General features: G+C 42.3%; 8 protein-coding genes and 1 pseudogene across 12 annotated transcripts; 2 read left to right on the top strand and 7 right to left on the bottom strand.

The window, feature by feature from the left end:
• Positions 1 to 3,765: 3,765 nt before the first annotated feature.
• On the bottom strand, positions 3,766 to 10,332 carry LOC139418106 (protein phosphatase 1, regulatory (inhibitor) subunit 14Aa). Its single transcript, XM_071167298.1, has 4 exons — positions 10,075 to 10,332; positions 7,780 to 7,860; positions 7,623 to 7,655; positions 3,766 to 6,812 (listed from the first exon to the last, which is right to left on the bottom strand). The coding sequence occupies exons 1-4, from the start codon at positions 10,270 to 10,272 to the stop codon at positions 6,636 to 6,638; spliced, it is 489 nt and encodes a 162-aa protein (XP_071023399.1). The 5' UTR covers positions 10,273 to 10,332; the 3' UTR covers positions 3,766 to 6,635.
• A 16,265-nt stretch (positions 10,333 to 26,597) lies between these two features.
• On the bottom strand, positions 26,598 to 31,812 carry LOC139419462 (deltaB). Its single transcript, XM_071169409.1, has 7 exons — positions 31,762 to 31,812; positions 31,421 to 31,660; positions 31,253 to 31,310; positions 30,885 to 31,142; positions 29,427 to 29,788; positions 28,888 to 29,104; positions 26,598 to 27,319 (listed from the first exon to the last, which is right to left on the bottom strand). Exons 1-7 carry the CDS (start codon positions 31,810 to 31,812, stop codon positions 26,598 to 26,600), a joined length of 1,908 nt encoding a protein of 635 aa, XP_071025510.1.
• Positions 31,813 to 46,431: 14,619 nt separating this feature from the next.
• Positions 46,432 to 53,711, top strand: LOC139419461 (adenosine deaminase domain containing 2). Its single transcript, XM_071169408.1, has 9 exons — positions 46,432 to 46,462; positions 46,771 to 47,250; positions 47,750 to 47,878; positions 48,058 to 48,208; positions 48,448 to 48,615; positions 52,262 to 52,476; positions 52,577 to 52,814; positions 53,043 to 53,175; positions 53,381 to 53,711. Exons 2-9 carry the CDS (start codon positions 46,791 to 46,793, stop codon positions 53,489 to 53,491), a joined length of 1,605 nt encoding a protein of 534 aa, XP_071025509.1. The 5' UTR covers positions 46,432 to 46,462; positions 46,771 to 46,790; the 3' UTR covers positions 53,492 to 53,711.
• Positions 53,712 to 64,495: 10,784 nt separating this feature from the next.
• On the bottom strand, positions 64,496 to 69,010 carry LOC139418105 (myb-related transcription factor, partner of profilin). The gene is made up of 5 exons (XM_071167297.1): positions 68,903 to 69,010; positions 67,843 to 68,057; positions 67,031 to 67,564; positions 66,858 to 66,911; positions 64,496 to 65,566 (listed from the first exon to the last, which is right to left on the bottom strand). Exons 2-5 carry the CDS (start codon positions 67,967 to 67,969, stop codon positions 65,124 to 65,126), a joined length of 1,158 nt encoding a protein of 385 aa, XP_071023398.1. The 5' UTR covers positions 67,970 to 68,057; positions 68,903 to 69,010; the 3' UTR covers positions 64,496 to 65,123.
• Positions 69,011 to 69,743: 733 nt separating this feature from the next.
• On the bottom strand, positions 69,744 to 73,968 carry LOC139418128 (calpain small subunit 1-like). Of its 2 annotated transcripts, XM_071167342.1 has the most exons (11): positions 73,870 to 73,968; positions 73,121 to 73,196; positions 72,640 to 72,676; positions 72,440 to 72,532; positions 72,121 to 72,178; positions 71,827 to 71,891; positions 71,614 to 71,682; positions 71,345 to 71,423; positions 70,982 to 71,098; positions 70,506 to 70,564; positions 69,744 to 70,326 (listed from the first exon to the last, which is right to left on the bottom strand). In XM_071167342.1, exons 2-11 carry the CDS (start codon positions 73,165 to 73,167, stop codon positions 70,300 to 70,302), a joined length of 651 nt encoding a protein of 216 aa, XP_071023443.1. In that variant the 5' UTR covers positions 73,168 to 73,196; positions 73,870 to 73,968; the 3' UTR covers positions 69,744 to 70,299. The 2 variants fall into 2 exon arrangements, with proteins under 2 accessions (XP_071023443.1, XP_071023442.1); XM_071167341.1 differs by lacking the exon at positions 69,744 to 70,326 and having other exon boundaries at positions 70,449 to 70,564; positions 73,870 to 73,955.
• A 759-nt stretch (positions 73,969 to 74,727) lies between these two features.
• Positions 74,728 to 80,275, bottom strand: LOC139419189 (alpha-ketoglutarate-dependent dioxygenase alkB homolog 6-like; annotated as a pseudogene).
• An 8,323-nt stretch (positions 80,276 to 88,598) lies between these two features.
• Positions 88,599 to 112,312, bottom strand: LOC139418122 (RNA-binding protein Nova-1-like). 2 transcript variants are annotated; one of them, XM_071167329.1, is made up of 4 exons: positions 111,971 to 112,312; positions 105,378 to 105,521; positions 92,744 to 92,910; positions 88,599 to 91,857 (listed from the first exon to the last, which is right to left on the bottom strand). In XM_071167329.1, exons 1-4 carry the CDS (start codon positions 112,125 to 112,127, stop codon positions 90,841 to 90,843), a joined length of 1,485 nt encoding a protein of 494 aa, XP_071023430.1. In that variant the 5' UTR covers positions 112,128 to 112,312; the 3' UTR covers positions 88,599 to 90,840. The 2 variants fall into 2 exon arrangements, with proteins under 2 accessions (XP_071023430.1, XP_071023431.1); XM_071167330.1 differs by lacking the exon at positions 111,971 to 112,312 and adding an exon at positions 108,501 to 108,566.
• Positions 112,313 to 113,614: 1,302 nt separating this feature from the next.
• Positions 113,615 to 124,125, bottom strand: LOC139418123 (kaptin (actin binding protein)). Of its 2 annotated transcripts, none has more exons than XM_071167331.1 (12): positions 123,784 to 124,125; positions 123,543 to 123,625; positions 122,049 to 122,133; positions 121,751 to 121,805; positions 121,103 to 121,181; positions 120,954 to 121,027; positions 120,755 to 120,861; positions 120,389 to 120,508; positions 119,327 to 119,390; positions 118,898 to 119,033; positions 116,686 to 116,859; positions 113,615 to 114,137 (listed from the first exon to the last, which is right to left on the bottom strand). In XM_071167331.1, exons 1-12 carry the CDS (start codon positions 123,992 to 123,994, stop codon positions 113,982 to 113,984), a joined length of 1,344 nt encoding a protein of 447 aa, XP_071023432.1. In that variant the 5' UTR covers positions 123,995 to 124,125; the 3' UTR covers positions 113,615 to 113,981. The 2 variants fall into 2 exon arrangements, with proteins under 2 accessions (XP_071023432.1, XP_071023433.1); XM_071167332.1 differs by having other exon boundaries at positions 113,615 to 114,132; positions 123,784 to 124,115.
• Positions 124,126 to 134,661: 10,536 nt separating this feature from the next.
• LOC139418124 (homeobox protein otx5-like) lies at positions 134,662 to 138,905 on the top strand. Of its 2 annotated transcripts, none has more exons than XM_071167335.1 (3): positions 134,662 to 135,162; positions 136,049 to 136,200; positions 136,833 to 138,905. In XM_071167335.1, exons 1-3 carry the CDS (start codon positions 135,072 to 135,074, stop codon positions 137,487 to 137,489), a joined length of 900 nt encoding a protein of 299 aa, XP_071023436.1. In that variant the 5' UTR covers positions 134,662 to 135,071; the 3' UTR covers positions 137,490 to 138,905. The 2 variants fall into 2 exon arrangements, with proteins under 2 accessions (XP_071023436.1, XP_071023435.1); XM_071167334.1 differs by having other exon boundaries at positions 136,025 to 136,200.
• Positions 138,906 to 143,391: the final 4,486 nt, after the last annotated feature.

Raw genomic sequence — 143,391 nt, 5'->3', positions numbered from 1 at the left:
AGCTCGCTGCCTGGCCAAACTGAGCAATAGGGGGAGAAGGGCCATGGTCAAGGAGTTGACCAAGAACCCGATGGTCACTCTTGACAGAGCTCTAGAGTTACTCTGTGGAAATGGGAGAACCTTCCAGAAGGACAAGCATCTCTGCAGCACTCCACCAATCAGGCCTTTATGGTAGAGTGGCCAGACGGCAGCCACTCCTCAGTAAAAGGCACATGATAGCCAGCTTGGAGTTTGACAAAAGGCACCTAAAGACTCTCAGACCATGAGAAACAAGATTCTCTGGTCTGATGAAACCAAGATTGAACTCTTTGGCCTGAATGCCAAGCGTCATGTCTAGAGAAAACCTGGCACCACCCCTTAGGTGAAGCATGGTGGTGGCAGCATCATGCTGTGGGTGTGTTTTTCAGTGGCAGGGACTGTGATACTAGTCAGGATCAAGGCAAAGACGAACAGAGCAAAGTACATAGAGATCCTTGATGAAAACCTGCTCCAGAGCGAAGGTTGACCTTCCAACAGGACAATGACCCTAAGCACACAGCCAAGGCAACACAGGAGTGGCTTCGGGACAAGTCTCTGAATGTCCTTGAGTGGGCCAACCATAGCCAGGACTTGAATACGATCGAACATCTCTGGAAAAAACTGAAAATAGCTGTGCAGGAACGCTCCCCATCCAACCTCACAGAGCATGAGAGGAATGGGATAAACTCCCCAAATACAGGTGTACCAACTTTGTAGCGTCATACCCAAGAATACTCAAGGCTGTTATTGCTGCCAAAGGTGCTTGAACAAAGTACTGAGTAAAGGGTCTGAATACTTATGTAAATGTAATTTCTATTTTTTATTAATACATTTAAAAAAAATTCTACACCTGTTTTTGCTTTGTTATTATGGGGTATTGTGTGTAGATTGAGGGGAAAAATGATGTAATCAATTTTAGAATAGGGCTGCAACATAACACAATGTATAAAGAGTCAAGGGGCCTGAATACTTTCCAAATGCACTGTACAGTGGGGCAAAAAAAGTATTTAGTCAGCCACCAATTGTGCAAGTTCTCCCACTTAAAAAGATGAGAGGCCTGTAATTTTCAACATAGGTACACTTCAACTATGACAGACAAAATGAGGGGAAAAAAATCTAGAAAATCACATTGTAGGATTTTTAATGAATTTATTTTTACTATTTGTAGAATAATAGTGAAGACATCAAAACAATGAAATAACACATACAGAATAATTTAATAACCAAAAAAGTGTTAGACAAATCAAAATATATTCTTAAAAGTAGCCACCCTTTGCCTTGACAGCTTTGCACACTCTTGGCATTCTCTCAACCAGCTTCATGAGGTAGTCACCTGGAATGCATTTCAATTAAGGTGTGCCTCGTTAAAAGTTAATTTGTGGAATTACTTTCCTTCTTAATGCATTTGAGCCAATCAGTTGTGTTGTAACAAGGTAGGGGCGGTATACAGAAGATAGCCCTATTTGGTAAAAGACCAAGTCCATATTATGTCAAGAACAGCTCAAATAAGCAATGAGAAACGACAGTGCATCATTACTTTAAAACACCTCTACAGGATCGCCCTGTATAGGATTTTTTATTTTTTTTAAAGAGTCCGATCCTTAATAGGTACTTTAAGACATGAAGGTCAGTCAAAAACTTCAAGCGCTATGATGAAACTGGCTCTCATTTAGACCGCCACATGAAAGGAATAACCAGAGTTACCTCTGCTGCAGAGGTTCATTAGAGTTACAAGCCTCAGAAATTGCAGACTGAATAAAAGCTTCAGAGTAACAAACATCTCAACATCAACTGTTCCGAGGAGACACCAATAAGAAGAAGAGACTTGCTTTGGCCAAGAAACACCAGCAATGGACATTAGACTGGTGGAAATCTGTCCTTTGGTCTGACGGGTGCAAATTTGAGTTCTGGTTCCAACCGCCGTGTCTTTGTGAGACGCAGAGTAGGTGGCTACCACAGAATTCTGCAGCGATACGCCATCCCATCTGGCTTGCACTTAGTGGGACTATCAATTGTTTTTCAACAGGACAATGACCCAAAACACACCTCCAGGCTGTGTAAGGGGTATTTGACCAAGGAGAGTGATTGAGTTCTGCATCGAATGACCTGGCCTCCACAAATCACCCAACCTCAAACCAATTGAGATGGTATAGGATGAGTTGGAGTGAAGGAAAAGCAGCCAACAAGTGCTCAGCATATGTGGAAACTCTTTCTCAAGACTGTTGGAAAAGCATTCCAGGTGAAGCTGATTGAGAGAATGCCAAGTGTCCAAAGCTGTCATCATGGAAAAGGGTGGCTACTTTGAAGAAACTAAAATATATTTTGATTTGTTAAACACTTGTTTGACTACTACGCAATTCCATGTGTTATTTCATAGTTTTGATGTCTTCACTATTATTCTACAATGTAGAAAATAGTCCAAATAAATATTAAACCCCTTGAATGAGTAGGTGTATCCAAACTTTTGACTGGTACTGTGTATGTGTATATAAAAACGAATATATTAATATTCGTTTTTAATAGGCTACAGTAGGTCAGTGTTGGAAAAAGTACCCAATTGTAATACTTGAGTAAAAGTAAAGATACCTTAACAGAAAATGACTCAAGTAAAAGTGAAAGTCAGTAATACTACTTGAGTAAAAGTTTTAAAGTATTTGGTTATAAATATATTTAAGTATCAAAAGTAAATGTAATTGCTAAAATATACTTCAGTATCAAAAGTATATAAAGCAAACCAGATGGCATACTTTTCTTGTTTTTATACATTTGTGGATAGCCTGGGGTACACTCAGACATCATTTATAAACAAAGCATGTTTGTTTAGTGAGTCTTCCAGATCAGAGGAAGACCAGGGATAAGTGCGTGAATCGGACCATTTTCCTGTCTAGCTAAGCATTCGAAATGTAACGAGTACTTTTAGGTGTCAGGGGAAATGTATGGAGTAAAAAGTACATAATTTTCTTTGGGAATGTAGTAAAGTAAAAGTAGTAAAAAATATAAATAGTAAAGTACAGATACCTCCAAAAACAACTTAAGTACTTTTCACCACTGCAGTCGGCTACTAAATAAACTTTCCAGTGGTAAAGTGACTCACCCAATGATGAAGATGACTCCACAGGCTACTCACGGGTGATGGCCGATGCACTCATAGGAGGCAATATCTCAAGATGAGCTACTTCGAAAAACAGTGCTGCTGTTCTCTCAAAAAGGGAGTTTAGGGAAAAAAGTATATTGGTTCCAAAGAATGTGTTTTCTTTTCAGCAGTCGTTATTTGCTTTCCAAACTATTGTATTTTGAAAAGGTGCATTGAAGCTGTTCTGGCAGCTCGTGGTGGCCCAACAACCTATTAATAAGACACTTTATGTTGATATTTCCTTTTATTCTGGCAGTTACCTATATGTGCTTGTGATATAACTGTTGTTGTTATTTTCTTTAAGAAACTATTGATCCTTTGTGGCAAAATTATGCTTTCAGGTGTATTTTGAACATTGAGAACAGCCTCCTGTGGTAAAAAAATAAAGCTGATGAATGTTTTTCTCTGCCTCTCTGGCCCCCTATGGGCTTGGTGGGCCATTAAGCCAGGCCTTCTCAGAGATACAGTTGAAGTCTGAAGTTTACGTACACCTTAGCCAAATACATTTAAACTCAGTTTTCCACAATTCCTGACAGTTAATCCTAGTACATATTCCCTGTTTTAGGTCAGTTAGAATCACCACTTTATATTAAGAATGTGAAATGACAGAATAATAGTGGAGAGAATTATTTATTTCAGCTTTCATTTATTTCATCACATTCCCAGTGGGTCAGAAGTTTACATACACTCAATTAGTATTTGGTAGCATTACCTTTAAATTGTTTAACTTGGGTCAAACGTTCGGGTAGCCTTCCACAAGCTTCCCACAATAAGTTGGGTGAATTTTGGCCCATTCCTCCTGACAGAGCTGGTGTAACGGAGTCAGATTTGTAGGCCTCCTTGCTCGCACATGCTTTTTCAGTTCTGCCCACAAATTTCCTATGGGATTGAGGTCAGGGCTTTGTGATGGCCACTCCAATACCTTGACTTTGTTGTCCTTAAGCCATTTGCCACAACTTTGGAAGTATGCTTGGGGGTCATTGTCCATTTGGAAGACCCATTTGCGACAAAGATTTCCTGACTGATGTCTTGAGATTTTGCTTCAATATAGCCACATAATTGATATGACAACATGATATTGCCACCCCCATGCTTCACGGTTGGGATGGTGTCTTCGGCTTGCAAACCTCCCCCTTTTTCCTCCAAACATAACAATGGTCATTATCGTCAAACAGTTCTATTTTTGTTTCATCAGACCATCAGGACATTTCTCCAAAAAGTACAATCTTTGTCTCCATGTGCAGTTGCAAACCGTAGTCTGCCTTTTTTATGGCGGTTTTGGAGCAGTGGCTTCTTCCTTGCTGAGCAGCATTTCAGGTTATGTTAATATAGGACTCGTTTTACTGTGGATATAAATACTTTTGTACCAAGTTTCTTCCAGTATCTTCACAAGGTCCTTTGCTGTTTTTCTGGGATTGATTTGCACTTTTCGCACCAAAGTACGTTCATCTCTAGGAGACAGAACGCATCTCCTTCCTGAGTGGTATGACTGCTGCGTGGTCACAGTGTTTATACTTGCGTACTATTGTTTGCACATCAAAGAGGCACTGAGTTTGAAGGTAGACCTTGAAATACATCCACAGGTACACCTCCAATTGACTCAAATGATGTCAATTAGCCTATCAGAAGCTTCTAAAGCCATGACATCATTTTCTGGAATGTTCTAAGCTGTTTAAAGGCACAGTCAGCTTAGTGTATGTAAACTTTTGACCCACTGGAATTGTGATACAGTGAATTTTAAGTGAAATAACACGTCTGTAAACAGTTGTTGGAAAAATTACTTGTGTCATGCACAATGTAGATGTCCTAACCGACTTGCCAAAACTATAGTTCCTTAACAAGAAATCTGTGGAGTGGTTGAAAAACAAGTTTTAATGACTCCAACCTAAATGTATGTAAACTTCCGACTTCAACTGTACATCTCATCCCATCCTCATTTCTTGTGCTGACAACAATAAATAATTAAGTACTCAAGAATGACTTTACATGGTGGATGCAACTCAGACATACATTACTCAGAAGTGACCTGATCGATATCCCACTGGGCACAAACTGCTTAAATCAACATTGTTTCAATGTAATTTGTCAACGTATTGTGAAGTGGAATCTATGTGGAAAAAACATAGCATTTCTTTCGAGGGTAACATTTCAACCACAGGATTTCAACATAGAGAAACCTTGAATAAAACATGTTGAATTTGTACCTTTGAAACAACAACAGATCTTCAATGTAATACCCACTATAAGAAAAAACCTATTGGCTGGGCAGCACCTCCTACAGTACTAGAGTTGATCAGTCTACAGCTTTTATGTTTTTTATTCTAGATAACATTTTATTTGGAAAAATGGACCGAAAATGTCTTTAGTATTTTACAAATAGAAAGATGAAAAAGTAATTTATCTACTCTGGACAAGTCCAGTCCTGGAATGTCTTAAAGTGATACTTTGGGATTTTATCTACAGTACTTCCCCAGAGTCAGATGAACTCGTGGATATCATGAAGGAAGTTGCTAACTACCTTCAAACTGCCCGCAGAGACATAAAAATGGTATCCACAAGTTCATCTGACTCTGAGGAAGTACTGTAGATAAAAAGGCCTCATTGCCAAAATAAAGTATCTCTTTAACAAAATGAAAAATAAATATTTAGGCCTACTTCATCCGGTGTCCAGAAAAATGGATTTGCGCAACATGCAAATATGTAACCATACTTTATCAATCATATATCATCAATGAGGCTATTTAGGCCTGTATAGCATTTGGGAAGTGATCGAGAGCTATTATTTAAATTCAGCCCAGGATTCAACTAAAAATAGACAATCTCCACAATTACTATAATAATCTGCACAGAATCTCAAACGGCATTGATCACGTGCACCATGTACTTTAATGTAATCAACTGGAATCCAGGTCATTTGGTTGTGCTATTAAATTAAGCACAATGATAACACATTAAGTTGTTTTATAAATAAACTATTTTAGCTTTGTTAAAAAGGAAGGTGACAAATAAACTAAACTAAATAAATTTGGTTGTGCTTTTAGATGTGAATTCAAACTTTTTCAAAATGGTTTGGAAGCTCATTGATCAACATATCTAGCAAATACCCAATTCTCCATGTTGAAATGACAAAGTGGGCCCAGTGGGATGTGATCCCAAGTGCCTGGACAACATGGCAACAGATGTTGTTCATGTGACATGTTAAGATCAGTGTGTGAATCGAGTCCGAGGGTGGTCCGAGGGTGTGTTTTGGGGGAGGGGGAATGGATGAAATGGGGTTGCTGGGAAACAAAATTCCAGAAACGTTCCCCAAATTCCCAGCTTTTTCAGCAATCCCGATTGGAAGATTACCGGGATCAGTTGGAGGATTTCCTCCCTGCTTATTCCCTCCTGATTCCAGAAATATTCCAACAGGAATTTATGGAAAACCAGGTAATTTTGGGAAAGAATTTTACACCCCTAGTCAGAGGTCAGCTGTGTGGTGAGGTCAGAGGGTCTGGTGGGTGTGGGTGTGGGTGCGGGGGCAGTGGGGGTCGTTGAAGTGGTATGGCTCATGGCGGTGCTGGGGGTGGTTGCAAAGGGAGGGGTGTTCGATGCCCTCTGTAGCCAGCTCCTCCTGCTTGTGAAGGCCTTCCAGCTTGACCAACAGCTCGCCGATGAAGGTCTGGCAGGGAGGGACACACAGTAGCATCATATAGCTAATGTTTTGTATTTTTCCCCTTCACATTAGATACTACATAGACAGAAATAAGAGAGGGAGACTGAAAATGAAGGACTCTGAAGCCTCAACCCCAGTCGCTCTAGGTTTGGTCTCTAGAACACCTGGATTTAAGCCCAGTCCTAGACTAAAAAGCATGTTCATTGGAACATTTTGGCTTAATCCATGTCTAGGAAACCAGCACTTAGTGTTCTTCAATCTTTTGTGATATTGATTTGAAACCAACATGTGTCCAACATGTGTGTGTGTGTGTGTCTCAGTGGAGGCTGGTGGCAGGAGTTATAGGAGGATATGCTTATTGTAATGGCATAAAGGCACAGAGTCAATCATGTGGTTTCCATATGTTTGATGTGTTTAATACCATTCCCTCTATTCCATTCCAGGCATTACAATGAGCCCGTCCTCCTATAGCTCCTCCCACCAGCCTCCTCGTGTGTGTGTGTGTGTGTGTGTGTGTGTGTGTGCCTAAGCAAGCCACTGTGGGCCCTGTCCTTTGTCAAAAGAGGTCCTGTAGCAGGGAACAGAGGGAAAGAGAAGAGAAAGGAGAGGGAGGAGAGAAGAGCGAGAGAAGGCCAGGACAGAAGGCCATTGTAGGGCATGTGGCGTGACAATCGAAGGTGTCAGACACCGCTGCCTCCTATTGGAGGCCAATACAGTGTGTGTGTGTGTGTGTGTGTGTGTACAGAGACTAAATAAAAATGTATGACTTAATATGCATCATTCTTCCATATCATTATAAATGATGGTAAAACATACCTCAGTGTTGTTGCTGCATGTCTGAAGGATCTCCTGATGATGAACAGAGTTTAGAGAAGAGAAATCATTGTATCAAAATTCCAGTAGTTAAATTCTGTGGCAAAGTCAGGTTGGTCTGAGTACATGTTCAGAACAACTTTGGGTGGGTGGGGCCTACCTGTAACTTTTTCACTCGCTCCTCATTGCTAGGTAGATCTATCAGGTCATCAATGTTTACCTCGTCTGGCATGTCTTCCTCCTGCAAAACACAAACACATTAAAAACACTCACGTATACTGTATATTATTAGAGTGGAAAAGCTTGTGCAAATCTCAATACATGACTTATGCAAAAGTTTGAGTTATGTCTGTATATATTAAGTTGAGCTTTGAGTCCTACTACATGTCATTTCCAAATGGAACAGTTGACAGGATTCATTCAGAGGGCTTATGGTTGGATAATAACAACACTGGCCATGTATCCAACTGGATCAGTTGCCTGGCAAGTCAGAACCGAGCTACAGACCAATAGAAGATCAGTCTCCTCTCTCTGTCATCTGGAGAATCACACTGCCTGCCTGGCACACATTCAACTTCTGGTGGGTTGGATTTAGAGTTTTGAGTTCCTAAAATTATCGGACTAGTTCCCGTTGTTGGTGACGGTTATTGATCTACTGATCAAATGCTCAGCTGAGATCCGGCACAGGCCACCATGGTGCATTTGTCGCCCTATAGGGGTGAGTCTCCTGCTGTACACTGGTACTGTACTACAGTATATCAATGCAGTATTGTTACAAAGGGTGTATCCAAAATGGCACTCTATTCCCTACATAGTGCACTACTTTTGACCATAGGGCTCTGGTAAAAAGTAGTGCACTACATACAGACTAGGGTGTCATTTCAGATGCAGACAAGAACTGGAAGCAGTATGTGTTCCCAAACTTTCCAGGAGAGCAGAACATCTAGCTAGTGATGTCACATGGCCAGCTGCAGTATGTTTACCCCCCTCAGGGAGTATTAACCCCATCACCCATTAGCCCCACCCTGGGCCCTGGAGTACACTCCCTTCTATGCACACGTCACCCATTAGCCCCACCCTTGGCCCTGGAGTACTCTCCCTTCTCTGCACATCTTCCTTCCTGTTTCTCAGCCTTCATTCTTGTTCCATTCCCTTTTTCCAAGTGGCCATGTAAGGCAGTGAGTTAGCATTCCCCAGCCACCATGTCTCTGCAGTGGCTGAATACTTAGGCTACATCCGGAATGGCACGTTATTCCCTAGTGCACTACCCATAGAGCCCTGGTCAAAAGTAGTGCACTATATAGGGAATAGGGTGCCATTTTCGGATGGAGCCTAAGTCCACAGTGCACCTCCAACCTTCTCCAGTCCTTTAATGGACACTGTGCACTATCATAACATCCATATTGTATACACCTTTTATATAAATCTCATAGCACACGGAAGTCTGTTTAGCCCTGTTAAGGAGGACTACGCAGAAGAGTTGGTTTAGAAATGCCTCTGTAATTTCGACAGAGTGCAAGTTATTGTGTTGATATTGTTTGTGTCTCACAGGAGTGTTCATCTGTAATGTTAAGATCCATGTATCATGTACAGTGTCTTAACAGGCCTTTTCTACATGAATATCCAATTCAATCCTAAGCCTCTTTTTTTTCTTAAAGTTAAGCCTTTTTCCCAATTCTATTGATTCAGGCAAAGGTGAAAGAGCAAAGTTCTCATTCTTAAAGGAATGGAAACTTTCAGATAGTATTGCCTGATTAAAAAGTTAAGAACTTGCCATATACCTAAAATCTCTTTACTATCTGAAACCTACTGCCTGAGCACATGCACAACACTTTAGCCTTGTTTACACTTTGCGCTAACATGCGAGTTTTATGATCGGATCGATATGATCCAATCAGTATCTGAAAGTCTCTCTTACCCATCCACATTGTGACCGGATTAGCTAGTGTCTCCCTGTATGCAATTTATTTAACAGATATTCTTTCACAATAATATGAATGTATTTATTTTAGGACAATTACTGATGCCATAATTGAATGGTGCTACCTGAGGCCGTTATGAGTATGAGTAAATGGTTTGACCATCCAGATCTGTTTGATATGCAGATAATGTGTGCCTGAGTACCTCCGGATGTTTTCAGGAAGATCTAAAAATACTAATAATAATTCATTATTAAAAACGTTTATAGCGGATTTCATTAGACATAATCTCAAAGCACTTGTTAAGCAAAACTAAAAGTAATTGAAATATAAATTGACCCTACAACAATAGATAGATCAGCTAGATCAAGTATGTTTGAGTGCTTCTTGAAGCATAATCCGATCCGTGTATTTTAATTGCCTAGACGTTTAATAAAAGTGTGGGCATAATCGGAATGCGGAAAAGTACAGGACACAGGTATAAACGGGGCTTTTGTGTGGCCCTTGTAATGGTCCAAGAGGGTACCGGCACTTACCTTGCCTAAGTACAGCTCGTTCAAACAGTCGTCTATCCATTTCTCCACGTCTAGTCGCCTCTGTAGCTCTTTTCTGTTGTATTTCACAGTAACTCGAGCTTGTCTCTTCTGAAGGTTGCCTCCGTGTTCCGGAGACGTTCCCAAATCTGACGAGTGGACTTCATCTGCGTGCGTCCTTCCGACCCTGTTGGCTGCCATATCTGGTCTGACTGGTTCCCAAACTAAATGGAGTTCGACTCCTTATGTCAATCCCAGCTCGCTCAGAGCGCCCTCCGTTGTCACGTGTTGCTGACTAAACTCTGAGGGTGACTTCCAGAGATTGGGACTTCCCACCCAACACATGACAATCTGTGATTGTCTGTAAACAATCCAATGACCAAAAGTATTGTAACGACCCTGGCGCGGAAATCGACTCGTGCCAGTCGATAGCGCGCCGGACCTCGGGCTCGAAGGTTCGAGACCTGCTCCCTGCTGTTTCATCACATTGGTTTCAGAAGTGATCGGACCTTGCATCCACGACAGTGCGTGTGCTTGGCCGGTGAGCGCGTTCCTGTAAAACGTAGAGTCTCAAGCTAGCGCGAGGACGCTCTTTGGAGAGAGTAGTGTTTTTTTGTGGCGCAGTTGTTAGCGCGCCGGGGCTCGAAGGTCGAGGGTTCGAGACCTGCTCCCTGCTGTTTCATTACAGTATGTTGGACATCATTGAACATCTCATTCCAAAATCATGGGCATTAATATGGAGTTGGTCCCCCCCTTTGCTGCTATCACAGCCTCCACCCTTCTGGGAAGGCTTTCCACTTATGGAACGCGTTTGGGTCTTTGCGTGTCAAAAAGATACACGTCAAATAACACTATTTGACACGTCAAATAAGCTTCTTTACCAATCAGGACCTGAATATGACTCACGTCACACAATAATTTAACACGTTCATTAATTTTGTACGTAGTTATTACACATTGATTACAGTCTCACTCGTATTTCATATGTCACAACGATTCACAACGTATGCTATGAGTCATCGATTTTGTCACTGATGATCTTTTTGTTTTATATATATATATATATATATATATATATATATATATATATATTATTAATGATCACATTTGCATAAAGGTCGTTTGGACTCCGCCCAAGTCTCAGGTACTGATGAAAGACGTTCACTCAACTTCTGTTCTTCCGAGGTAAAATTAGCTAGCTAGTTAACAATGGCAGCCCAATTTCTCGAAAATTGTAAATCTACCACCTCTGATTGCACCAGACTGCTGCTCACGGACAGAAGAGATGGACTTCAACCATCAATAGCCAGGTAACGTTAACTTAATGTTAGCTAGCTATCTAACATTAGGTGTTGAGGGTGAGGGGTGTAACAGCTGCAAAAAAAGTAAAGACATAATATAACACTAACGGTACCTAACTACCAACGGCGTTAGCTAGCTAACGTTAGATCTGTCTGCCATTGATATTTAACTGAACTCAAGATAGCTAGCTAAAGTTAATTGTTCATAATCTAACGTTAATTATGGAATCTATAAAACGTTAACTAGTTACTGCTGTACAGTAACGTTAGCTAGCGATGTTGAATGAATATACTTTTTTTAAAGCTAGTTTGTAGCTAAAGTACGTTAGTTAAAACTGCATCGGCTGTCTATGCATGGTTGTCTTCATAGGTCGGAGGCTCAGAGTTGGCACAGTTTAGACAAGAGAACACTTTAGGGGTTGTTAACTACATACAGATAAATTGTCACTGGACCCATCGGGTCTGCGGTCTATTTTTCAGGCTAGAGAACATGTTGCGGAGCCTTCGGTGGGCAAGCGGTCATTTGATTGATGAAGAGATGGCCAGCAATCTAATTGCTGTTGCAGAGAAGTTCCTACAACAGGCAAATTACATCCAACAACGGGAACCTAACGAAGATGGCAAGTTGTTACATTTGTATCAATGTTTTTGTACAGCATGTGTGGCAAAGGCTGAGATTGTATCATTTTACTTCTCCTGTGTTAAATCTCCTGTGTCAAGTCAATCAATGAACAAAAAAACATTTGGTTGGCCTATACTGCTGTTCCTAAAGTCTATATGGTAATCTTATAGTCTTTTAACCTAAAGTTTTTAGGAGGGTATTTTGTAATTATCTATTGTAATTTTTATTTCAGTATCCTAACAAGTGCCTTTGGAGGGAAGGCGGTATCACATCACCAAGGAGCAGCTTGAGTTCCTCATAGATATGACCATCAGACAAATGGCAGATGTTCTCAATGTGTCGCACTCTGTGGTCAAGCAGCGCATGAGGTAAGTTATCGTAATTGAATAAAGCAATTGCAACACAAGAGGGAGATCTCTAGATTTGATCACATTCCTGATTGATGTATCTTTTTGTTTTTAGTCATTTTCAGCTTTTCAGGTCCTACTCACTGTTGTCAGACGCTCAGCTGGATCAGAGAGCTGATATCAATGAAAACAGAATGGCGTCACTATAAGAGAAAAAAATGGTTTTGTATAACAAATGTATCTTGTTTTTTAGGTTGAGGATTGTTATCCATGGTGCTGTGGATGGTTACAGCAGACTTGTTGTGTTTCTGAAGGCCTCTGACAACAACAGGATTACCAGTCATGGAGTCATTCGAAGCAGCTATCACCAGCTACAGAGTACCATCCCGGGTGAGATGTGATCGGGTGGTGAAAACAACCTTATCTGTGCCTTTATGGAGCAGTTCAGGGGTGGTGAGAGGGGAAGTGCCCTCAGAGGAAGTAGCACTCACAACCAGAGGATAGAGCGGCTGTGGGGGAGGACGTCTGGCATGGAGTCTCCAACATTTACCATGACCTGTTCACCTTCTTGGAGACGGAGCAGATCATCGACATCAGCAATGAGGTGCGCCTGTGGGCACTGCACTTTGTGTTCCTGCCACGGGTGAACAGAGATCTTGCTGTGTTTGCCAGTCAGTGGAACCACCATGGGCTGAGGACTGAACAACGGCAGTCACCTCTGCAGTTGTTCATCTTGGGTTCCCTGGCAATGCAGATGGCCAATCTGACAGCAGTAAGGGATTTGTTCGCCCCAAATTCAACCACCACCTCAGCTCCCCTAACCACTGGCGCCACAGCTCTTTATTGGTCGGAATGGGTGATTGTGCCACAAATCCAGTTCACCATCAGCAACACACAGATGGAACTGTTGCGGACAATAATTCCATTGGCAGGCCCCAGAGGCAGCCTGGGAGTTGACAATCTACAGAGGGTTATGGCAGTTATATCTTCAGCGCCACTCATTCCTACTCCAACCTGACTTTCTACATACACCCCTGATACTCCCCTACTGGGATGAGGGATTGGACGCTCTATCTTCAGCGCCAGTCGTTCCATTGAATCAGTTCATTTTTATAAAAGTATTATAAAATGTATAATAGTAACATTCCCCCTCTTTCACACACTGTATGATTTGGTCTCTAGAAAGGTACGATAGACATCTTCAACTCTAAACGGATGGGGACCAGAGTTTAGACACAGGTGGCCTTAACAAAAGTGAAGTACTTCCCCATTCCAGTACGATTCTGTTTGGCCATATTTGGAGAGTCAGGTACTGTTAAGATATACGGCTGATGGTTATTGTATTTTGTTCTATGGCGCTTTAGCACAACATTCCATCTGCTGACACAATATTTGTCTTCCACTCAGTACAACACTACCCAGGAGAGGCCTACTGCAAGCACTGGATTGGCGCCTTCAGAGCGTGCCTGCTGTGGGAGGACAACAAAACATTCTGAATGGACATTTAAACAACTTACATTTTTGTAATGCCCAAATGGGACTTTTATAAATTGTTAAAATAAATAATTGTGTGGAGAATGCCCTTTAGTTTAAAAAATAAACGATGAAGATAGTGGTTCGCCCCGTTACATTTTTATATAATTGTGATTAACAGCAACCTATTACAGTTAGTAACATAATCAGAATCATAAAACGAGATGTTAAAAACTGTCCATTGTGCCAATAGATGGAATGCACTCGCATGAGATTTGCCGTGATGTTGACAGTGGCATGGGAGGTTTATTTCTTAGACTGGGTTAAGATGTCAATTTTGGGACACATCCTCAGTAGTGTGCCTTCGAATCAGTGGGTGTTTCGGCCTTTAATCACTAAACACTCATCAAAGGTGGCCAGCTAAAGGGTGATCAAGCCTTAGCTTGTGTCCCATGCCCAATTAAGATGTCCCACGGGACTATGCAAGGCAGGGGCGTCCTCTTCCATGAGCCAGTCCTACAGCTGACCGCATACCTCATATGCCCTCCTCAAGTTGGAGGGATCTGAATTGGGTTCTCGGGTGGGGGGTCATGAAGTTATAGCCCAGCAAGGGTCCTTCCGTTTGATCCAGATCCACTGGCTGCCTCTTTCAGCTGCTTGAGAAACTGCTCTGACGGTCTGCCGCAGAGCCTGTCCATGGATTCCAAGTTCTTTCAGCAACCTGATGGTGGAAGAAGCCACGAATCCTCTGCATCCCACTTCAACTGGCCAGACTTTTGCATTCCAGCCACGCTGAGTTGCGTCTGCTGCCAACTCTGTGTAACGCAGTTTCTTACGCTCGTAGGCCTCTTCAACAGAGTTTTCCCACGGGACTGTAAGCTCTATGATGTACACAGCCTTTCGTGAAGGGGACCAGAGTACCATGTCTGGCCTAAGGTTGGTAGAAGCAATCTCAGGTGGAAAAATTAGTTGCTGGCCAATATCGACAAGCATCTTCCAGTCCCGGGCCATGGCTAGGTGTCCAGTTTCTAGCTTCGTAGGAGGATACTTGGGCCTTTTCTGTCCCTCCCGGATGAATGTTGTTGTTTTGACGGGATTGCTTGTTTTTGGAGGTAATGAATTGGTTGCACTCCTCTTGGTCTCAAGTACTGCAGCCAGGCTCTTGAGGACCTGATTGTGCCTCCAGGTGTAGCGGCCTTGTGAGAGGCTGGTCTTGCAACCTGTCATTATATGCCTGAGAGTCGCTGGAGCTGGGCAGATGGGGCAGGTCGAGTCCTCGCCATACCATTGATGTAGATTTTTTTGGTGATGGAAGCACATCATAAACAGCTCTTATGATGAAGCTGATGTTGCTTGCCTCCATTTGCCAAAGCTCACTCCAGTTGATCTTTCTCCTCTCCAGGCCTTCCCACCTCGTCCATTGCCCTTGTTTAGCAAGAGAGACAGCCTTTGCACTTCTTGCAGTCTCTTCCTGTCTGCGCACCTCCTCGACCACCAGCTTCCTGCGTTCAGATGTTGTTGCCTTATGGAACGTTGGTTTGCTTGCTGCCAGGCCAAAGCCTCCTCTTCCATGCTGGATATTCCCCACAATGTCTTGGTGTCTCAGGGCTAATGTTGCTTGCTGCACAGCCTTGGATGATGTCCATTTCCATCCAGTTTGTAGGGGAGGTGCAGCAGTGCTAATGGTCTGGTCTTTGGAGTCCTTCAATGTCATCTGAAGTCTTTTACTTTAGAGCACTTGTACTCCTCCGTTAGACTTGTAAGAGGTAGTTCAAGGACCCCTTTGCCATAGAGGCCGATGTTACTCAAGTATCGTGGGACACCCAGCCATTTCTTCACGTATGAGGTAATGGTTCGCTCCATCTTCTCCACTGTTGTTATTGGGACCTCATAGACGGTGAGTGGCCACATTACCCGGGGGAGAAGTCCAAACGGTAGGCACCAAAGCTTGAGCCTCCCAGGCAGTAGGGTCTTATTGATGTTCTCAAGACCGTCGGCGATGTCCTGCCTTACTTGCTGCACTTGATCTTTATCCCGGAGGCTTTCGTTGTACCATCTACCCAGGCTCTTGATGGGTTGCTCAGACACCGTTGGTATCGGGTCATCTCCAATGCAGAACCTCACATCTTTAAGCTGTCCCTTGACTATGGAGATGCTTCGAGATTTGCTTGGCTTGATTTTCATCCGGGCCCACTTGATGTTATCCTGCAGTTTTGCAAGTAGCCGCCTGGTGCATGCTGCAGTGGTGGTCAGTGTAGTCATGTCATCCATGTATGCTCGGATAGGTGGAAGACGGAGCCCTTCCTTAGTTCTCTCACCGCCGACCACCCATCTCGATGCCCTGATGATGACTTCCATGGCCATAGTGAAGGCCAGAGGAGAAATTGTACAGCCTGCCATTATGCCTACTTCCAAGCGCTGCCATGTTGTTGTGAAGTCAGGTGTTGTGAAACACAATTGCAGGTTTTGGAAATAGGCCTTTACCAGTGTAGTGATGGGTTCTGGTACGTGGAAAATGTTGAAGGATTCCCAGAGGAGTTCATGGGGAACTGAGCCAAAGGCATTGGCCAGGTCGAGGAAGATGACATAGAGGTCTCTCTTGTCCTTCTTAGCTGTTTGGATCTGGTGCCAAATCATACTAGTATGTTCCAGGCAACCAGAGAAACCAGGTATGCCTGCTTTCTGTACAGATGTATCAATGTACTTGTTCCTTTCCAGATAAGTGGACAGCCTCTGTGCTATTATACTGAAAAAGATCTTCCCTTCGACGTTGAGAAGGGAGATTGGTCGGAATTGACTGATGTCTGTCGCATCCTTCTCTTTCGGGATTAGCACACCACCAGCCCTTCGCCACGCCTTTGGTATTATTTCCTTCTGCCACACTATCCTCATGAGCCTCCAAAGAAAGTGTAGAACATCTGGGGCGTTCTTGTAGAGCTTGTATGGTACTCCATTAGGCCCAGGAGCCGAGGCCGCTCTTGCTCTTCGGACAACGTTCTCTACTTTCCTCCATTTTGGAGGGTCAGTGTTCAGATTGAATTCTGGTGGTTGAATAGGTGGGATGTCATGTGGGATGATTATCTGCTCATGCATTTTCATGTCCTGGTGGACCTTTTCCAGATGTTCTTCCAGTTCAGGCTTTGGAGTTTTTAGGATTCGGCACTTTTCCTTTGCGAAGAGATCTTTGACAAACTTAAAGGGGTTTTTATAGAACCGTGTTCTTGAGTGTTCCTTCTTCCAACGAAGTTTCCTTAAGTTTTCCGCTCTTCGCAAGGTTGCCAGCCGACATTTAATGTCTGCTTGGAGTAGCATGAGACCTTCTCTCTCTGCATCAGAGGCCTTCTTCCACTGCTTCCTCAGCTGCCTTCTCTCTGACAAGTATCTCGATCTCCTGCTGCCTCCTAGATTTGGCTGGCGCGGGTGGTGTCTTGCCACTTCTCCTTTCGTTTACTCCAAAGCGCTCTTCTCCGTAGTGGTAGATAATGTCTCCCATCCTTTCAAGCTTTTTCTCTGCTGTTCCTACCTGTTGTTCCAAGATTTTGTCAGGTCGTTGTTGATTGTTTCCCACTCTCTCTTTTCAACAGCTTTGGGCCACTTCACACTCGGTCTGTGCCCTTTGATCTTTTCCTCTTTTAGAGGTCTCTGTGGTTGGGTGAGTTCATACACCGGCATTTCTGTGCTTGTGTTATCCTCCTCGGTTACAGGGGTGCTGATGCTCTGCGAACTTTGGTTTGCGTCCCGTCGCTGTGCTTCATTCGACTGATTTGACTGGCTGCTTCGTAAGAAGTACTGGTCAATGCGAGGTCCCTGTCTCTGCTCTCCCAAGCACCTTTTCCTCCCTTGATGGATCCTTAACCCCCTTGCCGATGTTACTCTCTCCCAACCACAGCTGCACGCCTGAAGTGTGTGTCCTGCTGCTGTTATGATTGTCTCATGTGCTGTGTTCCTACTCGTAGTCGTTTCCGTTCCTGGGTCCGTAACCATATGATCAGTCGTTGACACATTGTGACAGCTCAAATTATGTGGTTGAAGATGGACTAGTGCAGGGCTCCTAACCTTGTTCCTGGCTACTGTCTTGTAGGTTCACTCCGACCCTAATCTAGTGCACCTGATTTTAATAATTACCTACTTAATAAGTTAATGAGGTTAGTTTGAAAACCTACAGGAGGGTAGCTCTCCAGGAACAGGGTTGGATGGAAAACCTACAGGAGGGTAGCTCTCCAGGAACAGGGTTGGAGAGCCTAGGACTAATGGATCTAGTTCTTGGATCAATGCATTTGAAATTCGATAAGTCACTACGAAGGTGCAGTTCCCAGAAGTGGAGCTGTCGCTTAATGCAGTGGATGGGAAGCCTTATTTCGTGTAGTTCTAATTAAATGATAATGGCTAAAGTTAATTTGTTCTTAATGTAGGACATCAAATGATCAGATTTGATGAGTTGGCTGCAATGTGGCAGCAGTACTTCAGTCAACATCAGCAAAGGATATTGGTTATTAGTGAAGTGTCAGTAAAGTGTTTCTAAAAAAACTAAACCTTTTTGAAGAAGGCTGTAACGTAATAAAATGTGGAAAAAGTCAAGGGGTCTGAATACATTCCGAATGCACTGTACAAACAAAACAGATGTAAGTAGATACAGTGCCTTGCGAAAGTATTCGGCCCCCTTGAACTTTGAGACCTTTTGCCACATTTCAGGCTTCAAAAATAAAGATATAAAACTGTATTTTTTTGTGAAGAATCAACAACAAGTGGGACACAATCATGAAGTGGAATGACATTGGATATTTCAAACTTTTTTAACAAATCAAAAACTGAAAAATTGGGCGTGCAAAATTATTCAGCCCCTTTACTTTCAGTGCAGCAAACTCTCTCCAGAAGTTCAGTGAGGATCTCTGAATGATCCAATGTTGACCTAAATGACTAATGATGATAAATACAATCCACCTGTGTGTAATCAAGTCTCCGTATAAATGCACCTGCACTGTGATAGTCTCAGAGGTCCGTTAAAAGCGCAGAGAGCATCATGAAGAACAAGGAACACACCAGGCAGGTCCGAGATACTGTTGTGAAGAAGTTTAAAGCCGGATTTGGATACAAAAAGATTTCCCAAGCTTTAAACATCCCAAGGAGCACTGTGAAAGCGATAATATTGAAATGGAAGGAGTATCAGACCACTGCAAATCTACCAAGACCTGGCCGTCCCTCTAAACTTTCAGCTCATACAAGGAGAAGACTGATCAGAGATGCAGCCAAGAGGCCCATGATCACTCTGGATGAACTGCAGAGATCTACAGCTGAGGTGGGAGACTGTCCATAGGACAACAATCAGTCGTATATTGCACAAATCTGGCCTTTATGGAAGAGTGGCAAGAAGAAAGCCATTTCTTAAAGATATCCATAAAAAGTGTCGTTTAAAGTTTGCCACAAGCCACCTGGGAGATACACCAAACATGTGGAAGAAGGTGCTCTGGTCAGATGAAACCAAAATTTAACTTTTTGGCAACAATGCAAAACGTTATGTTTGGCGTAAAAGCAACACAGCTGAACACACCATCCCCACTGTCAAACATGGTGGTGGCAGCATCATGGTTTGGGCCTGCTTTTCTTCAGCAGGGACAGGGAATATGGTTAAAATTGATGGGAAGATGGATGGAGCCAAATACAGGACCATTCTGGAAGAAAACCTGATGGAGTCTGCAAAAGACCTGAGACTGGGACGGAGATTTGTCTTCCAACAAGACAATGATCCAAAACATAAAGCAAAATCTACAATGGAATGGTTCAAAAATAAACATATCCAGGTGTTAGAATGGCCAAGTCAAAGTCCAGACCTGAATCCAATCGAGAATCTGTGGAAAGAACTGAAAACTGCTGTTCACAAATGCTCTCTATCCAACCTCACTGAGCTCGAGCTGTTTTGCAAGGAGGAATGGGAAAAAAATTCAGTCTCTCGATGGGCAAAACTGATAGAGACCCCAAGCGACTTACAGCTGTAATCGCAGCAAAAGGTGGCGCTACAAAGTATTAACTTAAAGGGGCTGAATAATTTTGCACACCCAATTTTTCAGTTTTTGATTTGTTAAAAAAGTTTGAAATATCCAATAAATGTCGTTCCACTTCATGATTGTGTCCCACTTGTTGTTGATTCTTCACAAAAAAATACAGTTTTATATCTTTATGTTTGAAGCCTGAAATGTGGCAAAAGGTCGCAAAGTTCAAGGGGGCCGAATACTTTTGCAAGGCACTGTAAATGCTTAAATGTTGATGTGCTGTTACATTTTCCAACACTCAATTGCTACTGTAATTTAGTGCTACTAAATACAATTATGTATCGTAAAAATGTTTTTATTCAAAACCGAAATGTGGGGAATTCACAATACCGGAAGTCATGAATTCCCTAAAGGTATTGAAGGTGCTATGAAGAGGGAGCCTTAGTGTCACAGCACACGTGTTTGCCTCTGGGAACTTTTTCTTCTTCTGCTGCCCAGCGAGATGCCCTCGCGCTGTGTGGAGGAATTCGATGGTCGGGGTGTCCTCAAACCCCAGGGGTGGCACCACCGTTGCCCCAGTAGCAAACTCCAACACCATCGCCACTGTTAGAGGAGGACATTCTCTGTCTGAGGAGTACACAGTAAAACATTTAAAATACATATTTAAATCACAATTTACTATTTTACCTTGCACCTCAGCCAGCCAGTTGAACCAGTGGCAGATGGTGTCGTTCTCCAAATGCCGCCGGATGCCGCCAGGTATGGAATAGGTTACTTTAAACAGGTCCGACAGGTCCCTGGCAGTGAGAGGCTTTATGGAGTCCACAAAAAGTGCTCGGAAGCTGTCCGGGTGGTTCCCCAATGCTTTGAGTAGCCCAAGAGAGTTGAGACGTGTCCGGGTGGTTCCCCAATGCTTCGAGTAGCCCAAGAGAGTTGAGACGTGTCCGGGTGGTTCCCCAATGCTTCGAGTAGCCCAAGAGAGTTGAGACGTGTCCGGGTGGTTCCCCAATACTTCAAATAGCCCAAGAGAGTTGAGACCATATTTGAACGTGTTATGGTTTAGAGACGGTATGTATATTTAAAATAAGTGTTAAGGACAATATAGTGATGTGTATTGATTTAGGGGGGGGGGGGGCTGATTAAAAATACTTATGTTAGAGGAGGTAATGACAAGTACTTCACAGATTTATGACAGAGTTGACTTACTGCTCCAAGGCCACCTGCATGCTCAACATTCCCCCAGATGAATCCAAATGTAGAGGCCTTTAAGACAGACAGGAGGAGGCTAGTTCCCCTACAAAAAAAGGATTGTTACCAAGATAATGGAGGACAGAGATGGTGTGGTTGAATTGGTGGATAGGATACTTTGATCTACCTCACAGGATACTTTACAGATACTGAGATATGGAAACATTATTTAAATCTAATAAAAACGTATCCTAATATACAACAGGGAAATAGTCCATGATCTTTAAATCAGTAAAATAACCTACAAGAAGTCTATGTTTAATCACAAGATAGATTCACACCTAGCTTACTTACAAAGCTCGCACTATCCTCATGTACTACATGGATATAGGGAAAATGTACATATCCTGTTCAGCTGCCGGATGGTAGGGTCAGCGATCAGGCAAACCCTCAGTTATCAACCTGCTTCTCCCGGTTTGCCGCCTTTGGACTCTAGCATTATTCCGTCTCCTGAACGATTGAAATCTGACATGTGAAAACATTATACAAGTTACAATAATGACACTCAGCATAATCGATGCCGCCCATACTCGCGCACCCCACGGTAGCTGTTGCAATCATTAGCACGCTAACGTTACTAGGTAGTTGTGCCGGTTAAATGTTGACTTTTTCCAGGTATTACCTAACCTACCAGAATTAATCCTACCTTTACAACCACCCCAGGAGGATCGGGTGGTTCAAAGGTGGTTGCACTTGGCTGGCAAAATATAAAAAGCAGTCTCTCATGTTTTCAAGGTTCGACATGACTTAGTCGTTTGTTGGTGATGATGAATGTTTTTCATATAGTGATTGGCCAATATTTGCATAACGTTTACATAGTGTTATTTGACATGTCAAATAGTGTTATTTAACGTGTATCTTTTTGACACGCAAAGACCCAAACGGCATTCCATATCCACTAGATGTTGGAACATTGCTCTGGGGACTTGCTTCCATTCAGCCATGAGCATTAGTGAGGCAATGATTTTTGACGATTAGGCCTGGTTTGCGTTCCAGCGTTCCAAAGGTGTTCGATGGGGTTGTTCGATTGTGCAGGCCAGTTATGTTCTTCCACACCGATCTCAACAAACAATTTCTGTATGGACCTCGCTTTGTGCACAGGGGCATTGTCATGCTGAAACAGTAAAGGGCCTTCCCCAAACTGTTGCCGCAAAGTTGGAAACACAGAATTGTCCAGAATGTCATTGTAGGCTGTAGCGTTAAGATTTCCCTCGGGCCTAGCCCGAGCCATGAAAAACAGCCCCACCAAACTTTTTAGTTAACACTATGCATTGGGCCAGGTAGCAATTTCCTGGCATCTACCAAACCCAGATTTGTCCGCCGCACTGCCAGATGGTGAAGCTTGATTTGTATTTATTATGGATCCCCATTAGCTGCTGACAAAGCAGCAGCTACTCTTCTTGGGGTCCAGCGAAATTAAGGCAGTTTATATAATTTTTAAAACATTACCATACATTCACAGATTTCACAACACACTGTGTGCCCACAGGCCCCTACTCCACCACTACCACATATCTACAGTACTAAATCCATGTGTATGTTATAGTGTGTGTGTGCCAATGTTTGTGTTGCTTCACAGTCCCCGCTGTTCTATAAGGTTTTTTTATCTGTTTTTTTAAATCAAATTTTACTGCTTGCGTCAGTTACTTGATGTGGAATAGAGTTCCATGTAGTCATGGCTCTATGTAGTACTGTGTGCCTCCCATAGTCTGTTCTGGACTTGGGGACCGTGAAGGGGCCTCTTGTGGCATGTCTTGTGGGGTATGTATGTGTGTCCGAGCTGTGTGCCAGTAGTTTAGACAGACAGCTTGGTGCATTCAACATGTCAATACCTCTCATAAATAAAAGAAGTGATGAAGTCAATCTCTCCTCCACTTTCAGCCATGCATATTATTAATATTAGCTCTCTGTGTACATCCAAGGACCAGCTGTGCTACCCTGTTCTGAGCCAATTGCAATTTTCCTAAGTCCTTTATTGTGGCACCTGACCACACGACTGAACAGTAGTCAAGGTGCGACAAAACTAGGGCCTGTAGGACCTGCCTTGTTGATAGATAGTGCTGTTAAGAAGGCAGAGCATCGCTTTATTATAGACCATGACAGTTTACAATCTAGGGTTACTCCAAGCAGTTGAGTCATCTCAACTTGCTCAATTTCCACATGATTTATTACAATATTTAGTTGAGGTTTAGGGTTTAGTGAGTGTTTTGTTCCAAATACAATGCTTTTAGTTAAAACAAATATTTAGGGATAACTTATTCCTTGCCACCCACTCTGAAACTAACTGCAGCTCTTTGTTGAGTGTTGCAGTCATTTCAGTCGCTGTAGTAGCTGACGTGTATAGTGTTGAGTCATCCGCATACATAGACACTCTGGCTTTACTCAAAGTCAGTGGCATGTCGTTAGTAAAAATTGAAAAATACAAGGGACCTAAACAGCTACCCTGGGGAATTCCTGATTCCAACTGGATTATATTTGATAGGCTTCAATTAAAGAACACCCCCTTTGTTAAGTTAGACAAGTAACTCTTTATCCACATTATAGCAGGGGGTGTAAAGTCATGACACACAAGTTTTTCCAGCAGCAGACGATGATCCATAATGTCAAAAGCTGCACTGAAGTCTAACAAGACAGCCCCCACAATCATTTTATCATAAATTTCTCTCAGCCAATCATCAGTCATTTGTGTAAGTACTGTGCTTGTTGAGTGTCCATGCTGAAATTCTGTTGTCAATTTGTTTACTGTGGAATAGCATTGTATCTGGTCAAACACCATTTCTTCCAGAAGTTTACTAAGGGTTGGTAACAGGCTGGTTGGTCGGCTATTTTAGCCAGTAAAGGGGGCTTTATTAATCTCCGGTAGCGGAATGACTTTAGCTTCCCTCCAGACCTGAGGTCACACGGCTGAATAATTTTGCATGCCCAATTTCAGTTTTTGATTTGAAAAAAGTTTGAAATATCCAATAAATGTCGTTCCACTTCGTGATTGTGTCCCACTTGTTGTTGATTCTTCACAAAAAAATACAGTTTAATATCTTTATGTTTGAAGCCTGAAATGTGGCAAAAGGTCGCAAAGTTCAAGGGGGCCGAATACTTTCGCAAGGCACTGTAGGTTTGCTACTTGCTTGCTAAGAGTAGCTACTTCGCTCCTGTAGTCCTCTGCAAGCAAGCAGTTGCTACATTGAAAGTCAGCACGGTCCACATTGTCCCAGAACAAAGCAAAGTAAACACAGCTCCTGCAACGCTGGAAACATTCAATAGCGGCCTCCATTTGAGACTGCCGAGCCAGCTAAGCTAGCTGGGCTTTCGCATCTCTTCCCCTGTACGGAATCTGGCAGGATCCCAGGACAGATAGCAGCGCTCACAGCAATTTAGCCCAACAGAGCCGTAGGATTCAAAATTAAATAAAAGTATATAAAAACACTCAGCTTTTAAACCGAGGTCTTTAGTTCAGGTTTCAGCTTTCGACAGGTTTCAGTGTTCAACAGCTTTCAACAACAACAAGCATACGTCACGCTCTGATTCATCACTCCAGAGAGAGCATTTCCATCACTCCAGAGAGAGCCTTTCCACTGCTCCAGAGTCCAATGGCGGCGAGCATTACACCACTGTGTGCGGCTGCTTGGCCATGGAACCCTTTTCATGAAGCTCCCGAACAGTTCTTGTGCTGACGTTGCTTCCAGAGGCAGTTTGGAACACGATTTTTACGCGCTTCTGCACTGGGTGGTCCCGTTCTGTGAGCTTGTGTGGCCTACCCCTTCGCGACTGAGCTGTTGTTGCTCCTAGATGTTTCCACTTCACAATAGCAGCACTTACAGTTGACCAGGGCAGCTCTAGCAGGGCAGAAATTTAACAAACTGACTTGTTGGAAAGGTGGCATCCTATGACAGTGCCACATTGAAAGTCACTGAGCTCTTCAGTAAGGCAATTATACTGCCAATGTTTGTCTGTGGAGATTGCATGGCCATGTGTTCGATTTTATACACTTGTCAGCAACGGGTGTGACTGAAATAGCCAAATCCACTAATTTGAAGGAGTGTCCACATACTTTTGTATATATAGTGTATACAAAAAAATATATATTTTTGTTGCCTCAGGGCAACGTTGTGCAGTTAGGTTACTTTACAGGGCAATATCATGCTAAATGGAAGACATGTAAAATGATGGCCTTGGTCAATGTTTTTGCCAACATATCCACTAACATTCACAGGCAAATGTACACAGGGACATTCTATGGGTGAAAGTAGCCTAATGGAGCAGTTAGGATCATACCCTCTGATAGTGAGGACAGCAAGGAAGAATGGGGCCACAGATTCAGGTTTGAGAGTCGGTGAAATACTAGCTAATGCCCAATTTGTATTTTCTTATGAAAATAGTGCTTGTTTCTACTATATTGTCTTACGAAACCCCTATGAAAACAACCATTTTAACTGAATAACATTTAATCCTATATCATATGTTGATAATCCATAGGCTAGAAAAGCTGATGGTTTTATAATCTTTATTCAACACATTACAAACACAACAACAAAACATTTTTTTGAGAGCAAATGCCAGACTAAACACAAACTTTGGCATGAACATAAAATTACACTGGCTGTTCTTCAGAAACAGCAATACTTATGTCATGATCTGTGTATCAAAGTTACATGTTCATTGATTTCAGGTCATAAATCAATTTTGTGTTTCTTCCTGGAGTATTCATGGGCTATTTAGAATACACAGCAACACACAAAGATGCAGAACATCCATTACAGGTTGTTCATTTAGGATCACATAAATATAACTCTGGATTTGTGGCAAAAAAGGTGAAGATTTGACAAACATTTTACACAATAAATAAATAACAAATAAAATGATGGTATACCGACTGATGTATGTATATTAGAAGAAATCACAGTACATTTTTCAATGACAAAAATACGTTTTATCTTTTGGAATTGCTCAAATTAGAGTTCTGGTGAAATGTGCAAACAAACAAAAACACAGTGAAGTCAATCCAGAAAATATATCCTCTCCCTGAAGGTCATTGATAAGTCATTATTGTGCGCTGGTGTTCCAAAAACATACAGGTCAGAGAATTAGGTCTTCCTGTATTTGGTTTAAATGGTTCTTCGAGTCATTTGGTGAATATGACTGTGTTGCAGCAAGGGCAATGATAGATAGGTCAGTGTCCAACGTAAGTGGTCATGTGGTATTGGTAGTCGTCTCTTTGGGTTATTTGACGTGGAAGACCTTTCTCTGAGGAGATTTCCTAAAGTTCTCGAACTTCAAGAGGTCACTTACTGTTGTTCTTCATGACGAGAGGTTGTTTTCCAAAATGTTTTTTTCTTTGTTTGTTTAAATTTGCAACGTAAAAATGATGACAGGAATCCAACCATTCGTAGCATTTGTCCTTTTCTTCATTCACTTATCATTTCATAAAAAGAGAAAAAAGAAGTGCTGACGATCCCCTGTTCTTCCTCCCCATTTCTGTCCCGCCCTCCCTTCCCAGGTACGTGGCTGTCCTGTATCCTCTTTCTGTCCTTCTTGAGTCCAGACCAGTGGCTCATCTTAGCCCAGCCCCACTCTCCCCCCTCCAGAGGTAGTCCTGTCCAGGGGAGAGAGAACGGTGCTCACCCCCAAGTCCCCGGCCTGTCCTGTCGTCTGGGGGGCTCAGCGATACAAGCGATGCCAAGCTGAGGCGCGGGTCGCTATTGCTGATCTTGAACAGACCACTGGGCCCCAGAAAAGCCTCTCTCTCGCTAGGGAAATGGTTGATCACGGTCTCCAGGTCGTTAAACACTGCTGTGTCGCTCAGTTGCTTCCTACTACGCAGCCGGTGCCGCCGCAGCACCACGATGCCCGCCGCTAGGCCAAGGGCAAGTAACGCCAGGATGCAAGAGGCGGTGAGAGTGGCGGAGGAAGGCTTATTTGTCATTTGGGAAGCAGGCTGGAAGCTGAGCTGCAGCGTGAACTCACAGCTAGGTCCCATGAAACCTGTCGGACACTGACACACAGGACCCGTGAAGTGGGTGAAGCAGGTGCCGCCATTCTGGCAGGGCTGGGCGCTGGCACCGCGGCCACAGGCGTCCGAACGCACACTGCAGTTCTTGCCGGCGTAGCCCAACGTGCACGAGCATGCGTAGTCGTCCACGTTGTCCTGGCAGGTGCCAGCATTCTGGCAGGGTACTGAGGCACAGTCATCGATGTTGATCTGGCAGTTGGCACCGGTAAACCCGGAGCGGCAGCGGCATAGCACACTCTGACCCAGGTCTAGACACTCACCACCTAAAAGACAACATATGACACGGCTCCACTTAGTACACTGCAGCCTACCACATTCTGAAGTAGTACAAGATGGGGTACATGGGATATCACACTGTTGCCACTTCTTAAGTATTCATGACTTCTGTCTTTATCAAAATAACATGATTCTGTCAACAGATTGGGATGCAATGACTAACGAGGAACTTTTGTTCCCATGTCACTAATCATTTGGACAAATCACAATTTCGCAGGTGCTCGCATCTTTCGAAATTCAGAAGGGGAGGGGACATTTGGCCCATAGACTTTCCCCGAACCTGCAGAGAGGGAGTGGAGATTACGCTTCTCACTCTAGTATCTTTTTAACCCCCCCCCCCCCCCTCCCCCACCCCCAGAACTTAATCAACCCTCTGATGCAATTACACAAGATTTTAGTTCTGTGTTTCCGAGAATAACATTTTATTGTGTGCATTGATATACTTTGAAAACATGTATTCATTCATTGTTCAACCAGCCAAGTCCAGTACTTCATTAGCAAGTACTACCAGCAGGTGCATACTTGAACCAATAGAGGTCATCAGAACCAAGACAAGCTCCTCTCCATCCACTTTCACCTGCTTCCACATTTTTTTGGAGCAGGTGAACTGTTTTAAGTTCCTGGGCCTAACCATCTCGTCCGATCTGACATGGTCAGCCAACACAAATGCCTCTAATTCCTGAGGCGACTGAGGAAGTTTGGCATGAGCACAGGCACTCTAGTCAACTTCTACAGAGTCAGGGTAGAGAGCATCCTGGCTGGATCCATCACTGTGTGGTATGGTAAAACCAACACACAAGACCACAAAAGGCATCAGAGGGTAGTGTTCAATGCAGAGAAAATCATTGGCACTGCCCTCCCCTCCATCAAAGCCATCTATGCTGACAGATTCCACACTAGAGGCCAAAAGACAGTACGATACCCCAGCCACGCAGCCAGTGCACTGTTCTCCCAGCTACCATCTATTCTAGGCGGCGATAGAGGAGCATCAAGACCTCCACTACCAGGTTAAAAAATAGATTTTATCCCGGTGCAATCCGCCTGTTAAAACAAGGAACCTGCCTGCTGTTTTTATCCTACTTTTGGCACTTGAGCACATATGACTGAACTGTTTATGATCTTACCACGTTTAAAAAAAATTGACGTTTTGTTTTATGTAAACAAAGTCAGATCCGCTGCGTTGATAGGCAGGTCTGTCTCACCGTCTGTGTTCTGCTGTAGAATTGAATAGAGCGCACTCACCGCTGCTTTGTATCCTTTGTTTGTGGTCAAGAGAGCATTGTCGAAATCAAAACCCAACCCTCAAGTGAGTCATGACGAACTCACTTACAAAACTCTGTTTTAGACAAGACTGACTTTATGAACAAAATTATACCATTTATACTTTGTAGTCAATTTTGACACTGGAATAAATGTTTCTGAATAACATCGATGCCACTGGCTTTTTTTCAGATAAGCTGTTTTTTTGCCTTCAGTTGCACTTTAATACTTGCAAATGTAAAAAGAAAAATAATGTTTTAACTACTTGAACTTGATACACTACAGTCAGACTCACCATTCAGACATGGGCTGTTGCTGCAGCGGTCTAGTTTCTTCTCGCAGTTGGAGCCGGTGTATGTGGGAGGGCAACGGCAGGTATAGCCCCCCGTTAGCGTCTCCATGCAGGTGCCCCCGTTGAAGCAAGGCCCGTCGGCACACGTCATGGCAATGATCTCACAGTTCTTCCCATAGAAGCCCTGGGGGCAGGTGCACGAGTAGTCGTTCTCCAGGTCCTAAAGAGAGAGATGATTGTCATTAGAGTATTTTTGAGTACTGTCGAGAGTATGGTTGTTAGAGACACCTAGACTGGGCTTTGGCTGATCATGTTTCTGACATTGTCTTATTTGAACATATTTATTACTAGAATGTGTTTGTTACACTGTGTTAGTGTCAAGGATACATTTCCATTTTACCCTCAAATGGACAATTAAGTAAAAACATTAAACATGGCATTCCAAATTAATGTAATAATAATAATAAAAGTTTGTTTAACACACAATTAAACTAGCCAATATTGAACAACCCCTATTTCCTGCAAGCAGAAATATTACTCACATTGCAGCTGCCGCCATTCTTGCAGGGGTTGCTGTCACACTCGTTGGTCTCCAGCTCACAGTTGGTGCCGCTGTAGCCCGGGCGGCAGGTACAGGTGTAGCTGCCCTGGCCTGTGTTGGTGCAGGTGGCATCGTTGGCACATGGCCGGTGGTTGGTGCAGTAGTTGAGGTCCTGGTCGCAGAAGAGGCCGCCCCAACCCTCCTTGCAGTCACACTGCCATGGCTGGCCGCAGGTGCCATGGAGGCAGCCTGGGTAGCGCACACACTCATTGCATGAGGGCCCCTGCCAGCCCATCCTGCACTTGCAGTCCCCAGGGGCCTCGCAGTAGCCGTGCCTCTCGCTGCAGTCCGCCGAGCAGATGGCTGGAGGGAGGAGGGGAGAGATGGGAGGGTGATTACAATGAATGGGCAGATTGGGCACCCCTCCCTACGCTTTATATCACAGAACATGCACACACTCAGACACCCAACACCGTCTCAGACTTCAACTGTTTAAGTATTAAACCAAGCAGCTGGTGAGCACACAACCGCAGGAACAGAAGCCAGTTCTTTCTTTTCTCCCTCTGCCTCACGCACACCCGCAACACACAGACACACAGCATCTCCAACATGTGTCCCTGGCAGTCACGGTTCTTTCTCCTTTTGTTACAGGGGAACAAAAGGCAGATTGAACTCCACAAGCATTCGAACTCCACAAGCAATCAGCAGTTAAAACAATAACAAAGCCACTCCCTGCCACTGTTTCACCAAAATGGAGTACTCTCAAATCCATAGACTAAGCTATAAAAGCAAGGACTGACCATCCATTTTTTTTAGGCTATACAGTGTTTGTTTACATTTACTTTGTTTGCAAACATTGGAGTAAAACAAAGGGGATATTTTGGTTTCTGATGGGATACGACAGTTGATCTAAGCTCATGGGGCATTTATAAGTTATATTCTTCAAGAATCAATAGGTACAAAATGGATGTAGTTACTGCAGTTTGCCCCTTTAAGACTCCTGCAATTATGCCTGTCTAAAATAGTAGAACGGCTGGTTAAAGGATTCAAGTGAAATCCTTTAGGGAGACGTAATCTTAATTTAGAAATAACTTGACAAACATTTTCATGAAACAAGGGTGAGTTAAAGTGTTGCACATGCTTCATTGTTGGTGTGATTGTGTAGACCTATGTGTAATAATTATTGTGATTAGGCCTGTATGTAATAATTATTGTCACCAATCATTCAGGCCTAAATGTTGCCTATATGCTGTCCCTGTGAAACCTTTCAAAATTATTAATTGTGTTTTTACCAAGGAGAATGCCAACTATAACATTAGCCTCATTGATCAATTCATAATTGCGTGCACTGTGCAGTCCATCCGCAATAGGCCTATACAGTGCAGTCCGTCCAAACTGGTTGACAGCATCTGAGTCTGGACAGTAACGTAGTAATTGACGTTAACTCGATTGTACTTACGATCAGAACAGTAGTTGCCCTTCCAGCCCTCCAGACAGTGTTTGTTCCCCTCCTCGTCACAGGTGTAGTGGCCCAAAGTGTCGTCGCGGGGTCTGCAGTACTCGGCGCAGCTATCGCCAAAGTAGTACTCGTCACAGAATACGTGGTAGGAGTAGCGCAGCTCGCTCTGCTCTCCGAAGTGGACGTCTTGAGACCAGTCCTCGCCGATGGCCAGTCTTCTTCTGGTTGCCAAGCGGCTGACAAGGTTGTTTTGGTTGTCTGAAATATACAATAACATGTGTATTTTAGTAGCCTATTGACATACCGAATGTTTGAACTTAGGTAGGCTGTTAAAGAAAGGATATATGTCTACTGCAACAACACCTTACCTGTGTATTCTGTAGGGGTTTCTGCGTTCCATGCTTCAATTATCAGTGAAAATGTTCCCTGGAATAGAGGTAAATCCTGGGTTAAAGTTTACGCAATAATGATATACAGTAACATCATTTATATTTCCATGTCTAACATTTCATATTTATGTATAAACGGTTATTTACCGGCCACTTGAAATGGAACGGTATTCTAATTGGAGCGCTGCTGGAAATCGAGGTCTGATCTGCGCGGATGACGTTGGTGTGTCCCGTTCCAAACGTGCATGGTGGCTCCGCATGGATAACGTCCTCCGAGTGTTTTAGACAAATTCGGAAAAATATGTGGCAGTCTCTATGCCTTCTGCATATGCGGTGGGCAGTGTTGAACGAATGGACTTTCAGCTCGAACACTCCAGAGGGCGATACCTGCCAAGAGAAGAACGAATTGGACATTATAAATCATATTTAAGCTGTGTGTAAAGCAAGGCAATATTGAATGGTTCCTTATTGTTGCGTTTCGTACTTACCACTTGCATTACAATCAAAGCCAAGACACATCTAAAGGGTAGTGATGCCATTTATGTCAGTTGTTTGGTTGGTAGCTATACAACAATCCGCAGGTGTATGCATTCGTTGTGTCCAATAGAAGTGACACGCGCTTATTCCCAAAAAATCAAATAGCTAAAGCTGTGGAAAAAATATCCTTGCAGTCACACCATAAAATAAGTGTGAAAAGGCATTAAAAGTTATCGCTCTTTCCTTTTCCCTGGTCGTGGTCTTCACTTGTTTTGGTTCTGGTGCTGAATGAGATTGATTTGGGTTTTATACCCCTGATGCGCCCCCTTCGCGCGTTAGGAGGCGGGACAGGGAAAGACCCAAGGGACAACCAGTAGATGTGGGATGCGTGTGTATTTGGTGCTGATTACATTTGTCAGCAAAATGTGAAGGCACAAGGCCTATACTTCGACCATAATCATATTTAAAGTGTGATTGGATCAAGATGAATTTTATACAGTAATACGAATAGCCAAATGTCCACTAATTTGGAGTTGTGGGCTAGCTAGCCTATGGAAATAGAATGACACCTGCATCTAAAACGGCATGTTTAGACCTACATATTTAATTATTCAACTTCTATCAGACATTAAAAAAATAAATACAAAATTGGAAACATGTAAAGAGAAAGTTGTTCATTTAAGAACTTTAGCCTACCAGTATTAAATAAATGGTTTATTAATTGATAGACAGTATCACCTGACAGACTAGGCTACATTTGTGGTTATAGGTGGTTATAACCTATTATTTGATACAGCCTATATACTTAGGCTTATAATTTATATTCCAAATACGTTTTTTTTCACAAAACGTTGGCATAATAATTCATTGCCCTTATTGTTTTTTTGGTAGGCTAAATATCGATCTGAAGGCTGTATGGAAGAATTGCATGGTCTGCCCTTTCTTCAGTCCCAAAATAATTGCTCAGACGCGTGCTAGCCGACAAAAGCAGACAGGTTACGGATAAGACCTTTCATTGTGCGCCTCGGGGATATTCGGGGGTCTATTGTTAACTGGTTGAATTGGGGAGGGCACTCGCGCTAGAGTTTTGGATATCATGGCAGTTGCCTTTGTGTGAACTCCATGCGAACAGCTGTATGGTAATCAATGGCACATGGTCTACGGTGCGGCGTCTCCACACACTATTGTTTTCTCGAACCATCCTTCCCAACTGCGCAAAACTTTCTTAATGCATATTGATTTAGGGGGTACCAACGGTGGTATTTCCAGCATCTGTCGTGCATGGGCCTTTTGCCAGTATAGCCTATAAGGCCTACATCATTATTTCATAAACTGCATTAGGGGGGTGAATGATTCAAATGCATACCACAGGCTATCAATACTGATCATCTGCCCAATAGCGTCTATTAACATTGGACATTTGCAAAATATTGAGTGGCAGTAACCCGCCACTGGGCAAAAACAGGTTGAATCAATGTAATTTCAACAAAACAATTAAATGTGATGCCGTTCAATCAACGTGGAAAACTGATTTATTAAAAAGTCAAAGGGAATTTCGTATTTTGTCATGCAACTTTTAACCTAAATCCAATGACAGGGTGACATTTTTGGTTGATTTCACGTTGTTTGACAACTCAACCAAATAAAACAAAAACTGACGTCTGTGCCCAGTTGGCTAGTTTAGCTATACGTTACTTTAGACCATGCACTTCAATAACCTTAATATTGAAACAGTTACTATGGGATGTTGGACTATATAGTCAATTTAATTATTAGCCTACTATATAATCTCCTACCAATAATATGTGTAGCCGAGTGCGTTTTATACAGAGAATAGACTCATTTGTTAGAAATTGCGCAGAGATGTTGAAGTAACCAGTTTATTGAGAACAAAACCTTTCAAGCAGAGTCATAAAAATTGCTTCACTCTAAAGTGTGTGCGTGATTTAGAGGGGGAAGGGCCACTGCTGTTCGCTCGTACATTAATATTCTAACGAGCGAGGGGCGCGTGGCGTCAATGAACCGCACATTATCCCTGACACACTTCTATGCTACAACACTAATTCACGTCAATCCGTGAAGTTGGGCACAGATCAGTCAACAGATGTAGCATACTGAAAGGAGTCCTCAACGGCATAGAAATATAAAGAAATGTTCATCAGAAATAAATATTACAAGCTTAAAAAGGTCCTTTGTCGCTCAGTTGTTGCAAGTGCCATGCTCTACCGCCAGGATAGTGGGTTCAATTCCCGGGCCGTAAATTGTATGCACGCATGACTAAGTCTCTTTGCATAAAAGCGTCTGCTAAATGGTATACACTGAGTGTACAAAACATTAGGAAGACCCTGGGTTAAATGCAGAAGACATTTCAGTTGAAGGTGTTCAGTTGTACAACTGACTAGGTATCCTCCTTTCAAATCAATCAAATCAAAATGTATTAATCACATACACATGGTTAGCAGATGTTATTGTGAGTGTAGCGAAAAGCTTATGCTTCTAGATCTGACAGTGCAGCAGTAACTAATAGGTAATATCTAACAACTCCACAACAAAACCTAATATCTAACAAATTCCACAACAAAACGTAATACTCACAATCTAGTAAAGGAATGGGATAAGAATACATAAATTATATGGATGAGCAGTGACAGAGCAGCTCATATGCAATAGATAGTGTAGGATAAAGTATATACATGAGATATGTAATGTGAGATATGTACACATTCTTTTTTTTTTTCTTCTTTTTTTAAAAAATTTTTACCCCTTTTTTCTCCCCAATTTCGTAGTATCCAATTGTTGTAGTAGCTACTATCTTGTCTCATCGCTACAACTCCCGTACGGGCTCGGGAGAGACGAAGGTTGAAAGTCATGCGTCCTCCGATACACAACCAACCAAGCCGCTGCTTCTTTAACACAGCGCACATCCAACCCGGAATGCGCCGGAGGAAACACCGTGCACCTGGCCACCTTGGTTAGCGTACACTGCGCCCAGCCCGCCACAGGAGTCGCTGGTGCGCGATGAGACAAGGACACCCCTACCGACCAAGCCCTCCCTAACCCGGGCGACGCTAGGCCAATTGTGCGTCGCCCCACGGACCTCCCGGTCGCGGCCGGTTACGACAGAGCCTGGGCGCGAACCCAGGGACTCTGATGGCACAGTCAGCCCTTAACCACTGCGCCACACGGGAGGCCTGATATGTACACATTCTTGAAGTGGCATTATTAAAGTGAGTAGTGTTCCATTTATTAATGTGGCCAATGATATCAAATCTGTAGATAGGCAGCCACCTCTCTGTGCTAGTGATGGCTGTTTATGCAATCTGATGTCCTTGAGATAGAAGCGGTTTTTCAATCTCTCTGTCCCAGCTTTGATGCACCTGTACTGACCTCGCCTTTTGGATGGAAGCGGGGTAAACAGATAGTGGCTTGGGTGGTTATTGTCCTTGATGAGCAGCAGCACGGCCAAATGATGTCAATTAGCCTATCAGAAGCTTCTCAAGCCATGACATAATTTTCTGGAATTTTCCAAGCTGTTTAAAAAGGCACAGTCAACTTAGTGTATGTAAACTTCTGACAAACTGGAATTGTGATACAGTGAATTATAAGTGAAAACATCTGTCTGTAAACAATTGTTGGAAAAATTACTTGTGTCATGCACAAAGTAGATGTCCTAACCAACTTGCCAAAACTATCGTTTGTGAACAAGACATTTGTGGAGTGGTTGAAAAACTAGTTTTAATGGACTCCAACCTAAGTGTATGTAAACTTCCAACTTCAACTGTACATACCCCAACCAGAAGCCATGGATTACAGGCAACATCCGCTAAAGGGGAGAGCTGCCACTTTCAAGGAGCAGGACTCGAACCCGGAAGCTTATAAGAAACCCCGCTATGCCCTCAGATGAACCATCAAAGAGGCAAAGCATCAATACAGGACTAAGATCGAATTGTAATACACCAGCACCAACGCTCGTCGGATGTGGCAGGGCTTACAAACTATTACAGACTACTAAGGGACGCACAGCCAAGTGACACAAGCCTACCAGACGAGCTAAATTACTTCTATGCTCGCTTCGAGGCAAGTAACACTGAAATATGCATGAGAGCATCAGCTGTTCCGGACGACTGTGCGATCACTCTCTCCGCAGCCAATATTTTTTTTATTTTACCTTTATTTAACTAGACAAGTCAGTTAAGAACAAATTCTTATTATCAATGATGGCCTAGGAACAGTTAGTTAACTGCCTTGTTCAGGGGCAGAATAACAGATTTTTACCTTCAGCATTAAACAGGTCAACATTCACAAGGTTGCAGGGCCAGACGGATTACCAGGACGTATACTTTGTATTGCCCCCCCCCCCTCCTCTCTTTTACACTGCTGATACTCTCTTATCTATGTATAGTCACTTTAATACCTTTACCTTAATGTACATATTACCTCGACTAACCGGTGCCCTCGCACATTGACTATACCGGTACCCCCTGTATATAGCCTCGCTATTGTTATTTTGCTGCTGCTCTTGAATGATTTGTTACTTTTATTTATTTATTTTATTTTTTAGGCATTTTCTCAAAACTGCATTGTTGGTTAAGGGCTTGTAAGTAAGCATTTCACTGTAAGGTACACCTGTTGTATTCGGCGCATGTGACAAATACAATTAAATTTGATTTACACAAACTGTAGTGTATTTAACAATGACATCAATAAGGGATCATAGCTTTCACCTGGACTAACCTGGTCAGTCTATGACATGGACAGAGCAGGTGTTGCTAATGTTTTGTACAGTAAGTGTATGTAAAATGTTATGGTTGTTTAATAAAGATTAGCTGCCAATGCCTTAAAACATAGCAACTACCTCCTAAATAAGCCCCAAAACTAGTGCTGGATATTAACCAGATAAGACTAGCCTACTTTGATCTATGCTATAGATATCTGAACATCATTGATACTGAACATTGCCAATCAGGTGCATCCCTTCATGGCAGTAGTATATCCATCTGCAAATTGATTTATTCAGCAGGATAATGCCCAATGCCACAAGGATAGGATTGTCCAGGAATGGATACACTTACATGACAGTAAATTCAACTTACTGCAGTGGCCTGCCCAGTCACCAGATCTCAAGCCAACTGAACATCTGTGGGATGAGATGGAACAAGCTATTCGTAGAGATAGTAGTAGAGATCCACTACCAGCCAACTTGACATAACTGTGGGAAGCATTATAGTCAACATGGGCCAGCATCTCTGTGGAACGCTTTTAACACCTTGCAGAGTCCATGCCCCAATTAATTGAAGCTGTTCTGAGGGCAAACAAAGGAAGGTGTTCCTAGTGTTTTGTAGTTCAAGGAATACAAGTTAGGCTTCCAGTTGTGTCTTTAACTCTAGCTTTTAATACATTACCATAACCATTTCTATATTGTTTTCCTTGTTATTATTTCTCTGGTTATTACATAATCCTATTGTCTTCACATACAGTAATGATGGTTCTATTTCACTCTCTCATACCCTGTTTTATAGCTACATTTTCATCATATACAGTAGTAGTAGGTCAAAGATTCTTATTTCAATATCACACTCTGTTCCCCAGTAAGTTAGCATACCTGTTGTCTTTATATGCGGACCAATGCTGTGCATATCTATAGGTATATCTGAGAGGTCTTTGTGTCAAGGAGCAGATGGACTGTGTGCCGCTCCCTCTCTGGTGCTGTTTCATTTGTATCCCCTCGAGGGGTGTGACACAAGCCTGCCATGGGGCATGGGAACCTGGGAAGAGGATTCACAGAGTTACCCCTGCCCTCCCATCAAAAGGACAAGCATCTGCCTGGTTCACAATACAGCTGCCCAGAGACCCTTTCCCTAAAGGGAGAGCGGGAGAGTTGGGGGAGAATCAGGCCAAGTTCCCCAGACCCTCAGGGGAAAAGCCAGGCTGTTCTGGCCACTACTCCTACCTCCCTACCCCCAGACTGCAGTCTGACTGTGGGACGGGACAAAAGGAGGGGTGGGGGTTGTGCTGTAGCATGTGGCTGGGTGTGGTAGGTTGTGCTCATTGATATGCTGCTCATGTGCAAGCATGTGGGTTAAGTGTATGTAGGGTAAGTATGTGTGTGTCTATGTGATGTTATAGCTATTTTTCATGTGTGTGTAAGGACATGTCTTATGATACTGTAATACAAGGTCCCTTGCGGGCCACAAACTCTTATTGCTTGGCCCAAAGATGAACACCCCAACCACAATAAGAATATCTCCATTGTCAGATATTGTAAGGTGTGTATCAATAAGGGTAATTTGTGTGTTTGAGGCATGGATGTGCAAGTCTCTAGTCTTTTCATTTTGCATCTGCCATGTCCAAGAAAACAATGGCTATATACATTGATATCCCTCCCCGTATTTAAATATTTTTATCCTAAACTATCCGTTTCCAAAAAGTCTAAACTTCCACAGACAAATCACTTCCTGTATATAATTGTTATCATAAACAAATGCGGTGAAATACATAACATTAAATGGTTTATCAGCTTGAGGAACAGACATCAATTTTACAATGTGACTCACAATCCACTTTGTTTCATGTGGTAGCATGATGATAATTTAATACAGGATAAGACTATAGCGAGATCTGCCAGTCTTCACTTCTACCTCTCCTCCTGTCCCTCACTCCCCATATCCCTCCCTCTATCCTGCTTTCCCTCAATCCTCATATCCCTCTCTCCCCATTTCCCTCCCTCTCTCCTCCTGTCCCTCGCTCTCCCCATATCCCTCCCTCCCTCTCTCCTCCTGTCCCTCGCTCTCCATATCCCTCCCTCTCTCCTCCTGTCCCTCACTCCCCATATTCCTCTCTCCCCATATCACTCCCTCTCCTCCTGTCCCTCGCTCTCCCCATATCCCTCCCTCTCTCCTCCTGTCCCTCGCTCCCCATATCCCTCCCTCGCTCCCCATATCCCTGCCTCTATCCTCCAGTCCCTCGCTCCCCCTATCCCTACCTCTATCCTCGCTCCTCATATCCTTCCCTCTCCTCATATCTCTCCCTCTCTCCTCATATCCTTTCCTCTTCATATCTTTCCCTCTCCTCCTGTCCCTCTCTCTCTCTCTCTCTCTCCCCTCCTGTTCCTCACTCCCCATATCCCTCACTCTCCTCCTGGAGCTACTCTGGCAGATGGGAGATGAAAGGCGGGGCAGGAGGGACGAGGGAACAGGAACAGGTGGGGGTGAAATGAGAAGAAAGAAAAGGGCAGAGGTCAACAGGGGCTAAAAGAACGGGGGAGGGTACATGCGGAGGAGGAGAAATCGATCGGTCAATTTTACTTTTCTTTTGGCCTCTCTAAATCCACAACTCTTTTCACCAGATGTCAGTTAACTCTATAGCCCAGTGGCGACCTTCTTTTGAGAGGTCAACTGGAAATCTACGAGCACACACACACACACACAACGTTGTCTTGGAATGGTAAAGTTAATGTAACATATCTTAGGTTCAGGTTGCAATGGCCCTCACCAATGTTTTTTGATTCTTCCTGTGACTATAAAGTTTGTACATTTGTTATGCCAGTGCAGACATTACCTCCTGCTGCATGTTTGACTTGGCTGAATAGGGACATCCTTTAATCCCTTCATTGAATGAGGCCAGGCCCCATAATGCTATCAGCAAAACCAGAGTAGTGCATTTTTTCAGGGAAATTGGAAGGAATTTAACATTTAGTATAATTTCTTGGCAGGAAGGAAGCCTCCATTTGGAACCCATAACATGTTCAAAGTAAATAAGTATTGAACATATTTTCTCAATCCAGATTAGGAGAACAAGTCATGAATCTCTGTCTCACTACTCTGATCGGAGATGTAAAAAGGCTAGAATACTGATGCCAAGGTTGACAAGACGTATTTCATCCGTGTATTGCTTTATAAACATGCAATCCAGGGACAGACATGTTTACACTCTGGCTTGAGTTATCTTATTAAAATTAAAGGAGAAGGGATCCAACAACAGTGATGAATACAGCTGCACATTCAGAGGCCCCTGTCAGCCCCCCATTAGACTCCCCCTCCCATCAGCTATAGAAACCCCCACCACCACATCCTCCAGACCGCACCATCCATGCTATACTACTCCTCCCTCCCCCCCATAAACCAGCCCCGGCTGCTGTTTACTAGCCCACTGAGACAGACAAGAGCTGTAAAACAAGGCAAGGCTGTGTTAACTGCCGCTGTGTGTGTGTGTGTGGGGGGGGGGGGGGGGGGGGGTCCTATTTCTAATAGTTAAGACTAATTGACTGACTTGAAGTTGATAATTAACTTAAGGAACAAATTACAAAAATGATTTCCAGGAATTTAGCATGAGGCCTGGTTGTTCGCCACAAAGGCAAACTGTGAGCTAGAGTTGGATATAACAGTGAACCTGTTTTTGTAGGTTGCTTTTAATTGGGGCCAATGTGTGTTAAAATGCTTGTGTAGAGACTGCAACATTCAGCACCATTTTCAAATTGTTTATATAGTTTCTTAATCTTTTGATGGGGTGATGGGCTGAAATGAAAACCTACACTCTTGCAGAAGAGCCGACACTGCAGCTCAGGCCGCTAATTTACGTAGCTACTTTGCTGCCCTCTAGTGTGCAGACGATGTTATGTCATCTTCACCCCTGCCTTGACAGGCAGTATATGGCATGGGCCACAAAATCACATGCAACCTATAAACAAACAATGTATCTACTGCTTAAATACAAATCTTATGACACATTCTAGAGGTTGACCGATTAATCGGAATGGCCGATTAATTAGGGCCGATTTCAAGTTTTCATAACAAATCGGAAATCTGTATTTTTTTTTTTTACACCTTTATTTAATCTTTATTTAACTAGGCAAGTCAGTTAAGAACACATTCTTATTTTCAATGACGGCCTAGGAACGGTGGGTTAACTGCCTCGTTCAGGGGCAGAACGACAGATTTTCACCTTGTCAGCTCGGGGGATTCAATCTTGCAACCTTACAGTTAACTAGTCCAATGCTCTAACCACCTGCCTCCATTGCATTCCACGAGGAGACTGCTCCAATGTGTACCTAACCATGAACATCAATGCCTTTCTTAAAATCAATACACAGAAGTATATATTTTTAAACCTGCATATTTAGCTAAAAGAAATCCAGGTTAGCAGGCAATATTAACCAGGTGAAATTGTGTCACTTCTCTTGCATTCATTGCACGCAGAATCAGTGTATATGCAACAGTTTGGGCCGCGTAATTTGCCAGAATTTTACATAATTATGACATAACATTCAAGGTTGTGCAATGTAACACGAATATTTAGACTAATGATGCCACCCCTTAGATAAAATATGGAACGGTTCCTATTTCACTGAAAGAATAAACATCATGTTTTCGAGATGATAGTTTCCGGATTCTACCATATTAATGACCCAAGGCTCGTATTTCTGTGTGTTATGTTATAACTAAGTCTATTATTTGATAGAGCAGTCTGACTGAGCGGTGGTAGGCACCAGCAGGCTCGTAAGCATTAATTCAAACAGCACTTTTGCGTTTTGCCAGCAGCTCTTCGTTGTGCGTCAAGCATTGCGCTGTTTATGACTTCAAGCCTATCAACTCCCGAGATGAGGCTGGTGTAACCGATGTGAAATGGCTAGCTAGTTAGTGGGGTGCGCGCTAATAGCGTTTCAAACGTCACTCACTGAGATTTGGAGTGGTTGTTCCCCTTGCTCTGCATGGGTTACGCTGCTTCGAGGGTGGCTGTTGTCGATGTGTTCCTGGTTCAAGCCCAGGGAGGAGTGAGGAGAGGGAAGGAAACTATAATGTTACACTGGCAATACTAAAGTGTCTATAAGAACATCCAATTGTCAAAGGTTAATGAAATACAAATGGTATAGAGAGAAATAGTCCTATAATTCCTATAATAACTACAACCTAAAACTTCTTACCTGGGAACATTGAAGACTCATGGTAAAAGGAACAACCAGCTTCAATATGTTCTCATGTTCTGAGCAAGGAACTTAAACGTTAGCTTTCTTACATGGCACATATTGCACTTTTACTTTCTTCTCCAACACTTTGTTTTTGCATTTTTAAACCAAATTGAACATGTTTCATTATTTATTTTAGGCTAAATAGATTTTATTGAAGTATTATATTAAGTTAAAATAAGTGTTCGTTCAGAACACCCCCCTATCCACATCGATGGAACAGTAGTGGAGAGGGTAGCAAGTTTTAAGTTCCTCGGCATACACATCACAGACAAACTGAATTGGTCCACTCACACAGACAGCATCGTGAAGAAGGCGCAGCAGCGCCTCTTCAACCTCAGGAGGCTGAAGAAATTCGGCTTGTCACCAAAAGCACTCACAAACTTCTACAGATGCACAATCGAGAGCATCCTGGCGGGCTGTATCACCGCCTGGTATGGCAACTGCACCGCCCTCAACCGTAAGGCTCTCCAGAGGGTAGTGAGGTCTGCACAACGCATCACCGGGGGCAAACTACCTGCCCTCCAGGACACCTACACCACCCGATGTCACAGGAAGGCCATAAAGATCATCAAGGACATCAACCACCCGAGCCACTGCCTGTTCACCCCGCTATCATCCAGAAGGCGAGGTCAGTACAGGTGAATCAAAGCTGGGACCGAGAGACTGAAAAACAGCTTCTATCTCAAGGCCATCAGACTGTTAAACAGCCACCACTAACACTGAGTGGCTGCTGCCAACACACTGACACTGACTCAACTCCAGCCACTTTAATAATGGGAATTGATGGGAAATGTAAATATATCACTAGCCACTTTAAACAATGCTACCTTATATAATGTTACTTACCCTACATTATTCATCTCATATGCATACGTATATACTGTACTCTATATCATCGACTGTATCCTTATGTAATACATGTATCACTAGCCACTTTAACTATGCCACTTTGTTTACATACTCATCTCATATGTATATACTGTACTCGATACCATCTACTGTATCTTGCCTATGCTGCTCTGTACCATCACTCATTCATATATCCTTATGTACATATTCTTTATCCCCTTACACTGTGTACAAGACAGTAGTTTTGGAATTGTTAGTTAGATTACTTGTTATTACTGCATTGTCGGAACTAGAAGCACAAGCATTTCGCTACACTCGCATTAACATCTGCTAACCATGTGTATGTGACAAATAAAATTTGATTTGAGTATTGTTGTAATTGTCATTATTACAAATACATTTTTTTTAAAAATTTTAAATCGTCCATTTAATCGGTATTGGCTTTTTTTGGTCTTCCAATAAATCGGTATCGGCATTGAAAAATCATATTCGGACGACCTCTAACACATTCACACCGTAGAATAAGAGGTTAACTTTCTGGGTGATTTAAATAATCGACCGGCCTTCATCAGGCTGCCCACTCAAGATAAAGCTTCAAACTGTAACTAGTGCCTGCAACCTGGTTCCGGTTATCAATCAACCTACCAGGGTAGTTACAAACAGTACAGGAATGAAATCAACAACATGTATTGATCATATCTTTACTAATGCTGCAGAGATTTGTTTGAAAGCAGTATCCAAATCCATAGGACGTAGTGATCACAATATAGTAGCCATATCTAGGAAAACCAAAAGTTCCAAAGGCTGGGCCCAATATAGTGTATAAGAGGTCATACAATATGTTTTGTAGTGATTCCTATGTTGTTGATGTAAAGAATATTTGTTGGTCCGTGGTGTGTAAAGAGGAGCAAACAGACACTGCACTTGACACATTTATGAAACTGCTTATTCCAGTTACTAATAAGCATGCACCCATTAAGAAAAATCCCCATGGATTTATGAAGAATTTTTTAAAAAAATGTATGGTTGAGAGGGACGAGGCAAAAGGAATGGCAAATAAGTCTTGCTGCACAACCGATTGGCAAACATACTGCAAATTGAGAAATCATGTGACTAAACTTAATAAAAATAAGAAAATACACTATGAAACAAAGATAAATGACAAAGAATGATAGTAAAATGTTTGAGCACCTTAAATGAAATTTTGGGGAAAAAAGGCAAACTCATTGAATCATCACAGAACCAACTGATATTGCAAACTACTTTAATGTTTTTTTCATTGGCAAGATTAGCAAACTGAGCCGTGCCATGCCAGCAACAAATTCTGACACTACACATCCATGTATATCTGACCAAATTATGAAAGACAAGCATTCTGTAAAGTGAGTGTGGAAGAGGTGAGAAAATGATTAGTGTCTATCAACAATGACAAGCCCCCGAGGTCTAACAACTTGGATGGAAGATATTGTCACTCCTACTTGACATATTTTCAATTTAAACCTACTAGAATGTGTGCCCCCTCAGGCTTGGACGGAAGAAAAAGTCAACCCGCTACCCAAGAATAGTAAAGCCTACTTTACTGGCTCAAATAGGCGACCAATCAGCCTGTTACCAACACTTAGTAAACTTCTGGGGGGGGGGGAAATTGTGTTTGACCAGATACAATGCTATTTCAAGTAAACAAATTGACAACATAATTTCAGCATGGACACTCAACAAGCAAAGCACTTACACAAATGACTGATGATTGGCTTAGAGAAGTTGATGATAAAAAGATTGTGGAGTCTGTTTTGTTAGAATTTAGTGCAGCTTTTGTCATTATCAATCATTGTCTGCTGCTGGAAAAACTTTTGTGTTATGGCTTTACACCCCCTGCTATATTGTGAATAAAGAGTTACCGGTCTAACAGAACACAGAAGGTGTTCTTTAAAGGAAGCCTTTCCAACATAATCCAGGTAGAATCAGGAATTTCCCAGTGCAGCTGTCCAGCTGCCCATTACTTTTTTCAATCTTTACTAATGACATGCCACACTGGTTGAGTAAAGCCAGAGTTTCTATATATGTGTATGACTCAACTCTATACATGTCAGCTACTACAGCGACTGAAATGACTGCAACACTTACCAAAGAGTTGCAGATATCTTTAGAGGGTGGCAAGGAATAAATTAGTCATAAATATTTATAAAACTAAAAGCATTGTATTTGGGACAAATCATTGACTAAACCCTAAACCTCAACTAAATCCTGTAATAAATCATGTGGAAATTGAGCAAGTTGAGATGACTAAACTGCTTGGAGTAACCCTGGATTTTAAACTGTCATGATCAAAACACATTGATACAACAGTAGCTAAGATGGGGAGAAGTATATCAATAATAAAATGCTGCTCTACCTTCTTAACAGCACTATCAACAAGGCAGGTACTACTGGCCCTAGTTTTGTCGCACCTGGACTACCGTTCAGTCGTGTGGTCAGGTGCCATAAAAAAGGACTTAGGAAAGTTGCAATTGGCTCAGAACAGGGTAGCACGGCTGGCCCTTGGATGTACACAGAGAGCTAACAATAATATGCATTTCAATCTCTCCTGGCTCAAAGTGGAGGAGAGATTGACTTCATCACTACTTGTTTTTATGAGAGGTATTGACATGTTGAATGCACCGAGCTGTCTGTTTGAACTGCTGGCGCACAGCTCGGACACCCATGCATACCCCACAAGACATGCCACAAGAGGTCTTCACAGTCCCCAAGTCCAGAGCAGACTATGGGAGGCGCACAGTACTACATAGAGCCATGACTACATGGAACTCTATTCCACATCAAGTAACTGATGCAAGCAGTAAAATTAGATTTAAAAAACATAAAAATACACCTTATGAAACAGCAGGGACTATGAAGCAACACAAACATAGGCAGACACATGCATACACACACGATAACATGCACGCTATACACACACATACATACACATGGATTTAAGTACTGTAGATATGTGCTCGTGATGGAGTAGAGGCCTGAAGGCACAAGTGTGTTGTGAAATCTGTGAATGTATTGTGACGTGCCTTCATTTTGCTGGACCCCAGGAAGAGTAGCTGCTGAATGGGGATCCATAATAAATACAAATATAACCATAATCAACAAATATAACCAATCAATGTATTTGCATCGGCATGCATTTAGATTTTGTACACCACTTGCCTGCAAATTCAAACACATGCCAGAGATGCCACTCCATACAGGCCAGCCTAAATGATTGGCATGGGATACATCTTGTCAGAATTCACAACTCGTAGCAGGTTAGGATAATTAACGTAATAGGTGAGGAGAATTGGGTTAATGTTAGGAAAATAGTTAAGGTTTGCTAAAATGCAAAACAATTCTACTTGACAAGATGTATGCCATCTAGCAATAACCCAGTTCCACCGCATGCAGGAGCCTACATTTCTAGACAAACAAACACAAAGAGAAAAAAAAGTTTTTGTATTGAACATAGAAACGCGCAATTTTCATTTATGTTGATGGGGTGGAGATGATGAATATGAAGTAGAACATGACATTTCCCTTTCAACGACGACTCACCATCAAGATTGTAGATGTGTGTAACGTTAGCTAAACAGCAACACGATTGTTTTATCCCAAACACGTCAGAAGCTTCTGCTCGTGTCCAAATCCATCGAGGGAACGTCAACCTTCAATTGACATTTCGGGGCGACGGTAACAATTTAATTTTTACGTTCACAGCTAGAACCTTTAATGTGAAAGTAACGCTATGTCACTGATTAATTGAAAGATTCACGGTTGCTATGCATTAGGAAGCCAAACAAGGCTTGTTACAACTTGTCATTACAGAACTCTTGTGCATATCACGAAAGTGAGTTTATCCTGCTGGATAAGAAGGACAGGTAAATGGTTTAGCTTGCAAATTCACTAACCTGTTGGATAAGGTCAGGTGAATCGTTTGGCTTGCAAATTCAATATAGAGAACATTTCGACCTATCTTGCTTCACTAACTTAACTCAGTTATCGTTGCTAGTTCGTTTTTTTTGCGGTGGTTCCTGTAATGTCCAAGGACGATTAATAACAGTTCCCGACCTAGCTCACTTTCGTTATATGGGCATTCATCGTGCATTGATCATATATAGGGCTGTAGTCAGAGAAATCCTGTCCTAACTTGGCTGATGTGTTAAGTATTTTTGGCGTTACCTTTCAGTCTACAGCAGGTCTCATACAATGGTGGACCATAACGTTGTGAACAAGCGGCTGCCGAGAATGGCGGCCTCTCTGCTGAAGCGTTTTCCCTCAGAGGGCGAGCCCGGTATGGGGATGCACCACCGGATCAGCAGCAGTGGTGGGGCCATGGGGCGAGATTTCGACTGTGATGTCGATGACCCTCTGGGCTTCGACAAAACCCTAAGTATTGATGGTGGTGGTTCCAGGACCCCAAACCTGCTGGGGCCGTTGCTGACAGAAGACTGCATGCCTGTCCAGAGGTCATCTTCCCCCAGGCTCCCTCTGCAGGGCCACAGGTTGATGCCAGCTGACCTGGAGGATTTTAGCGATGACTGTGACGGGTACTCTCTCCCAGGCACACCGCCCCGGTCCGAGGGGGACATCAGCTTCCTCAAACAAGGGGTCCTGGACCAGTTGGACAACCTGGAGAGCAGCCCCAAGAGAGGCAAGCGGGTTGGAGGTGGGTGAGGGGCCAAGTGTCCCTTGTAAAAGAGGTCTTCTGACCTCAAAGGGACTTCCTGGATAAATAAAATTGAGGGAACAGGCTACTTTCTCTGTAAAGGCACACATAGTTAAAGAGATACTTCAGGATTTTGGCAATGGGGCCCTTTATCTACTTCCCCATAATCAGATGAAATTGTGGATACCATTTTTATGTATCTGTGTCCAGTATGAAGGATGTTAGAGGTAGTTACGCTAACACTGGAAGTCTATGGGTATCTGTATGCTATCAGATACTCTTAGACTTCCAGCGATTGCGCTAACGCCAGTTAGCATTGGCTCGCGAAATCTCTAACTTCCTTCATACTGGACACAGAGACATAAAAATGTTATCCACGAGTTCATCTGACTCTAGTTAAGTAGCTAGATAAAGAGCCTCGTTGCCAAAATCCAGAAGTATTCCTTTAAGCACACTATAGAAAGATCTTAATGAACATCTCCTCTAGCTGTGTTTCCAGTGGGTTACACAGACTGGCATAAACATCGAATGGCAGCAGTGTGCAGCGAGAGGTTTGAGCGCCTCCTGAGGGAGTGTCCAGAGTTCCATAGCTGCAAAAGCCACCTGGCTGCCTTTGTCCTAGAGAGAGGTGAGCTCCCATACTGCTCACTATAGGTTTCATTCCAGACCCAAAATAAGAATTCACCCCAAATATGACCCACTGCATTTTTCACATTAGGTAAACGTATACTCAGTGTGAAACACTGTTCAGCCTAATCTTACATCAACAGTGTGTGTTTATGGGGTGTATTGTTGGTGTATCCTCAGAGGTGATTGACACCGGGGGCCAGTCCTGTGAGCGCTATGAGGTGGTGGCATTGGGCACAGGCCAGTCGAGCTACAGCGGCTGGCTTTGCTTCAGTGGCACCGTGGTGCATGACTGTCATGCCATCGTCATCGCCAGACGGGCTCTCCAAAGGTAGACTACATCCTGGTCGTGTTCATTAGGCACCAAATGGAATAAACAAACTGAAACAGGGAGGGATTACCTGGACTTGTCCAATTTGAAACGCTCATTTTTGTTTTCCGTTGTGCCCTAATGAACACAACCCTAATAGGATCCCTCTGATAATCCATTGTCTTCTCTTTTTGAGTTCAGCGTTGCCATTATTACTGGATATCAGGAAATAATGTTAATATTCCTTTTTTTATGTACAGGTATTTGTTCAAGCAGCTGCTGCTGTTCTTCAGCCACGACCCCAAGCACAAGGAACGCTCCATCTACCAGAGCACCTCCGACACCCACCTGCTCCAGCTCAAGCCCCAGATTTACCTGCACCTCTACACCAACCAGACCCCGAAAGGCGCCGCTCAGTGCATCCTCATGTAAGTGTGTTGTTCACATCAAAGTGCGTGTGTATACATTTTTGGGTACTGTATATGTGGGTCTTTCAATAAGCTAGTGTACCAGTGACCATTTTCTACGCAGTACAACTTGTTACAGCTGCTGATAAGTCATTTATAATAATCTGCCATTTTTTTTTTCATGTCATTACATTAAGATATAAAGGGGATCATAACTATATTCAATACAATTTACGAGTTTAACCTGTTATCATGGTTGGTGTCTTGAAAGATTTGTTAAACATTGTGACATAAAACATAACTTTTCTGTCCTTGTGTGTATGGCAGTGTAAGTTCTCCTTATATCATATTATGCATTAATCAGCTAAATTAGACATTGAACTTGAACCTTGTAAGAATCCTGGATCTAGCTGTCAGTTTCTTTTGTATGGAGATCTCAGAAATGCAGTGTAACTACCTAACATAGGAGTAGGCAACCCTGGCCCTGATGTTTTTGGTTTAACAGACCTGGAAGACCAGGTGTGTTGAACTTAGGCAATCACTGAACTGATCAATTATCTCAGTCGGTCAGGTGTGGTACCTAGTTGGAACAAAATCCTGTGGCTGTCCAGGAACAGGGTTTCCTTCCCACTGACCTAACATTGTGTGTCTACTTATGTTACGGGGTGAAAACAGTTTTCATGGGCACACAAATACAAAATAGAATGCTTCTAACCGGAAAAGTTACCGTACCTTGATACTTAAATTGATACTGTCATTAACGTGGTTCTTAAATAATTATGCATAATACTTGTTGGATGTGCAGGCACTTGATTCCAGCTGGTTAGTTACACCTTGATATTTTCACACATCATCTGCTCATTGACAAAGAGCTGTTGTGATAGTCTGTTGTTGTATCGCATGCGCTAAGTGCTGGAAAAAAGGTATTCACGAGTAATGTCCAGAATATTTTGGTGTATCATGCGTTACTCCGGTGAAGACAGTTGTGATTGGATCCACGTTGATCTATATCCCTAGTGAATTGATGTTGATCATCTGTAGTCTGCTTGATATTACAGCAGGATCTCATTAGATTTAACAGGAAAGCATTAAGTTAAAAAATTCATATTTTCATATGTATTTGTGCCTCGGATTGGACAGTCTGCAGTGCTTCATTTTGTAGGATAGGCTATTGCGCATTCCCAATGCTATTCCTATACATTTTTCAGGATATAATGACAAATTACATGGCCTAGTGGGCTTATTGACAATATGATCTGGTAATGAAATAACATGACAAATACATGTCTTCCACGTTAGACCTGCAATTTTAAACAATACAAGGGCCTTAAAGTAGCCTACTTGAATTTGGAGCTCAGAAAATCAAGTACTGGAATAGGCTGACCCTGAAAATCAGACATTTCCTCAACTTGGTGCGTGAAAAGTCCTTGTTATTGTAGCCAATTTATAAGTTATCCTGCTCCCTTAATTTTCTATCAGATTTTGAGAGATGTGGCTCCTTCAATTGAAGGGTGGTGCGGTTACATTGAGGACGACAACTTCTAATGTTGGCGTCAACTTGGCTTTCCAATACAAATCCTTCTATTAAAAAATGTACCTGGGTTTTGGTCACCTTCCCAATATAAAAACAACGATGGTGAGATTAATGCTACCGCTATGCTTGGCTTTATTACTTGTGCCTGCGTTGGCCACATAGGCTAGAGAAAAATCTATTTAGTCAGGCAATGTCCACATTATTCTCATATTTTAGAATGTAATAATAAATTGAATATCAATGTCTTGGCAAAAAAAAGTGGTAATGGCCTACTTTTTTTTTTACACTTTGGGGGCGGGGTGTTCTATATTAGGCCCTATATGTACAATTTATATAAATGACACAATTGTATATAATGAGGTCCTTGATAATTAAAATGAAGTTCTTGAAAGTCCCTGGAAGTCCTTGCTTCAGAAAGTATTCATACCCATTGACATATTCCCCATGTTGTTACAGCCTGAACTCAATGTATTGTGAGCGGACCAAGTAATTGGGCGTCACTCTAAAGCGGGAAGGTGGAATAAACGAGTCAGGAGTAGGTTTTCTTGATTGAACACAGTTCTCTGAGGGCATTGGGTCAACACAAACACTCCAACATAATCAATGAAAATCTTCCAAGGAAAAACATACATCTTCTTCTCCAGATGAAACAAGAACATAATAGGATTATCTTTAAACTACAACAAAAAGTCACGGGATTGTCACCGTCTTAGTGGTTCTTCCTGGATAGCTCCTCTCTCTCGGTGGCCATCTTCCAGAGATAGTTGTCCCCCCTCTCTGCTGGTTCCATTCTCTCTCTTATAGGGGAAGGAGAGTATGTCATTAGTACCGTCAGCTGTGCTTAATTGCCTCTGGTTACCTTGTCTCCCATGCCTTGTTGGGCTACTATCCATGAGCCCAGCCTGCCCTCTGGTGGTCCTTCCACAGTATTAAATTGTTTTTTTTTTCTCACCCATCTACACACAATACTCCATAATGACAAAGTGAAAACATGTTTTTAGACATTTTTGCAAATGTATTGAAGTGAAATACCGAAATTTATAATTTACATAAGTATTCCCACCCATGATTCAATACATGTTACAATCGCCTTTGGCAGCGATTACAGCTGTGAGTCTTTCTGGGTAAGTCTCTTAGAGCTTTGCACACCTGGATTGTACAATATTCATACATTATTCTTTAAAAAATTGTTCAAGCTCTGTCAATTTGGTTGTTAATCATTGCTAGACAGCCATTTTCAAGACTTGCCATTGATTTTTCAATCTGATTTAATTCAAAACTTTAACTAGGCCACTCAAAAACATTCAATGTTGGTAAGCAACTCCAGTGTATATTTGGCCTGGTGTCAATGTCTGCTTTTTATTTTTACCCATCTACCAATAGGTGACCTTTGCGCGGGATTGGGAAGCATTTGTGTTTGAATCTGTGTTTTGAAATTCACTGCTTGACGGAGGAACCGAAAAAATAATTGTATGTCTGGGGTACAGAGATGAGGTAGTCATTCAAAAATCATGTTAAACACTATTATTGCACACAGAGTGAGTCCATGCAACTTATGTTACTTGTTAAGCAAATGTTTACTCCTGAACTTATTTAGGCTTGCCATAACAAAGGGGTTGAATACTTATTGACTCAAGATATTTCAGCTTTTCATTTTTAATTACTTTGTAAACATTTCTAAAAACATATTTCCTCTATGACATTAGGGATATTGTTTGTAGGACAGTGACACACAATGTACATTTAATCCATTTTAAATTCAAGCGGTAACACAACAAAATGTGGAAAAAGTCAAGGGGTGTGAATACTTTCTGAAGGCTCTGTATAGTCCTAGGCCTATATTGTTGGATAGGTGGAGTCATGGGTCAATTTGCATATTTTCACTTTTACTTCTCTAAGTATATATGTGGAACTGCATGAAAATAATTTTTTGTTTCAAACCATTTAGAATTTTTAATCCAAATGTCACACGTCGGCCCCATTTATTTATAGGAAGACCTAAGATGATCGTTACTTGGAGTAATATTATTTGACAATATATAAATTCTCTCTTGATACTGTAATGTATCGATTCCCCCCACCCCCATCTCTTTTAACTATGTCCTGTACATACTCTTATCTGTCTCCCCACAGGAAGTCTCTGAGCAGCAGCTACTCCTCTCTGAAGCTGCAGTGCCACGCCAAGGGCTCCCTGATTCCTGTGGCCTTCCTCCACCCCAGTGTGTGGGGCGCCCGCGTCTGCTGCATGTCTGACAGCGACAAGCTGTGCCGCTGGACTGTCACTGGGATTCAGGGCGCGCTGCTTAGCCACTTCGTCCAACCACTGTACATCACCAGTGTGGTGCTGGGTAAACATTTTGCAACTGAAAAAAGCCAATGGCTTTAAAATTTAAAAAATAAAGACACACAGAAATGAAAAACTTAGATATACCGGTCTCTATTATTCAGGTGACTCCAGCCAGTACTCGGAGAAGGTGTCGGAGACGATCAACAAGCGCCTGGGCGAGGGGGGCTGGGAGGAGCTGCTGGCCCCGCCATTCAGCAGGAAGCGGATTTTCTTCCTCAGCAGTGAGGGGGTGGGGCCTCCACTCAGCCCTGCCCACTGCACAGACCTCAGCATCAACTGGTGCCTCGGGGACGCCAGCATCGAGGTCCTAGACAGCACCAATGGCTTCACTGTGGATGGGTATGTCAGAGCAGAGCAGGTCCTGGGGCCTGGGATGTTGGTTATATCAGGGCAAAGGACACAGAACTGAGGCCTGTTCAGTAGGGTGCAATCTTCCTCTTGGCTTGTATATTTACATTCTACTACTTACTAGATATAGATTAGTACTTTAGACATCTGCATTGTGGTGAGAGTTTTCTTTGGTACCTCAGGGATGGTAATGTTTTTAGTCTTCTCTCTGTCCCTCAGTTCCCCGTTTGTGAGTGGCTCTGGCTTCTCCAGCAGGCTGTGCAAGAGGGCCCTCTACAGTAACTTCCGCAAAATTGCAACTCTGGGAGGATACCGCTGCCTACAGGATCTCCCCACGTACCACAGTGCCAAAGTATGTGTGTGTGTTAATTGCTAATCATTGAAAATGTAACCTGAATTGTATAAGCTACTCTCAGTTTGAATGAACATATTTATAATTGGCAGGGATGTGTCATTTATCATGTAATGCTGGATTATTTGACTGACGATTTGACTGAATGTGAGCCATTGATATATGTAGTCTGTGGTGAATGATTTGTGTAACCTTGTTGTTGCAGGTGGAGGCTCACTCCTACCAGAATGCCAAGACCGTGGTCAACCAGCAGTTCCTGTCCAACAACGCAGGACCATGGAACTCTAAACACCTGGTGGACAGCTTCGGTCCCTGAGCCCCTCAGAGTGGAGAGTGGCACGGGGGTCCATTAGTAAGGGTTTCTTTTGAAGGACAGACGCGGTTGGAGTCTGTTACTTTCTGCATTAAAGGTATTCCCCCTGAGTTTTCCTATGTTCAAATATGCAGTATTGCACGCTCTGTGTGCCAAGTTTGACAGGTATGTCTCCCCATTCTGTTTTCATCAAGTATTCAATAATGTGCAAAATAAAGAGAACTCTGACGTTAATCAGATTTCAATCTTGTATTAAAGGTGAGCATGAAAACTAAAACTAGGCCCTGTAATAGACTAAAGTCCTATCCAGGGTGTGTACTTGTGCATTAAGCTGCTTCATGCTACAGAATCAGGAAAATCGCAACTGCCCTATGAGCCGTTCTGGCTCGGACAAGGCTTACTTACAGGTCCCATGAATTTAAGACCTTTTTAATGCCTCTTGGAGTGCAATTGAATACCAATTTGGGGTCTCCGCGCACCACACACCTGCTAATATTCCTCTCCAAGAATGAGCCCGTGTTGGCAAAAAGTTGCATTTTTAGGGCTATAGCCTAGATGGCTCATATTATCAGGCTGGTGTGCCATTTTAGCAATGAGCATAATCCTGTAGCCTAATGGATGTAGTAGCATAGTGGCTAGGCTATAGATGGCTGAAGCATGGGGTTGCCCATCTTTATTTGTTTAGGCTACCCCAATGGGCTGATCATTAGCTAGATCACACTCAAGTGTTCAGAATTTTGGCTTCGATACCAATACCAGCTTAGTGTAATGATACTCCATACCATATCAGTACCACTGTCGGAAAAAGGCCTTAGTAAAATATACAGCAGTGTTCCTGTATAAAACATGGTCAACTCTATTTGGAGAGCTAGGCCACTGGGTATGCAGCCTTTTGATCCAGCACTACTCAAACACATCAGAGTCCGCTTAACAAGGTTCTGTTGAGTTGTAGAATCTGGTGTGTTGGCGTAGGGCTGGAACAAAAGTCTGCACACCCAGTAGCTCTCCTGGAGGTATTATGCTGTAACATTAGCATACAACAAAAAAGTCTAATAAAATTATTCCCTCATTCAATGAATAAGGTATAAAATGGCTATACTTCAAAGCAAGGTAGCTAAACAGGAGGGCTCGACTGACTTTATCCAGTCCAAAGTAAGACATTAAAATACACAAAACAAAAATAAAAACGCAATATGTAAAGTGTTGGTTTCATGAGCTGAAATAAAATGTCCCATAAATGTTCCATATGCACAAAAAGCTTATTTGTCAAATTCTGTGCACAAATTTGTTTACATCCCTGTTGGTGAGCATTTCTCATTTGCCAAGATAATCCATCCACCTAACAGGTGTGGCATATCAAGAAGCTGATTAAATAGCATGATCATTACACTGGTGCACACTGTGCTGGGTAAATTAAAATGTTGTCACGCAATGCCACAAAATTACTTCGGTAAGAGGATGGCAAAGTCACTGTCCGTAATTTTCTGTTTATCGACCAAGCTCTAGTTAGTGTTGTCGTCGATCAAAATGTATAGGCAGGGTTGGGTATGTTTCTTTCTAAATGTAATCCGTTAGTTACCTGTCCGAAATTGTAATCAGTAATGTAACTTTTGGATTACCCAAACTCATTAACGTAATCGGATTACATTCCATTACCTTTAGATTACTTTCCCTTTAAGGGGCATTAGAAGAAGACAAAACTGTATGCTATCATTTGAATGACATCTATTTCCGGAATAAATCAATGGTAAAGTTTACATAGCTGGCCATACACTACCGTTCAAAAGTTTGGGGTCACTTAGAAATGTCCTTGTTTTTTAAATTAAAGCACTTTTTTTTTTTTTTTGCATTTAAAATAACATCAAATTGATCAGAAATACAGTGTAGACATTGTTAATGTTGTAAATGACTATTGTAGCTGGAAACGGCAGATTTTGGGGGGGATTTTTATTTATTTTTAATATCTACCTAGGTGTACAGAGGCCCATTAACAGCAACCATCACTCCTGTGTTCCAATGGCACGTTGTGTTAGCTAATCCAAGTTTATCGTTTTAAAAAGCTAATTGATCATTAGAAAACCCTTTTGCAATTATGTTAACACAGCTGAAAACTGTTTAACGAAGCAATAAAACTGGCCTTTAGACTAGTTGAGTATCTGGAGCATCTGTAACAGATGTGAAACGGCTAGCTTAGTTAGCGTGGGCGCTAAATAGCGTTTCAATCAGTGACGTCACTTGCTCTGAGACCTTGAAGTAGTAGTTCCCCTTGCTCTGCAAGGGCTGCGGCTTTTGTGGCGCGATGGGTAACGATGCTTCGAGGGTGACTGTTGATGTGTGCAGAAGGTCCCTGGTTCGCGCCCGGGTATGGGCGAGGGACGGTTTAAATTTATACTGTTACATTGGTGCCGTGACCCGGATTACTGGTTGCTGCGGAAAAAAGGAGGAAGGTCAAAAGGGGGGTGAGTGTAACAGATGTGAAACGGCTAGCTTAGTTAGCGTGGGCGCTAAATAGCGTTTCAATCAGTGACGTCACTTGCTCTGAGACCTTGAAGTAGTAGTTCCCCTTGCTCTGCAAGGGCCGCGGCTTTTGTGGCGCGATGGGTAACGATGCTTCGAGGGTGACTGTTGATGTGTGCAGAAGGTCCCTGGTTCGCGCCCGGGTATGGGCGAGGGACGGTTTAAATTTATACTGTTACATATCAGCATTTGTGGGTTTAATTACAGGCTCAAAATGGCCAGAAACTAAGAACTTCGTTTCTGGCAAAATAGCTAGAAACTAAGTGACCCCAAACTTTTGAACAGTAGTGTTTATGGATCTAAAATTTTACTTCATGGGTTGGTTTTTATTTATTTAAACTTTTATTTAACTAGGCAAGTCAGTTAATAAAAAATTCTTATTTACAATGACAGCCTACCAAAAGGCAAAAGACCTCCTGCGGGGATGGGGGCTGGGATACTTTTTTTTAAAATAAAACACATCACAACAAGAGAGACCTAAGACAACAACACAGCATGGCAGCAACACATGACAACACAGCATTGTAGCAACACAACATGACAGAAGCGCAAAACATGGTACAAACATTATTGTGCACAGACAACAGCAAAAAGGTAGAGACAACAATGCATCATGCAAAGCAGCCACAACTGTCAGTAAGAGTGTCAATGATTGAGTCTTTGAATGAAGAGATTGAGATAACTGTCCAGTTTGAGTGTTTGTTGCAGCTCATTCCAGTCGCTAGCTGCAGCGAACTGAAAAGACGAGCCACCCAGGGATGTGTGTGCTTTGGGGACCTTTAACAGAATGTGACTTGCAGAACGGGTGTTGTATGTGGAGGATGAGGGCTGCAGTTGATATTTCAGATAGGGGGGAGTGGGTCTTGCGACAGGTATACAGAGATTGCCAGTTTACAGAGGAGTATAGCGTGCAGTGATGTGTCCTATAAGGAGTATTGGTGGCAAATCTGATGGCCAAAAATGGTAGAGAACATCTAGCTGCTCGAGAGCATACCTGCCAATCTATTAATTATGTCTCCGTAATCTAGCATGGGTAGGATGGTCATCTGAATCAGCTTTGATATGTGCTGAGAGAAGGACACTGTACCGTCTTAGCCATACTCCAATATACTTGTATGAAGTAACTACCTCAAGCTCTAAACCCTTAGAGGTAGTAATCACACCTGTGGGGAGAGTGAGAAATGTTTGGTCTGATGCTATGGTCTGATGCTCAGAATTCTATTCATTCCAATAAACGTTATACCTCTTGATCTTCAAGAATAGGACTTGGAAAGATGAAAGTATAGATTAGCCAAATTGTTTTAACTGAGCATGACCCCAAAACTAAGGACTTATTAGCCAGCCCTACACTGTTGTTTATGATTTTGGAGGACTGATTGGGCTCATTGATTCTAGTTGAAAAATAAATAATGCTCTCATGGAATGGCATGCTTTGAACACTACTGAAAAGTGCTATTTACATGTGAAAAATGAATGCCATATGCTGCATTTGCTATAGGCCTATTATTTACCTTTTTTGTTGTTGACACTTTGGTAACTTGACAATATGCAGCTGTTTCAAGGGCACATTTACAGATGAAACAAAAAGGTTGCCCCGCCTCTGTTTTGGTAAAAAGCTGTGGGATGTAACCACTCTCAGATTAATAGACTGAGCTATGGATGCAAGGACTGACCATCCATGATATTAACATTATTGTTTTAACCATGTTATGAGGCTATACAGTGTTTGTTTACATTTACAATGTTTATAAACATTGAAGAAAAACACGCTTATATTTTGGGTTCTCATGGTGAGTGACTGACAGTTGAACTAAGCTCATGAGGCATTTTAAGTTATATTCTTCAAGAATCAATGGAGATAAGTCCAATGGATGTAGCAACTACAGATTGCCCCTTTTTAATTCTATAAAAAGTGTGCAAGTTTGAGCATGTATCCATTAGGCCTATGGATAAATTTTTTTATCAGCATGAATTAGATTGAGCAATATTAGCCCCACTTTTATTCCATAGGCTTGGATCCGCACTATGCAGCTGTCGCAAGAGCGCCTTTTTCACTGGCTGTCCACTGGTTTCAAAAACAATGATTGATAGGCAGCTTAAACTTCTTGAATTCAACCAGTATTGGTTTGAAATACACATTTAGATTTGTGAACAGCCATCCACAATCCGTAAAGAGCAAATAGCAAAATGAGAGAGTAGCAGTGTGATTCACATCAATGCGCAATGTAGAAATAAATCAATTATAAGTGATATCCGTATCGCCGTAGAATACAGGACTACTGTCATTTTTACCAAGCGTTTATTCAAATTGGATAATCTTTGGATGCTGACAGCAATAGCACAATTGGAAGACATAGCTTGGACTGTAGCCTAAAAAAGTATATTCCTGCTCTCCATACACAAACACATGTGGTGTATCATCATAGTGGTCCCTGATTTGTGGTCAGACTCGCTCAGGTGGAACAAACTTACATTTGCGCCTTTTTTCAATGCTGATTTGAATGTCATTGAGAACAGTGTCAAATCGTTTTTTTCCCCGCAAACATCCTTTCTGAATTTAAAAGTAATCCAGTTTTTCAAAAGTATCTGTAATCTGATTACAAGATTTTTGCTGGTAACGGATTACAGTTACCGTTTTTTTTGTAATCCCTTAAATGTTTCAGAATAGATGTAATCCTTCCCTCCCCAGCCCTGTATATACAGTGGGGCAAAAAATTATTTAGTCAGCCACCAATTGTGCAAGTTCTCCCACTTAAAAAGATGAGAGGCCTGTCATTTACATCATAGGTACACTTCAACTATGACCGACAAAATGAGGGAAGAAAATCACATTGTAGGATTTTTTATGAATTTATTTGCAAATAATGGTGGAAAAATAAGTATTTGATCAATAACAAAAGTTATCTCAGTACTTTGTTATATACCCTTTGTTGGCAATGACAGAGGTCAAACGTTTTCTGTAAGTCTTCACAAGGTTTTCACACACTTGCTGGTATTTTGGCCCATTCCTCCATGCAGATCTCCTCCAGTGATGTTTTGGAGCTGGGCAACACAGACTTTCAACTCCCTCCAAAGATTTTCTATGGGGTTGAGATCTGGAGACTGGCTAGGCCACTCCAGGACCTTGAAATGCTTCTTACGAAGCCACTCCTTCGTTGCCCGGGCGGTGTGTTTGGGATCATTGTCATGCTGAAAGACCCAGCCACATTTCATCTTCAATGCCCTTGCTGATGGAAGGAGGTTTTCACTTGAAATCTCACGATACATGGCACCATTCATTCTTTCCTTTACACGGATCAGTCGTCCTGGTCCCTTTGCAGAAAAACAGCCCCAAAGCATGATGTTTCCACCTTCATGCTTCACAGTAGGCATGGTGTTCTTTGGATGCAACTCAGCATTCTTTGTCCTCCAAACACGACGAGTTGAGTTTTTACCAAAAAGTTATATTTTGGTTTCATCTGACCATATGCCATTCTCCCAGTCTTCTTCTGGATCATCCAAATGCTCTCTAGCAAACTTCAGACGGGCCTGGACATGTACTGGCTTAAGCAGGGGGACACGTCTGGCACTGCAGGATTTGAGTCCCTGGCGGCGTAGTGTGTTACTGATGGTAGGCTTTGTTACTTTGGTCCCAGCTTTCTGCAGGTCATTCACTAGGTCCCCCCGTGTGGTTCTGGGATTTTTGCACACCGTTCTTGTGATAATTTTGACCCCACGGGGTGAGATCTTGCGTGGAGCCCCAGATCGAGGGAGATTATCAGTGGTCTTGTATGTCTTCCATTTCCTAATAATTGCTCCCACAGTTGATTTCTTCAAACAAAGCTGCTTACTTATTGCAGATTCAGTCTTCCCAGCCTGGTGCAGGTCTACAATTTTGTTTCTGGTGTCCTTTGACAGCTCTTTGGTCTTGGCCATAGTGGAGTTTGGATTGTGACTGTTTGAGGTTGTGGACAGGTGTCTTTTATACTGATAACAAGTTCAAACAGGTGCCATTAATACAGGTAACGAGTGGAGGACAGAGGAGCCTCTTAAAGAAGAAGTTACAGGTCTGTGAGAGCCAGAAATCTTGCTTGTTTGTAGGTGACCAAATACTTATTTTCCACCATAATTTGCAAATTAATTCATTAAAAATCCTACAATGTAATTTTCTGGATTTTTTTTCTCATTTTTTCTGTCATAGTTGAAGCGTACCTATGAAGAAAATTACAGGCCTCTCATCTTTTTAAGTGGGAGAACTTGCACAATTGGTGGCTGACTAAATACTTTTTTGCCCCACTGTAGGCTACTTTGCGCTCTCCTCTCTCCCAGTGTTGCCAACTCCTCAGTAAGGAAAGTAGCTATTGGCTGTCCTAAAAGTCGCTAGAATTTGTTAAATGACGCCATCACCTAATTTGCATAAATGTCAATGTACATGTAATTGTGATGGACACTGTAGGAGAGAGGAATAGTGTCGTGGGAGAGACAAAAAGTGGGAAAAAACACCCTAAATATGTTTAGAACTACAAATGAACTTTCTTCTGTTGATTCTTCTTGTTTTTTTTATGTCACAATTCCAACCCTCCTCCTTTATCCAGGCTTGGGACTGGCAAAAGTGACCTAAAAGAGACACTCTGGCGGAGTTACTTCGTTTTTTATTTTATTTTTTTGTTTCATTTGGTTTTGAACCTTATGACCACTTAGGAGCCCACAACAAGTCACAGTAAACAGTAAAGCATTTTTAACCATAACATGTTTTACATTTTTTTTGTATACAATCTAAATGGACCAAAAAGAGACAATAGAAAAAACTGTCAATGGCAATGTGAGAAAATTATGGTAACTAGTCTGGCCCTAATTCAGGTTAATTGTTTTTTTTCTTCTCCAGACCCCCCCTCCACACACACACACAGGCTGTGCTGGCTCACAGAAAGAGTGGGTCATCGTAATTTTGGTCAAGGCTCTCTATGGCAGGTTCAGCAACTGAGGGAGCTGACTTAAATGAGTAAGCAGTAAAACATTATCAGGCAGCTGGTGCTCATAGCAAGCCTCACCAGACATCTTCAGTCCATATTTAATGTACAGGATGGAGTTAAGGGTATGCAAGGACATCCGATTTCTAAGTTTGCTTTTTACCACACTCATGTGGCTGAAGACTCTCGACTTCAGCATTCTTCAGCAGTGTGGCAAGGACAACACAAACACAGCAGCCATGGCAAGTTCTTGAAATGGGTTGATATCAGCTGCATCCCTGAACTTCCAAATCTCACTCCAGAAGCCCAGTGTGTTTTTTGTCTCATTCCATTTACTAAGATGGATGGCACGCCATTGCTGGACAATCTTGTCTATCTCTGCAGGGGAGTAGCCAAGGAGCTTGGCTATTTTTTCTATTTCTCCAGGGCTCTTATTGTGCTTTAGAGTTTCCTCCACATTGAAAACTGACATGTTCTGCAATGCTTCGATGTTGTCCAGCAGTCTCACTCTCAACTCATTAGTGAAGGAGATGGTGACGGCTACACACCACTTTCGGACATTGTTTTCATCCTCAGGCGCAAGGTGGAGCTCAGCTGCCTTTGACTCAAAAAGGTAACCATGGTACGGTTTGGGACTGAGGTATCCATCTATTGGCCCTTTGAGTACATCAACATTTGCCAGTGGATTCAGCACCCTGCTGCTCACAGACTTGATCAGGCGAACCAAACTGTCAAGTAACTTAAGAGGATCTACTTGCTCTCCCTCAAAAGCCTTGATGGCCAACTGTACCTCACCCAGCACTACTGTACCTCACCCAGCACTACTGTACCTCACCCAGCACTGACTTCAAAAAAGTCAGATACAATATGTTTTGAGGATCACTGTACATGGAGTATAAAACCTCAGCCATGTAGCAGTGTTTACTGGACTTGGTGACTGCGAAATGCAGCCTCCCACTGGTCCAAAATGCATGAACCACCGGGTTCGATGGAGAGCCAACGTGTGGCACACACCTTGATTATCTGTAAAGGTTTCTCCCCAAAGTTGATGGTCTCATATATGGCCTTGTAGGCCCCCCTGTGCTTTGGAGACACTGAACCAGTTATACGTCTCTTGTACCAAGTACTCCACACTACAGGGGATGGTGTCATTGGAAGCACGACTTACAGCAAGCTGCAGAGTGGCACACACAGCGAATAAGAACCAGATATTTGAGGCCATACTCCTCCTCCAGCACTTTATGGACCCCATTGTTAATCCCCGTCATAAGAGGCATTGTCAGTCCCTATCCACAGGAACTGTTATAAGGCTTTGCCTTTTTGATAATTTTTTGAGTTGTCATGTGTTTTTTTTAAACATAAATCAGAAATCAGCCTTACAATACAGGCAGTATGCCCGTGTATCATCTCCAATTAACGGCTTCAACCAGCCTTTGAATCCAGGGTTTGATTCCCACTCCTTTCTGTATTTTTGAGTGTAAAGTTTAGACTGAGACATGATGAGCTAGCCAGCTAGATGTTTAGCTTATGTCACAGAGAGGCGCACACACACACATTGGACAAGGTGAGTAAGTGACTGAGGCTGTGTGAGTCAAATGCAGTGATTTAGTTTAGACCAAAGAACATTTGACATTTACATCCCACCCTGAATGTATGCCAGGGCGGGATCAGCCAGCTGCGGCATCCCACATGTGCGATTCATTTGCAGTCTAGACGCGGAGGGGTGAATATCTCCTGCTCTGACTGCAGCTGGGAGGGACTGCTGCGCGAGGACTGGGCTGCCTGTGAGTGCTTTGGGGCGGGGGGTGGGGCCCACGGCAGCACTCGCTGCTTGTTGAGAAGAGTAAGAACGATATGTGCTTTCACGTCAGTCTCCAAAAGTCTCCAATAACACCAGAAAAAGTCGCTAGATTTGTCGCCAGTCATTTTTTTTTGATAATGTGTAGCAAGAGGGGTCTGAATACTTGCTAAATATTGCAACAAAGTCGCTAAGTTGGCAACACTGCTCTCTCCCTTGGTAACAGTCCGACTCGCAGGTTGGATTTTATGTACAGTAGAATGTCAACGATGCAAACCTAAGAGTTAGACTGACCGGAGTTAAGGACTGACCGTTCAACCGAATGGGCAATAACAAACTAAAGGACTTTTGCCTTTTAAACATTGCCAACATGTGCTAAAGACCAGTGTCTGGCTTAAGGATAAAAAACTAATATGCAATCGAAATTGTCCATATGGATTTTAAGTGAATGGCAAATGTGCATAAAGATACTTTTGTATATATAGTTTGTGGACACCCCTTCTGCTATTTCAGCCACACCCTTTGCTGACAGGTGTATAAAATTGAGCACACAGCCATGCAATCTCCATAGACAAACATTGGTAATAGAATGGCCTTACTGAAGAACTCAGTGACTTTCAACGTAGCACACTGACATAGGATAGCCACCTTTCCAACAAGTCAGTTTGTCAAATTTTCGCCCTGCTAGAGCTGCCCCGGTCAACTGTAAGTGCTGTTATTGTGAAGTGGAAATGTCTAGAAGCAACAACAGCTCAGCCGTGAAGTGGTATGCCACAAAAGCGCACAGAACGGGACTGCAGAGTGCTGAAGCACTTAGCTACGAGTTCTAAACTACCTCTGGAAGCAATGTCAGCACAAGAACTGAATGCAGTGCCAAATATAAAGTTTGGTGGAGGAGGAATAATGGTCTGGGGCTGTTCATGGTTCGGGCAAGACCAGACCCCTTAGTTCCAGTGAAGGGAAATAACACTACAGCATACAATGACATTCTAGACAATTCTGTGCTTCCAACTTTGTGGCACCAGTTTGGGGAAGGCCCTTTCCTGTTTTAGCATGATAATGCCCTGTGCACAAAGTGAGGTCCATACAGAAATGGTTTGTTGGGGTCGGTGTGAAAGAACTTGACTGGCCTGCACAGAGCCCTGACCTCAACCCCATCGAACACTTTTGGGATTAATTGGAACGCCGACTGTGAGCCAGGCCTAATCTTCCAACAGTATTCCCTGACCTCACTAATGCTCGTGGCTGAATGGAAGCAAGTCCCCACAGCAATGTTCCAACATCTACTGGAAAGCCTTCCCAGAAGAGTGGAGACTTATAGCAGCAAAGGGGGACCAACTCCCTATTAATGCCCGTGATTTTGGAATATGTTCAGGTGTCCACATAATTTTGGTCATGTAGTGTATGTCTCAATGTCATGGTTTTACTACTATCCATCGAGTTTACAGCGTGCGACGTGCTTCAATGTGCCAATAAATGGGCACCATTTACTTTTTGGTTTTTCCAATTGCCTACGTCTTGAAGCCAAAATTGACATCATGTATACTGTGCTAATGACTTCACAAAAAATGTGTAACAGAGCAATGTACAATACAGAAATTTGGGTAAATGAGGCATTTGCCAGCACCTTTATGAACCTACGCTATTGGAAAGTTAGACATTTAAGGGTTCTGAATGACTTGCATTCCCAATGTGTTTGTATCTCCGAGGTCCTACTGTATAATAAGAGCAATTTAAAGTCAGTTTACAGCAGTTATCAATCATATTTATTTACATGTTCTACAATATCTCCGTACAATAGTACATAAGGAGACTACATCAACATAGTAGACAAAAGGAGAATTCGTTTAAAACTGTCTCACATAAAAAAGGAACATACAGAAATCAGTCCATAATCTCAATAAGTATGCACATCTTTACAAATGACGGGGCCTTATCGCTCGAACATGTTTATCAGATAGAACCTGTTTTCAACATGATACAACAGGACACTTTAGGAAACATTACACATTATTACCGCACTCTAAAATTAGGCAAGTTTTAGAATCTCTCTGAGCCTTAAACTAGACTCCATTTTAATGATCTGAGAAATGGGGGAAGAAACAAATAGGCTCTTAATTTGTGCAAGAAACCCCTAATTCTGCTTTGAGTTTCTGTATTTCCCTTGGCGGGATAACACACAGTTCATAATTTAAACATTTACGCAGACAGTAGGGTTACTCCTATAAAATACAGTAACTCGGAACACAACCCACTAAAAATGTCTGGAGTAAATGACTCAATGAAAGAAATGGAACAACCTTGTACCCAGTGTAAAGGAACACACCCGTCCAGCTCCACAGGAGGGGCAGATAGTGCAGCATTGTCTGGGCTATAGGGCCGGGCGTCCATTGAGCTTGTCATGCATGAGGGCCAGGGCCCCACTGGTGAAGTCTCGGAGTATGTGCATCGTCTCCCTCTGCAGCTGCAGCGACTCGCGCACAAACTCCTGCTGCGTCTCGGCCAGCTGCTGCACTGACTCGGACAGCAGTTCTAGGGAGCGCGACACTGTCTCTAGCGCGGTGTTGGTGGCGTGCTGCTCCTGAATGCTCAGCGAGGCACTCTGCAACATGCTCTCCCTGGCGTTCCGAGGTGGCTGGCCTGCTGTAGGTGGTGGGGCGGAGAACGATGAGGGCGAGGGCTGGGTGCCTGTGGAGGGGTGTTGGCCGCCGCCGCTCCCCTGGTTGTCCTCTGTGATGCTGGACGTCTGTGAGGTAGAAGGGGGCAGCTCGTCCTGACGCTCGTCGTCTGTCTGCCCAAACTGGTTCTCAGTGTCTATGGAAAGGCAAGAGGTGACACTGAACTTGTGCGTGTGTTTGAGGTTACACATACCACATAGTGATGGGGGGGGGGGGGATCGCTAGTTACACATCAGGATATACATTTTTACGATATCGTATTGACACTATCGCAATATTTTTGCTCTAGTTGCCTGTAACTGCACCAAAACTCCGGTATTTTGTATTCATAGCTTGTTCTCCATCTTTTAAAATAGGTTTTCAGAGCTTATTTCCATGACTGATAAAAGCAGTTTTCTCATGGCTTTTGTCCCTCTGCAGCAGACATATAATACAGTGCCTTCAGAAAATATTAATATCCCTCTACTTATTCCACCTGATTATAGCCTGAATTCAAAATGGATAAAATTGTTGTTTTTTGTCATCCATCTATACACAATAACCCATGACAAAGCGAAAAATATATATTTTTTTGCAAATGTATTAAATTAAATACAGAAATAACTCTTAAGTATTCACACCCAGAGTCAATACATGTTAAAATCACTTTTGGCAGTGATTACAGCTGAGTCTTTCTGAATAAGTAACAGAGCTTTGCACACCTGAATTGAACAATATTTGCAAATTATTTTTTTAATTATTCAAGCTCTGTCAAGGTGGATGTTGATCCTTGCTACAAAGCCATTTAAGTATTGCCATAGATTTAAGCCAATTTAAGTAAACTGTAACTAGGCCACTCAGGAAGATTCAATGTCGTCTTGGTAAGCAACTCCAGTGTATATTTGGCCTTGTGTTTTAGGTTGTCCTGTTGAAAGGTGAATTTGTCTCCCAGTGTCTGTTGGGAAGCAGACAAACAGGTTTTCCTCTAGGATTTTGCCTGTGCTTAGCTCTATTCCCTTTTTTATGTTATCCAAAATTATATATATATTTTTTAAATCCCTAGTCCTTGCCAATGTCAAGCATACCCATAATATGATGCAGCCACCACCATGCTTTAAAATATGAAGTGGTACTCAGTGATGTGTTGTGTCTCAATTTAATCCAATTAAAATGCAGGCTGTACATACAATGTGGAAAAAGTCAAGGGGGTCTGAATACTTTCTGAAGGCACTGTATGGTGAGCAGTATGTTTGGAACATCGAATCGCAATACATATCGTATCAGCACCTAAGTATCGTGATATCGTATCGTGAGGTCCCTGGCAATTCCCAGCCCGTATACCACACATCCAGCAGTATTTCACAAGCGTATTTCTAGTACTGCAATACCAGACAAATCAGACCCTATAGACAAATAAACCGAGTTGAATGTTGGGTCAACGCAGTTACCTTCACCAGTGGGTATCTCGTACTGCATTTCATAAGAGGGATGTGAAGAATCTCCTGCAACAGAAAATCGAATATGTGAATATGCACCCTCGATAAACCCTCACCTTGAAAGTTGTGTGTGGTGTATAAATTGAACAACTCAGACCCTTCCAGTTTCAAATTAGATAACTCACTGGACGAGCCACTGTAGTTTGGCATAGAATGGTCATCTTTGGGTTGAACCGGGGGTATAGGTGTGTGGCCAGGGCCTGGCATGGGCATCCCCATGGAAAAGGACATGGGCATTGCCGAGGAAAGCGTGGAGGGTGGTGGCATCGAGACGTCTATTCCTTCATTGGGGTAACTGTGTATCCCCGCCATGTCCTCTTCCTCGTCCTCCTCCTCTGGTCCTTCATCATCATCTCCCTCCTTGAAAGCCCCATAATGGAGACCTGGCACCCGGCTTCGCTTTCCATCCAGCTCCAAAATCTGATGCACAATGTTCTCTGTGGGGCTGAGGTCGCGGGACAGCCGCGAGTTGATCCCCTTGAAGTTGGCCCCCGACCGCATGGCGGCCACCTTACGCTTGGTGTCGCACTTGAGGTCGGACCACTTCTTGATGATCTCGATGACCTCACGCTGGCTTTCCCCGATCTCATTCACACTGGCTGTGATCTCCGCCCACACGCGCTTCTTCACATCCGTTGGTACACCACGGTTAAACTTCCCTGTAAGAGTCAGAGGGACAATTAATAAGAAAAGGATCAGATGCTGGTGTTTGTTTGGCCATACATACTGGTGTCTAAGAGGAGCCGGTACTTGAGCATAAGACAAGAGTTACTGTGCATCTGCAAAATTAAAGCATGACCACGAGTCTATATTCTGAAAAGAAACACAGACATGAGCCTGGGATGACACCCAAATTGGGATAAAGTTTTAAACAAAAAATTTTTTTTTTTTTATCATCACATCAACATGAAGTGCTGCAGGGTACAGAGGTACATACCGACAACGATGTGCCGATTCTTCTTCACTTCATCTAGGAGGATGTGGACCTCACTGAAGGTAAAGCGAGCTTTTCTCTTTTTGAACCGCGTGACACTGTCCTCATTGAAGAAGTGCGAGGCAGACATCTTCCACAATACCTCTTATCTCGCTGGTCTGCTTCTTTCTCGCTGGTCTCTGCCTTCAGTCCTCCTAGTAGGGATACTACTAGCTCTTCTGGAGCCAAAAATGTAACTCATAATAATACATCACTGGACCTCTATCAAATACCCAACAGCGTACAACTAAAAGGAAACATTTGATACTGAATACAAATATCAGATTACAAAATAACAATTTTAGTAATTGTTGATTGATAATATAATAAGGTGGATAAGATAAAGAAAATCAGCAAGTGCATCTAAATTCAGCTACAGTAAAGTGTGCCCGCAAATGAGCGTCTGTACTCATTAGCTAGTTAATTGAATTCAATTTGGTTCCCCCAATCACAACATTGCATGACAGAATCATGAATACAAACCTTGCACCCTATAAATTACTTGCACAGCTGTCAAAGTCTAGCGCAATCCCTTTGTTGACCAGTCATCAGCCTGTCTTGCCAAGAAGACAGACGCAACCCGAGTATCATCATCGTCAGACAGCAGTCAGTGCTCTCTTGATTTAGCTCGGTTTACGGGCTAGACTGCTAGCTAGCTACATTAGTTCACGTTAACTTACCCATACCCCAAAAATGTACTTGTTAGTTAACTAGCTAACTAGGATGTTATCTATGCGATAGCGGCGAAACCGGTTAGTAACTGCGATATGGTAACATATTTGTACTTTTTTTAAACACAATGCCTTAACATCGAAAATGCCGTTACTGCTCATTGTTCATTTTGGGCGTTTTTTTCGTGAACAAGTAAGCTAGCTAGCTAATGTTAGCTAGTCACGTCTTAACAAGATTGTAGCTAGCAAACGTTTGCGCACGCAATGTCGCCTCTTCATTCATTTTACGAGACTGAAAAATAACACCAAAATAGGCTAGATATTTGTAATATTGCTTTGCATTACAGTTTTACCTTTGAGGGAAAGAAAGGTTGTGATTTCTGCGATTAGTCCGAAAACTTCGTAGTTAGCTAGCCACAGTCCGATGTCTCGCGCTAGTTTGTACGCAAGCTCAGTACGTGTTTTTTCTGGAATGAGAAGTCCTGCGACTGACCACAATGCGTGAGCTATGGCGCTGTTGAAATCATACGTTGAAAGGACAAGCACGGAATCACTTAATTAACTTTCCCAAGCACCTAAAAAAAAAAAAAAACGTAATATAGAAGTAGCTAATAAGCTTTTCATCATAATGAGGAAACAGTGGTCAAGTTAACCACGACGGGTGATACATGTATTAATCCAGCCATCAGGTAAACACATCAACCATTATTCCCAGAGCATGGGTGAAACAAACTGATGAAATGTTAGCCATCCAGGACATCTAACATTATTCAAACGAAAGCCCGCAGCATCGTCAAGGACCCCACACACCCCAGCCATGAGCTGTTCACTCCCTTACTGACGGACATATGGTATCGGAGCATGAAGTCCGATATAGACTGCCGAACTGGGCTGAACACCTGCACTTCAGCACGCGCATACATTCACGCTACCAGATATGTTATTGCTAAATACCGCACAATTTTTAAACACTTGTAAATATTGGACTCTAAATTGTGCCTTCCTGTACTATGCTAAAATTCTTATTCTATTGAGCTATTTACTTTATGTTCGTATTTTTTTTTAATTGTTGAAGGAACCTGTAAGTAAGCATTTCATTGGACAGGGTAGGGTATACCATGTTTATCCTGTACATATGACTGATACAACTTTGTAAATGAGTACGCTTGAGGTGTTGAAATAACACAAGCACTACATTGTTAGGATTACTTTAATTCCATACAAAATTACACTGGTCATTTCAAAGACTAACAGTTCAGTGACTTATGGCAACAGTTACCAAATCCTTAAATGGCATCTGTTGGTTTCATGAAGCAATGGCAAAAACTAACATTGTGCTGGCATTATGTGTAGCGACATCATGTATGTGTCACAGTTATAGACTATTTCAGAACTGGCTTAAATAAATGATAATGGTAAATGATTACCTTTTGAGAGCTAAGAACCTCTACAAAGGCGAATGCTGTCTTTTCTTCAATTCAAAAGGAAAACAAGCAGATACTCTTGGTTGAATGCAAGACCAGCATCGAGTGGCCCAGAGGTTCTCAGTGTCAGCCCATAGAACCACTGTGTGCAGGTTTAAGGTTCCCATGTTAGTCTACAACTCCCCTTTTGTTGTATGAAAAAGCTGTATTCACATTGTGTAGGTTGCAAATAATGTATGGAAACCTGCATACACTGGGGGACTGGCACAGCATCAAGTAGATAGAAATTGAGGGGTTTTGTAAACACCTGTAGGCATGTCCTAAGCTCAGGAATACATGGTCAACTGGAGCCACTGCAAAGAAACAAATTAAAACAATTGTTTGACATCAACCCTGTACAATGGTGGGTTTTGACCTCTTGTGTGATAGGAACACATTGTACAGTGATGCCAAAAACCAAAGTAGCTTTGCTAGGCTAATTACATTCAGAATACCATCTCATTGGTACAGCTTGTAAGTGTGACATGCTTACCTCTTGAACGTTGACCTTGATGGTTCCATTGTTATCCTTGTCTAAGGTGTTGAAGGCACCTGAAATCAGGAAAATACAACAGATGGTACTCCTTTGAAAATAATGGGGTACATAATCATTGGAATATTTTATTGGCAAAGCTGTTCTCTCTATTCAAAAGGCAGCTCTAATGAAGGCCTTGTGGTCAACAAGGCTCTATCAAGAGCAGTGTGCAGGTTTCTTATCTTATCAACTGTTATCATGCACCTGCAAAAAAAGATAGCTCAGATGTGCAACGGACTTTTGAATAGAGAAAACTGCCAATGAAATATTCCAATGATTATGTACCCCATTATTTTCAAACGGAGTACCATTAGTTGTGCTGACACATGTACCAAAAGGTTAATGCATATGGTTTCTATATTTAAACCCTATACAGAGCTAAAAGAACCCCTACCATGACGACGATATGGAAAAGAGCAGGGAATCAGACTTACGACACATAGCATCCAGTCTCACAAGACAGCCAATGTAGTTGTCAAAGTCCAGGTCCCCATTCTCTTCGCTGTATCTGCGGATGATCATCTGGAACAACTGGTCGTTGAGGCGGAAGCCTGGGTCCAAACCATAGACATACATATTTAGGTTTTATGAATATCCTTGGTCAAAACTGAAATGCTGATATCTAAACATTTAACTATGAAGCTGGAAACAGAGGATTACAATCTCAAACACCACTTACAAAGTTGACATTCAAAATGTATTCATATCACAGTGCAATGTTTTAAGAACATATGAGCTGTAACAAGTGTCTGCCAAACAGTGATATAAATCTTTCTGTGCTGTATGATATCTCTAACCTGCAACCCTGAAAGCGTTGGGAAGCTCATCTGCACCAATAACCCCAGAGCCATCAGTGTCATAAGTCTTATACACACCCTGAAAACAAAACAAAAACTTTTGTTTTGAAATACATTTATGTAGTATAATACTTCTTTGATTCAATTTCCATGGTTAGACATTATCATACTTTCTAATAGTGCTAATACTCTCAAACTACTTCATTATTCAAATCAAGAAATAATGAGACAAATAGTTTTTACCAAGCTGGTGGAAATTAAATACTCACCTGCCATTTCTTGATATTGTTCCAAAGGTGTTTGAACTCGTGAAATCCAAGCTTTCCAGTGCTGTCACTCTGCAACAGAGTTAAGGTTAACAAAAACCTGACGCTTACAGTGCTTTCGGAATGTATTCATACACCTTCACTTTTTCCACATTTTGTTAAGTCACAGCCTGGACCCTGACCCCCACCACAAACAGGTCATGACAGGAAGGATACATCCATGACTGCCACCATGCTCCTGCAGGACTCTATGCTAAACCCGTCTGTCTTCAAGTCACCATCTGAAATTAAAAAGTAGCCAGATCACTCAGCGTATCATCCCCTTACTCATTCACAAATACATATCAGCCTCACTGAGAAATTCATCAAGAATATTACATCTCAAACATGGCTTTCTAGGATAGAAAATGATTGTCAATAAACAGGCATACGTAGAGACTTGCTTAAAGCACGCAAGCGTGTACATCCAGGCAGAGCCACACAAATAGACAGAATAGAACCCTGACTTACGTTTGGAAATAATTCTATTCAGGATGTTCATCAGTTCGATGGGACTCACCTCCATGTCCTGAAGGAAAAGTTGTTCATTTGAATTATTCCCAACATTGAAGCATAGCATGCATAGTGCATCTATTCACAGTATTCAGTAGTGAATTTGAGCCATTAAATGAAGATCATCCTGCACCAAAGGCGTTTCAGCAGTCACAGTGCCTTTTTAATGGCAAGGTGTATGGTTGCCACAAGGTGTTTACTTTTACAGAGGTACTATGAAGTTAAACCAAAATAGGAATATGGTGAGGGAGTAGTAGCAAGGAAATATCGTACTCACATCTCCAGCCAACTGCTGGAAGACTTTGCGAAACTGTCTTTCCTCGTCACTCTCACTCTGCTCTGCATACGCAAGTGGCCTTCGTGGTGCAGGCTGCAGGATGACAACGTTAGGAAATTAGGAATTTATTGTTCAGGTTACTATTATCCATAACAACTGTGTATTCTGGTGATACATTATGAAATAGCAATGCCACTCACTGGGTCAGAGGGCACAAAAGCAGCTGGATCAATATTGCTGAAGGGGACACAGGGGAGATGAATAGGTTAGTCACTGGGTAGCATTCCTAAGAGTGATAGCTATGCAGAGATATAGAGGCATTGATTGACTTGGTCAGTGGTAATAGCTGCAGTGACTACTAGCTGAAGAATCATGCTCCTGTCCAACTTAGCTTAAACAATTAACACCTTGATTCCAAACTGATTAAAACAGCACAGTGAGAATATATTATTCATACCTGAAAGTCTATGCAATGATAGAACCAATTTAAGCAGTGCCAAAGTCCTAAGATTAGACAACTTTCATTCCACTTGCACCCACACAACCTAAAAATCCTCAACCCCCTTCCCATTCGGCAAAGCCCAGAAAACACTACTAACTACATTATGTATAAACATTGTTTATACATAATAAGTGCAAATGATTTAGAAGAGGTCCTTAGTACTATAGCCAGATCCTTACCTTACAACATCAAGAATGCCACCAATGAGTCTTTTGGCCAGAAACATATTTAATCAATTTAATTGAATTTGTCAACCTGTAGAAGGGAAAAAACAGATTAAAAACGTATTCGTTTCTAAAGTAGTTTGAAATAGCCCTAATTATTCATTAATAGTAATAAATACCCATAATCGAAAGCATATGGCAATCTCAAGAATAACGGAAACCTAACAGTGTAGGCTAATGACTCAGTGTTGACACATGAGGACACACCCACTGCAAATATTTCACCCAATGACGCCTTGCCAATAAAATGCCCTCCAGACAATTTTTACGTTTCCAAATTGGCTGGTCTGCTTAAAAAAAGTACAATTATTCTAAATTAGATACCCCAGCGAATTCTACTTTTTTTAAAATGTTAAACCAACGAGAGCTGGTTAGATGGCTAATTGGCCGACCATTATAATGTAGCCAGCTAAATGAACGTTAGCTTACAAAGTATGACAGCTAATGTAGGTCGGACAAATGCCTGGTAGCCACACAACATCAATGCTATGAATATATTTTGTAGGATGGATGTCGGTTTAAAGAAATGTATGTCCTTTTTTGCAAGCCTACAAACCAGCTAGCTTGCCTGGACAGGAAGCAGCTAAGGTTAACTAGCAGTGAGCTAATCTACTGTTAGTAGGCAAATCTTATATTAGCAAACGAGGCTACACTAACACTATAATAACACCGAAGTAATCAACATGTTAGGGGTATTTACTTACCAAGACTTGGTGCCAGTGAGTGAACTTGTAAATAGAAAGAAGGATGTTACCCAAATTAACCAAGTTAGTAAACGCCCACTGACGCTGTCAATCAAACTCGCTACACGTGTCCCCCTGACCCTGAGTGGATAATGAAAAGAAAGGGGATGTCTTTACCGCCAAGCATAATTTGACCACATGAAGAAAATCTTTGCCACAAACCTGATAAAACCACAAATTAAATACAATAATCTCTAACATATGTATATGGTTATCTGTACAAAAATATGAAAAACAAAAAATTATGAAGAAAAATTGAACATTTCTCTTGAAACATGTCAAATACTTATCTGCACAACATGTGAGCAAGTTTCTAGCAAAACCTGAAATGATGATTTGACGTGGGAAATTGTCAGCAACATTTCACACAACGTTGACAATGTGAGAGCTGGTGATTGATTATAACTGTGCAAAGTGTGGACCAAAACGTTACTATATTGACAGGTTGGCTAAAGATTAGTACATTCAACAGCATCCCTTGCTCAATAAGACGTATTCCTCATGTGAAAGTGAGGAATTATATATTGTTTAAGACAAAGAGAGCTTAAAGTGCAGAAAATGTGGGCTTGCCGGATGAAGCCTTGGATAACACCTCACCTGATCAAACATACTGTACTGTACATACAATAGGTTACCATGAATCAAGGTATCCAAGGTTAATCAGAACTTAGGGCTTTGTATTTTGTAGTGTCTTTTGGCATTATAATTCATACATTTTATAAAGGATCCAGGCAATGAATTACATAATCAAATCAGTGAAATCAGTCTGTATCATGGTGTACATGTTTTCCCAAGTGCAGAACTCCAAGTCCTCAAATGTTACTTCCTTAGGTTGGCCCTCATGACTTTGGTGAGGGTCAACCTGGTGCTTAGGGTTAGTGTGGCCACTGTCAGGGCCCCAGCAGCGAGCAGTTTGGCCACCCTGCCAGTGAGGGAGTCGTGGTGCGTCCCCTGGATGCAGTGGAGGAAGAGCTTGTACATGTTTTCTGGAGGATGAGAAGGCTCTGCACCAGCAGAGACAGGAGGCAGCGGCTCTCCTCAGTCTGTGGAACCTCCGGCGTGGGACACAGTGAGTGACAAGAATTTAGTAATACTAACCTCTTGTAATACTGTAAGTCTGCATGTCATCTACAGTGTCTGTAGTACAGTGCCTTCAGAAAGTTTTCACATCCCTTGACTTTTTCCACATTTTGTTGTGTTACAGCCTGAATTTAAAATGTATTAAATTGAGATTTGTCACTGACGTACACACAGTACCCCATAATATCAAAGTGGGGTTATGTTTTTAGAAATGTTTACAAATTAATACGAAATGAAAGTTGAAATGTCTTGAGTCAATAACTATTCAACCCCTTTGTTATGGCAAGCCTAATTAAGTTAAAGCAAAAATAAATTTAAAAAAGTAACATAATAAGTTGCATGGACTCACTCTGTGTGCAATAATAATGCTTAACATGAATTCATCATCTCTGTACCCCACACATACAATTATCTGTAAGGTCCCTCAGTCGAGCAGTGACTTTCAAACACAGATTCAACCACAAATACCAGGGAGTGTTTCACAAAGAAGGGCACCTATTTGGTAAATGGGTAAAAATGTAAAAAGCAGACATTGAATATCCCTTCAATACACCCAGTCGCTACAAAGATACAGGCGTCCTTCCTCACTCAGTTGCCTGAGAGGAAGGAAACCACTCAGGGATTTCACCATGAGACCAATGGTGACTTTAATACAGTTACAGAGTTTAATGTCTGTGATAGGAGAAAACTGAGGATGGATCAACAACATCCTGTTTGCAACAAGGCATTAAAGTAATACTGCAAATAAATTGGCAAAGCAATACACTTTTTGTCCAGAATACAAATTGTTATGTTTGGATTAAATCCAATACAACACATTATTGAGTACACTCTCCATATTTTCAATCATAGTGGTGGCTGCATCATGTCAAATCAAATTGAATTGGTCATATACACGTGTTTAGCAGATGTTATTGTGGGTGTAGCGAAATGCTTGTAGAGTTAGAAGCACGGCAGCCCTCTGTCGGCGCCATTTTTCACACATGTTATGGGTATGCTTGTGATTGTTAAGGAATGGGGAGTTTTTCAGGATAAAAAAGAGACAATGGAGCTAAGCACAGGCAAAATCCTAGAGGAAAACCTGGTTCAGTCTGCTTTCCACCAGACACTGGGAGATGAAATCCCCTTTCAGCAGGACAATAACCTGTTGTGGAGCTCACCTCCTGGGAGCTGATGGGCCTGTAGAAGTCCAGCAATGTGTGGGAGCAAGCCCAGGTTGATAGTCGTAACTGTGGGGTGGTACAGAGGCCAGTCCTCATGGGGCTGTGACACAGTAACCTGTAACCAGTAACCAAATCACTACCTTCTACCAGGTGTTGGTCACATACAACATTAGCACAATGACACAAAAGCAGAGCAGTACCCACCCGATGGAATGTCTTGAACACTTATTTTCACACACAAAGTTGCACAATAATAGCAGAGTGATTACCACACAGTGCTAATGGCTTAACATGATGTTGAGGACCGTACTATTATCCACTCCCCTGGCTTGTATTCGTTCCCCAGCACATGAATGGCAGTCTTCCCAGCAAATGCACCAAGAGCAGCGATTCTCTCGCAGTACTTCAACAGCAAATGAGGAAGCTTCTCTCCAGGCATCCCTTTCAGACAAGGCAGCCTACCTGTAAACAAGTAAAGGCGTAGATCCAGCTGTCACATCATTTCAAATCAAGTCAAATTGTATTTGTCACATGCACTGAATACAACAGGTGAAATGAAGCAGGTGAAAAACAGTGAAATGCTTGGGATTTGATCTAGCAACCTTTCGGTTACTGGCCCAACACTCTAACCACTAGGCTACCTGCCGCCCTGTCTATGACTAGGGTGGCTGGAGTCTTTTTGACAATTTTTAGGGCCTTTCTCTGACAGCCTGGTATAGAGGTCCTGGATGGCAGGAAGCTCGGCCCCACTAATGTACTGGGCCGTATTCACAAATGCACCTCACATTCAATTTTAATTACTGACATACCCCAGTCCTAGATACATCTGTTGGATAACTGTATCCATTTTGTTTTTGGTGTCTTATACACCTGGAACAGCATTAGAATAAATGCATTTCATGATGTCATACCTGGTGTTATACCTATACATCAGAGGTCGTTTTGGCCCCCCAAAGTTTAGTTATTTATTATTTTTTAAACAAAAGAATGTGATTCTAGTTTTTAGAAGAAAAAAAATAGACTAAAATCACCAGGAATTTAGCAACAAAAAATTGTATTTGGGTAAATCTGTTCCCAAGTATACCCACAAATAAAAATAGACATCCCACCGGGCATACACTGGATGAATCAATGAAATTACGTTGAAATAACGTAGAATAGACGTTGAATTGAAGTCTGTGCCCAGTGGGATATGTGATCATGTCTCAATGTAATCAAGGCATGAAATTATTATTACAATCTTTTATTGGGCTAAGTTGGGGTAAATTTGTTATGGACCGGCACAGTAACGATCCGCTTTAACAAAAATCGTCCCACAGCTGAATATTTTTGTCTATCCCTGGTATGCAGTGCATTTGAAAAGTATTCAGACACCTTGACTTTTTCCACATTTTGTTACGTTACAGCCTTATTCTAAAATTGATTAAATAGTTTTTTCCCCCTCATCAATCTACACACAATGCCCCATAATGACAATGTGAAAACAGTTTTGATTTTTCTGCAAAAAATAAACAAATTAACAAATGAAATATTACATTAACATAAGTATTCAGACCGTTTACTCAGTACTTTGTTGAAGCACCTCTGGTAGCGATTACAGCCTTGAGTCTTCATGGGTATGATGCTACAAGCTTGGCACACCTGTATTCACCTCAAGTTCTGTTGGTTTGGATGGGGAGCATCGCTGCACAGCTATTTTCAGGTCTCCCCAGAGATGTTAGATCGGGTTCAAGTACGGGCTCTGGCTGGGCCACTCAAGAACATTCAGAGACTTGTCCCGAAGCCACTCCTGCATTGTCTTGGCTGTGTACTTAGGGTCATTGTCCTGTTGGAAGGTGAACTTTCACCCCAGTCTGAGGTCCTGAGCTCTCTGGAGCAAGTTTTCATCAAGTATCTGGCTTAACTTTGCTCCGTTCATCTTTCCCTCAACCCTGACTAGTCTCACAGTCCCTGCCGCTGAAAAACATCCCCACAGCATGATGCTGCCACCACCATGCTTCACCATAGGGATGGTTCCAGGTTTCCTCCAGACGAAACACTTGGCATTCAGGCTAAAGAGTTCAATCTTGGTTTCATCAGACCAGAGAATATTGTTTCTCATGGTCTGAGAGTCCTTAAGGTGCCTTTTGGCGAACTCCAAGCGGGCTGTCATGTGCCTTTTATTTCCGTCTGGCCACTCTACCATAAAGGCCTTATTGGTGGAGTGCTGCAGAGATGGTTGTTCTTCTGGAAGGTTCTCCCATCCCCACAGAGGAAATCTGGAGCTCTGTTAGAGTAACCAACAGGTTTTTGATCACCTCCCTGACCAAGGCCTTTCTCCCGTGATTGTTCAGTTTGGCCGGGCGGCCAGCTCTAGGAAGAGTCTTGGTGGTTGCAAACTTCTTCCAATTAAGAAGGATGGAGGCCACTGTGTTCTTGGGAACCTTCAATGTTGCAGAAATGTTTTGGTTCCCTTCCCCAGATCTGTGCCTCGACACAATCTTGTCTCGGAGCTCTACGGACAATTCTTTCGACCTCATGGCTTGGTTTTTACTCTGATGTGCACTGTCAACTGTGGGACTTTATGTAGACAGGTGTGTGCCTTTCCAAATCATGTCCAATCAATAGAATTTACCACAGGTGGACTCCAATCAAGTTGTAGAAACATCTCAAGGATGATCAATGGAAACAGGATAAACCGGAACTCGATTTCGAGTCTCATAGCAAAGGGTCTGAATACTTATGTAAATAAGGTATTTCTGTTTGACTTTACAAAAATGTATAAAAGCCTGTTTTCACTTTGTTATTATGGGATATTGTGTGTAGATTGATGAGAAACACATTTAATTTAATCTATTTTAGAATAAGGCTGCATATGATATTGTACGTCATGACTGAGCCTATATATCTGAGTCTCTCTAGCCTCTCTCTGCACCTGGCATCCACCAAATCCTGCACTGTGTTCTCCCCCACAATTACAGCACATAACCTTCACATTGCTTCCACATTCACCGTTATCATGTTCCCCTCCACACTTTGCACATCTTTCCTTTCCTTCACACTGAGCAGCTACATGTCCCATTCTTTGGCATTTATACACCACAGTGCCATCCTGAAAATCAACATGGAATGTTGCGATTGTCTAAAGGAAGTAGCTAATGTTAGCCGGTAACCAAACTGGAACCTGTACAAGTCATAATCTCAGAATAAATAAGAATGAACTGTAGCGACTATGAACATAAAGCAGTCATGTTATATAAAGACTATTTGTTAGCGTTTAAGCATTTTTTCTGATATCAGATTCTTCTTCTGAAGATTGAACATCTGACTTGAATCCATTTGTAGTGAAATAGTGCTCCCTATGGCACTGGAGTATATTGCAAAGGAGACGGGCTCATGCGCTTGACAGTCAGTTGTTCAATCAGAGATGGAGTCATTCCTATTTTTTGCTATGAAGTCTACATTTTTATTTGCTCAAGCTCAGTGGTTCAGTGCAGTACATCTAGCGTGTGTTAGGCTATCTGTTACCTCCTAGAATTAGGCTGTTGTTTTTTAAAATCTCATATTGATTTGCCTGAAAGTTACCATACTATCATTATGCGCAACACACATGTATCATATATTTAGCATCGCTCATATTAAACAATCAAAATGATATAAATTCAGGACAAGTTTGGATGTATAAAAACATTTAGGGATGATGATATAATACTGTATCTGGACAGAAGTTCAAGTTTGAATAATTTTAATAAGTATTGTGAAGAACCATGTAAAATATAATGTATTACAATGGCTCTGCAGAGATATCTACCCTTTCAATCGCACTCCAGCAAAGAATCACTCTAACCATGAAATAAAGGTTTCCATGGTTACATCAGGAGCCATGTTAAGGGGTGCCTCTTGATTCTGCAGTAGTTTCTCCACCGTTATTTTCCTTTCACCATGTTGCAAGACAGTGCCATCTTAAGAATCTGTCTGTGTGCTGCAGTGATAGGGTTTGAAATGACACAAATGGGGGCACCAATAATTATTTGCAATAGCTTTGACCCGAGTCACCTTGCCGTGGGTTTTGAACATTTTGATTGATTTAAAAAGAAAATATCACCACAGCTTGCACTTACCTGGTCGCCCTGATGGTGGTGCATTGCAGATCTTGAGTTGTTCAGGAGTTGCCAGGTCTACAAGTTGAATCCTTGCAAGAGCATCCCCAGTGTGACATTCTAAAGTACTCTGTACCACCCGTTACCTTGACAACATGATTTTATCATTCTAGCCCACCACTACCTTCTCCCACAGAGGGAATCAAATGCTTCTACAGAGCCAGATAAGACTGTCTTGAAATATATGGTACCACACTTGCTTCCTTTAACTTTATGGGGTGTAGGTGGGGAGTTGGGGAGACCTTCTCCTTGATATTATGCCCTAAGCACATGAGATCGGTTTGCACATATATAGTGGCCCAATGGTGAAATCCCTAAGTGAAATCCTTCCTCTCCGGCAACTGAGTTAGGAAGGACGCCTGTATCTTTGTAGTGACTAGGTGTATTGACACCATCCAAAATGTAATTAATAACTGCACCATGCTCAAAGGGATATTCAATGTTTGCTTTTTTAGTTTTTACCCATCTACCAATAGGTGCAATTCCCTGGTCTTTGTGGTTGAATCTGTTTTTGTAATTCCTGCTAGACTGAGGGATTTTACAGATAAATTGTATGTGTGGGGTACCGAGATGAAGTAGTCATTCAAAAATCATGTTTAACACTATTATTGCAAACAGAGTGAGTCCATGCAACTCATTTGTGAGTTGTTAAGCACATTTTTACTCCTGAACTTGCCATAGGAAGAGGGGTTGAATACTTATTGACTCAAATAGATTATATTTTCATTTTTAATTCATATGTAAAAAAATAAATAATCTAAAAACATAATTCCACTTTGCCATTATGGGGTAGGCAAGTGACACAAAATCTCAATTTAATCATCCATTTTAAATTGTGGCTGTGGAAAAAGTCAAGGGGTGTGGATACTTTCTGAAGGGCTAGATTAAATGATTGTTGAATGTATCCCCTCAGCCAGATACTGCTGTACTGCTTTTGACAGCTATTTTCTAGTCTTCACACATGGTGAAAACATCTGTCTGTTTCAGTGTTTTCTGTTATTATTACCAGGCCATGTTACTGAATGACTTTCCAATTACACCTTCATCAAATGCTTAATTTACTAAAGGAAGCTCATTTCAGCTTTTCGTATAACTTTAGAGATTGGATGAGACATAAAAGTTACAAAGTAACCAGAACAGCCAATATCTTTCATTCATGGAGGTTGATCAGCCACCTGGCCAGACACACTCAGTGGGGCCGTACTCTCAAACTTTTGCTTAGACCGAGGTTTAGACCTGTGGTCTAAAATGGCTAGCTGCAAGCTTTTCTCATAGCATATTGGCTAATTGAGCCAGGTTGGCCTAAGTATGACCAGCCCAGCACATGTTTCTAACCGGTAACAATCATCAACTTTGCAGACGACAACAGTAGTAGGCCTGATTACCAACAATAACGAGACAGCCTAAAAGGAGGAGGTGAGGGCCCTGGCAGAGTGGTGCCAGGCAACGTCAACAAAACTGATGTAGAATCCTCCATGTTTTCTTCTCTGTAAAAGCACATGGATGCATGTGAAATGGTAAGCAACAACTTTGAATTTGGTAATATATGCAAAACGTGCCTTTTGAAATTTGAGTAAGTAGCCCATATAGAAGCATCATGCAATTTTTATTGTCACACTCCACCTTTTAGACTAAGGCAAGGGTTTCAAACACTTACCTTGAAGTTGGAGGTTTTATAATAACCCTCTGGTGGACATGTTCACCTGTTTAACACATGTGATTGGATGGTGGCGCTACCCTGTAAGGTCACTGCTCCGTTGTTTCGTTATTCTGTTACCAGATATAATTATGTTCTCAGCTGGTCATCCTCAGCATAGTGGCCTATTGTGCCAGGTTGACCTATGAGAAAAGCTAGCAGCTAGCCATTTTAGACCACATATCCTCACATCTGGAATGTGCTCCCCGCCGTCCACCTCAAGGGAACTTGGCTCTTTCAAATCTGACCTCAAAATGCACCTATACAGGATTTGCCTTCCTAGTAGACCCCTCCTTGTTCTGTGTTGTCTTATAAAATCTTCAAGCGCCAGTAACAATTAGCACTTTGAGATGTAATGAAAACCGCTTTATAAATCAATTACTGTTATACTCTGGTTTTAGAAGTTATTGTTAATGGAGGATGTCCCATGGTGCAGGAGGAATGATGTTGGAGGGACAAAGATGGATTATGACTCTATCCCAATTGTCTTTCTGCGAATCCTCTTCGTATCCTATCTCCTTACCTCCTTTATTTTTTATTTAACCTATTATTTAACCACTCAAGTCAGTTCAAAACAAATTCTTATTTACAATGACGGCCTACCCCGGCCAAACCTTACCCCGGCCAAACCCTAACCCAGACGACCCTGGGCCAATTGTGCACCGCTCTATGGGACTCCCAATCACGGCCGGATGTGATACAGCCTGGAATCAAACCAGGGTCTGTAGTGATGCCTCTAGCACTGAGATGCAGTGCCTTTGACTGCTGCCCCACTAAGGAGCTTCTCAACTATTTTGATGAAGGTCCCCGGTCCCCCTTCTGACCTTCTCCAATGGGTTTTGAGAAGGAGGCAAGAAGAGAGGATGCAAAAAAAATCAAGGAAAGATTAATTGAACTTCCCAAACTGGTTCTGGCCTGTGAAGAGCTTCACAGCTTCACAAAACAGATAACACTACAACATTCTGCCCACACGCCACTGTACTAGAACTACAAATTAGCTTAGACGATCGCTTTGGCTTTTACTCAAGACTTTGAACAACAACTAGAACAGCACTCAGACAGAACATGCACAATAAGACCGGTCATGATTTGGAGAGTATTGTCATATTAATTGTTAATGGACTACCTCATAAGCTAAGATTCAGCACCCCATTTAGAAAATGAACTTTTCCGTGAGCATATCGCATGCACTTTAATCAACTCAAGACCTTTCACTCCAATGAGACAGAGAGTAGAGGTGGAGGAGAATAAAGGAACAGAAGACAAGTGATGCTAAAATGAACATTTATAATGACTCTTTGTTGCTGTTGCTGTCGCAAAAATAATCTTTAAAAAACAATTCAATATATTAACACTGAAATGCTGACTTCACTGGTAGTCCACGAGTCATCAAACACAACTCACCGATTATTATTTTTTTTTACAAACACAATACTACAGTTACATTAAATAGTCATTACCCTTAAATCTATTAATGAATGATGCTCAGATAAACTGATAATAAAAATACACTTTCATTCCCTTTTGATAGTTGCTGTTGTCATTGATTCATTGATCAACAGTGTAATGTTGTAAAATTAACTGCTTCTGAGATGTTTCACTGAGGAAAGCAGGAAATTGACTGGCAGCATAGAACATAGTGACATGTCAAGTCAAATGTCAAACAATTAAGTGTTTTGGGGGGGATATGGGATTGGGAAGTGAACCATCCCATTGCTACCACAGCTTCAGTGTGTAGGCTGGCTGGCTTTTGGCTCAGTGCTGATTTCATTTGGCACCCGTATTGGCAAATATCTCAATAAAAGGCTCTCTCACCTGTACTTCACTGACATGGCACAAGGAAATACAATATTGCCCTTGTATGTTTAAGATTGAGACTGTGTCTTTAAGATTGAGACTGTGTCTGTGTAAAGGCATCGAAGCAAATGCTTCAGTCAAAGGACAAGTGAGGCCTGGACTTTGAAATGGTATCTTCTCTGTCTCAATATAGACACCAGAGTCATTCCAATTGACCCAACTTTTTTAAGTTTAGGATAACATATTACATATGCTGACAGTCCATTTCTTAAGATGGAAAAACATTTTTTTTTGCAAAATTAAAATGAAAAACTAACCCAAAATAATATTTACAATGGAGCCGAAGAGGTGTGCAGGGCATTGTCATGCTTTTTTCAGACAAGATTTGTTAGCTTCAACCCTGCAGAATTGTCCGGATGACAAGAAAACAATTAAAACCAAATGAAAATTCATACAGTTGTAGTCTCAGCAAATTTTGGCAATAAATCTGGGGTCAAAATAATCCAAACACGCAGATGAGCACGCAAAGGTCAAGATAAGGTCAACTTAGTTCATGGGAGGGTCAAAGATAAGAGATGGCGTCGTGGCTGGTTGGTAAAAATCCTGTCTTTCTCCCACTATTCAGAGGAATGGGCTCAGAATCATTTTCCATTCAATGGTTGAATACAATGACAGGTGCCAGACACAACGGCACACATAATCATAATGTCATGTAGGCTGAAAAGATGATGGAGAGAGTTGAGGACAAGAGGGGGCAAGCAGCCTTAACCGGCTTAGTCCTGTCTGATAGTTCGATAGAATCCCCCTTAGGAAGATCCTGGAGGGTCAGATGCATGTCCAGACTACATCATATTTAAAACAACTGAAGGTTTGGAATGGTGTTGACTTAGTTTGGCACTCAGTAGTGGAGGGGTTAGAAGGGTGGTGGGGGTTAGTAGCAGTGCATGGCAGAAGGAGGAGACAGAAAGTCATAGCATGCAGTGGTAAAGTAGTTTTAGGTTACACAGGGTTCTTACGGGTTGAGTTGTCCAATCCACCAACACTGACAGCGGTATGACCGAGGCAATCAAATTTTGCTGGTGCTGTATTTGTCTCCCATCTAAAATTATATCAGCAAGACCTTGGGATTGCATTCTGTAACGTAACAAACATGTACTCTCTGATAACACCACATAGAGACATTGTATGAGGTTTACCGTGCTTTCAATGCCAATTTGTTCATAAAAATACTTCCGCCCTCTAGACTTCAAGGCAGCAGAATGCAACATGACAAGATGGAACAGCTCCACTCTAAATTCCCTCTCCCTCTTTTAAAGAAGATTCGCTCATTGTGATTTACACAAATATTTTCAAAAGGAAATGGATAAACCATATTATGTGGACTCGGGTGCCACCTTTTCAGAGAAGTCTGATAAACAGAGACCCAAAAAGATCAGAAAAATAACCTCAAACAATATCAGAGCAACAGCAAAGAATGACAAAAACGTCTGAACGTTAACATGGTTTGCTTTGTTTCACATCCAATAACAGGAGATGGAATTTTGTAAAAAGGTATGACCCGTTGATCAGTAAAGTGCATTTATGCAACACCAAACAAACAGGACAATGTTGACAGTGAATCGGAAGTGTTGTTAAAACATATCTGGGTTATGACTATGGCCTACCTGACTATAGCTGAAATTGGTTCTCGACATAATATCTTAACTCTACATGTAGTTGAAATTCCAGCCCTGAATTCACATTAAAAGACTGATAAACATTCAACTGAAAAAATGAGCAAATGGGATTACATTCATAGATTAGATTTGGGCATTCAAACTGTGGTACAAAAAATCTTTAAAAAATATTACACAGGTTTTGTGAGGTTTAACCTGATTTAAAAAATGCCTGGTATTCTAGAAAGCAAAACTCAAGAATAACACTGAATAACATTTTCGCGTTTGCTTGTTTCACATTTGTAATACTCCTTATGGTACCTTAAGAAAATAAAACCTGGTCTGTTAGAATATAAAGAGATGGACTGTATGAGAATTTGATCTGAAATGTGTTGTATTTGGGCCAACATGACAATAATGGGCTCCCTCCCAACTTACGACATGAAACATTTTAAATATGAGGTGATTTTAACTTAAGTGTTCTACAACTGACTGCATGCAACTTTATGTCTGTGAATGTTGCGAGAAAACCTCCATTTTTTTTCCATTTAGTTTTCTCCCACCAATTTTTCACTTTGATACCATGCAATAGAAGACGTGCAAAAAGATAACACCTAACTCCACGAAACACATTTTGTCCGATTGTTAATGACTATGTTATGAATGCGTATAACATGTTATGCTTAGTCCATGCTGGCCTATAGAGACATTTGTGAAAAACAGCAGTGCTTAAGCCACAGGTCAAACGAACACACAGGGGATGCATGGAGTGTAAAACAACATGGATCCATAAAAATCACAATCTTTATCTCTTACTCTATGTAGCTATGGGGTCAAACAATGCACAAAATAGTTATTTGTCCATCGTTTTCTGAAGTAATGTATACGATTATCTTTTATTAACTGAAAAACATTGTTTGATTGGCACTTGATCAGCACTTCTAAACAAGTTATTGATATCTAACATTTGATCGCACATCTACAATTTCAGAAGCTGCAGAGGTCTAGTTTGGCACAGGTACAATTATTACTGTTACTATCTTACCAATACTGTATAGTATTCTATACACCTCGTTTTACGCCCCTGTCTTTTAGAGCATGTTTCTTATCAACAGACCAGACATATTTTCAACTAAAATATTTTTTTATATTTTACTTATCAAATAGCAGCATTTTCATAACTTACAAAAAGTACATGTAAACCTATTCATTCAAAATCTTAGTAATTTCAAAGGTTCATACAATAGACATAATAAAAACACAAAACAGGACAACATGCTACTATATTGCTTCCAATATTCTTTACATTTTTCTTACGGTCAAACTAAATCATCAATAACAGAAATATGAACGCCACCTGTCGATGATGAGTCATCGTAATGCACAAACAAATCGCAAAGCTAATCTTAATCAGGGTTAGTTGGCACTCTTTATCATCCACACAAAGATAACATAGAGTTTCACATTGTATCGACGACGCTGGACTGCATTTGGACTACAAACTAGAATAGCTACAATTAAGTACATATAGATCATGTTGACATGACATATTCCACAGAAATGAATTTCTAGTCATTTTTCAGATAAGAGGATATGCATAAAGGATGTCACTGTTTCAGCATGAGGTCACGAACGAGTTCCCACCTTTCTCTCTCTCTCTCTCATTTACTTTTTTTTAATAAACTCCTGCTTTCTTTTGTTATGAGGCTGAAATAGAAGCTCTGTTTGGTCAACCAACAGACATTTTCTCATTCAACCAAGATTCGCCTTCCTATTTTGCTTTCCCTTCCACTAGAAGGTCATAGATCACGGTGTAAGCCTGTCTAAATCCTACTTGTTCTTCTTTTAGTGGGGAATTTGATACCGAAGTTTGAACCAATGTTGCTGGTTGGTCTTGTGGGTTGTCACAGTTTGGAGGCAGGTGATATCTGTGCATTTTTGACTGGTGAACTCTATGGGCTGTGAAAATATTTGCATACCCTTATGACCTATAGTGCATAACTCCTATCAATCACTTCGGCACTCCCTGCAACTCCCAGACGTCAGCGCCTATGAGTAGACAAGACAGAAAGAAGGAGAGAGAAGGGAGCAGTGCAGAGGAGAGAGAAAAGGTCATCTCTATATAGGAGGACTTTAAAATAGACCAAAAAGAGCATATGTAGGGTGGGGAAATGTCTAAAGAAAGAGGAGGAAAAGTAATGAATGGAGAGAGAGGAGTTGGTACAGTGTACAGATCAGACCGCTCTGGAGTAGTCTCTCTCTAAACCAAGCGTAGTTGCATTGCTTCTATTATTAAATCCACCTTGATTTGTGCTTGTATTTTAAATCAGCATTAAAATGTTGTGAGGTTAGGGCTAAAATATGAAGGTTTTGAACCCCACAGGTGAAAGAAGTTACAGATATTTTAACTGGAGTGCCATTTCATTTCAAGTAACTAGTGTGCCGTTGACTACTATTAAAAGTCACAGCACATCCCGTCAGAAATACAATGAAAGAGAAACGTGTATTCAGTGAGTCAAGGTAATGGGGCTCGTGGCTGGTGCCATGCAGAGCGCTCAAACATAGAGTTGTTAGTAAGGTGGGGTAAAGGTCCATTCTTTCTCAAGAAGGAGCCTCGTCATTTCACTGAAAAGGGAGTGCTGCTGTTTCTTTCTCTGACACTATCGTTCCCGGTCCTGTATTATTGGAAGCCGATCCCAGAGCTCTGGTTACATAAGTCTATGGATACATTTGTGAAATGGAAAAGAGGGTCAGAATAGGATACGGGGACTGCAATGCAGAAAAATAAATGTCATAGGAGTCATTTGGGTTAATAAAAGGGTCAATGCTATCCGGGATCCTTGGGATGTCCCTACCCTAACCCCTACACTTACCTTAACCCTTACCTTAACCCTTACCTTAACCCGTACCTTAACCATTTTTCATTTAAACTTCAATGGGTTAGGGACATGCCAAGGATCCAGGATAGCACAGACCTTAATAAAAGACACTATGGTTGACTGATGACTCTGGACTGATCAGTAGAAAAAACGTCCAGTAGCAGCTCTCTGTTGTGCAATATTATTGGTAAACCAAAATATCTCCAAGACATCACATTATGGATGTTCTTGTGGAACTGTTCCTTATCTCGCTGCTCAGCTGGTTTTGCTCTAGAACAGGGATGGGCAACTCCAGTCCTCTGGGGCCTGATTGGTGTCACAATTCTGTCCCAGCTAACACACCTGACTCCAATAATCAACTAATCATGATCTTCAGTTTACAATGTAATTAGTTTTATCAGCTGTGTTTGCTAGGGATGGGGAAGAAGCCCCCGAGGACTGGAGTGGCCCATCCCTGCTCTAGAACATGCGATGTAAGTGCACCAGCTGTAGGCCTATATCCTGGATATGTACTTCAAAATATGATCCCTTGGCTCAAGAAGGGACAGACACACTTTGCGTTGTGTCTTTGTTGTGTCTCACAGTGCAGTCATAAGAGACCCAGTGTACTCGGATGAAAACCAATGGATAGCAGCGCAGAAGCAAGCAAGGTTAATCTTTGTGTTTGAGAATGTTCTAGAAGACAATTACCCTCCCTGCGTTTTTGCCAAACAATTATCCTTACAGAATGTCAGATAGATGTTTGGGCAACGCATTATGCACTACTGCCAATGTAAGCTAGCGTCAATGTCTGCTTTAGGCAAGATAACAGGTTGGACTAACCACCTGCATAAACTGCTTGACTCCATATTGGTATTGACTCTAGTTGAGAAAAATGGTTCACAGAAAACGCCAAATGTTTCATGGTGAGTCAATTTCTTTCTCATTAGTGTCTCTCTTGACTACCAGCCATTCTGATATAAAGCAATCATCTCCTCGCTCACAGATAACGTTCAATACTGCTTTTCTTAACAAGACTGCTTTGTAGTGCTTTGTTCCCTTCAGGACTCTTCCGGTTAGATTCTTCAATTGAAAAGGTAATGTAAGAAACCAAGCTGTGTACAGTGCTGTCTTCCCTCTTGGGTATGATGCTCCGTCCCATGGGGGGTTATTCAAATTTCTACATAGGAGCATGTCCCAAGGCGCAATATCGGCTGGCGAACTCAAAGTACCGGGCTAATTCATGACAATAGGATAAAAATCATTTTTTAATCAATAACTACGTTATCTAAACTGTCCACGGTGGTACAAGATACAGTTTGCCATGGCAGCTGAAGGAGAACTAGCGGGGTCAAATATTAAGACTGACCTTCACCATAGCATGAAATCCAGTCTTCGCTTACATAAAGGCAGAACTAGATCCCGTAAACTACAGATAAGTGAACAATGCTTGGCATCTTACAATCAAGGAGAGGGAGAGCAATCTCCAAAGGGATTTTCAATTTAGGTGATACATGTAATTTAGGCCTAGAGATCTGTAGTTATGTTTTCGTAGCACCAAAAGTGGTGTGTATGTGGGTGGCGGTAAACATGTATGAATGTGTGTCTGTTCCTGTATATGTGTACATTCCTGCGTGTCTCTATCCTCTCACATTGAACATTTGACCCCTGATCTACACTAGTCCTGTGCAGTTCTGGGTGAAAACTATACATATCTGTCACTGCAACTCAAAATTTGATCCTCGTTAATAACAAAATAACAATAATAATGTCTTTACATTCATATCAACCCGAATTCACAGGTTTAAATAATCTATATGTGTTTGAATGAGACCATATTTCAATAAATAATTGAGGAAAATAAAAAGGATAACAACCGAATTGTTAAAACCTCAATTTTGATATGAACCATACAGTGGCATGTCATTAATATTCTGATATCCATTAAGAATTTAGATTAAAATGGTTGCCAAATGGTATTGGATGACCTCTGGTGCTCGTCATTTTACCTCTCTCATGTAAACAAGGCCCTTTGCTTTGTTCACATGGAGCAAGGTTAACATCAAAGCAAAAAGGCATGAGCAAAACGCTATCTCTGCTCTTTAAGCCTGTCCGGAACCTCAACTCACCGGGAGCGGAGATCTACAACTGAAGCTGAAAAATCAACACAGCCAAAGAAAAGAAAATCGGAAGAGAACGAAATCCAAAACAAACCCAGCTGTGAGGTTTTTGAAGGGGGTGAAATCGTGTGGACTCACCCCTGACTCTGCTGCTTGGCAGTGGACCAGTTCAGCTTTACTCGTCATCAAAAGGACTCGACACCACTTTTAAAAAACATCACAACCTCAGTCCTAAAAACACAATCACATATCACACACACGTATCCCGGTTTTCTCTCTGCCTCACCTCCTTCTTTGTCACCTTCTCTTTTTAATACTGAAATATTGAATGGATATTTGGACGTTTTTTCCCCTCTCCGTGACCCTTGATTCCCTTTCTTTTTTCTGTCTCCATCTTTCCTTTATTACATCCTTTTTCCCCCATTTAGCCCACCTTCTGTGGGTTGGTGGCACGCACACCCTGCTCATACGTGATCCTCTGGCTGATCAGATACTGGGCGGCTTGCGTTGCCGCGGGTGACCCTGTTATGGTAACTTTACGGTTCCGCGTGCCAGGTATGAACTCTCCCTTTTTGGAGATCTGGATGCGAGCTCCCGTCAGCTCCTGGTACTCAACCAGCGTTTTCCCGCCTTTCCCCAGGATGGCGCCCACCAGATTCTCGGGCACAGCAATCTCCACCACGTCCTTGGCCCCTTCTCCCAGCTTCTCTGCGGCCAGCAGGGAGGAAGCCATCAGTGGGGACGAGGCATTCAGGTAGCCGTTGGAGGCCCCCGTGGCGGCGGCCAGCGAGCCCAGGGAGAAGCCCCCCAGGCCAACAGCAGGATGGCCGGAGCCAGAGGCATCGCTGGCATAGGAGGCCAGGAGGTTAGCGGCAGCAGCAGCAGCTGGGTTAGCACTAGCAGCCACGGCGGCCAGAACCCCGGAGGCAGCGGCGGGGTTGAGGCCCAGGCCCAGGGTGTTGGTGTTGTAGCCATAGCTGGCCAGTGTGTTGAGGGCCGAGGTGATGGCCAGCAGGTCATTGCCAGAGAAGCTGGACATGGTTCCCGGGAAGCCACCCATTCCTGCCAGGCCGGCCTGGCCTAGAAGGCTGGAGGCAGTGGCAGCAGCCGCAGCGGCGTTGGGAAGGACCTCAGCCGAGTTGGCGTAGGGGGAACCGGTGGGGTTGGAGTTGGCCACGGGGCCTGAGATGTTGGAGTAGCTGATGTTGAGGCAGCTGCTGCTCTGAGGGTCCTCCTGGATCTTCTGCACGATGATCTCCACGGCTTTACGGTTCTGCTCGGGCTCCCCGCTGATCGTGACCACGCGCTCCTGCAGGTTGATGCCTTCAGGCTTCTGGGACAGCTGGACCCAGGCACCCGACTGCTCCATCACCGCCTTGACTGTGGCCCCGCCTTTACCGATGATCAGCCCAGCCGTGCTGTTGGGCACTATTAACTTAGCCTGCAAAGGAATAGTGGGAGCCAGAGAAAAGGAGGGAGGGAGGGAGAGAGGCAGAAAGAGAGATTGAAAAGTAGGAAAGAGAGAGAGAGAACGAGAGAAAGATATCGCTCACTGAGTCATTCTACTATCCCAGCCCTCTGCTTTACTCAGCGATGTGTTAATCCCAGGGGTTAAGGCTGCAGCTGCCGTCCAGCTCTGTGGCACTGTTGAGGACCTAGCGGGCAGGCGGCCGGTAAAAATAACCCCATGCTCTCACATTTTCCTGACCCTGCCAGGGCTCAGGTTGTGGGGCAGATGCCCCTGTGAAACAAAGTGTGACTGTGTTCTTGCCATGTGCTGACCACGTGCCCTTATGACTCTGCATGTCTACACTATTGACATGTCAGACAGATCATCGTAGGTAGGGAGGTAACATGCTTTGATCGGTCGTGTTCTATATCTGATAGGTCATTGTCCATGCTATGGTTATGTTAAGTATGGTGGTCGGTCATACCCGGACTACACCATTCGCGTCGCGTGCGCAAGCATTGCAAAATACATTTTGAAATCTATATTATTGCGCGCACACACACACTGCTCGCACGCGTCAACGAGCGTCTGCGTTGCCAAGGGCTAAAATAGAAGTCAGTTCAGCAAGCTAGCTAAATAGGACAAATTAGCTAGCAAGTGCAAGCTAACTAGCTAAATTGCCATGAATGTTTAATGCTTTTTGACCTGTCCACAAACGAATGTAATTGGTTCAGAGTTTGTTTTGATATTTTAATCTGCGTGTCCTGATCGTGTTTGGTGTGGGGGGAGAAAATAAATGTATGCACGATGTCTCGCGTGCGCAGCCGGTTTGGGTTCCGTGTCAGGGTTGGCTGACTGTAATGGACCCGTCTCTCACCTGTTTGACGCGATCGGGGTTGACAGTGGTCTGTGGTTGCAGTATGCTGACTGGCTCTGTTTTCTGGGCGCTCTGGGGCATCTCGCGGACTTTCTCCGCGATGAAGCTGTGGACACCATTTAGCGCCTCGACCGTACCCTGTATCAGACACACCCGCTCTGTGGTTCCTGTGGGGATAGAACAAAAAAGAAACATCACAGTGTATCAGTACTACCCACATGACAAAATACTACAGTTTAATAGTATACTACAGTACTAAATCATTCTATAGTAAACTCTAGTATACTGTAGAATACTATACTACACACTGTAGTATACCTCAATAATGTGTATTCTTTTATTTTTATATTTTTTTCCTAGTTTTATTAGTCGTATGTAAGGGATACATACGCATGTTATACGCATGGTATAAATCTTCCAAGGAAATGCTTACTAACACTTTCTATAGAATGTTATAGTATACTGTAGAATGCTACTGTAAATACTACAGTATACAACAGACCACAAAAACATTACAGTAAATACCTAATTTGCATATACCCTGCCCATTCTCCTCCCATATATCCCAATTTGTGCCACCCATAAGTGAGAAACTGACATGCCAAGTATAGACCATATATTGTGTTCCCTACAAGTTATAGAAAAGAGTAAAAGCTCTAAACTGTCCGATCTGACTCCAGTCTTACCAACCTACAGTTTATGGAAAATGTGGTTTCCTCAAAGACAAAGCCCTCATTGCTATGTCAAATATAATACATTTTTAAAAAACACTATAGTAACGTCACAAAAACCCTAGAGTAAATACTACAGTATATGACAGTCTGCAAAAACACGACAATAAATATGACAATATTACTCTGCGTTGCGTCGTGCCAAAGAACAGCCCTTAGCCATTGTATATTGGCCATATACCACATCCCCTCAGGCCTTATTGCTTAAATATACCACAGTTATGATGACAAATTACTTGTTTACTGTTGTAAGTATGTTGGTAACCAGTTTATAATAGCACCTCGGGGGTTTGTGGTATATGGCCAATATACCACGGCTAAGATCTGTATCCAGGCACTCCGCATAGCGTATAAGAACAGCCTTTAGCCGTGGTATATTGGCCATATACCACACCTCCTAGGGCCTTATTGCTTAAGTATACTATAGTCTGCAAAAACACTACAGTAATTACTAGTATATACTACAATTTCTTTCTTACAACAGTATTTATACTTTAGTAAGCTGTAAATACTACAGGGTACTACAGTCATGTCCACAAAACTACAGTAAATACAGTAAAGTCTGTAAAAACACTACAGTGAAAACTATAGTATATAACTATAGTATACTATAGTCTTTTTTTTTAAGGGTTGGTAGTTTCTAGCCTAGCGGTTAAGAGCGTTGGGCCTGTTACGTTCCCCAGTTTCGGTGTTGTAGTTTGTATTTGAGTGTGTTTTCAGGAGATGGCTTCCTGAATTCTCCCCAAGCAGCTGATTGGTCGACTCCATGGCTAATTGGAGAGCAGACCCCGCCCACTCGGCAGGATGCAGCTGTCACCAATTACCCATTTCTTCTGAAGCTATATAAAAGCCAGTGTTCTGTTCAGGAGAGAGATCATTGCAGAGAGATTGATTGTATATCCTGAGATGATTGCTGAGAGAGGAGGCTGATAGTTGAGGGTTATATAGTGTTGGTTGTTTCTCAGAAAGCGATTTGGTATGTACTATGTTAGTTGTTGCTGAGGGAGCTGATTGGTTATGTCTGTTATGCGTTATAGGACGCACTGTTTTTATTGTTGAAATTGTTTGTTATTCTGTTTCATTTGTTCCCAGGGGGGAAGGGGAAGGCACCTAGGGAGTGCTTAGGCAAGAGGCCCGCGGGCATACATATACCCGTAGTATATTCACTGTCTAGGCACACTAGGTAAAACCTGGGCGGACCAGCCCCTGTATTTTGGCTAGGGCACCAGGTGATGCTAAATTAGGTAAGTAGTGGGTAGGCAGATAGGAGAAGGGGCTTTAATAATTACTTTGTTTTGGTTCCGTCCAGCCCCTTTTCCCCATATTACCGTGTGAAGGAATAAATTCCTAGTAAACGGTAAATTCTCTGCCTTTTGTCATCCTTACTCGCACCTACAGTCCATACCTTTTTCACTTCACGGAGAGTTGAGTTGTAGCAGGGTGTTGCGTTCCCTCTTCATAGAGGTGTAATATAATGGGGTCTCATCCGGGATTCCATTAAACCCACCGGACCCTGCTGCTCTCTGTGATTGATGATTGAGGTGTGATGGTAGGTTGTGAATTTGGATGACTTGTTTAGTTAGTGTGTTCAGTAAACTGCATTGTACAAGATGGCTGCCTCAGCCATCTCCAAGTTTTTTGAAGCGCCCTCTATTGATTGTTTGGTGAGGTTGCGGAAAGTAGACCTTTTCGCTGTAGCTGACCATTATGGCCTCTTCGTCCCTGAGAAAGCCCAAAAGGCTGAGCTAATGGTGCTAGTCAGGGAGGGATTAGTGAGAGAACGAATTCTCTCATTGAAAGATGATGAGAGGGAGGCTTCAGGAGAGGAGATGGGTAGACCTTCGATGCCAAGTCGGAGGACAGGGCGGAGGAAGGGGTTGCTCGTACCCCCTTTACATTGCCCCGATTTGACTCTTTATCTTCTGCTTCGGGTCGTTCAGACGGGACCGCTAGGCTGAAGGTGAGGCTGGTCCGTTTAGAAATGCAGCAAAAAGATAAAGAGACACAGATGAATTTTGAATTTGAAATTAGGAAAATAGAAACCGACAAAGGAGGTGAGGATCCGACGGCTGGAGCTAGACGCTGGCTCCAGTGCAACTCCACAAGCTGCTTATCATCAAGTCCACTTCGATGTGAGTAAAAATATTGCTTTAGTTCCTCCATTTCGAGAGTCGGAAGTTGATTCTTATTTCTCTGCGTTTGAGAATGTGGCCGCTGCGCTGCATTGGCCACTTGAGGTTTGACCGCTCCTGTTACAATGTAAATTGTCTTAGGAAAGCCCAGGAAGTAGTAGCTGCTCTCTCCCTGGAAGACTGTTTACACTACGATACGGTTAAAACCACCGTGTTGTGGGCTTATGAGTTGGTGCCTGGAACTTATAGGCAGCGCTTCAGGAACCACAAGAAAACATCTCACCGTACGTTTGTTGAGTTTGCTAGGGACAAAGAGTCTCTGTTTAATCGCTGGTGTTCAGCCAGTAAAGCTAACACCTTTGCTGATATTCGGGAGTTGATGCTGTTGGAGGACTTTAAAAGCAACCTCCCAGATAATTTTAAATGAACTACAATTCTATCTTCTGCTTCGGGTCGTTCAAATGTGCGAGTAAGGATGACAAGAGGCAGAGAATTTACCGTTTACTAGGAATTTATTCCTTCACACGGTAATATGGGGAAAAGGGGCTGGACGGAACCAAAGCAAAGAAAGTAAATGTCAAAGACCCCCTCTCCTATCTAACCTGCCTACCCACTACCTATCTAACCTACCCTCTCCTATCTAACCTGCCTACCCACTACCTATCTAACCTGCCTACCCACTACCTATCTAACCTACCCTCTCCTATCTAACCTGCCTACCCACTACCTATCTAACTTACCCTCTCCTATCTAACCTGCCTACCCACTACCTATCTAACTTACCCTCTCCTATCTAACCTGCCTACCCACTACCTATCTAACCTGCCTACCCACTACCTATCTAACTTACCCTCTCCTATCTAACCTGCCTACCCACTACCTATCTAACCTACCCTCTCCTATCTAACCTGCCTACCCACTACCTATCTAACTTACCCTCTCCTATCTAATCTGCCTACCCACTACCTATCTAACTTACCCTCTCCTATCTAATCTGCCTACCCACTACCTATCTAACCTACCCTCTCCTATCTAACCTGCCTACCCACTACCTATCTAACTTACCCTCTCCTATCTAATCTGCCTACCCACTACCTATCTAACCTACCCTCTCCTATCTAACCTGCCTACCCACTACCTATCTAACCTGCCTACCCACTACTTATCTAACCTACCCTCTCCTATCTAACCTGCCTACCCACTACCTATCTAACCTGCCTACCCACTACCTATCTAACTTACCCTCTCCTATCTAACCTGCCTACCCACTACCTATCTAACCTGCCTACCCACTACCTATCTAACTTACCCTCTCCTATCTAACCTGCCTACCCACTACCTATCTAACCTGCCTACCCACTACCTATCTAACTTACCCTCTCCTATCTAACCTGCCTACCCACTACCTATCTAACCTGCCTACCCACTACCTATCTAACTTACCCTCTCCTATCTAACCTGCCTACCCACTACCTATCTAACCTACCCTCTCCTATCTAACCTGCCTACCCACTACCTATCTAACTTACCCTCTCCTATCTAATCTGCCTACCCACTACCTATCTAACCTGCCTACCCACTACCTATCTAACCTGCCTACCCACTACCTATCTAACCTACCCTCTCCTATCTAACCTGCCTACCCACTACCTATCTAACCTGCCTACCCACTACCTATCTAACCTACCCTCTCCTATCTAACCTGCGTACCCACTACCTATCTAACCTACCCTCTCCTATCTAACCTGCCTACCCACTACCTATCTAACCTGCCTACCCACTACCTATCTAACTTACCCTCTCCTATCTAACCTGCCTACCCACTACCTATCTAACCTACCCTCTCCTATCTAACCTGCCTACCCACTACCTATCTAACCTACCCTCTCCTATCTAACCTGCCTACCCACTACCTATCTAACTTACCCTCTCCTATCTAACCTGCCTACCCACTACCTATCTAACCTGCCTACCCACTACCTATCTAACCTACCCTCTCCTATCTAACCTGCCTACCCACTACCTATCTAACTTCCCTCTCCTATCTAACCTGCCTACCCACTACCTATCTAACTTACCCTCTCCTATCTAATCTGCCTACCCACTACCTATCTAACCTGCCTACCCACTACCTATCTAACTTACCCTCTCCTATCTAATCTGCCTACCCACTACCTATCTAACCTGCCTACCCACTACCTATCTAACTTAGCACCACCTGGTGCGCTAACCAAAATACAAGGGGGTGGTCCACCCAGGTCTAGTGTGCCTAGACCGTGAATATACTACGGGTATATGTATGCCTGCGGGCCTCTTGCCTAAGCACTCCCTAGGTGCCTTCCCCTTCCCCCCTGGGAACCGAAAGGTCGCTGGTTCAAATCTCTGAGCCGGCAAGGTGGAAAAATCAGCCGTTCTGCCCTTGAGCAAGGTGGTTAATCCCCAACAGCAACTGCTCCCCGGGTGCCGTGGACGTCGATTAAGGCACCACACCTCTCAGATTCAGAGGGGTTGGGCTAGATGTGGAAGACACATTTGGGTTGAATGCATTCAGTTGTGCAACTGACTAAGTTTTCCCTTACTACAGCATCACAGTCTTGTGAGAACGTAGATTATTGTGCCTTGGGGTCAGCGTCTGCTGTGGTTGTAGCATATCACTTACAAGAGGCTTCCTTGTTCAATTTAACAAACAGGATTTCTTGGATGAAACATGTTTTTGCCAAGGATCTATTTGACAAAAAGTATTGTTGCAAAGCAACCCCATTTATAACTGAATAGCTACTTATGCAGTGACTATTTTCAGAAAAAAAATAATGCTTGAGTTTTGATAAGTTTCGTTACACAGTGGTGCTAACAGCCAACCTATCCAATAATACTCCCCCCCCCCCATATAGGAGCTCAAAAACAGAGCAGCTGAATGAGAAGCTCGGGTAACAAACCACTGGGGGGACAAAGGATTCCTCCTAGATGATGTAACTCTTCCAGGGCCCTGAAATTCTGGGCCTATCCTCGCCCCCCTACCTCGTGAATAGACTCCACACATCCTTCCCTCGTTGAGGCATCTTTCTACACCCCCTTTGTAAGCCCTACCGGAATTCTGTTGCCATGGTTAAGGAGCTGCGCCGTAGGAACAGGTGATGCAATCGCATGTCCTTTCTACAGCCTGCATCTTCTCTTCCTTTGACTGTTTATCTTTCTTTCTCTTACTCCCCTTGCTCTCTTTCTTTCATTCCTTTGCACATTTAAATACTTCTATGCCCACATTATTCATTCAATCTCACACCACCAGCCTTACAATAAACACTACATTGTGTTATGTCTATCAAAACACAAATACAAATGAATTAATCAAATCGTGAAATGACAGCAATCTGATCAAATCCAACAATCCAATAAGTGAAACATTTCTTCAATGCTAGTGACAACTAAGAGTCATCCAAACTTTTTAACTCAGGGGAGTACCTTCCTATAAGGAAGACCTGCTGATTGAGACTGGCCTGTTAGTTTTGTGGGCGACACTGCTCCACTCAAGCCAGCCAGGGCTTTTGTGTTCCTTTCCTTTTAATGTGATTCCATCTCCCCTTACAGGATTGGGTGATACACATCTGCCCCTAGAAGCACCTGTTGACATTCAGGAAATATCCATCAAGAGTTATCAAAACACACAGCTCACAAAGTCTGGGGACGGTCCAGGATCTCACTCGATCTCAATCCAACTCCGAACCCTGACTGGTCGCCACTGTTCCCATTTTAGAGTCCAGAGCAAAGACCTTCAACTTTATTGGCTTTCACTAGTTATGTTATGTAGTATGGACAGAGTATAGTCCGTATGGAGCTATTGTGCGTTTGTGTATACCTGTGCCTGAAAGTGCTGTCATGCATTCAAGACTGAGACTAATTAAGAACTACAATTGTTTCTTTCCAGGCAATTTGGGTGGGATTGAGGTTCTCTGGGAGCATGGTTTACTTGACAGCGTTATTAGGAGCAGCTATAATGCAGGTTCTGATGTGTGTAATACACATTTTAATAACCGTGTGTTTAATCTTAGAGGGAATTCTGGCACACAGGGCAGCAGTTACTGAGGCAAAATGAAGAAGGAGCTTGAATCTGTAGTCCAGTTGCATCAGTCCAAAGCCTTACCCTGCAGATCTTTAACTGCAGAGGGCTATAAAGTGGTAACAACCATCTCTATTTCACTCTGAATACTAAAAAGGCTGTCTTCAAAGCATTTCAATGAGGTTACTTAATTGTGCAACCTGCTTTTTATTATGGACAAAATGGACTGACTTGGTGTAGTTTTTCAGGGTGAGGTCAGTCTGTTTTTCAGCTAATCGAAAACATCAGCACCATATTCCTATGGTATATTACATCATATCAATTTTATCTGTTCATGCAGCACAGTGTGTAACTTTATATGCTAGCTGGGCTGATGGCCAGCTGCACAAAGCAGGGAGTCTGGATTTTTGGTTGTAAGATCTTTGCACCCTTACCAGGGACTTTCAGCTTCCTTTGCAGCTGCTATGTACAGTATGAGTGAACAGTATGTTGTTTACATACGGGTGAAGGGTAATTTTGTAATGTAAGGTATCAGTAAGGATGCGATCGGATCACAAAAAGGGGTCTGGGGCTATTCTTTACTATGCAAACAAAACTCTGTAGAGACAGCACGATGGCATCTAATCTGGATCAAACTTTTAAGAACAAATGCTATGAGAAAAACCGACTCGGGAGAGAGGGGAGGAGGAAACTTGGCGTAGTGAGAGAGCATCTTGAGTACAGCTGGGGCAGGGTCACTTTCAGAGAGAGCGAGAGATTGTAAAAGGTTATTTCTGGGCCTGCCCTCCTGTCCCCTCCCCTCACACACAATCATGCATCATCCACACCCTTCACTAATCTCCAGTCATCTATCTCAGGCCGCCACAGCAGGGCCTAGTCGTACAGATCCCATTCCCATCAAGGCCTTCTCCCATTCATGATTTCATGTCTTACACTGGCAGATGGGAGACGGGAGCTGCTGGGATTGTTCTAACCGTGGCTATCACTATTGAGCGGATTGCTAGGGGAAATAGCTCTGTCTGTCTCCTTGTTGTGCTGTAGGAAGGGCAAGCCAGGGCAGCTGCAGTGTTACAGGTTAAGAGGTGATCTGTGCGTATTGGTATTAACATGACATGTCAGCACAGTCCTCTCATAGCTGAACAGAGAATGGAGATTGAAGGAAAACTCATTGCAATGGTATAGCCTACCCTTTTCATTAAAAACACATGTTAGATCAAATATTGTGGCCTAATTTACGATGTGTTTACACTTAGTTCAGTGGGGAATAAATCACAAAAGGTAGAACAGAAATTAAGGTTATAGACTTGCGGTAACAAAAAATGTTGTAAAAATGACGTTCAATTGATTAGCTTTGTTTGTTGTCTTTTAATTCCTTAGGCAAATAACAGGTGTAAACTTTGTACAGGTGCAAATGCCTCGTATATTGAAGTTTCTGGAAGATAAATTCTGGCCCATTGTGTGAGATGGTGTAGTAGTTTAATTTACTTTGGGGGGCCCTAGCAGCACCCAATCAAATCGCTGCCAGTACCATCTCCCTGAACTCCTCACTCATCGCAATAATGAGGAGGGGGAGGGGCAGAGCAGGTGGTGCCCCAACAACCCATCCACCACCCAGAGAGAGGAGGATACAAAAGCACAACTGCTTCAATGTGTGTTTTCTAGGTAGACAAAGAAAGTAGTGCTGATATGCAACAGTAAGCCATAACTAGAGTTTATTTTCAGCGTGTCATGGTTACCATCGATGAATCCAGTTTTTCAGATATTGCAGAAGTGGGGAGGACAAGGGACAGGAGATTGTCTAAGAAATGGATACCCAAAAAATGTATTTTTTGTACTTCTATTCTTTGACAAGGTTCATTCATCTTTGCCAATGTTTAGTCAAGGTGCAGTATATCACACCTTCCGTTTAGCAGAAAATAGGCCATATTTGAGCCATATTGCCTTTTTGTTTTCTGCAGGAAGTTTAATCCTTATTTTCTACATGTAGCTCATCTATAATTGGTTGCTTGAGGCAATCACATAATTGACTAAAAGCCATATATTGTAAAAAGGAACAAAAGCCAGTACATTAATTCCTTTCCATTTATGCATCTGTATGGTACAGAAATGCGTTCAGTTTAACAATACCACAGTCCATTGCCTATGTGTTGAAAATAGGCGATCAGCACAACATAAATAACATCATTTGGTTCAATTAGTTATAAGAAAAGAGATCTGGACTTAATCAAAAGTGAGCCGCTGAACACCTGTTATTTTTCATCAGGTTGAAGCTTCCTTAGCCATGAAGGACAAACGCAGATACGTTTCTGTGGCTCGGGCCGAGGACAAGATGCTTCAGCACCAAGCAGGGAGTGCAGTGACCTCCATCAGTGTGGGGTCATTGGGGAAAACATGAGCATTTTTCTCCCATGTTGACATGTTTTTTTAACAAGGCCCTTTTGGGCGACTAGTGCTTTCAGTGTACCTTACATGTCCTTGACATTAGACAATGTGCTCCCTCCATCTTGGAGTAAAATGGCAGCCAGGCAGCTAAGAGGGAAATTGATTAAATGCGGTCTTTACATTGTAGCAGAATGAAGAATGATAGTACTTCTGGGAAATACAGACTTTACACAGAAATGGGATCAGCTCCCTGCTAAGAGCGCAGCCAAACTGAAATAGAAATTGCTTGCATCTTTAAATGATACTCCTGTGTCAATAGCAGCTGTATCATCTGCATGGGTCTTTTGTCTGGGCACAAATACTGTGCATTTGGAAGGTTAGATCAAACTGGTTGGGTTCCCCAGTTGGAATTCAAACTGCAGCATAACCAATGAAAAACAGTATTCTACTGAACTTGGATTCAGAGAGTGCCATGGGTTTGGTGCTCTTACTTGTGTGTAAGCCTTTTAGGGCTGTCCCCAACAACAAAAATTGTGGCTCTACCGAGAGTTGTCTTTCGGCCAATATATTGTTCAAAATGTTAAAACATGTATTTTTCCCATATAAAAGACACCCTGTGTGTTTTAATAAAATAAACTATATGCACTGAGCTTGTCTGATGCTTTAAGCTCACTGTTTGATGAAATAATTTAGACACACTTATGACTCTAAAGGGATCCGACCGCAATTGAATTGATTGCGCTGGGCCAGGCTCAGACAGGGAGTGACTGTGTGACTAGCACCAGTTGTCTCGCTCTCCTCCCTGCTTCAGCGACCACCACAGAACATCAACAGTGTGTATAGTGTTGTCTCTCTCTCCTCCCTGCTGCAGCGACCACCACAGAACATCAACAGTGTGTATAGTGTTGTCTCTCTCTCCTCCCTGCTGCAGCGACCACCACAGAACATCAACAGTGTGTATAGTGTTGTCTCTCTCTCCTCCCTGCTGCAGCGACCCCCACAGAACATCAACAGTGTGTATAGTGTTCTCTCTCTCCTCCCTACTGCAGCGACCACCACAGAACATCAACAGTGTGTATAGTGTTGTCTCTCTCTCCTCCCTGCTGCAGCGACCACCACAGAACATCAACAGTGTGTATAGTGTTGTCTCTCTCTGCTGCAGCGACCACCACAGAACATCAACAGTGTGTATAGTGTTGTCTCTCTCTGCTGCAGCGACCACCACAGAACATCAACAGTGTGTATAGTGTTGTCTCTCTCTCCTCCCTGCTGCAGCGACCACCACAGAACATCAACAGTGTGTATAGTGTTGCCTCTCTCTCCTCCCTGCTGCAGCGACCACCACAGAACATCAACAGTGTGTATAGTGTTGTCTCTCTCTCCTCCCTGCTGCAGCGATCACCACAGAACATCAACAGTGTGTATAGTGTTGTCTCTCTCTCCTCCCTGCTGCAGCGACCACCACAGAACATCAACAGTGTGTATAGTGTTGTCTCTCTCTCCTCCCTGCTGCAGCGACCACCACAGAACATCAACAGTGTGTATAGTGTTGTCTCTCTCTCCTCCCTGCTGCAGCGACCACCACAGAACATGAAGTGTTTATCTCGCTGTCCGTGTTGCTGAAGCTGCAACATAATTACAGCCATTTCTGACTGAAAAGTTCTGCTACCGAAATCCTTACTTTGTTTAGGAAAAACATTCCCTAATCGCTCAACCCTTGCTCTCTTTACTTGACACACGTATGCATCACATGCACGTGACCAATGGGGCCTGACCTATAGCATATCATAATCACATCAATAAATTGTTGATTTTTTTACGTAACATGTGACAGCAAAATGGATGCAGAGGACGTGAAAAAGACACTCAAAACAGAGGAATGTTTTACTGGTTGCTCAGGAAGTTGTGTGGGGGACATTTGACTTAGTTGTGGAAACTACTAGAGATCAAGAAAAATAAGGAAGGTAGGGAGCAAGTTCTGCGTGCATATTATGTGTGCCAAACAGGTGCTGTTAGATTACAATATTATTTTTTTCAAATTATTTGGAACAGTGTAAACAACACTAAATACATTATAAGCTTACTTTTTTTGTAAAGACCTTATTACAGCAAGACTAAAAACAGTCCCATGCATTTGTGAATGCAATTGCCAACGTGGAACGGTTTATTTATAGTTTAGGCTAATTATTCAATGCTCCCTTTGTTATTTCATTTTAAAACTAAAATGCTTGATTGCATTTCAAATCATGAATGACTCATATGCTGTGTGATGACATTAACTAATTAATGATTGGTTGATACAGTAGCCTATAAATGTGTATGTGTGTGTGTATGTATATGTATATATATATATATATATATATATATATATATATATATATATATATATATGGAAGTTACGGTATTTAGACAGCTAAACAGGATGTGCTCTCAGGCCTACAGCTCCATGGTGGTTATACTAAGCCTACTAATGATAATGACATTACTAATTATTATAATGATGATAATAATTGTAATAATAACAATAAGGAGGGTGGGTATAGGAGCGAGAGGCTGTTCTAACAAAATAAAGTGTAAACCCTTTATTACAGCATAGCAAAGATTAAAAACAGACATTTGTGAAATTGCTTTATCCGACATGTTGTGGTTGAATGAGGCTTGGAGCTCACAGAATCAGTACGCTATTAAACAAACACTCAAATAGGCAACAGAAGCAGAATCTGTCTTATTTCTGTAGAAAAATATGGATGATTTATAGTCAGGCACATTCAACAGTGAGGCTATTGATTATAGACCTAATTAAGATGGGGTTTCCTCTCTCCTTAATTTTCTTAGACAATTAAGTCAAGGGCTGTTTCCTCATCTCCTGACTCCGCTGGTGCTTCCGCCACATTGTTCTCAACACCAATATACTGGATAACTTTGCTATTATGCACATAGCAACATGATCGAGGAAAAGGTGCCAATTCAACAGCAGACTGATGTTTAAGAACCACAGACCGCAACGCGGGAGAAAGCGCATGTTATACAATTGTATTATTTTTCTTAGTGTTGCACCATTGTTCTTACATAATATAGCCATATACAATTTCAGTAGCACGTCTTACAGTGATGGACTGTGCCATCCCCACGGCCTCCACAATGGATTAGTCCACTGAGACAGGTGCGACTCAGACAGGTGTCTTGTGCACCATGAAAAGAACTCAAAGATTTGCGACTGACTGTTCGACTGTGCTGACTGTCGACCAACAGCCTATCGACCAAACAATCGACCAGTCAACTAAACGGGGTCAGCCCTAAAGCCTTTACATTTGGACAAAGTGAGGTCCACTTACCTGGGTAGAAGTCTTTGGATTTGGACAGCTTGATGGTGGCGCCCGTCTCTTTCTGCAGCTGTACGATGGTCTGGCCACCCTTGCCAATTATAGAGCCGGCTGCATAGCTGGGGATCAGCACCTTCAGGAAGTACTCACCCTCCTCTGTAGGGACAGAGACAAACAGACAGGAGGTCAGAGCTAGTAAAGAGGCTCTAGTCTACACACATTATATACACCATACTGAAAGTAACCCATTCAACTCAGCCGATACACGCCTGCAGCACGGAGTAGACTACAATTCACATTCACAATGTATCGCTTCTGGGTCCATTCAATCATTCACAATAGGAACATGTACATGTCAGATGCATACACTTGAATAGGTAGCTAGCCACATATCTTCTTTTCACACTGGCTTTGGTAGGTAGGAATCTAGAGAGAGTTTTCATTTCGGAGTGTGATTCTTTTGTATCCTCTAGTCTCACATTTCATCAGAGTTTGGTGACACGTTCTGTATTCTGTCCCAGATTTCCTGTTGAGTAAATGCTGACCTCCTTTCCAGTTTGCAGAGGTCTAATTTTAACTGTTTTCAAGGAGTTTTAGTATCCTTTATCAGAATCTTCGGACAAAATATCTCATTTGCGGTCCAATTCAAGCCAACTCCTACATAATGTTATCAATCCAAGAGACAAAGGAGAACATAAAGAACATCAGAATAATGTGAAAATGATATAATGTAATAACATTACTCTGAATTTTACTCACACAGGACTATGTCAAAACACTTAGATCATATGCTTGCAGTGCATGAAATCCAACCCAGTGATCCTGAGTAATGAATGTTAGGGATGCAAGCTTAAGGGACTGAAATCCCTCAGATTTGATCAAACTGGATACTTCCAAGAAGATAAACTCAATATCCTCCCATTTAAAAGGGGGTTCAGTGGCTTACAACACTGTCTTGTATCAGTCAGAGACTGATATCGTGTCAGCTCAAAGAATTGACCAACCAAACCTTTTGTTCTTCAACCTTTTAATTCAGAATGTTCCCCTCCATACACGTAATGGCTAATCAAAAAGACTTACTGTAACCATCACCCAGGTGAGCACTAGCAGTGTGTGTCAATCCAAACAAATCCAGATTGGGGAGGCTAAATTCAGACAATAGCAATCAACCTAATGTTGGACACACTGCCAATTACTGTGAATACCAACCCAAATATGGTGGATAAATGAAGATGTCCCACTCAGGCAGTTTACAATTGAAAAAAATGGTCACAGTACCGGTCTACTTAAGGGGTAAATCTCCCATAGACACCAATGCGATAGCAGCTGGGTCTGGTCTGTTTTGTTCATTGACTGTAGGCCTATATTAACCAGAATAAATGAGCAACTGGGATGACTCACATCCTCTTCCATCTCTGTACCAACCAACACCTGGTTGTGCTGTTCCAGACATAAGTAATCAACAGGGGAGACCGACATGTGACCTATGTATGAACCTGTGTGCACAATAAGTACCCAATATCACCCCTGAAATCAATTAGATATTAGTAGCCTACATCATTCTAATATGTTTTTTCAGATATCATCTATTATTTTTAACATACGTTTTTCAATGAATGACGTCACTTTGGGACCTCTTTAATGCCTCAACCAGCAACAAGGGTGACGTCACTCTGTCAAGAAGGCACGTTCAAAGAACTGTTCATATATGCATACAAACGTGTTTCCAATACAGACCAGCACAAAAATATAATGACGATATCACAACATTGTTGTTAGTTTTAGGGGTGATTTTGGGTGCCAACACCAAGATGCGTGTTTGCCTGTGTCGTCGTTGTATAGCTTCATGCAGGGGGATGGATCTGCAGGCTTGTCCAGGGAAGATGGATGGATAGAGCTCTGCACACATCGATGTCACTGTTCTAAGACTGACCTTCTGTTTGCCTCCAAAATGGGATCATTAGATCCTGATCATAATGAACGTGGCACTGTGACATCTAGGGATTTCACAGTCCCTCTACGTGTCAGCTCTCTACTGATTCTTTTAAAATGCCCCTCGTGTTCCATTTGGGTCTCTCAATACAGTCATGACATGTTGATTTCTCAAATCCAAAGTCAATTAGATTTCATTCTGTTACCTCGGACACACTACTAAAACTACTAGAACCAACATTTACATTCAACATGTCTAGTCCGTCAACACATCTATATTGTAAATCACACTGATTTATGATTTAGCCTTTCTGAGAACATCTGTCATTCCTTTATCAATCAGAGAGAAACCATTATGACGGCATTACACTCTTGACTCAAACCATATCATTAGCCAAGGCCCTTTTCTGCTTGGATTTCTGCTTTCTACTCTGCTCATCTTCCCCTTTCAGAGAAACATAATGATAGATGACCTTGATGAAAAAGTAAAGACCATTGCTCAGACATTGACATTGTCTTCATGGAGCTACAGGCTCTTTTCTACTGTCAGTCAGGGGACAAATGTTACTACATCTCTCCACACAGGGCAAACTGAACAATAGGAATGGAACAGTGGAAATGCCCTCTATTAGACCTGTGTTGGCAGGAGTGTACAAGTCCCCGTTTCTATGTGTCTTAAAACCAGGGTGAAACCAGCATGGGAGAGCATACCATTGAGATTCCCTCCATTGCCCTCACAGCAGCGTTTTGTCATTAGTCAATAATTAATTCCATCCTAGTGTCTGAAAAATCACAGTAACAGGTTTCAATGGTGTCATGTGGTAGAGTAAACATGGCAATCTGTTGCTGCAATCCGCCAGGGGAATGGAAGCAGTATGGGGCATGTTGGGGAGCTAACGTTAAGCCAGTCGAGGGTGTTGAGTTCAAACCCATGCATCTAATACTGGGGGGACAGCTTGGAGACAGACAACGAGCCAAACGTGTTTAGTGAAGTCACTCAACGGGGGTGGGCCCTACCCCCCCCACTACCCCTCCAAATACCCACTCTGCATGTCAATGGACCAACCTGCCGCTGACAGGCAGCAAGGACGATGGAACAAAACGAGCAATAATGAGCAGATGAGATTTCAGGTAATCAAATATAAAGAGTTGAGTGTGATAAATGAATTCAACAAGTCATAACAAAAACAGTTTGGCTCTTACCCATTCTGAGATCTGCTGGTAAAATCCTCTGTCAGATCGCCATCAATGCCGGGGTACAATCTCTTAAGGGTACCTTAACGTTAGGCTAGTCATAGGTGAAATGGTGGCGTTGAGGAATGCGGCCAGTCAACCTTTTTCACCGAGGTCTAATACATCAGTGGGTTAAAAAAAAAAGATTTCACCGCAACATCCAAGTCATGCCTGCAGCTGGTCAGAGCCTCAATTGTCTAAGAAAATGCTAATGCTGGCTCTCAGTGTTTTCAGTGAAAGACGCCACGCATTGTTCAAGCCTGCACCGGTTTGAAGGGGGGGGTCTTCCCTGCCGCATCACCCTTTTCACTGCTCTCATCCATATTCATCGAGTGGCCCGTCCGTCTGCAGCAGCGTGGACGACTGACAACTCGTCTGGCCAATGGGCAGCCTCCTCCAACAGCACGTCATGCCCCCACCCCCCAATGCCTGTCCCCCAAAAATTAGATTTTCTCCCCCAGTCCGCCTCTTTTGACGCAGCACTATAAAGCGTAGCGGCCCATTCAATTTCTTTTTCCGTTGAAAATTACAAAAGTGAAACAGGTAGTGGGGTTGGTTTGTGCGTTTCATGGGAGAGAGCGTGGGGTTACCTTGAGTGATGATTGAAAAGGTGTGTGGATGCAGTGAGTGGATGATGGTGGAGGAGGAGAGGAGTGATCTGAGTGTGTGCTCCGTACAACCCCTCTCCAATCTCTCCCACCCCTCTTCCCTCAGACGGCCATGTTTGAGCGGGAGGGGGGGCTCATCAACCACTGCAAATGGCAGTGCCGCAGAATGGTGTAGGTGGGGGGAGGAGGGCGACGAAGCCAATCACTACGTCTATAAATCGTATAGACTATAGAGAGCAGTATCCTGTGTGGGTGGGGGGGTTGGCTCTGCTCAGTAGTCATTTCCAGGGAACCTCTAGAAATACTAGTACCATTTGTCTTGCCGCTTTGTTCATTTTCTAGATACATTTCCAATGTCTTTAAATCATAGAGCAAACTGGGGTAATAACTGAGGCAGATAAACATCTTTGCGACCGTCTTCCAGTAAATTATACCAATAAACCATGAATTGTGTCACCAGGACTCACTGGTGTGGCTACATAAACATTGTCTCTCTGTAGGCTCCCCCCTCTCTCCCTCTGCCACCTGGCAAATTCATAGTCCGCTCACGTCACATTGCTCTGCAAGGGCACCTGTGTCCTTCTCCCCCCCCCCCAAGAACCCAGCTCACATTCCTCTGCCAACCTTTCCATTAGCAACATTACCATATCATACCTAATCCAGGACATGGGTAATTACAGGCTAAATTAGCATGAGCAATGAATGAAAAATGTTAGTTTTGAGGAGAGGGGTGTTGGTGATTTTTAAAAAAGGAAAAATAAATAGGCTACCTCCTCGAGTTGGGCAGTAATTCTCCAGCAATCCTAAATGCACAATAAGCACACAGCAGTGAAACCTCCAGCAGCTTACTCCTTTTTTATGGTAACTGGCAGTCATGTTAATGATCAACAGGAATGATGTGATAAATATCAGACACAATGTGTAATGTAATGACCAAGATGGCTGAGAATCATCAAGAAAAAAACGTATTACGTATATGTATCATCTATCTATTAAATAGCCTAAATGACATGAAATCTGAGGATAATACAATTATAATACAACCAAGATCACATGAACCTTAAAACTCGATATACATTCTGACTGTTCTATGGATAATGGAAAAATGCAATGTGGACATTTTGTGTTTGAAATTATTGCAGTGAAGAAAATCACAGATACTCTAATTATCTCGTGGAGGAAAATATATTTTATAAATTCTAATTAAACTTAATCCCGCAATTACATTTTATTTTTACAGATTGACATTATTTGTTGTTAGATATTACATGATTGGTGCCTTACACGGTAACATCCAAAGATAGACACAGCCAATTGGTAGGCTACACCACCTGGTAAAAAGTAAATAGCCTATTCTCTGCAGACATACTGTACTATTACCATATTATTCCAACTAATGGAATAAGTGGTCCCCGTGTGCTGGTCTAGAATAACCCTTTCTATAGGCTACCTCATACATTTATTATAAAATACTTGCCTAAACAAGGAGTCATGTTTTTGCCGTCACCAACAGCACCATCCTCAATGATATTACTGAAATGTCACTAGCGTTTTAGATTAGTCATATTGCAAACGTGTGAGCAACACATTGCAGGCTATCTATTTCGGGTTTGCTATTTGTTTTACCCCTGAACAAAGATTCAAATTAATGCTTTAAATGTTGTATCAACATGCTGCAATCACATAATTTTGTGATTTCACAAGAAAACACAAAAGTGTGTTTGAATTGTTGTCGATCAGTTCCGTTTGTTTTTCCATCCTCTATGTGGTTGTCTACCAGTTTACGACTACGTAGGTAACCTATTTTAGCGTGTAGCCGATAAGTGAATTACATTGGGTGCTCTGGGGTGTAAAGATTTCATTGTGTGCTATGGAGTGGTTGGTAAATTGTGTTAGTTTTATTGAGACTATTTCTGCAGAAACAAACCGTGGCTTTCTAATTAAATGGCTATGACAGGTACATAATGTATTAGATGTTGTTGTTCTCTGATAGTCAATTGTGACAGTTTTAAATTATGGATGTTCACAGATCACATTTCTAAAGAAAAACATTTCAATTATTTTCCTTAGTGGTATTTTCTGAAGTGAACTATCAGCGACCATCTCATTTACTATGTTTCTGAGGTCCCATGAGTCTGCAACATAAATGTTCCACTCAATGGAAAATGTCATAACGAATCTCCAGATGTGCAACATGAAGGGGTGACTGGGTTCAAACCTGACAGGTGCCAAATGGGTCACTGTATTTTATGTAATTATGTAAGTAGTGAGACCAATAGCTAGGCTACAATAAGTATTTATATACATTGATGCAATGTGCTTTGAAACTTAAGTCAGAGCATGCTTGTGAAACATAGGCTACAAAAGTTGTATAATCTTATGCATTCAAACATTGGGATCCTATAAATACATGGTATGACATCTGATTGACATACTAGAAAATAGTTGCCATAGATAAGTTCTCTGTCAAATGTAATGGGCTGATGACATGTTACATTTACTGAGGGCCTTAGAAACTGCTGATCTATGGCAACTATTTTCTACTATGTCAATCAGATGTCATACCATGTATTTATAGGATCCCAATGTTTGCGACTGGTAGCCTAGCGGTTAAGAGCGCTGGGCCAATAACTGAAATGTCGCTGGTTCAAATCCCCGAGCCAACTAGGTGAAAAATATGTCGATGTGCCCTTGAGCAAGGCACTTAGCCCTAATTGATCTTGCACGTTACTTTGGATGAGAGCGTCTGTGATCAAGCAGTAACTAAAACATTAGTTACTGCTTGATCACGCTGAATACAACGTAGCCTCCGGTGGGTGTGCAATGTCTTACCTCCAGTGTTTGTGCGCTTGGTACAACAGTCCTCCTCCGTCGGAGTTAGTGGTCGTTTACGAGAGTCGGGGGGATCTGACTCCATGTAGGGCTGTTGATTGTGATGAAGAGGATTCAAGAATATCCCGTTTTGTTCAACTGCTCCACCGGCCATCATTTTCCGACCAGTTTGTATAGGCCTATTTGCGTTATTCCACAACGCCCTCACCACATTACATGTATGCGAGTTCTCACAAAATGATCCAAGTTTTTCCTTCTTGACTTAAAATGTCTCCGATTTCCTCTTTGAGAACACCAAAATGACAGGCAACACAGCGCATTCGGTCCTGCTTGTTCTTCTCGACTCTGCTTGCAGTTGGCTGATAGAGCGTCACAGAAAGCTAAATATAAAAATCCATTGAGTGAAATGCATTCATTAGCCTGTCACTTCATAAGCTTTGTGTTCAGTAGTGGTGTTCTCTTGCCCGTGATTCATACGCAATAGTCCACCAAGGTGCATTAAAATAATGCCGTAAGTCAGTAGTGACACTGATGAACTAGCCAATCAAAAAGATAAACATTTTAAAGATTTGCGAAGAATAGCCCGGGAAAAAAATATATATTTTTAAGTCATCTTCACGCCATCTTCTGGGATAAACATGTACAGTAAGTCCATGGCTGTTCAGCTGTTGTTATTGTCTTTGAAGTACATGAGGGAAATATTCTTTGAAAGCTGTGAAGTAGACCACACTGCCGCTGACCGGTGAGAGATGAAGCAAACGAGACACCAGGTCATCTTCTTCGACCGAAAGGTTGTCAGGAGAACAAGCTGACGTCACGTGGTTCAGCATCCACTTTTTTAGTCCTATGGCCTTTCTGGTCCGAAAAGGCAAGAAGCTTGCAAAATTTGCACATTTAAACAAAATGAAAATATCAGCCAAATTATGCTGCTTTTAATTGATTACGTTCTTTTTTTAAATGCGACTTTGTAAATAGGCCCTAAAGCTACTTATGAATTAGGCTACCTGATAGTGTGATCCTTCTGAAAACCAACTCGTGCATAGGATAAATAAAGCACATTTAGACCTGAAACATGAAAAGTTCAGATGAACACGTTTGACTACTTTCTAACCGGAGTGGAGCAAACACACACTTTTACCAGCAAAATAGCCATACCCAAAGTGGTGAAGTTAATAGTGCAGTTTGTCAGGTGCAGGTGAATAAAATATGTACAAATAAAATGGAAGTACGCTTTTGTTCACCCCAGAAATGGACCAAACAACTTTAAATGTACTGTCTTCATACTTTCTTAAACCAACTTTCATATACCAAAATGACAGGTGTGAACTTGCATTGAGTTATGAAATAATGTAAAGACATACCTGGTATAAGTCAATACAGGATTTAATTAATTTAGGACTAATAGTGATTTTCCTTAACCATTTTTTATAAGTTGACCCATTCCAGGTGGGTGCATGAAATTCTAGGCCAAGTCATTAAAATGATCTGCTTCAATGTGCTGTATGACACCGTAAAATTACTAAATACTTACTTCATGAACAAAATAAGACCTTGTCAGTGAATTTGTTGTTTTAGCTCTTTTCAGTCCTGTCAGGTCTTGACAAAATTACAGAGACCTAAATACAAGCTTCTTGACAATAATGCAAAAAACATATTTAGTTCATTTATTGTGTACATATATGGACAATATTACATGTTAGGCAACATCAAAAACATTTTTTTATCATGATGTTGTAAGTGTAGATAATTCCTGGTAAAACTGTCATTATTGGCACAGGTAACCCAGGTGGCACAGCATCTCAGTGCAAGAGGCGTCACCCCAGTCCCTGGTTCGAATCCAGGCTGTATCACATCCGACCGTGATTGAGAATCCCATAGGGCGGCGCACAATTAGCCCAGTGTCCTCCGAGTTTGGCCGTCATTGTAAATAAGAATTTGTTCTTAACTGACTTGCCTTGTTAAATAGAGGTTAAAATAGAAAAAAATACAAATAAAAAAAAACAGCTGGCTCTCACTTTGATGGGGCACTCTGCTCCTCATTGGTCACAGCATCCCTCTCTTCGGTGTTCCGTTCTGGGATTGGCTGAACTTCCGAGCCAGGGGCCAGCTTTGACCCCCTGTCGGCCAGTCGCTGAAGGACCAAGTCAGCAGTGCTGGTCAGACTGTGCTGGAGAGAGGACGAGAGGGGAAAAGATGGAAAGAAGAGAGAGAAAGTGGGAGAGAGAAAGAGATTATACAGTCAGTGGCGACTCGTCATTCAGGGCAGGTGGTGCAAAACCCCACCTGTTTTGAGCCCCACCTGTTTATAAAAAAATGTAGCACGTTACTTTGGCATTAATACGTGTCACATATCAGTTTGCAAACAATGTAAAACCATTTCTTTTAAATAATAATCAACTTAATAAAGTCGCATTAAACTGATTTCTTGAGTAAGGCAGCTCCAAAATGCACGTGTTTCAAACTTGCTCAGTGCCTTCTGTGGTAGTGGGGCAACCAGCGGAAAATACGGAGCGTAGGGGTTGGTAATGTTCTCTAATTGCGCCATGGTTGGCTCAGTGTTCTGTCACTCATGGCGACACTACGTCACCGCAAAGTCTACGGGTAGAGCTGAAAAATTCAAGCCACTTAGGTACTGCCATAGGAGTTACATTAGAAGGCTCAAGAAGGCTCAAGGTCATTGGCCACAGATAAAATGACATCAAATCATGTTATAGCTACAGTAGCTTTGATAGGACTGATAATGTCAGCAACATACTTTCAAAATCTTAGCTAGCAAGCTAGCAGTCATCATCATGAATCAAGTTGACAATCTACTGGCAAATCCTTTTCAATCCTTGTCATTTGAAGAGAAATAATGACGAGAAATTATAGATAAAACGTATCGGTGCTTACACCATAAACATTACACAAGTTGGGAAATCGCAATTTCAACAATGAGTGGTTTGGAAGGAATCAGTGGCTAACTGCCAGCATTGCAAAGCAGTCACTAGCCTGATATTCCGTGGAGTGGGTGTGTGGTCCAAGTCTGGGTTTAAGGGCCTCTTTTCCGAACTTAAAAAGGATACACATTCAACACTGGCCATGATTTCAATCCAGCATGACTTCTGCCGCGCTCAAAACAACTGGAAACTCGGAAATCTCAGACTTCAGTGAGTTCAAGACAACTCGGGGGGGGGGGGAGCACTGACTGAGAAAATAAGTTTTGAACGGTCATCCGACTTGCAAGTTTGGGCAATTTTCCACTCCTAATTTAGCCGACTGTTCTGACTTGGTGGTGCACATGTAGCCTATAGCCTGTTTTAGAGAAATGTAATTATCAAATATTGTAAGAGCTTTCATTGTCTGCTTATATGCCCCCTTTATTTATCCTACAGTTCTGACTTGGTGTACAGGGAAAATACTGTAAGAACGGATATTCTGAATTCTGTATATTTTTTAAAAGTGCTGAACAAATAGTTATCCATTCTAGGGCAGGCGTTCTGCTAGCGGAACCCCTCGACACATTCCGCTGTAAAGGCAGTGCGCGAAATTCAAAAATATTTTTTAGAAATATGTAACTTTCACACATTAACAAGTCCAATACAGCAAATGAAAGATGCACTTCTTGTTAATCTACCCATCGTGTCCGAATTCAAAAAGGCTTTACAGCGAAAGTACAACATATGATTATGTTAGGTCAGAGCCAAGTCAAAAAAACACAGACATTTTACCAGCCAAAGATAGGAGTCACAAAAAGCAGAAATATAGATAAAATTAATCACTAACCTTTGATGATCTTCATCAGATGACACTCATAGGACATCATGTTACAAAATACATGTATGTTTTGTTCGATAATGTGCATATTTATATCCAAAAATCTCAGTTTACATTGGCGCGTTATGTGCAGTAATGTTTTGATTCCATTGGCTATCTGCAAAAAAACTGGTGTTTTGCAGGTACTATTTAATGAGGCTGCCAGTTGAGGACTTGTGCAGCATCTGTTTCTCAAACTAGACACTCTAATGTACTTGTCCTCTTGCTCAGTTGTGCACAGGGGCCTCCCACTCTTTCTATTCTGGTTAGAGACAGTTTGAGCTGTTCTTTGAAGGGAGTAGTACACAGCGATGTACGAGATCTTCAGTTTCTTGGCAATTTCTCGCATAGAATAGCCTTCATTTCTCAAAACAAGAATAGACCGATGAGTTTCAGAAGAAAGTTCTTTGTTTCTGGCTATTTTGAGCCTGTAATCAAACCCACAAATGCTGATGGTCCAGATACTCAACTAGTCTAAAGAAGGCCAGTTTTATTGCTTCTTTAATCAGAACAATAGTTTTCAGCTGTGCTAACATAATTGCAAAAGGGTTTTCTAATGATCAATTAGCCTTATAAAATGATAAACTTGGATTAGCTAACACGTGCCATTGGAACACAGGAGTGATGGTTGTTGATAATGGGCCTCTGTACACTATATGTTGTTGATAATGGGCCACCTATGTAGATATTCCATTAAAAATCGTTTCCAGGTACAATAGTAATTTACAATATTAACAATGTCTACACTGTAATTCTGATCAATTTGAGGTTATTTTAAATGGACAAAAAAAATGTGTTTTTCTTTCAAAAACAAGGACATTTCTAAGAAACCCCAAACTTTTGAACGGTAGTGTAAAATGTAAACGTAAAATGTATTATAGGGACTACACTCCGTGCTATGGCACTCCATGATAATGCACCTGTAGTATGTGTAGCCCCTTGAGTGTTAGAATCGCCAGCTCTCTCAGCCCATCTCCAGTCAAATCCAAGTAAATGATGGACAGCAAAGGGCTCTTGAAGCTCCGCCTCCACAGCAGTTGGAACTGTTCCTCTGTTCCTCTCATTGGTTGCTGGAACTTGTAGCAAAGCAGCTCCTGAGGTATAGGAGCAGAAGCATAAGAAACCCTCAGCACATCAGCTAATCGGTGCCCCCACACATTGACTGTAGTTGTACTGCTGGTTTTTAACTACTTGTTATTTTTATTTCGCATTTCGCATTTTTTAAAACTGCATTGTTGGTTAGGGGCTTGTAAGTAAGCATTTTACTGTAAGTTCTACACCTCTTATATTTGGCACATGTGACTAATAGAATTTGATTTGAATCATGATTTGGATGAGAAGTTTTAAAAACACACTGACTAACATCCAAGAGTGGAGCAAAAACAAAAATATAAAAATGGACAAATGGAGTAAATCAATGGAGTAATCAGTCATTCATTTTCAGTTATGATCAGGTTAGATTTTTGTAGTAATCTCATCAAGGAGTATGTACAGTGCAATCGGAAAGTATTCAGACCTAGACTTCTTCCACATTTTGGTACGTTACATCCTTATTCTAAAAAAAACTTTATTTTTTATTTTTTTTATTTTTAAATGTCCTCATTGATCTACACAATACCCCATAATTGTATTTTATTTTATTTAACTAGGCAAGTCAGTTAAGAACAAATTCTTATTTACAATAATGATGGCCTACCCCTACCAAACCCTAATGACGCTGGGCCAATTGTGCAACGCCCTATGGGACTTCGAATCACAGCCGGTTGTGATACAGCCTGGAATCGAACCAGGGTCTGTAGTGACGCCTCTAGCACGAAGATGCAGTGCCTTAGATCGCTGCGCCACACGGGAGCCAAATGACAAAGCAAAAACAGGTTTAGAATTTCTGCACATTTATAAAAATAGAAAAAAGTGAAATATCTATTTACATAAGTATTCAGACCCTTTACTTTGTAATTTGTTGAAGCACCTTTGGCCGCCATTGCAGCCTCGAGTCTTCCTGGGTATGATGCTATAAGCTTGGCACACCTGTATTTGGGGAGTTTCTACCATTCTTCTCTGTAGATCCTCTCAAGCTCTGTCAAGTTGGATGGAGAGCGCCGCTGCACAGCTATTTTCAGGTCTCTCCAGAGATGTTAGATCGGGTTCAAGTCCGGGCTCTGGCTGGGCCACTCAAGAACATTGAGACTTGTCCCGAAGCCACTACTGCATTGTCTTGGCTGTGTGCTTAGAGTCTTTGTCCTGTTGGAAGATAAACCTTCGCCCCAGTCTGAGGTCCTGAGTGCTCTGGAACAGATTTTCATCAAGGATCCCTCTGTACTTTGCTCCGTTCATCTTTGCCTCTACCATAAAGGCCTGATTGGTGGAGTGCTGCAGAGATGGGTGTCCTTCTGGAAGGTTCTCCCATCTCCACAGAGGAACTCTGTGAGAGTGACCATCCGGTTCTTGGTCACCTCCCTGACCAAGGCCCTTTTCCCCCGATTGCACAGTTTGGCAGCACGGCCAGCTCTAGGGAGAGTTTTGGTGGTTCCAAACTTCTTCCATTTAAAAATGATGGAGGCCACTGTGTTCTTGGGGACCTTCGATGCTGGAGAAATGTTCTGATACCCTTCCCCAGATCTGTGCCATGACATAATCTTGTCTCGGATATTTACAGACAATTTCTTCGACATCATGGCTTGGTTTTTGCTCTGATGTGCATTGTCAACTGTGGGACCTTATATAGACAGGTGTGTGCCTTTCCAAATCATGTCCAATCAATTGAATTTACCACAGGTGGACTCCAAGTTGTAGAAACATCCAGGATGATCACAGAAACAAGATGCACCTGAGTTAAATTTTGAGTCTCATAGCAAAGGGTCTGAATACTTATGTAAATAAATTATTTTTGTTTTTAATTTTTAATAAATGTACAAAAAAAAATCTAAAAACCTTTTTTCGGATAGTCATTATGGGGTATTGTGTGTAGATTTTTTATTTTTTTTATACATTTTAGAATAAGGTTGTAACGTAACAAAATGTGGAAAAAGGGAAGGGGTCTGAATACTTTCCAAATGCACTGTATTTTATTAGTTTAAATACGTTTTTTTGCTCATAGCCCTTCTTCCCCTTATGAGAAGCCCACAAACTCACCTGTCCATAAGTTCCCAGTAACAGCTCCTTCTGTCCATCAAAGTCGAGGTCTGTGACCAGCGCACAGAGCACTGCGTCACACTGGTCACTCTCCGAGAGGCACGCATGGCAACTCACACCATACTTCTGGACATCCCTGAGAGCACAATGTACTGACCATTCTGACCATAGAAACCTAACTGACCACACATTGACCGAAGACTAGAAAGAGCACGGACCACACAGTGAACACAAAACACTGACCAGGACAAAATAAAATATCCTTACTGACCACGACAGAGTATGAACAAGCTTTTTTAAACAAATGACTGGCATTCTACCACTGCAATAAGATTTTTAAGGTAATGTTCCTTTAGTAAGCACATCTCGCGAATGGCTTGCATTCTTTATTCATGTATTCTTAGTCTCTAATAGGCCTGTGATACTGACCTGTACACGACGGCCATCTCTATACTGCTGGTCACCAGGAGGTTGTAACCAACGATTTCAATGTCTGAGAAAAGTGTGGAGACAAATGTTTTGTTTTTTATGGCTGTGGCGGTCATGAAATGTTGTCAGAGGGTAATTCTATTACAAATGGAGCAAATGTTTAGCATCTACGGGCTTCCATGCAAACAAGCTGCTGATGCGTGCCTTTGGAACAGCTACATTTAAAAAGTTGAACAAAATCTAATAATATAGCCTACACCATCACAATAAAATCCATTGTTGATTTACTTGTGTTAGGCCTATATAAAACTGGGAAAGTTTTAGAAATCAAAACATAAGGGCTGCATGATGTGACTCTATATTGATGATTTGGAAAAAGTTGCAAAAAAGGTAAGTGCTCTGATCCTTGTACTTGACGCGGAGAGAGAAAGACAATTGCATAGCTGCTCTGCTTGTGTTGCAAGCAAGTTAGGGGATATCTAATCAATGGAAGCTGGAATTAAAATGACAGAATGAAAAGTGAAATGAGAAAGAAAGGCTACAATGACCAAAAGCCAACAGGTAGGCTGCTATTTAGGGTATAATCTGAATGGATTTGTTGTTATGTGTAGGGTAACTGTAGGACGGTGCAACATCTGCATAGAATTTGCAATATACCAATAGCTCCACCTAGTCCACTGGTAGGCTAGGGAATGGTTCTGACCAAATGCTCTCTCCTCCTATCTAATAATTTTGTCACACGGAGCATAAACACAGATCTACAAATCTCATTGCATCCAAAAATACTGCTTGTTATTATATGTAGATCAGTCAGTCTGCTCAGTCAGTCGGTGATCAGCGACTGAGCAGAATGATGCTCTTGAACACATCCAGAGTTTTGGAAGGAAAGTACAGCCGCAAATCATAGGTTATGTCGCAAATGGCACCCTATTCCCTATATAGTGTACTACTTTTGACCAAAGCCCTATGGGCACTGGAGCAAATTAGAACACTACATAGGGAATGTACTGCCATTTGGGCACAACAATATCCAGAGGTCAAATCGGTGCTGCTCATCCATACCATCCCCTCCCGTCTCTCCTGCCCTTTCAGGGTCCGCCGGCTCTGCCCGGGAATGCAGGGGGAAGAGCAGCACGGTGGAGATGGGACTGTCCTGCTGCACCCGCCAACTCTGCAAAATCTCTAATCCACAAAAACGCATGTGAAAACACAGAAAGCAAAGTACATCAGCAAATCATAGGTTGTGTCGCAAATTGCACCCTATTTCCCATATAAACCCTATTCCCTATGTACCCTATTTCCTATATATAGTGCACTACTATTAACCAAAGCCCTACGGGCTGTGGTCGAATGTAGTGCACTAAATATGGAATTCAGTGCCATTTGGGGCGCAATCCTATAGTGATTTAGTGTATAGGCCGTCCTCACCAGGTCCAGTCTGGTCCACCAGAGCCAGCCCAACGCAGCCGTTCTGACAGCCAAAGGCGGAGAGACGACGACCGCCGGGGATACTCAGCACATCAAGCCACAACACACTGCAAAGAGAGGGAACAGTGATTACACACACACACACACACACACACACACACAACTGGGATAACAGCAGACAGAGGATACACAAACTAACTTGCTGGGCAGCTCTTGTAGCTCAGGGAAGAGTCTCTCGACTGGTTGCTCTTCAAATTGGTGAAGGGAGGCGTTCTATTGCAGAGAAGATACATTTACTAGACTCCCACACACAAATCTCACTGCACACACACAGGTACATAGGCTTACCTCCTTGTAAAGATGAATCCTCTGATCATGACCACTGAGCAGAAACACTGTCTCACTGCATCCATTTTCGCACTGCACTCTGGAACAGTTACATACTGTTGTTATTAATGTCATTAACAATGTAAGGAAGTGATAAACACTACCGTCATGCCAGGCTTTTTTATACATTCCATTTTTAAATCTTGACTCATACATTGGGTCATTCATGCACACACATTTATACTGACTCCACACACACGCACCACACACAATCATCATTTCCGCTGCTGCTATTCTGTTTATCATATATCCTGATGCCTAATCACCTTACTCATGTACATGTCTACCTCTATCACTCCAGTATCCCTGCACATTGTATGGTACTGGAACTGACCCTGTATATAGCTTATTTAGCATGTTCTTCTTATTTCTGTCTTAGTTTTGTTCTACTTTGATGTTTTTAGTACTGCATTGATATTGATTACTACATTGTTGGGGTTAGAGCTGGCAAGAAAGACATTTCACTGTACTTGTGTGCATGACATTAAAACTTGAAACTTGAAAGTGCATTGTGCACCTAAAATGTGTGTGGAGTCAAAGAAGTATAAACTATGTCAAAAGTTAGATAGGGGTTAGATAGGGGCCCACTATAGTGTGTACAGTACTTACTCTGTGTGGTAAAGCTGGAAGGGGGTGAACTGCAGCTCCAGGTTCAGACAGCTCTCTAAGAAGAGGATAAAGAAACAAGCTCAGGGTCATGTTCACTAGGCATGAAACAGAAGAAACTGAATCATAACAGGGTGAAATTGGGAGGTATTATCTGAACTATTTTGTTTTCCATCGTACAACATTTTGAAACACTTTACTACGTGGTCCTAATGAACACTACCCTGTAAAACCATGTGAATACAAGAAGGGAATGTGTGTTCTATGTGACTCTACTGCAGCAGGTGATGCGATGTCTCACGTGCAATGGACTCCAGGTTGAATTCTGACCCTGGCTCGTAGTCACAGTAGATGTTGAGGAATGGAGTGGCTTTGTCACCAGAGTCCTGGGGGAGGAGTGAAGACAAGTGTTATGGAAACAGTGATGTGTGAACACACTTTCATCTACCAAAGAGAGAGAGAGAAAATAGTATTATCATTCAGCAGACACAAAACATAAGAAAACATCCCAAAACAGAGAGGTACTATCTGAACTTGCCCATGAGAAAAACTCATTTTCAATTTTTTTACTATGTGGCCTAATGCACACGTCCGGAGTCTGGCTGGACCACTCAAGAACATTCAGAGACTTGTCCCAAAGCCACTACTGCATTGTCTTGGCTGTGTGCTTAGGGTCCTTGTCGGAAGGTGAACTTTTGGCCCAGTCTGAGGTCCTGAGCTCTCTGGAACAGGTTTTCATCAAGGATCTCTCTGTACTTTGTTCCGTTCATCTTTGCCTCAATCCTGACTCGTCTCCCAGTCCCTGCCACTGAAAAACATCCCCATGGCATGATGCTGCCACCACCATGCTTCACCCCCATGGTAGGGATGCTGCCAGGTTTCCTCCAGACATGACGTTTGGCATTCAGGTCAAATAGTTCAATCTTGGTTTCATCAGAACAGAGAGTCTTGTTTCTAATGGTCAGAGTCCTTTAGGTACCTTTTGGCAAACTCCAAGCGGGCTGTCATGTGCCTTTTACTGAGGAGTGGCTTCCGTCTGGCCACTCTACCACAAAGTCCTGATTGGTGGAGTGCTGCAGAGATGGTTGTCCTTCTGGAAGGTTCTCCCATCTCCACAGAGGAACTCTGTCAGAGTGATCATCGGGTTCTTGATCACCTCCCTTCTTCCACGATTGCTCAACTTGGCCGGGCGGCCAGCTCTAGGAAGAGTCTTGGTGGTTCCAAACTTCTTCCATTTAAGAATGATGGGGGCCACTATATTCTTGGGGACCTTCAATGCTGCAGAAATTTGTTGGTACCCTTCTCCAGATCTATGCCTTGACACAATCCTGTCTCGGAGCTCTACGGACAATTCCTTCGACCTCATGGCTTGGTTTTTGCTCTGACATGCACGGTCAACTGTGGTACCTTATATAGACAGTTGTGTCTTTCCAAATCATGTCCAATCAATATAATTTATCAGAGCTGGATTTCAATGAAGTTGTAGAAACAGCTCAAAGATGATCAATGGAAACAGGAAGCACCTGAGCTAAATTTCAAGTCTCATAGCAAAAGGTCTGAATACTTATGTAAATAAGGTATTTCTGTTTTTTATTTGTAATATATTTGCAGAAATGTCTAAAAACCTGCTTTCACTTTGTCATTATGGGGTATTGTGTGTAGATTTGATTAAATATGGGTTTTTTTCAGCAATGTAACAACATTTGGAAAAAGTCAAGGGGTCTGAATACTTTCCGGAGGCACTGTATGTGTACAGATGTGTTCACTAGGAGAAGGGTAGGGGATATAAGCAAACCTTGATGAACGTTATTCCCACGACCAGCCCCCTGTTCGGTGAAGATTTGTTGAAAGAGTCAATTGATACAATCTCTGCATCAACTGAGGAGACAGAAAACGACAGACACACATTAGCAAGTTCACTAGCAACACATTTTGTATACACATACACAACACATGAATTGATGCAATGCATGCAGCCATAGCAAGAATGCACCAATAGCAGGATACATTCTGTAGCTAGTTATCTTAATCCTCACCTGGTATGTAGGTGAACTGTACCTCTTTAGCAACAGGTCTGATTTTCTGTTGGAGGTCTTGGTACCTGAAACAGACCACTTTTCCTTTCAGAGTAGCGGCAAGTAACTCTTGCTCTCCAGCCTGACAGAGTCCGTACATGTTACTCTGGGACAGAAAGCGGCTGAAACTGTCTTCCACGAATGGACACGCTTCTTTACCCTCTCGCAGCATCCTCGTGACGTATGAAATACAGCTAATTTAATCCGAATTTGCCTACATTTGTGCAAAACACCAGCCTATGCCAAGAATCCAAAATCTCCCATCACCATTCGAGCAGCCCAAAAAACACAACATCCGGGTGTGGGAGGAACTACGAGTAAAAATTATCCAATAGGAAAAACATGTCACGATTTCTAGCAAATCAGCGTGGATGTCTTCAACCAATCACTTCACTTCGCAGTTCAGTCGCTGCAGTGCAGTACGTAAACGTCAACCACTAAGTGTCAGCAACAACTCTATTAACAAATCCATGATGTCCCTGTCTGCGCCTATAAATATGAACATCCATAAGCAAAACAACGGCATGCATACTAGTCTCTTGGCTTGGAATATAAAAGTAATCTGTTTTTGTGTTCAGTTTATATATTGATTTATTGGATTTAGTGTCCTCAAATACTTTTCACTTGTGTGGAGACTTACTGGTGTTGTCTGTGCCCAATAATGTTTCTACCATGTTTTGTGCTGCTACCATGTTGTGCTGCTGCCATGCTGTGTTGCTACCATGCTGTGTTGTCATGTGTTGCTGCCATGCTATGTTGTTGTCTTAGCTGTCTTTATGTAGTGTTGTTGTGTCTATCTTGTCTTGATGTGTGTTTTGTTTTATATATATATCTTTTTTAATCCCCGTCCCCTCAGGAGGACTTTTGCATTTTGCTAGGTCATCATTGTAAATAAGAATTTGTACTTAATTGACTTGCTTAGCTAAATAAAGTTAAAATAAAATAATAATAATAATGTCCGCTGTGGGTTCTCTTCTGAGCAGGCATTTTTTTTAAAAATTGTATCTCTCTGGCTTTGTTAAAAAGAGTATACCTCACAGGTCACATTTAATCTACACATTGTTTGGTTATTCAGTAGTATCTCATGCATTCACCTTGGATGCAGTTGTTAAAACCTGAGACAAATTTGAAACAATATTTCATGATCAATAGTATTGAAAGCTCTTGTATCTTGTATTTACTACAAAATATATATTTTATCTACTACACAACCCTCTGTGTGTATATGTCTCTTTAGGAGAGATTGGGATAAAGCAGGAAAAATATGTTGGACATTAGACAATTCCTGCTGAGAAAATGTGTCATGTGTGTCATTGGGTCTTGTAGGTATATTGTACGTACAGACAGTGATATCACATGTGGTAGTATATTTTCCCAGTTCAGGAATAGCTTGTGCCAAACTCCCAGTTCTTCTGGCAGGATTATAGTCCACAGTAATCAGTCAACCACATTGTCACCTCAGACAGCAACCTCTGACTCATCACACACACACACACACACGCACACACGCACACACACACACACACACACGCACACACACACACACACGCATACACGCATACACACACACACAATGTCACTTTTTATTCGGGCAGGTAGTGTTCTCCTGGCATCCGTCAAACCCATGTTCATGCGTTGGACTGCCAGAGGGTGAAGTGTGATTCATCACTCCAGAGAAGGTGTTTCCACTGCTCCAGAGCCCAAACTGTTGCCACAAAGTTAGAAGCACAGAATTGTCTAGATTACCATTGTATGCTGTAGTGTCAAGATTTCCCTTCACTGGAACTAAGGGGTCTCGTGTAACCGGTGTGAAATGGCTAGCTAGTTAGCGGGCCCGCGCTAATAGCATTTCAATCGCTGACGTCACTCGCTCAGAGACCTTGAAGTAGTTTTTTCCCTTGCTCTGCAAAGGCCGTGGCTTTTGTGGAGTGATAGGTAATGATGCTTTAAGGGTGTCAGTTGTTGATGTGCGCAGAGGGTCCCTGGTTCGAGCCCAGGTAGGGGCGAGGAGAGGGACGGAAGCAAAACTGTTACATTGGCCCAAACCATGAAAAACAGCCGCAGACTATTATTCCTCCTCCACCAAAGTTTACAGTTCGGGCAGGTAGTGTTCTCCTGGCATCCGTCAAACCCATGTTCATGCGTTGGACTGCCAGAGGGTGAAGTGTGATTCATCACTCCAGAGAAGGTGTTTCCACTGCTCCAGAGTCCAATGGCGGCAAGCTTTACACCACTCCGGCCGACACTTGGCATTGTGCATGATGATCTTAGGCTTGTGTGTGGCTGCTTAACCATGGAAACACATTTCATGAAGCTCCTGACAAACAGGTATTGTGCTGACGTTGCTTCCAGATGCAGTTCAGAACTCAGTGTTGCAACTGAGGACAGATCATTTATTTTACTTTTTTCAGCACCCTGTGGTCCCAGTCTGTGAGATTATCCTCTCTCTCTCCCTACCACTTCACAACTGAGCCATTGTTGCTCCTAGAAGTTTCCACTTCACAATAACAGCATTTACAGTTTGTTAAATTTAACTAGGCAAGTCAGTTAAGAAGCTATTTTTATTTTCAATGACAGCAGGTTAACTGCCTTGTTCAGGGGCAGAACAACAGGTTTTTAGTTTGTTAGCTTGGGGATTTGATCTTGCAACCTTTCGGTTACTAGTCCAACACTCTAACCACTAGGATACCTGCCACCCCAGGGGCAGCTCTAGCAGGGCAGAAATTTGAGGAACTGAGTTGTTGTAAAGGTGGCATCCTATGATGGTGCCACGTTGAAAGTCACTGAGCTCTTCAGTAAGGCCATTCTACTGCCAATGTTTGTCTATGGAAATTACATTACTATTTTATACACCTGTCAGCAACGGGTGTGGCTAAAATTGCAGAATCCACTCATTTGAAGGGGTGTCCACATACTTGTGTATATATTGTCTATATGAAGAAGTCTACTTCGAACAATTGACACTGGACATTTGACTTCAACACATTCACTTGAAGAATAGTGCAGATGGAAAGTTTGGTAACAGAATAACTGTAAAATCTCCCTCAGTTTTTTTTATTTAATGACGTTTTCCAAAAACGGTTAAATATTAACTCAGAATTAAGATTCAAAGATGTCTGCAGAAATAATGGGGTGCCAGGCCAGCTAAGATATGACACCTTGAGTTGTTTAAAAATCTATCGATCAAAAAGAATGACTGTAACAGAATGATATCATGGGTCCTTGATCTGTACTATACAGAGATGCATAATTATCAATGTCACTCTCTTCATGGTGATGTATCCTAAATAAAGGTAGAAACATTTAATATCCTCCTTTGCATGTTTGGGTATTATTCTACATACGGGCTATTATTCTAATGAGCCCCGCCCCCAAACAAGAGCAGATTTGGTTGGTCCAGACCGGACCAAATCTGTACCAATGATAGATGTCTATGTTTCACAAGTTTGGACATCACAGTACAACACAGTAGAGCACAGTACAGTAAAAAAAAGTAGAGTGTAGTATAATATGCTATAGTTCAGTACAGTACATTACAGTAGAGTAGATTAGACTATAGTGTACTCTACTCGTGTGCTCCACTGTCCTCTACTGTAGGGAACTATATTCTACTCTATTTTTCTTTACTGTACTGTTCTCTACTATGCTCTACTGTACTGTGCTGTACTGTGCTGTACTGTGCTCTACTGCAACTGTGGTTTGTGACTACTATGATTTCCCATTGAGGTCAATTCAATTGAAGTCATTTTTCGGTCGCTCTGTTAACATTAATAAAACTAAATATAAATGTTGATATTAATTAATATTGGCAGGGGCCTTTACTTCAACACATTTTTATGTTTGATGTATTTCTAATACCTTTTAAGACATTTTCTATACATGTTTTTTCACACCCCTTTTTCCATCTGTGTGACGAGATATCAAAGCATTTGCCTATTCCTAATTAATGAAGGCATAACGTAACTATGTAACCATGCCTTCATTTCTCAAAAAATAGACACAGCTTTCATTTGACACCAAATTTTATATGCTCCTGTAAAGTTCACATGTTGGTGCTCATGGGTCCTTTTACATGGAAATGACCAGGGACAGAGGCTCTGACATGTTGCTATGTTCCAGTGTTTCTAGAAGAGTCTGTAGGGCTCCTGGGTTGGTGCCAGCTGGTACAGTATATCTCCTGGGTGCAAGGGTAACAGGGGGTTGTTGTGCTGGGCTGCTGGTGGCTGAGCACCAGGTCTTCACATAGGAGATGTGTGTGTGTGTGTGTGTGTGTGTGTGTGTGTGTGTGTGTGTGTGTGTGTGTGTGTGTGTGTGTGTGTGTGTGTGTGTGTGTGAGTGATTGGGACTGACAGCAGTCTCTGTATTACTGGTTTAGCCAACCCGTTTTAGACAGTGTAATCTGGATTAACCACTGCAGTGTGTCAGTGGGGACATGGCCCGCACCCTCCTCCACCATCTCTACCCCTTCACCTTCTTCCCTCTCTCCATCCCTCCCTCCATCCCCCCTCCTCACCCCATCTCTTTCCTAGCCCTCTTCCCTCTGTCGCCTTGTTCTTCCTCCCTCCAACTCTCCATCTCTCAGAGTTAGCTTGTTTTTTTCCTCCCCTCCTCTCTCTTGTTCTCTTTCTCGATCGCTTTACCTGATTCTCTTTGATCACTTTTGTCTACCTGTCCCCCTCCCTCTCTCTATCACCTCATTCCCTCTGTCCTCAATCTGTTTCCATCTCCCTCTCTCTCTAACTGCACCATCTTTTCTATTTAATGCAATTCTTCAACAATTCCATCCCAAAGCTCTCCCGTAGTGTAGTTTGGCATGTGTGTGTGTGTTCATGTGTGTGTGTGTGTGTGTGTGTGTGTGTGTGTGTGTGTGTGTGTGTGTGTGTGTGTGTGTGTGTGTGTGTGTGTGTGTGTGTGTGTGTGTGTGTGTGTGTGTGTGTGTGTGTGTGTGTGTGTGTGTGTGTGTGTGTGTGTGGGGGGGGGGGGGGGGGTGCATGGGGGGTGTGGCACATGACAGCATGTGGCCGAGGATTACAGGGGCTCAGTCCTCAATTCCCTAATTGCTCTTGAAACTGCAGAACTATCTGTTCCACAATCTAACATGGCTGACTGTCTGTATCATCTGTATGGCTACAATATAGACACTGAATACTGTATATGCTGATTGTCAATAAGAAAATAAATGTCAAAGTTTAAAACAGAAGTGGTTTACTATTGGATTTTTATCAAATCTTAATTTAGCAAAAACAAAATATCCTGCCTTAAAATTATTGTTTTGTCCAAATATTTGTTCACCATGATCTCCAAAAAGACAAAACCCACAACCACGTAGTTAATATTCTCTTAGACTCAACTGTTGACAAACCCCTTGGCACTGACACACACACACACACACGCACACACACACACACACACACACACACGCACACACACGCACACACACACATACACAAGGCTCCCAAGTGGCGCAGTGGTCTACGTCACTGCATCTCAGTGCTAGAGGTGTCACTACAGACTCTGGTTCAATCCTGGGCTGTATCACAACCGGGAGTCCCATAGGGCGGCACACAATTGGCCCAGTGTCGTCCAGGTTAGGGGAGGGTTTGGCTGGGGTAGGCTGTCATTGTAAAATAAGAATTGGTTCTTAACTGGCTTGCCTAGTTAAATAAAGGTTAAAAAAATAGACATCAACATAAAACAGACATAACAAAATAGCAAACTAAATCTCTCCACCGACACTTAACTAAGTTCTCCCAGTTCCATAAGTCAATGATGTTAGTCCACAAAAACATGGTGGTTGTTCCGTTTTACCAGTTCCATGAGATTGGTGATTGGTCTTGTCTGTCTCTGTTAAATATTTTCTTGATGTAACTTTTCTTGTTCTGAGTTGCAGGTGTAAAATATATATATTTCCTTAATTTCAGTCTGTCTGTCTGGATGGCTGTCTGTCTGTACATCTTAACACCTGTCTGTCTGTTTGTCTTTATACTTACATACCATTATGTCTCTTTGTCTCCCTGTCCAAGTTGTCTGTAGAATACTTCTCTTTTTGCTGATAGCTCATTCTCTCTATCCTCTCTCTCTCTGCCACTGAATGGATTTCTCTCTCTTTCCTGCCTTTATCTGGAGATAAGATACTTTCCAGATAAAGCATATTATGATAGCTAAATCAAATGAGCTTTGTGGGTGTTTGTGAATCTGTGTGTTTGTGTGTGTGTGTGTGTGTGTGTGTGTGTGTGTGTGTGTGTGTGTGTGTGTGTGTGTGTGTGTGTGTGTTTGTTTTTAAGCTGGTTTATTACAGCTCATGGTAATCTTTTGATGATGGGTCAATGAATATGTGAAATGATTGATTTTATAAATACCAATTCATTGTTTGATGCACCTGTTCAATAACTGATTGAAAACCTTGAGATTCAATTTAGAATCAAAGTTGAAGCCACAATCCTGAGTTTCAGCCAGGCTATAACCCAAAAAATATACTTTGAATATTTGGGTGACAAGTTGTAATATGCTCATAAAGCATAAGTTATATTCTTTGAGAATGGGTATATAATTGAAATGACAATTTAACAGAATAAAATATTGCATATTGTGCCACAATCACCTTCCTTTTTAAATCAGGGACTCAGAACATTTTTATATTAATTACATTTACATTGAACCTTGTGTCACATGATGTTTGGTTGTGGCTTAATTTGTTTAATTGGTCAAATTATTGTAAACATTTTCATTGTCAACAATATTGTAAATAAAAATGCAGTTTAGGGAGGCCCACATAACTCTACAAAAAATATATATCTTTCTTGAAAACCTCGCAAAAATAGGTGTTTGTGACAGAACAAACTAAATGAATATGAAACCATGTAACAATTTTGGCACATAACAAAAAACGAAAGTCAAAAGAACTGATCAATAAAATATTGGTTCTGAGTATAGTTATTACATCAACGTTGTAATTGGAGGCCAAAGTAATAGAAATATGTGTATCAACTTGAACTCATTTCTCATTGATTTTCAAATTTTAATTAGAAATTGAAAGGTTAGGGGCCTCCCGGGTGGCGCAGTGGTTAAGGGCGCTGTACTGCAGCGCCAGCTGTGCCATCAGAGTCCTGGGTTCGCGCCCAGGCTCTGTCGTAACCGGCCGCGACCGGGAGGTCCGTGGGGCGACGCACAATTGGCCTAGCGTCGCCCGGGTTAGGGAGGGCTTGGTCGGTAGGGGTGTCCTTGTCTCATCGCGCACCAGCGACTCCTGTGGCGGGCTGGGCGCAGTGTACGCTAGCCAAGGTGACCAGGTGCACGGTGTTTCCTCCGGCGCATTCCGGGTTGGATGTGCGCTGTGTTAAAGAAGCAGCGGCTTGGTTGGTTGTGTATCGGAGGACGCATGACTTTCAACCTTCAGAGCCCGTACGGGAGTTGTAGCGATGAGACAAGATAGTAGCTACTACAACAATTGGATACTACGAAATTGGGGAGAAAAAGGGGTAAAATTCAAAAAAGAAATTGAAAGGTTCAATTTTAAGATGAATTTCTGTCTTCTGAAACCGCTTTCGTCATTTATCCAACATATTAGCCCAGCAGATACATTTCTGAAATCTTCAAGATGTTTCCTAATCACACAAAAAACTGAATGATAATATCATATTTGCAGGAGTCATGACACACCCATTTGTGTACACTGATTTAAAACCATATTTTCCGTTCGCATTTGGTAGACTGGGACAACAGGTTAGATAAACTGAGCCATTATTAAAGCCCTAAATGTACACCAATGAATGACAATGTAAGTCAATTTATGTGATTAGGAAACATCTGAGGATTTCAGAAATGTATCATGTGTTGGGCTAACATGTTGGATAGATGTCTGATAAGGTTACAGAAGACAGAAATGCAAAAAGTGTCCCACTTTTTCTGAATTCACTGTAATATGTCACAGGCTCATAGCCTGTGGCAAAAATGAGGGGACGCGAACAACAGGTATAGGCCAAATACATTTTTTTATTTATTGTAAACAAAACTATTAACTTTAAACTAAGAAAAAAGAATGAGGTGTGGAAGTATCAATGTAAGGTGTATGTAAAGTGCATGGATGCGTGAATCTGTGTGTGTGAATGACTGAGTGAAAACTATGCAAAACTACAAAAGAACAAACAAAACAGGTTCATACCTGAGAGGAGAGAGAGAGAGATGTGATTAGTGACAGTTTAAATACTCTGATCCCAGGTGACTCCAATCACTAACGACCCTCCTCTGCCTGCAGGATGAACCGCCCCTGCAATGCAGAGGAGGAGCCGTGACAAATAACAGTACAAATAACAGTAGTCAATGCGTGACTTGGACTGAACTAGGTTCTGGTACTCATATAAGCCTGTCCTACTTTAGCTACTCCATGCTGTCCTATTTTAGCTACTCCATGCTGTCCTACTTTAGCTACTCCATGCTGTCCTACTTTATCTACTCCATGCTGTCCTACTTTAGCTACTCCATGCTGTGCTACTTTAGCTACTCCATGCTGTCCTACTTTAGCTACTCCATGCTGTCCTACTTTATCTACTCCATGCTGTCCTACTTTAGCTACTCCATGCTGTCCTACTTTAGCTACTCCATGCTGTCCTACTTTAGCTAGCTATGGTTAGTAAAGCGGGGCAACTAAAAAAATGACAGAATTACAAAATGTAAACATAATATTGGCATTTTTGTATTTTGATGCACCAGTATAAGTATACACATTTACATCACAATTTGGCACAGTGCATTATTTATGACAGTTTTATAACCTCAACATCATAATGGGAAAAAAAGCTGTCACTGATCTTACTGTGTGCTTCAGGGGCGAGCTTCCTGTTTTAAGCTTACTCTGTCCCTCTCTATGATGTCACGCCAATAAAGTGAGGCGATTTTGATCATGTGGTTTCTCTGCAAGGGGCTTAGTAATAATGTTTTTGATTTTCTCTTGTCAGACCAAGAAATAAACATGCCAGGATTAAACTGTCACAGTTCTTATGATGTCCCCCTCTTCCTGAATTGATCCTATCTTAGAATTTAATTGGAATATTATTTTTGATTCATGCAATATATTAAACATGGACTCAATTCAGTCATTTTTATTTCAATATTATAGGCCTATAGGCCAAATATACTACATGACCAAAAGTATGTGGACACCTGCTTGTCAAACATCTCATTCCAAAATCATGGCCATTAATATGGAGTTGGTCTCTCCTTTGCTGCTATAACAGCCTGCACTCTTCTGGGAAGGCTTTCCACTAGATTATGGAAAATTCCTGCGGGACTTGTTTCCATTCAGCCACAAAAGCATTAGTGAGGTCGGACACTGATGTTGGCCGATTAGGCTTGGCTCGCAGTCTGCGTTCCAATTCACCCCAAAAGTGTTCGTCGGGGTTGAGGTCAGGGTTCTGTGCAGGCCAGTCAAGTTCTTCCACACCAGTCTCGACAAACCATTTCTGTATGGAACTCGCTTTGAGCACGGGGGAATTGTCATGCTGAAACAGGAAAGGGCCTTCCCCAAACTGTTGCCACAAAGTTGGAAGCACAGAAACGTCTAGAATGTAGTGTTAAGACTTCCCTTCACTGGAACTAAGGGGCCTAGCCCGAAGCAGGAAAAACAGCCCCAAACCATTATTCCTCCTCCACCAAATGTTACAGTTGGCACTATGCATTAGAGCAGGTAGCATTCTCCTGGGGACTGCCAAACCTAGATTCGTTGTTCGGACTGCCAGATGGTATGGCGTGACTCATCACTCCAGAGAATGCGTTTCCACTGCTCCAGAGTCCAATGGCGGTGAGCTTTACACCTCTCCAGCCGACGCTTGGCATTGCGCATGGTGAGCTAAGGCTCATGTGTGGCTGCTCGGCCATGGAAACCCATTTCAAGAAGCTCATGATGAACAGTTATTGTGCTGACGTTGAACAGTTATTGTGCTGACATTGCTTCCAGAGGCAGTTTGAACTCGGTAGTGAGTGTTGCAACCGAGGACAAACTATTTTTCCGTTCCATTCTGTGAGCTTGTGTGGCCTACCACTTTGCTGCTGCACCATTGTTGCTCATAGACTTTTCCACTTTACAACAACAACACTTACCACCCCAGGGGCAGCTCTAGCAGGGCAAAATTTGATGAACTGACTTGTTGGAAAGGTGGCATCATGTGACAGTGCCACGTTAAAAGTCACTGAGCTATTCAGTAAGGCCATTCTACTGCCAATGTTTGTCTATTGAGATTGCATGGCTGTGCTCTCAATTTTATACACCTGTCAGCAACGGGTGTGTCTGAAATAGCCGAATCCACTAATTTGAAGGTGTGTCCACATACTATTATATATACTGTATAATGTATGTCTGAGACTATAATGTATAATCTTATGCCTTGATTTCAAACGTTAAAGAAGGAATGTTTATCGATTGTTGATAAATCGACAGCATTTAAAAAAATACACGGCTAAATATTATTTTTCGCTACAGCACTGAAAATGAATAGTTTGAAAAAAATTGACGGGTTGGGTAAGAAAAAATATTTTTATTTAACCAACCCTTCAACGATTACATTAACTGTAGCCTATACATATAATGTTTATATTGTTTGATGAAAATGTGATAAACGCTGTAAAAATGTGATGCCTCTACATGGTCAATTGAAAAAGTAGACGTAACTGCAAAATTGTTTCTAAATGTCTCTCGGAATAAAAGGAACATGTGTGATGGGGTGGGCAGAGACGAGAGAGATAGCGGGAGGAAGGAAAGAGATAGGGAGCGAAAGAGAGAGGGGGAGAGAGAGAGGGGAAGGAGGGGTTTCTATGAGTCCACGTCGTCCCTCTAATTAGCTCACAGTGTCTGTAAAATAAATCAGTGTAGTGGCTTCACCCCCGCTCAACTGCAGCACGCGCCCCTTAACCTGCTCCTAGCGCGCCAAAACAGAAGGGTCCGCGCGATCTACCTTGACATAAACTGAGGCGCGCAATTGTCACGAGGAGCGCACTAGAAATGTTTGGTGTTTTCGACAAGTCAGTAAAGTGAGAAAGAGTAAGAGTAAAAAGAAAGAAAGACAAAGAACTTTCCGATATCAAGATATCCTTGTCACTTTTACGCACTTGGCGAGGTTGACTTGAAGCGAGACCTAAACTTACCGACCAAGAGGGACTGGTGGGAAATAGCAAAGTCTCCCAAGAACGTCCGGTCGTGTGTGTCAATTCAGAGAGACGACCAAGAGAGCGAGAAGGTAAAACATTTCGGCGCGAGGATGATGTCCTACATTAAGCAACCCCATTACGCCATGAACGGGTTAAACATGCCTGGGATGGACCTGCTACACACCACGGCTGGATACCCATGTGAGTATAGCAATACTACCACTTTTTGTATTGTAATTTACCACTTTTTTTTCTCATTACCAATGTTTTTTTATTTTATTTTTTATAGCCTACATTGGCCAAAGATTGAACGCGGCTCATGCGTAAAACAGTGGGCAATGCATGCTTAAAGTCCATGCACCATGAATTTTTCAACCCCGTTAATAATGTATTACAACATAACATAGCTTACTAATAACAATAACTACAACAACAACAACAAGAATAATATCAACAATATCAATAATAATCGATTATTCTGTGACTGGTTCCATGACAATAACCTATTCAACAAAGGTTAGGCTAGTGTCAGATAACAGCGATTCCTAATCAAAAATAAAATATGAAATAATTGTTATTTTATTTTTGCATCTGCCATTACCATCATCACCAGTTGTAACACCTGTTCAACTTGCAGACAGACAATCACCATTTAGCCTAACACACATCTTCCCATATATGGGCACAGTTTTTAAGTCAGGAAATGATTCGTTTTCACATAGACCTGAATTTTCCTATAGTTTTCTTTATTTTTTCTTTGGCCTTTTTTCTATTACTAGGCTAATACCTGCTATGATTATTTTATGACTATGAATATCTCAAAATACCATAATGATCATAGAAACTATATGACTGCACAATTACTTATTGTCTTATAGAGAGGTGTCATGGGGGGGGGGGGGGGGGTGTACGAAATCAATACCACTGTTATCAACACATATACAAACCCTTTCCAATGAACTGTAGGCCTAATGAAATGCAATGTGAATGTCAATCACTTTGAGCACTGAGGAGTGCTGCTGTCCATTAATGCCATTCCATCATTACCATTATTATCACACAGTCTCTGTGTCTCTGGATTTCTCAGCCACCCCACGAAAGCAGCGTCGCGAGCGCACCACCTTCACACGCACTCAGCTGGATATCCTGGAGGCCTTGTTCTCCAAGACCCGCTACCCCGACATCTTCATGAGGGAGGAGGTGGCCCTCAAGATCAACCTCCCCGAGTCACGCGTACAGGTACGGTGTAATGTGAATATATATAAAATATTTAGTCAGACATGGCTCTATCTATAAGTGGTTCTAGTCTCATCTTCTCGTCTCACCAACAGGTGTCTGTGACAATATGACAATGTAATGGATTTAGAAGTACATTGAGAGTAGGCCTATGCAGGTTATGCAATTAGTGCAATTTACATCTATGCATGTTATCAATCGGGGCTCCTTTCAAGTTATAACAACATGGACAGTTGAAGAAATACCTACACAATCGAAACAGTGTTACAATATTGTTGTTGTGGTAAAAAAAAATGACGTCCACCTTCATAGGTAAGAGAGTGCTCTCAGATGGAAGAATACAATTCACCAGTATTGTGGACTGTAGAAGGACATGTACTGAATGCTCTGTACAGATACATCCCCCACCTGTGACAGTTTGGCTCACAGTTCTATCTGGTACAAAAACTGGTTTTGACAGTTGCATTATATCACAGAGTATAGGTGCACATTGGCATAGTGACAGATATATCAACAATGATGTAGTAACATAGTGCCATATTCCCACCAAACAACTTACTATCACCATCACAGTTTTTCCACATATTGTCTGTCTCTATGCTAAGTAGCTGTGTTGTGTGTCTCTGTTTCTGCAGGTGTGGTTCAAAAACCGCCGCGCCAAGTGCCGCCAACAGCAGCAGCAGAGCAGCGGCCAGTCCAAGCCCCGCCCGCCCAAAAAAAAGACGTCGCCCGCCCAGGACCAGCCCAGCGCCGGCCCAGACCCCTCAGCCAACAACCCCTCTGGTTCCTACAGCCCCTCCTCAGCCCCATCGGGCCCCTCCCTGCCGCCCAGCGGCAACAACCCTGGCAACGCAGCAGTCTCCATCTGGAGCCCGGCCATCTCACCACTCCCTGACCCTCTGGCCTCTTCGGCGCCCTGCATGCAGCGGCCCTCTGCCTACCCGATGAGCTACGGCCAGCCGCAGGCCTACGCCCAGGGCTATGCCCAGGGCTATGCCGGCACCTCCTCCTACTTCACGGGCCTGGACTGCAGTGCCTACCTGTCGCCCATGCATTCGCAGCTGTCGGCTAGCGGTGCCCTCAGCCCCATCACCGTGCCCTCAATGGGGGGTTCGCTGAGCCAGTCACCCGCCTCGCTCTCCTCCCAGGGCTACGGCACGGCCGCCTCGCTGGGCTTCACCTCCGTCGATTGCCTGGACTACAAAGACCAGCAGGCCTGGAAGCTGGGCTTTAGCACCATGGACTGCCTGGACCACAAAGACCAGAATTCCTGGAAGTTCCAGGTGCTGTAGAGAGAGTGGGAAGAAGAAGAAGAGGGAGAAGTTGTGAATGAATAAGGCTCTCGCCAGATATACAGTACAATCAAATACAATCAAATGATTCTGACTGAACACTTGTTTTTTTCTCTCCGTTTCTTGTTTGTATGCTTGGTTTTTACAACCCCTGTAGAATGTGTTTTCTATTCAGGGGAGAGAGGAGAAGAGAGACCAGGGGACATTATTGATCCCTCCTGACTGCAGGATATCAGGTCCATTTACTTTCTCATACAGTAGAAGGGAAGGATGCCCCTGAGGATCATACTACTGTATGGGAAAGAATCGCAGCTAGAAACTGATTTAAACACAAGCCATGGTTAAGATGCATTGATTGGTCTGTGATGGAAAGACATCCTCAAGAGAATTCTACTGATACAACCACGCTAAACTCAATCGTTCCTCTGATGTTTTTTCTGCTGTTGATGGCTTGAGTTTTGTTTTCAAGAAACACAACAATAGATCAAATTTACAGAGCTTTGATACTCTCTTAGTCTCTCTCTTTTTTTGTTCTGAAAGACCGTCAGTGTTAATTTGAGTTTAGTCATTGTTATTCTATGTTACAATTTAGATTTTCATTTGATTACTTTTAGGCTTTTGGAGCTAACGTGTTACTATGGTGTTAGGCTAGCATCATTGCTATTATATTTTGATGGAGAAAAAAAATGGTATGTTTTGTTGTGTGAAATATTAGAGCTAACTTTTAATCTACATTTATGCCCAGCAAACATAATTGTGATTACAAGTTTGAGTGACATTTTGGTTTCACAATTTAAAGGAAGTGATCAGTTTTTTTGCTTTCAAACGTACTGTATTGGTATTCAGAATCAAAATTAGTTCAGTTCAAGGACATGACTGACCCCGAACTAAACAAGTGACCTGTTAACTTCTGAGGATAACAGTCACCATGTTGTTAGTTCGTTAGCTATGGTTTCTATTGTGTTTCTTAACCGTTTCTGTCGTGTTTCCACCTTGGCCCACATGGCTCTCCAGTGCATCTTGCTATCGGTTATTTTTGCTCATATGATTCTAGAGTGGCTCAATCCTCTTACCCTTCCTTCAGCATTGTCCTAAGTGAATTAGTCAGGATTACCCCTCTGTCTCTCTTTCTTTCTCTCTCTATCTCCCCATCCTTCTTTCTGTCACCATCTTTCTGTCCTTTTCCCATTTCTGTAACTCTTCATTCTCTCTCTGTCTCTTTCCCCACCTCTGCCTCTCCCTTCTCACTTTCCCTCAGTCAGTGAGTGACATATAACAAGAGGAAAACTGCTGATGCACAACCAAGTTTCAAAATTGCACCTTTGAGTATTCTACTATTCTAACTTTCAACAGTAAATTGAGACCCTGATTGAGTTCCGAAAATGTTTTTTTTTGTTTTTTTTTAAGTACAGAGGTCCGGACCTCAGTGTCCTCATATGTAGCTACGGCCTTGGTCTCTTTCCCTGTTTGTTTGTCTCTCCGTCTACATGTCTCTCAATCTTCTGCACCAATGGTCTCAATCACTTCTCTTCTCTCTGAACAGGCAAAGTATACCATATACTCTATAAAAAGGTTGACGCCCTTGATGATAATGCTATATGGAAAAGACTTAACTAGAAACTAATTTGAAACACTCAGGCCATGGTTAAAACATTAATTCAAACTCTGCTATCATGGAGGACAATGTAATTACTTCCCCTTTCTTTCCTTCCACTAATGTCTCAATGTCAAAAAAACAATCAAGGCTCGGGGTACAGTACCTTCTTCCTATGTGCAACCCCTCCCCTCCAGCACATCTCTTCTCCCCCATCCCTACCAGTCTCTTACCCCCCTTTTGCCTCCCTCCACACACCCACTACTCCACCTCACCCTCCTCTTCTGACAACCCAGTAATCCCTTGTTGACCTGGTTACATGCCATGTAATTTGACTTCAAGTGGAAATTTGTGTGTGTGTATACTTGTATGTGAGTGTTTGTGAGTACAACATGTGTACGTGATGTGTATGCCATGTGTGTATGTGTATGTCATAACAGAGAAGGGCACTGAGTTTACTGAGTTACTCTGCAGCAATGCTCCTATCAATGCTCCTATTGTTGCACATAAGACGTCTTCATTACGAATGTGTGTTGGAATCTAGACTCGGCAAAAGACAGATTCCATAACATATTTGACAGTGTCTGGAGATAACTAGATTTCTCATGTGGTGACAGGTTAACAATTTGGTACTTTAAGTTTGGACAAATGGGGACTCTAAAAATTAATACATAACCTATTCATTTATAGAATAACTTTATTTTTCAGAGAGCAGCAAACTTCAATGTATCTAACAATGTTGGGAATGAATAACATAGGAGTGCATTTGCCATTTTCCTCAACTGATGAAGTGTTCATTTGAACACAAGCATTATACAGTATAGTATTTAGACGTAAAAGGGAAACTAGAGAGATTTCCATAGCGCACTGAATACGCACACGACATACCCACTCAACTCGCTGGGTTAATCCCACTCCGCGCCACGTTAATCCCTCTGCCCTCCCTCTCTGTGGTCTGATTGGTTAATCCTTGCCCTCTCTGTCTCTGTCTGCGTCCTGATTGGTTAATCTCTTTCGGAGGGTGCAGTGCGGTTGTAATCTGCTGGTCGTCAGCACGGATAGTTTCAGATAGACAGACATGTTGCCGGTAATCTCTAAAAGGAGCAGATGTGGTGGGGGAGGGATGGAGCAAGGGAGGGAGGGATGGAGAGCAGCACCCAGCAGACCTTGGGGAAGGTGAATATAGAGACACACAGCGTTCCTTATTATATCCCAATGTGGGTTAGCTGCCAAAGTGAAGCAAACAGACACAAGGTGAAGAATACCTGAAGAAAAACGAAATCTGTTGCAAAGTGTTTTAAAATGTTTCCCATTTTGTGCCCTGATGAACATGACCCTGGCCACCCAAGACCGTTCCCAACTTTTCTCTCTGAAGTATACTTACAAACTCAAAACCCTAAACCACATAAGACCAAAATGACCAATTCATGACCCCTTAAAGTAATGCATTTCTTTCTCTTTAGGGCATAAGGGAACACAAACACTTAGTCACATCAGTTTCATATTTTGAGTCCAAGTTTACATACACCGTTTTTCACAATTCCTGACATTTAATCCTAATATAAATTCCCTGTCTTTGGTCAGTTAGGATCACCACTTTATTTTAAGAATGTGAAATGTCAGAATAATAGTAGAGAGAATTATTTATTTCAGATTTTATTTATTTGTAACGCTTGTCGAAATGGGTAGACCAAGGCGCAGCGTGATTTGGGTTCATCATAATTTATTAGAATGAGAACAAGCAACAAAAACAAAAAGAGAAACAAACAAACGAACGTACAGCCTAGTAGGGCTCAAAAGCAACAATACAAAAACAAGATCCCACAAACAACAGGTGGGAAAAGGCTACCTAAATATGATCCCCAATCAGAGACAACGATAGACAGCTGCCTCTGATTGGGAACCATACCAGGCCAACATAGAAATACAAAAACTAGACTACACATATAAATAATAAACTAGAACACCCCCCAGTCACACCCTGACCTACTCCACCATAGAAAATCAAGGCTTTCTCTGGTCAGGACTTGACATTCTTTCATCACATTCCCAGTGGGTCAGAAGTTTACATACTCTCAATTAGTATTTGGTAGCATTGCCTTTAAATTGTTAAACTTGGGTCAAATGTTTCGGGAGCCTTCATCAAGCTTCCCACAATAAGTTGGGTGAATTTTGGCCCATTCCTCCTGACAGAGCTGGTGTAACTGAGTCAGGTTTGTAGGCCTCCTTGCTCGCACACGCTTTTTCAGTTCTGCCCACAAATTTTCTATGGGATTGAGGTCAGGGCTTTGTGATGGCCACTCCAATACCTTGACATTGTTGTCCTTAAATTTGGAAGTATTCTTGGGGTCATTGTTAATTTGGAAGACCCATTTGCGACCACGCTTTAACTTCCTGACTGATGTCTTGAGATGTTGCTTCAATATATCCACATAATTTTCCTACCTCATGATGCCATCTATTTTGTGAAGTACACCAGTCCCTCCTGCAGCAAAGCACCCCCACAACATGATTCTGCCACCCCCGTGCTTCACGGTTGGAATGGTTGGAATGGTGTTCTTCGGCTTGCAAGCCTCCCCCTTTTTCCTCCAAACAAAACCATGGTCATTATGGCCAAACAGTTCTATTTTTGTTTCATCAGACCAGAGGACATTTCTCCAAAAAGTACGATCTTTGTCCCCATGTGCAGTTGCAAACCCTCGTCTGGCTTTTTTTATGGCGGTTTTGGAGCAGTGGCTTCTTCCTTGCTGAGCAGCCTTTCAGGTTATGTATATATAGGACTCATTTTACTGTGGATATAGATACATTGGTACCTTTTTCCTCCAGCATCTTCACAATGTCCTTTGCTGTTGTTCTGGAATTGATTTGCACTTTTCACACCAAAGTGCGTTCATCTCTAGGAGACAGAACACGTCTTCTTCCTGAGCGGTATGACGGCTGCATGGTCCCATGGTGTTTATACTTGCGTACTATTGTTTGTACAGATGAACTTGGTACCTTCAGGCATTTGGAAATTGCTACCAAGAATGAACCAGACTTGTGGAGGTCTACAAAAAAAATTATATGGTCTTGGCTGATTTCTTTTGATTTCCCCATGATGTCAAGCAGTGGTGGCAGAATCATGTTGTGGGGGTGCTTTGCTGCAGGAGGGACTGGTGTACTTCACAAAATAGATGGCATCATGAGGTAGGAAAATGATGTGGATATTGAAAGATGTGGATATTGGATATTGAAGCAACATCTCAAGACATCAGTCAGGAAGTTAAAGCGTGGTCGCAAATGGGTCTTCCAAATTAACAATGACCCCAAGAATACTTCCAAATTTAAGGACAACAATGTCAAGGTATTGGAGTGGCCATCACAAAGCCCTGAGTTTGAAGGTAGGCCTTGAAATACATTCACAGGTACACCTCCAATTGACTCAAATGATTTTAATTAGCCTATCAGAAGGTTCTAAAGCTATGACATAATTTTCTGTAATTTTCCAAGCTGTTTAAAAGTGAAATAATCTGTAAACAATTGTTGTGAAATAATCTAATGTAGCTTCCGACACATTGTCGGAGGCTACACCGTGCACCTGGCAACCTTGGCTAGCGCGCACTGCGCCCGGCCCGCCACAGGAGTCGCTTGTGCGCGATGAGACAAGGAGATCCCTACCGACCAATCCCTCCCTAACCCGGACGACGCTAGGCCAATTGTGCGTTGCCCCACGGACCTCCCGGTCGCGGCCGGTTACTACAGAGCATGGGCGCGAACCCAGGGACTCTGATGGCACAGCTATCGCTGCAGTACAGCGCCCTTAACCACTGCGCCACCCGGGAGGCCCTAAAAAGCTATAGTTTGTTAACAAAAAAATTGTGGGGTGGTTGAAAAACTAGTTTTAATGACTTAAGTGTATGTAAACCTCTGACTTCAATTGTACATAAACCCTTATAAAACTGTTTTTTTAATATTGTAAAGCAATGGTCACTGACCATGGTCATTGGAGAGCTATTGGACGTGAAGGGTTTAGCTCCAGCCCAACACAAGTCTACTTCATTCAGTTTATCGAGACCTTGAGTTTATAAGTTCTATCAGGTATTTTGGTGCTGTGTTGGCTGGAGCAAACTCCTGCATACCACTGTAACTGCAGGACCAAGGTGATATTCATTAGTAACAAATGGTTTTGCAACAGAAAATGAAGCCTTAGTCAATACAATATAATTGCTATAATTGCTATACTTTGGTGTAGTCAGTGATGCATCTATACATTGCCATTTGAGTTTCCATTTTATACTTTTTAAAACCATGTCTATCTTTATTTCCCAA

This window comes from Oncorhynchus clarkii, chromosome 10 (genome assembly GCF_045791955.1).
Source record: "Oncorhynchus clarkii lewisi isolate Uvic-CL-2024 chromosome 10, UVic_Ocla_1.0, whole genome shotgun sequence".
Classification (NCBI taxonomy): domain Eukaryota; kingdom Metazoa; phylum Chordata; class Actinopteri; order Salmoniformes; family Salmonidae; genus Oncorhynchus; species Oncorhynchus clarkii.
This window is presented reverse-complemented; position numbering and strand designations above follow the sequence as displayed.

Excerpts from the sequence above, each read along its gene's own strand:
- LOC139418124 (XM_071167334.1), top strand. The coding sequence starts at position 135,072 with ATGATGTCCTACATTAAGCAACCCCATTACGCCATGAACGGGTTAAAC. Across the intron at positions 135,163-136,024 it reads CACCACGGCTGGATACCCAT|TCTCTGTGTCTCTGGATTTC; the intron begins GTGAGTATAGCA and ends ATTATCACACAG. Across the intron at positions 136,201-136,832 it reads TCCCCGAGTCACGCGTACAG|GTGTGGTTCAAAAACCGCCG; the intron begins GTACGGTGTAAT and ends CTGTTTCTGCAG.
- LOC139418128 (XM_071167341.1), bottom strand. The coding sequence starts at position 73,167 with ATGTTTCTGGCCAAAAGACTCATTGGTGGCATTCTTGATGTTGTAAG. Across the intron at positions 72,179-72,439 it reads TCCAGCAGTTGGCTGGAGAT|GACATGGAGGTGAGTCCCAT; the intron begins GTGAGTACGATA and ends CTTTTCCTTCAG. Across the intron at positions 71,683-71,826 it reads GCATGGTGGCAGTCATGGAT|AGTGACAGCACTGGAAAGCT; the intron begins GTATCCTTCCTG and ends ACTCTGTTGCAG.
- LOC139418106 (XM_071167298.1), bottom strand. The coding sequence starts at position 10,272 with ATGGCAGCCAACAGGGTCGGAAGGACGCACGCAGATGAAGTCCACTCG. Across the intron at positions 7,861-10,074 it reads ACGAGCTGTACTTAGGCAAG|GAGGAAGACATGCCAGACGA; the intron begins GTAAGTGCCGGT and ends TGTGTTTTGCAG. Across the intron at positions 7,656-7,779 it reads AGCGAGTGAAAAAGTTACAG|GAGATCCTTCAGACATGCAG; the intron begins GTAGGCCCCACC and ends GTTCATCATCAG.
- LOC139419461 (XM_071169408.1), top strand. The coding sequence starts at position 46,791 with ATGGTGGACCATAACGTTGTGAACAAGCGGCTGCCGAGAATGGCGGCC. Across the intron at positions 48,616-52,261 it reads GCCGCTCAGTGCATCCTCAT|GAAGTCTCTGAGCAGCAGCT; the intron begins GTAAGTGTGTTG and ends GTCTCCCCACAG. Across the intron at positions 52,815-53,042 it reads AATGGCTTCACTGTGGATGG|TTCCCCGTTTGTGAGTGGCT; the intron begins GTATGTCAGAGC and ends TCTGTCCCTCAG.
- LOC139418123 (XM_071167331.1), bottom strand. The coding sequence starts at position 123,994 with ATGCTGCGAGAGGGTAAAGAAGCGTGTCCATTCGTGGAAGACAGTTTC. Across the intron at positions 121,806-122,048 it reads CAACCTGGAGTCCATTGCAC|AGAGCTGTCTGAACCTGGAG; the intron begins GTGAGACATCGC and ends TCCTCTTCTTAG. Across the intron at positions 121,028-121,102 it reads GGATTCATCTTTACAAGGAG|AACGCCTCCCTTCACCAATT; the intron begins GTAAGCCTATGT and ends TCTCTGCAATAG.
- LOC139418122 (XM_071167329.1), bottom strand. The coding sequence starts at position 112,127 with ATGATGGCCGGTGGAGCAGTTGAACAAAACGGGATATTCTTGAATCCT. Across the intron at positions 105,522-111,970 it reads CAAGCGCACAAACACTGGAG|AGGAGGGTGAGTACTTCCTG; the intron begins GTAAGACATTGC and ends CTGTCCCTACAG. Across the intron at positions 91,858-92,743 it reads ACCCCGATCGCGTCAAACAG|GCTAAGTTAATAGTGCCCAA; the intron begins GTGAGAGACGGG and ends ATTCCTTTGCAG.
- LOC139418105 (XM_071167297.1), bottom strand. The coding sequence starts at position 67,969 with ATGTCTGCCTCGCACTTCTTCAATGAGGACAGTGTCACGCGGTTCAAA. Across the intron at positions 67,565-67,842 it reads GAATCGGCACATCGTTGTCG|GGAAGTTTAACCGTGGTGTA; the intron begins GTATGTACCTCT and ends TGACTCTTACAG. Across the intron at positions 65,567-66,857 it reads CGAGATACCCACTGGTGAAG|ACACTGAGAACCAGTTTGGG; the intron begins GTAACTGCGTTG and ends GCCTTTCCATAG.
- LOC139419462 (XM_071169409.1), bottom strand. The coding sequence starts at position 31,812 with ATGGCATCACTACCCTTTAGATGTGTCTTGGCTTTGATTGTAATGCAA. Across the intron at positions 31,311-31,420 it reads CGTTCCATTTCAAGTGGCCG|GGAACATTTTCACTGATAAT; the intron begins GTAAATAACCGT and ends CCTCTATTCCAG. Across the intron at positions 29,105-29,426 it reads AGAATGGCGGCAGCTGCAAT|GACCTGGAGAACGACTACTC; the intron begins GTGAGTAATATT and ends CTCTCTCTTTAG.